Here is a 109408-nt window from a genome sequence, read left to right on the forward strand (position 1 = left end):
TATTGCGTCGATTTTCTATCATCATTGATGAAAATGTAGATCTAAGAGTTTGAGTTTTCGAGAAAAAACCTTCTCATTTTCTTAATCCTTTTTTACACGCTGAACAGCAACTCAGAATTTGACCAACGAAACCTAGATCTATGCACTCGTATCTCTGTAAGTTTTTCTCTCTACGTTTCTCTCTCTACATAAGCAACAATGGCATCCTCGCCCCCTCCCTCCGAGGCTCAACTTCTTCGACCTTCAAAAGTTGAATCTTAGCTCTCAAATGTCGTATACGGTTATCTCTCTGTGTGTATATGCAATGTATATATATATACACACACACACACATAACTTCGTTAGCCTCCATTTCTGTTAATCGATTGTTATGAGAAATTCAATTTCCTAGTGCTACTGTAGAGGGTGTTCTACTTGGTCCTGATTGTTGGAAAGTGTGGCTGAACCATGTTTATGATACTGAAGCAAAGCCGCAATTACTTTTACCTTGAAGAAGTTAAAGGGGAACCAGTTGCATGGCCAAACAAGTTCATCAAGATAAAGTAGTGCTTCTTTTGGTAAGGTACCCTCTATAAACCTTCAGAGATGATTTATAGAATTGCATAATATATATTGTCAAACATTTGAATGCTAAACAAGAACTCTGCGTTCTACACATTCATTATATATTATGGGGGTTGGTGAATCACATTTATTATATCACAGAAAGTATAACTAATTTATTGACCGCAGCAGAACTTAAATGATATATACTATCAACTTCATCTGTTTCTGTCTAGTTCTTATCTGTTTTTGCTCTCTCCTCACTCTCATTCTTGCTTTCAATAATTACTAGTATCTTTCTCCACTATCTCTTTCTCTCTGTATATGTTCTCTCTTCACTCCTGCTTTCTCTGTTTCTCTCTATATAGTAGAATGACAAATAGGACTCATGTATTTAATGCCAAATAATTGGGATAAACATCTGTTGAATTGAGTTGAGGAGGCTATACCTCTCATTATTCTGCAGTTCATAAATGCTTTCACTAGTTTATACTTGCTTGTGGATAATTTTTGGTCCATTATTTTAAAAAGAACAATTACCAACACTAACCATTAAACTAAACAAAGAACAATTCCCTAACATTAACCGCTAAGCTAAACATAGATCAATTACCTCGATTATTCTTTAATAAAAAGTACATGTGTACCCAAATATGAGATCTTAATTTTTACTTTTTTCCCCCTACTCCCCGATTTGCCTTCATAAGCAAGAAACTGGTTTCTATCTCTTTAATACAATTGCTTGGATCGATTCTGTGAAAAATGCTATATAGAAGTTTTGTTCTTGATTGTTTTCTTCTTCTTTTCTAGCAGTTCACTTGGTCTAATTGTTAAACAGATAATTTCTCAGACATTGACTTCCTTTTTTGTATTTCTATTATAGTATATTACATGCTGCACTCTCCATTAATTGGTATTAGAAGTTTCTCTTTCTTTTTTAGACTTTACGTTTCTTATTTATAATTAACATGTTACAAACCAACTATGGTTATTTTTATTTTTATTTTTTTATTTTACCTTGCTTGGCTGTTTTGTGTTTGTGTGGCTTGCTACTGCTACGCTTTGATGTCTTTGGCTTTGTGACTGTTCCCCGTGCCTGCCTGTCGGTGGTTTGCTGCTATGCTTTGATGTCTTTGGTTTTGTGCTTGTGTATCAAAGTTCGATTCACATTTTGTTTCCGAATATGATAGGAACTTTTGATTGTGCAGGAATGCGATGTCCATCATTTTTTCGATTTTTCGAGCATTTCACATTTTGGCATATCTATTCATTTCATTGTCTCGAGTTATATGCCATGCTTGGGATTACTTGTCACGAAGGTTTTATAGTGATTTGGGATGTTTTGTTGAGTTCGGAATGCATCAATATGCTTCGGGAGCCATTTGGATAGTTTTTGGATTTTTGGCCTGAAGGACCCGTGTGGGTCCCACTATAATACCCCTAATTTTAAAAAGATAGTTTCGGTTTTAATTGCATTTTTATTTGATTTTGTGGTTAGTTCGGTATTTAATTAATTGTTTAATTGTATTTTTATTTGATTATGTGATTATTTGGCTAATTAGTTACTTGTGAAATTGATTTCATTGTCTGATTGTTTATTTGTTATTTTATTTGAAAATATTGGTTAATTAAATAATGTAATTAGATGATGTGTGCTAAGTGTTTAGTTGTATTTAATTGTTTAAATTAAATGTTTATTTTTATTTTAAAGGAGTTGGGCTTGGATAGCAGTAATGGACCACCCAATTGGGTTACTGGACTATTTGGATATGAGTGGTTATGGGTACGGGTATTTACCTATATATGGATGGTTGTCTATATGTATATATATACTTATATATTTGTGTATATATGCATTTAAAGATATAGTATTATTATTATTATTATTATTATTATTATTACCAGCAGCAGCAGTAGTAGTAGTAGTAATAATAGTAGACAGGAAATAGTAAGTTATATATGCATAAAATTATAAATTATATAATATATCACGTATAGAAATATATATATGTGTGTGTGTGTGTGTGTGTGTGTGTATTATTGTTTTATTTTTTCTTTATTTTTTTTCTCTATTATAGACTTGGAGAATGAATAGGATTAGGCTTATTCTTATTTGTCTATATATTTATCATTATGTGTCTGCCAAGGGTTAAAAAAAAAACCCTATTTACGTACACATAGAAGCTGAAAGATACAGAGAGGTTTGAGAGAAAACTAAGAGAACAAGTTAGGGTTTTGACCATAGATTGAAGGTCGGACCAAGGAGGAAGGAAGAATGTCTGCTTGTGAGTTGAACCAGGAGCAGCAGGGGGTTTGACGGCAGTTAAGGAGTCACCGGTATAATTAGAGAAGACGGTTTAAGGTTTCAAACTGAAACCTAAGGCAAGTTCTTTCTCTTACTCTTTTCCCTAGACTTGTGTTTGGTACATGCCTAGGTAATCTCCAGGATTTAATCGGACATTAAAATTGATCTTATATGTATGCTAATTCAGATTTAAAACATTATTATGTGAGTTTATTTGAAATTGATTGATCTTGAATTTTGTTGCATGAATATTTGTTTTAATTGATATTACAGATGCATACTTGATTTATATAAATTATGGGGATGTTTTGGGACATAGTTCAGACCCCTAGGAATCTTAACAAAGGAGCACAGAAGGATTTCACATCGTCGGAGACGAAGAAGATGATAGAAAGCAAGGACAGAGCCGGTTCCCAAAGGGATGGAGCCGGCTCCCTTTGTTTTTCTACAGACGGCTCTCTGAGAGTGAGAGAGCCGGCTCTCTAAAGGTGAGAGTCGGCTCCATGAAGGAAGAGTCGGCTCCCTCTTGAGGGGGAGCCGACTCCCAGGCTGTAAATACACCAACAGGTGTATTTCTGAGGTGTTTTGGGTTTTAAGAGGCTATAATGTGATTCTGAACTTCCATAGGGGTTTTAAATGATTTATATAAACATGTTAAAATTCCAAAATGATTAATCTATGCTATTATGCTGTGATCTTAGACATTATGAAATTTAAATATTGATTTTGCATGCTGTCAATGGTTATAAAAGATTTAATTGCTTATCGTTATTCTATCAAGTTAAATGGGTTAATATGAGTTTACTTTGGAATACTTCAATATAATGTACTCAGTTATTTATCTGATTTTCATTATATCATCCTCTGGATTTTAATTGATGAATTATTTTATTTTGTTCTGTTAATTATTAGATCTTGTGGATTAAATGCACCGGTATGGGACGGTGGCATATTAGGGACGGATTAGCTCAAAACGTTAAGTCCTACCTATTCTGGTATAAGGGAATGGATTAACTTTAATGTTAAGTCCTACTCATATCTTTGTCAGGTCAACGAACAGTTGAATGACATACCTTAGTCCTGGATGGATTTATTTATATGATTATGATGCTATGATATGAGCCTGAGTCTCAGGATTATGGTTAGGATGCGTAAATTGCCTAGAATGGATAATAGGATATAGTAGACATCTGGGTACCCTGGTAGGTCTAGGTACTCATGTCCACTTTATGTGCGATTTGTATGTTGTCTTCTATTCAGGTTGAAACAGACCTATAGTCCAGTAAGCGTCCTTTAGTGTGTGTATATATATATGGACTAGTTAGCTATTATTGAGTTGTCTATGATGTATATGTGTATCGAGTCTCTGTTTGGATTGTAGTAGAGTAGAACTTGTTCGTGGGCCTGACCCACTATTATTTTTCAAGTGTTCGACAGTTCCAGTCTTAGAGCTTGTTCGTGTCAAGCAGAGACAGTCACTCACTCTTTCGACTACGTAGGACTATTCTTTATGTTTTAGTTTTGGATTTTATTTTAGTTCAGTTATTTATTTCCATTTGGGATTTTATTAGGGGTCCACTAGATGTAATAATATTGGAGGTTTTGGAAATTTTATTAGAGGATTATTTAATTAGGATTTCAAGGATTTATCATTTAGTTCTTTTTCAGCTTACTTATTTATTTATTCCTTTTTTTTTTTTTTTTGTAATCCATGCTTGTTTATATACTTAATTGTCTGGTATCCCTTGGATCTGTGTTTGGACTTGATCACCTGTGACTCTAGAATTGAGGGGTATCACTCCCACACAGGGATTTTTAGGTTTCATGTTATTTTCTTAATTGAAAATAATTATTTTAGATATCTTTTATATTATTCATAAGGGTGAAATGGTCATTTAAAGAAGTAGTGGCGATGTAGTAGTTTAATGAGGAGGTGAGGGCAATTTGGTCTTTTGGCAACGTCACACTTTTGACCAAGGCTTTGTTTGCCACTTACATGGATACTTGGCAGATTTTTGGAAGTGTTGTATGACTCCTCACGCAAAACTTCAGCTACAGTTTTCTTGTGTCATTTTCCATCATCTTCTTCTTCCTTTTATTTCCTTCATGGTGAGCCATCTTTAAGCTCACAATTGAGAGACTTGTGGTGAGAGTTTGATGGCATTGTGTGAATGAAAAATGTTCCCAAGGGTATGAGTTTTCCATTGATATAGATATTAAACCCATTCCTTCAGAATTAGTATTCAAATTTGCCTTGGAAAGGAAGGAGTTTGGTTGTGCTACAAAAGGGGAACTTTATTCTTCATATTCCCCATTTTTGGTGATTTTGATCCACCACCTGGCTAGCTTTGAGGTGTGTGTGCCAAGGGTTTGAATTCCTTTGAAGTAGGATTGTCCTAAACCTCACAACCTATACATTTGGTGAATTATATCTGTTTATTTGAGTTGTTATTTGCTTGAAAAACTGAATTGAACATTGTGTGCACTCTGAAATTTTTGGACTGAAATTACCTGCTGATTTTTTGCCCAAATTCAGTTAAATTCAAAATTTATCTTTTAAAGGTGAATTGATATTATGATAATATAGTAAATTATCTTTCGTCCTGGTATAGAAAATACAATAGACTTTTCGTAACAGTTAACCTGAGCATGGTACTGAGATAACCAGTCCATCCCAAGTATAACATCATACGAATGCATATCTAACATTAACAAATTTGCAAGAAATCGAAGCCGGCCCATATCTATAAGGATATCACCGCTACACTCTCGTAAAATTGCGCCAACTCCCAATGGTGTATAAATATTAAGAGGTTGGTTACATAACTGAGTCGTCATACCAGATAAGATAACAAAAGATCTAGACACAAAAGAATGTGATGCACCAGTGTCAAACAGTATACGAGCAGTTCTACCATGTATAGAAAACATACCCTCAATAGCCTGAGGAGCCTGCGCATTATGTGGCATGAAGTTATAAACTCTGCCGTGATGCAACTGCTGTGGAGGTTGTCCCGGAGGAAATGGTGGTGCTGGAAGTGCCGGAAAATTCTGAACTTGCCCACGTGGCATCGGTGGGGCCGGTAGAGGTAATGGCTGATTAGGTCTCGGCTGCCCATACTGTCCCTGCTTAGCTTTGGGACACATCTTGGCCGGATGCCCAATCTCTCTACAGTGATAACAACGTCCCGTAAAAGGACCTGCCTGCCTTCTCTGTTGATTTCCCGACCACTGTTCCTGTCCGGTCTGAGGTACCCCACCTTGTCTACCCTGATTAGGGATTCCATCCCTCTGCACATATGGGTTTCCTTTGTTTTTCTTCCAAGGTTGATGTCCTTGAAATCTGCCCTGATCATTGGACTTTGTACCACTGCTGCTTCCTTTCTCCACTGTCTGGTTGTCTCGGTTAGCCCGCTTATCTCCCTTGGACTTCCGGTAATCACTCCTCATCTGGCAGTGCTGTAAGGCGGCATTAACCACCTGGATATAAGTAGTATATGCAGGACTACCTATGATCACCACTTTAATCGGCCATATCAACCCTTTCACAAAGCGGTCTCTCTTCTTTTCTTCCGTATTGACCTCCTCTGGTGCAAATAATGACAAATTAATGAACTTCTGTTCATACTCAGCCACAGTCATATCCTCCTGTTGCAGATCCAGAAATTCAGTCTTCATCGCTGATCTTACTGACATAGGAAAATACTTGTCGTCAAAGCGAGTCTGAAATTCAGCATAAGTCAATCTGGTCCTCTCTTCGACAGTAGTAATAGACTCCCACCACTGCAATGCATTGCCTATCAGCATAAACGTAGCTAGCATCTGTTTCTGCACTTCGGTATAGATTACCATCCGAAGATGACGCTCGCTCTCCTGTTTCCACTGATATGCTAACAGGACATCTGTGGACCCTGCAAATGTTGGTGGATTTCCCCGGATGAACGAGTGACGAACTTTGTCCCATGACATTGGCTGTGCCACTGGTTCAAGAATAGGTACTATCGGAGGAGGTTGTTGGTTTCGTAGAGCAGATGCTACTCCTGCTGCTACAGCTCGTGCAATAATATCAGCAACTTGAGGGGAAAATTCCTGATTCTCATTTTGAGTTGGGGAAATACTGCGATGACGGTTCGCATTCCTTGTCCCACGCCGAGACATCCTTCTTTTAAATTCAGAAAAATCTAACGTCAGTACATTAGAATGGACCGACTAAAAGAATACAAAGAACCCTAATACTTAGGCTCTAATTATCAGAATACACAACGCGGAAGTATAGTAATCACAGATCCCTAAGACACTCGAACCTGGAATGCTCTGATACCAACTGTAACACCCCCACATTTACCACGCATAAGTTGATCAGGCTTATACACGAAAAACGAGGGATATCAAAAACAATTGGCAATATACAAGCATTGAATACAAAATGATGAAAATAAAAGAATTTAGACAGGAAAGGAACACTAAATAATACAACATCCATCCATCCTTTATTTAATACAGTACTCCATTACAACTTGGAAATCCTATGTCAAGGATCCCTAAATATAACCCTGAGAGTTCAACGTCAAAAGTAAATAAAAACTGAAACTGAAGTAATACATAAAACTTCTACCCTGAACTGGATCGTAAGAGTAGATGAGTTCGGATGGTGGTCCCTCACTGCTAACCTCAACCTTGGAACGGGTACTGACCGTATCCTGAAATAACAACAATGGTGGGTCAACCCCACGAGCAAGTCCTCTCTACTATGACCCAAATCAGAGAATCAAATAAATTAATCATTATGAATCGTATGAGTACTATATCTGTATACATCCTAAGGGAACTATCCAATGTATAACATGACCTCAACCAGAATAGACGGTGATCACTTAGACTCACACTAGGTGGTTAAGTGTCGCCTTTCCCTACCCGGGAAATCAGCTATTATACATGGTGCACGGTACTGACAACACAGACTATAACGAACTACACAGTGATAACACCTCTCAAAGTACTGATGAATATACCGAGCATACAAATTAGGCAACACATGCCAATAATATTACTAAATATACTGAGCATGTCAATTAGGCAACACATGCCAATAATATTAAACCACATACCCCGACAGCCACACATCTGTCTATAGCAACGAATGCATAAGGTATAAATGAGTCTCAACTTATTAGTCAGCTCACATGGTTCTATATGGCAACACATCCATATAATATAAATGCGACATAATTTATTTAGCAGTCCATTTACCTCCTGAAATGCACACAGCATAGTAATAATGATTTGTATATCATTAACAACATAAATAATCCCGTAATGTATAATGGACAATTTATAAAACCAGGTAATCATTTAATTGAACATTAACCATTAATACCATTTAATAAAACAATGACACAATTAATATTTAACAATGTCATTAAATTAATTACATCTGTTTAATAGCGACCCGTACTGAAAATGATACAATTAATATTTAGAAATAGTAATCGGACATAATAATAATTAACGGGTAGTACAATAATCATTTAATGTCCCGCTAATCCCGAAAATACCAACCCGAGGCCCAAAAATGCAAGTCGAAGACTCTGGAAATTACAAATCAGTCCTTAGGGGTATTCTGGACTTTTCCAGCAGCTGCAGAGACCCCACACGCGCCCTCACGCGCCTCCCAGAGCTTCCTACACGCGCCGCCACTTTCCTCACACGCGCACGCGCTTACACGCGCCTCCATGCGCGTCTGGCATCAGCCACATTCGCGCACGCGCTCCCACGCGCGCGTTGAAGGCTACTGCAGACGTGGCAGACCCTGATTCGTTGGTTGCATGGACTTTGTTGTGGGTGCGCTGTATGGAATTGATCCAAGGCTCACCATTTAATCCAACGGCTCCTGACTTGCGTGCACCATGCTATTGTGTGCTACGCTATACCGAATCAATCTGTGATTTAAAATCCCATCTAACCGCTACTGATGCGCGCGCATAGTAAGCCTTGTGCGCCGCACCACATGGGATCACTCCGGTCACCTTCCTCATTGCCGGTGGCCGGAAATCTCGCCGGAGTCTCGCCGGAAATTACAGAAAAATCCCGAAAAATTCTAGAAAATTCTAGAAAAATCCCTAAAGCCTTATTTAATTATTTTCAGCCATTATTAATTTCATAGGACATTAAATAAATATATACCATCCTATATAATTAAAATTTCACAAATTTAATAAACTAAAATTCCTAATTTATTAAACTCCTTACATGGTCTCTATGCTCTAAAATAATATAAATAAACTAAACAATTAATTTATTAATTCAAAGGGAAAAAATAGATAATAACTTGCCTTATGGATTTAAAATAAATCCGCCGGTTGTGCGTAGTCAGGTAAAATCGCCTACACCGGTCCAAGCTTCTTACTCTCTCTCTTTTCCTTTTCACTCTTATAAAATAGCTCTCTGAAATCTTTAAGCTTTCTAACTTAAGTGAGTTGCCTTAAGGGTAAGTTGGCTAACTAATATATATATACAACTTATATAATATATATAATACAAATATCTAAATTTTCATTAACTTTCAACATTCCCACCTATATGGCTTTAAGGCAATGCAAAACATAGTCAAGTTATTTGATCTACCATTATACCATAGTAAATGAAATTCTATCCTAATATTTAATTTTTCATCATTACATTGATTTATTATTATTATTATAATTATTATTATTATTATATTATTATTAATAAACTTTTATTATTATTAATATTAATAAACTATTATAATAATAATAATTATTATTACATAAGAATACATTACAATCATAATCATACTTTACCATATAAATATAATACTTTAATTAACTAATATTGCTTAATATAAACCTTACCAATAAAAAAAATATAAAATATCAATACATGCACAATTGACTACTTTAACATACACAATTAATTCACATGCACAATTAAATGAATTTAATATAATAATGTAGCATGCACAATAATAGGTAGAGAAATCTACACATAAATGAAAATAAACTAAGCTCTTTAATTAAATATGGGGTATTACATTCTCCCCCCCTAATAAAGGAATTTCGTCCCCGAAATTCACTACATACCTGTATTAAAGAGCTCTGGATACTTGGCACGGATAATATCTTCCCGTTCCCAAGTAGACTCTGTAGCACTATGATGACTCCACTGTACACGTACTAATGGAATAGTCTTCGTGCGCAGTATCTGATTCCTACGATCGAGAATACAGTAAGGCTGTTCCAAATAGGTTGCATCGGGTTGCAACTCAATTTCACCCACATCAATGTGTTGATATCGATCTTCGTCCCGTAGAAATTTTCGCAGCATAGATACATGAAAAACATTATGTACCCTATGAAGATTATCTGGTAGAGCCAGACGATAAGCTACTGCCCCAATCCGATCTGTAATCATAAAAGGACCCACAAAACGAGGCGATAACTTACCCTTTGACCCAAACCGCATTACTCCCTTCAGGGGAGAAACCTTAAGCAAAACTTGATCACCAACCTTAAACTCCAAAACACGAGTTCGACGGTCAGCATAACTTTTCTGTCTGCTTTGAGCTGTACGCATCCGATCCCTAATGATAGCGATCTTTTCTGACGTGTCCTTAATAAATTCAGGACCCAAAAAGCTGTTCTTACCAACTCCAAGCCAACAGACAGGAGACCTACACGGTCTACTGTACAAAGCCTCAAATGGTGCCATACCAATAGTTTTCTGATAACTATTGTTATAAGCAAACTCTGAAAGCGGCAAATATTCCTCCCAATTGCCCTTAAAATCAAGAACACATGCCCGTAACATGTCTTCTAAAATCTGATTAACTCGCTCAGTCTGTCCATCTGTTTGAGGATGATAAGCAGTGCTAAGATAAAGTTCTGTACCCAAAGCCTGCTGAAAGCTCCTCCAAAATCCTGATACAAACTTCGGATCTCTATCTGATACGATGGACAATGGTACGCCATGAAGTTTCACCATTTCTGCAATATACAGCTTAGCATACTGTTCTGATGTAAAGTTTGACCGAACAGGCAGAAAATGAGCGGACTTGGTCAATCTATCAACAATAACCCAAATAGAGTTGTGATTATGCTGTGAAGTAGGTAATCCCTCTATGAAGTCCATGGAAATGCTCTCCCATTTCCACTCTGGTATGGGAAGTGGCTGTAACGATCCTGGCGGTCTCTGATGATCAATCTTAATCATCTGACAGGTGCTACATTTAGAGACAAAGATAGCTATATCTCTTTTCATGCCGGCCCACCAAAACTGGCGTTTCATGTCCTGATACATCTTGTCTCCCCCTGGGTGTACAGAGAACTGAGAAGTGTGTGTCTCTCTCATCACAACATTTCTCAAATTGTCAGCTGAAGGCACAATTAAACGTCCCTTGTACCTCAATCCTCCATCAGTCCCTATAGAATAAAAAGGAACATCTCCGGAGGCTAACTCCGAAACCCGATCAATACACTGTTGATCTGAGAGTTGCGCTTGAATGACCTGATGAATGATAGAAGGAGTTACTACCACACATGCCATAAAAGCGTCTGCTAACTCATCAACAGTCTTCAAAGCATCCCACTCTGTTGCAAACAAAGCTGAAAGGCTGACATAGGGTCGGCGGTTGAGTGCGTCTGCTACAACATTCGCTTTCCCTGGATGATACTGAATGGAGAAGTGATAGTCTTTCACGAACTCCAACCATCTGCGCTGTCTCATATTCAGTTCCCTCTGTGTGAACAAATACTGTAGACTTTTATGATCGCTAAACAATCGAAAAGTCTCCCCCAAAAGATAATGCCTCCAAATACGCAAGGCAAAAACCACTGCTGCGAGCTCTAGATCGTGAGTCGGATAATTAAGCTCATGAGGCTTAAGCTTCCTAGACCCATAAGAAACTGGTCGCTCTTCTTGCATCAATACACAACCCAAACCCTTCAGAGAAGCGTCGGTAAATACTAAATACTCGATTCCACTCTGAGGTGTGGCTAAGACAGGTGCAGAAGTTAACTTACTCTTCAATTCAGCAAAAGCAGTCTGACAAGAATCATCCCATACAAATGGTACATTCTTCTTAGTCAGATGAGTAAGTGGACCCGCAATTTTGGAAAATCCCTGGATGAACCTGCGATAATACCCTGCCAATCCCAGAAAACTGCGAATCTCTGTTGGTGAGGTAGGCTGTCCCCACTCCATAACAGCCGCAACCTTGGCTGGATCTACTGCTAACCCTTCTTCTGACACTACTTGACCCAGAAATTTGACCTCTTTCTGCCAAAATTCACACTTTTCAAACTTCGCAAACAACTGATGTTCTCGAAGTGTCTGCAATACTGTGCGTAAATGTCTGGCATGGTCCTTCTCCGACTTAGAGTAAACCAGAATATCATCAATGAAAACAATGACAAACTGATCTAAGTATTCTCTGAATACTCTATTCATCAAGTCCATAAAGACAGCTGGAGCGTTCGTTAAACCGAAAGGCATAACACGAAACTCATAAGATCCGTACCTTGTGAGAAATGCTGTCTTTGGAACATCTTGTTCTCTGACTCGTAGCTGGTGATAACCAGACCTCAAATCGATCTTTGAGAAGTAAGTAGCTCCCTTCAACTGATCAAACAGGTCATCAATTCTGGGCAACGGGTACTTGTTGCGAATAGTGACCTTGTTCAGTTCTCTGTAATCCATACAAAGACGAAGAGATCCATCCTTCTTCTTGACAAACAGTACTGGTGCTCCCCATGGTGAAGTACTCCTACGAATAAATCTCTGGCTGAGCAACTGCTGAATTTGATCTTTCAACTCTCGCATCTCCACTGGTGCCATTCGGTACGGCGCCTTAGCAATAGGCGTAGTGCCTGGAGCTAAATCAATGACAAAGTCTATCTCTCGACTCGGTGGCAAGCCTGGAATTTCTTGGAATACATCCTGGAATTCCTGTACTACCGGGATACTGTCCCGAGATACCGCAGCCGCTTCCTGTGAGTCCTCCTCAAGAACGAATAAATAAGTGCTAGGCCCTCTATCAGGTTGTGGTACAACAAGAAGATACATCTCCTGTCCTGGTATAGAAAATACAATAGACTTTTCGTAACAGTTAACCTGAGCATGGTACTGAGATAACCAGTCCATCCCAAGTATAACATCATACGAATGCATATCTAACATTAACAAATTTGCAAGAAATCGAAGCCGGCCCATATCTATAAGGATATCACCGCTACACTCTCGTAAAATTGCGCCAACTCCCAATGGTGTATAAATATTAAGAGGTTGGTTACATAACTGAGTCGTCATACCAGATAAGATAACAAAAGATCTAGACACAAAAGAATGTGATGCACCAGTGTCAAACAGTATACGAGCAGTTCTACCATGTATAGAAAACATACCCTCAATAGCCTGAGGAGCCTGCGCATTATGTGGCATGAAGTTATAAACTCTGCCGTGATGCAACTGCTGTGGAGGTTGTCCCGGAGGAAATGGTGGTGCTGGAAGTGCCGGAAAATTCTGAACTTGCCCACGTGGCATCGGTGGGGCCGGTAGAGGTAATGGCTGATTAGGTCTCGGCTGCCCATACTGTCCCTGCTTAGCTTTGGGACACATCTTGGCCGGATGCCCAATCTCTCTACAGTGATAACAACGTCCCGTAAAAGGACCTGCCTGCCTTCTCTGTTGATTTCCCGACCACTGTTCCTGTCCGGTCTGAGGTACCCCACCTTGTCTACCCTGATTAGGGATTCCATCCCTCTGCACATATGGGTTTCCTTTGTTTTTCTTCCAAGGTTGATGTCCTTGAAATCTGCCCTGATCATTGGACTTTGTACCACTGCTGCTTCCTTTCTCCACTGTCTGGTTGTCTCGGTTAGCCCGCTTATCTCCCTTGGACTTCCGGTAATCACTCCTCATCTGGCAGTGCTGTAAGGCGGCATTAACCACCTGGATATAAGTAGTATATGCAGGACTACCTATGATCACCACTTTAATCGGCCATATCAACCCTTTCACAAAGCGGTCTCTCTTCTTTTCTTCCGTATTGACCTCCTCTGGTGCAAATAATGACAAATTAATGAACTTCTGTTCATACTCAGCCACAGTCATATCCTCCTGTTGCAGATCCAGAAATTCAGTCTTCATCGCTGATCTTACTGACATAGGAAAATACTTGTCGTCAAAGCGAGTCTGAAATTCAGCATAAGTCAATCTGGTCCTCTCTTCGACAGTAGTAATAGACTCCCACCACTGCAATGCATTGCCTATCAGCATAAACGTAGCTAGCATCTGTTTCTGCACTTCGGTATAGATTACCATCCGAAGATGACGCTCGCTCTCCTGTTTCCACTGATATGCTAACAGGACATCTGTGGACCCTGCAAATGTTGGTGGATTTCCCCGGATGAACGAGTGACGAACTTTGTCCCATGACATTGGCTGTGCCACTGGTTCAAGAATAGGTACTATCGGAGGAGGTTGTTGGTTTCGTAGAGCAGATGCTACTCCTGCTGCTACAGCTCGTGCAATAATATCAGCAACTTGAGGGGAAAATTCCTGATTCTCATTTTGAGTTGGGGAAATACTGCGATGACGGTTCGCATTCCTTGTCCCACGCCGAGACATCCTTCTTTTAAATTCAGAAAAATCTAACGTCAGTACATTAGAATGGACCGACTAAAAGAATACAAAGAACCCTAATACTTAGGCTCTAATTATCAGAATACACAACGCGGAAGTATAGTAATCACAGATCCCTAAGACACTCGAACCTGGAATGCTCTGATACCAACTGTAACACCCCCACATTTACCACGCATAAGTTGATCAGGCTTATACACGAAAAACGAGGGATATCAAAAACAATTGGCAATATACAAGCATTGAATACAAAATGATGAAAATAAAAGAATTTAGACAGGAAAGGAACACTAAATAATACAACATCCATCCATCCTTTATTTAATACAGTACTCCATTACAACTTGGAAATCCTATGTCAAGGATCCCTAAATATAACCCTGAGAGTTCAACGTCAAAAGTAAATAAAAACTGAAACTGAAGTAATACATAAAACTTCTACCCTGAACTGGATCGTAAGAGTAGATGAGTTCGGATGGTGGTCCCTCACTGCTAACCTCAACCTTGGAACGGGTACTGACCGTATCCTGAAATAACAACAATGGTGGGTCAACCCCACGAGCAAGTCCTCTCTACTATGACCCAAATCAGAGAATCAAATAAATTAATCATTATGAATCGTATGAGTACTATATCTGTATACATCCTAAGGGAACTATCCAATGTATAACATGACCTCAACCAGAATAGACGGTGATCACTTAGACTCACACTAGGTGGTTAAGTGTCGCCTTTCCCTACCCGGGAAATCAGCTATTATACATGGTGCACGGTACTGACAACACAGACTATAACGAACTACACAGTGATAACACCTCTCAAAGTACTGATGAATATACCGAGCATACAAATTAGGCAACACATGCCAATAATATTACTAAATATACTGAGCATGTCAATTAGGCAACACATGCCAATAATATTAAACCACATACCCCGACAGCCACACATCTGTCTATAGCAACGAATGCATAAGGTATAAATGAGTCTCAACTTATTAGTCAGCTCACATGGTTCTATATGGCAACACATCCATATAATATAAATGCGACATAATTTATTTAGCAGTCCATTTACCTCCTGAAATGCACACAGCATAGTAATAATGATTTGTATATCATTAACAACATAAATAATCCCGTAATGTATAATGGACAATTTATAAAACCAGGTAATCATTTAATTGAACATTAACCATTAATACCATTTAATAAAACAATGACACAATTAATATTTAACAATGTCATTAAATTAATTACATCTGTTTAATAGCGACCCGTACTGAAAATGATACAATTAATATTTAGAAATAGTAATCGGACATAATAATAATTAACGGGGTAGTACAATAATCATTTAATGTCCCGCTAATCCCGAAAATACCAACCCGAGGCCCAAAAATGCAAGTCGAAGACTCTGGAAATTACAAATCAGTCCTTAGGGGTATTCTGGACTTTTCCAGCAGCTGCAGAGACCCCACACGCGCCCTCACGCGCCTCCCAGAGCTTCCTACACGCGCCGCCACTTTCCTCACACGCGCACGCGCTTACACGCGCCTCCATGCGCGTCTGGCATCAGCCACACGCGCGCACGCGCTCCCACGCGCGCGTTGAAGGCTACTGCAGACGTGGCGGACCCTGATTCGTTGGTTGCATGGACTTTGTTGTGGGTGCGCTGTATGGAATTGATCCAAGGCTCACCATTTAATCCAACGGCTCCTGACTTGCGTGCACCATGCTATTGTGTGCTACGCTATACCGAATCAATCTGTGATTTAAAATCCCATCTAACCGCTACTGATGCGCGCGCATAGTAAGCCTTGTGCGCCGCACCACATGGGATCACTCCGGTCACCTTCCTCATTGCCGGTGGCCGGAAATCTCGCCGGAGTCTCGCCGGAAATTACAGAAAAATCCCGAAAAATTCTAGAAAATTCTAGAAAAATCCCTAAAGCCTTATTTAATTATTTTCAGCCATTATTAATTTCATAGGACATTAAATAAATATATACCATCCTATATAATTAAAATTTCACAAATTTAATAAACTAAAATTCCTAATTTATTAAACTCCTTACATGGTCTCTATGCTCTAAAATAATATAAATAAACTAAACAATTAATTTATTAATTCAAAGGGAAAAAATAGATAATAACTTGCCTTATGGATTTAAAATAAATCCGCCGGTTGTGCGTAGTCGGGTAAAATCGCCTACACCGGTCCAAGCTTCTTACTCTCTCTCTTTTCCTTTTCACTCTTATAAAATAGCTCTCTGAAATCTTTAAGCTTTCTAACTTAAGTGAGTTGCCTTAAGGGTAAGTTGGCTAACTAATATATATATACAACTTATATAATATATATAATACAAATATCTAAATTTTCATTAACTTTCAACATTCCCACCTATATGGCTTTAAGGCAATGCAAAACATAGTCAAGTTATTTGATCTACCATTATACCATAGTAAATGAAATTCTATCCTAATATTTAATTTTTCATCATTACATTGATTTATTATTATTATTATAATTATTATTATTATTATATTATTATTAATAAACTTTTATTATTATTAATATTAATAAACTATTATAATAATAATAATTATTATTACATAAGAATACATTACAATCATAATCATACTTTACCATATAAATATAATACTTTAATTAACTAATATTGCTTAATATAAACCTTACCAATAAAAAAAATATAAAATATCAATACATGCACAATTGACTACTTTAACATACACAATTAATTCACATGCACAATTAAATGAATTTAATATAATAATGTAGCATGCACAATAATAGGTAGAGAAATCTACACATAAATGAAAATAAACTAAGCTCTTTAATTAAATATGGGGTATTACACATATGATGTATGATATGCATGGTCCTATAGAGATGAGCTTCAAATGAATTCAAAAATACTTTGACATTAAATCTTAAGCTCTCACCATCTTATCTACCCCTTTTCTTCATTCTTGACCATGATCGTTTAGGCTTGATGAAGACTTGTTTTCTTTCTTTGAAATGCTTGAATGATCTTTGAAGTTCGAGTTTTTCTTTGATTGAATATGCCTTTGATCTCTTGCAACTTTTAAGGCTTCCTTGAATCCATAGCTTGAGTATTTGTAATGCTTGGAATGGATCTTCTAGCTCAACATTGAGGATTGAATATTGATCAACTATATATTACTCAATGAAAACATTAGTACTTAAACATCATTAATGGTTTGTAATCATCAAAACATAAGATTGACCTTTAGATAAAATCCTTAGGCCAACAATCTCCCCCTTTTTGATGATGACAAAACATTGATTTGTTTATTGTCAAAATGGAGTTGCATTTGAAAGAATACTCCCCCCTATCAATATGCATATCTTGAATATCATAGTATGCTTGATTTTACAACAAATATTTTACTCATTAAAGTGTATAAGACTCCCCCTTTCAATATGCATCTAAAATAAGTGAAAAGTAATATACGCAAGCATAACAAGCATAATGAATCACACATCTTTCTCCCCCTTTGTCATCTCAAAAAGGTGGGAGGATGAACTAGGTTCTTGCCAAATTTTGAAGTAGTAGTGCATGAGAAACATGAAAGATTTAAACAAATAGGAAGAAATTTGAAGCAAATTTTCATTTTACATATATAGAAGCCATTGATAATTTTAGGGATTGGATTGAAAATACAAAGAACAAATAGAATGGAAACCCAATGAAGACACAATGTAAATTCCAAATCCAAATTCATTTTTACTGAAGATATATAGAAGTAATAAAAGGATTTTAAAACAATAAAACAACCTAGATTAAAATTCACATCCAGTCAAAATTTTGATACCAAGTGCTGAAAAATTTATGCTTGAAAACCTCCCCAAAAAAAAATTATATAACAAGGACTAGGGATTAAAATTAATAAATTCAGCTTATTAGTGGAAATCCTGTAGAACCTTGCAATATAGTGCCCAAATGAAACATAGATGATATATGTGTAAGCTATTCAAGGATAAATTTCAAAATCAAATGGAATTTGATAATAAAATTTATGCAATATATTTCTAGGATTTGATACCAAGGGACAAATGATAGTTTGTGCATAAATTTTGAATTTGCAGACTATAGACTAAGCAATTCTTACTAGAATAAGTCTTTTACAAGTAAAGAGAAAGCTACAGTTCAATCAAGGGTTTCATGGAATGAAGAATCAAAGAGAGTGAATTTAGAAATTATCATTAAAATTTCATTTAAACAGCAAGAATATATGAATTTTAAAGAGAATTTGATGAAGGAACCTTACTTGTGAAGATGCCTAGAATAAGTATACATATATCATCCTACAGTGCACTAAATTGGATGACCCAAAATCAGGGAGAGGATATCCATTAATGGAGCCGGCTCTCATGATATATTGAGCCGGCTCTATGTTATTTAATGGAGCCGGCTCTTAGAAATTTATAGAGCCGGCTCTTAGCATTTTCTGAGGTCTGCTTTGAGATGCCGAGAGTTAGGCTTTTAGAGCTTTTGATAGCATGTGTGAGCCGCCTCAAGAAATGTTGGAGCCGGCTCTGCAAATATTTTTGGCGCCGGCTCTTAGTAAATTTGGATTCGGCTCTTGCATACTTCAAAGGAGATGCTGAGAGTTGCACTTCTTAGAGCCTTTCATGGAGCCGGCTCTTAATGAATTAGAGCCAGCTCTTACTAAACTCTGCATGAGATCCCGAGAGCAACTAAAATGTATGCAGGTTTTGGTCCAGGTTAGGAGCCGTCTCTTATTTTTATAGAGCCTGCTCTCTCAGTTTGCAGAGTCTGCTCTTATATAAAGGGAGTTGGCTCTCTCTTTAAAAATCAAGAGATCCCGAGAGCAAGCACTTTAAGATCATCTGTAGAGCCTGCTCTGCTTTATGTAGAGATGGCTTTCCTTTTCTTCAAAGAGACGTCTCTCCTCTAAATGGAGCTGGCTCTGCTGTTGCTAGCTTTAGCACATAATCAGTAATAAAACAGTTTAGCTCAGAATTAGTTTCGTAGCCATTGTGATGCCTCTGAATCAAGGGCATAAATGGAATTCTATAAGGTCTCAGGCCTAGAATACACTCTCACATACTTGGTTCATCTTCTCACAAGAGCTCAGAGGTTAAGTAATTCATTTCACAATTTAATTTCAGCCTCAAAATCAGTTATAGACTAGTTTCTGTAGAAACTCTGCACTCAGGGACAAAACTTATAAAATCACTGCAACACTACCTTGAATTTGAAGCCCTCAGTTATATTTCATGTTAATACACTTGCTAAGGCAGAAGTTACAACAAGATAAGCATGGTATACAATTTTCACAGTTTAAATCCCAAATTTTCAGGCGTTAAACCTTAACAACTTAGGTTTACTAGGCCAAACTTCAAGTTGGTCAGTTTTGATGAAAATTTTGAACTTCACTAGCCTCTATTCAACTAAATACACTTGCTAGAATGATTGACAGATGAATCACAGCAAGATATTAACACTTCCTTACACAAATCAGAGGCTAAACCAGAAAATAAGCTTAAATGAGGGTTAGGGATATCAAAATTTTACTTCAACTCAACTTTGTTCAAGTGATCACCTTCTCCAGATGTAAACATGATATAAGAGCTTGTTTAAACCTTCTTCAAGCGAAGATAGTGATTCCAGCAAATTTAAGTCTTTTTAGTTACCTTTTGCACCAGATTTTCAGTTTATTAGGCCTTCATCAACACTTCAATGTATTTTACACTTGCTCACTAATTTCTGAGAATGTATCCAACTTTCACTCTTTATTAAGAATACAGGAAATCATGTGTTCAAATGGCCTCTCGAGACACTCTCATTTAGCTTTCTTTTCTAGGGTTTTCTTTTTTTTTTTTTTTTTTTTTTTTTTTTTTTTTTTTTACTTTGAGGCTCACCCTTTCAATTTGCTATAATAGCCTTTATATAGAACACACACACTTCCAACCTTTAGGAAAGCAATATAAATTCTCATTCTTCATTTTAATGAGATGGCTCTCTTCCAATGAGATTTGTTCCTCAAGTTGAACAACATCATTTTCTATATGCATGGAAGTGACACAATTAAGTATAGATAAAATATTTAAGATCACAAAAGCATATAGAAGACTTTTTAAAACATTGCTACTTTAATACATTTGATAAGGTTCACATGAAATAGCATTGATGGTCTACATTAGATAATGTATGCTTTTATTTGATGGCATATCTTCCAATAAATTTTTCATAAAGATTGGACAAAGTTAATCTAAAGATCATTTGAAAGATAGAGAATCATTTTATGTTAGCATGTTCATAACTCATATGCCAAAACAAATTACTTTTATGCAAAATATCAAAACATAGACATTTTTACATCTATTAGGAACAAGTAGCATATCAAGAGCATCATGCTTAGAATTTCATGATTGAATTCTTCATATAAAAGCATATTAATGAGAAAGGAATTAGTTACCCATGGTACTAACTTCATTAGCTTGGTGGTAGTTTCTCAAAGTGATGCATCCTTTCCATTTTGTGATTGAGAAATTCTTGGCATGATATTTCTTTTGTGCTCTAGGCACCAACTTGAGAATCCACTTGTCCTTGCCCTTGAAATTGTTCCCAAGAGTGATGTTTCCTTCATAATCCTTAATTGATGCCCTCAATTAACCCTATAAGAAAGGGTTGCATATTCTTCTTTTTGTACCCAAAGTTTCTTGGATCCATATGAGTTAGGCAATGGAACATAAGTTCCTTTTGGAACCCAAATCTTCTTTGACCTCAATTTCTTTCTATATAAACAATCATGAATCATATGTCCTAATCTTTTACAATAATTGCATTTAGAGGTTTGGGTACCACTCTTGACAAAATGATCATACAAAGGCCTTTTTATTCTTAACAAACATGCATCTTTAGTGTGAGGATCATATTGTATCTCATTTTTGAGAAAGACATCTCTTTGATTTCTAAGTATAGTACTCAAATTCTCCTTTTCTTTGGTAAGCTTTGCTAAGATGTCATTTTGATCATGAATTATTTTCTTTAAAGACTCATTTTCGGGAATAAGATCAATTGATGAAGATTCTTTAGAAAATACACATTTCATTTCATTTTTCAATGACTCATTTTCAATTTGAATCTTTTCTAATTTTTGCACAAGATATTGATTTTCCTTTTTCAAAAAGTCATTTTCCATTTGAACTTTTTCATGTCTTTGAAGGAGATCATGGTTTTCCTTTTTGAAGGAAGCACATTTCACAAGCATGTTTTCTAGCACACCTTGTAATTCTTTAAATGCATCAAGTAATTCATTGTGCTCATCCACTAACTCATTATAGGAGATATTTATATCAAAATCATCATGGTTAGAATTTACCTCATCTTTGTCGGCCATGAGACAAAGATTAACCACCTCTTTTATGCTACTTACTTCTTTGCTAGAAGCTTGGAGGTCTATACTCTTCTTTTGCATTGTTTCATTTTCTTCACTATAGGAAAGAGAGTAAGTTCTACTAAGAAAGTTCAAATGATTAGTAATGTTAGTAGAACTAGAATGCATCTCACTACTTGATTCATTTTCATTTATGATGGAAGACACGTCTTTTTCAATAAGCATAGGCATATATGATTCCTTACCACGAATTGATCCTCCATATGCTAATTCAAGTGAGTTCCAAATTTCTTTAGCCGTTTTACAAAAGATAATTTTGTTGAACTCATTTTTGCTTAATGCACAATAAAGATAACATGTGGCTAAAGCATTACATTGAACTAATCTATGATAATTTTCATCCCATTCACTTTTTGATTTAGGATTTTCATTCCCTTCAATAACTTTGGTTGGGATATGATCACCAATTTCAATAACTTTCCATAAATCAATATCAATACTTTTTAGAAAGGCTTTCATTCTAATTTTCCAATAGATATAATCATTTCCATCAAAACAAGGAGGTTGATCATTGGATTGTCCTTTTAAGTGTGTGATACTACCATTGTTGGCCATGATCGTACTCTAAGACGATTAAGTCCTTTAAATAGAGTTAGGCTCTGATACCAATTGTTACTCAAGAATTGACTCTAGAGGGGGGGTGAATAGAGTCAATGGCCAATTTTTGTAATTTATAGAAATACAATTTCTAATTAACAATATAACCTATTGTGCAATAATCAACATATGAAATCAAGATATGAAAGTAAACAATTTATAGCACAATTATAAAAGAGATAAGGGAAGAGAAATTGCAAACTATAACACGGCGATTTTTGCGAGGTTCGGAAAACTCCTACTCCTCGGTTCAAGATCCCTCTTGAGACTTCCCAATCCAATATAGCTTCTCCTTACGGGTGGAGAGCAAACCTTGATTAGAAGTAACTCCTTGCTAAGAGAAAACCTCTCTTAGTCTTCCTTTGGGTCACACCAACCCTTACAATATCCTTGCTAAGAGACCACCTCTCTTAGTTTTACATAGGCCACAACAGCCCTTACAATTTCTTTGCTAAGGGAATCTCTTCCTCTTAGTCTTACAGCAGATTTGTAGATAGAATTTGTAGTACAAGAAATCCTCTCAAGAACTGATACAAATCAAACCTCACAATAGAGTATATATGAAGTCAAGTGAAGCTCAAACTCTAAGTATGAAATGTATGAGAGATGATGAGGAAAAAATGCAGAACAAAAGCTCTGTATAATGGTAGAGCAAAAAGCTCTCTTGGGATGCACTTGAATGAATGTTCTTGAATGCTCTCTCAAGTAGTATAATAGAGCAGAAACTCTATGAAGATTAAGACAAGAGCAAAACCCCTTTTGATCTTTTACTAAAATCTCTCAAAAATAGAATAAGCGTGAAATGAGAGAGAAGAAGAGAAGATATGAGAACAACAGCTCTCTTTGATGCAATATAATGTCTCTCAACAATGGTAGTTTATTTAGCATGCTAGCCCTCTGTATTTATAGAATTTTGAGACTCAATATAGCTGTTACAGGTTGTTAGGAAACATTTAATGAAAATAATTCCGTTGCAGTTCAAAACCCAGAAAGAGCCTGCTCTTAAAACAAGTGAACCGTCTCTTTGTTCATTTATTCCTTAGAAAAAGCCGTCTCTTGTAAACAAGTGAGCCGTCTCTTTATTTTGAAGAATCATTTTTCCCTTAGAAAGAGCCGTCTCTTATAAACAAGTGAGCCGTCTCTTTATTTTGAAGAATCATTTTTCCCTTAGAAAGAGCCTGCTCTGTAAAACAAGAGAGGCGGCTCCCTAGCTTTGAGAGCCTGCTCTATATTTCTTTGGAGCCTGCTCTTTGGTTGGAAACATTAGTCCTTCGTTAAAAAGCCTACTGGAATTGAAAAGAGCCTTCTCTTTTATTTCATGGAGCCTTCTCCATCTCATTGAGCCTTCTCTAATTTTTCATGGAGCCTTCTCTATTCTTTGAGCCTTCTCTAATTCCCATTGAGCCTTCTCTAAATTTCATTGAGCAGGCTCTATTAGCCTTGAGAGAGCTGGCTCTATTTCTTATAGAGGTGGCTCTTGCTTCATGAAGGCTGCTGCTGAATTGGTTTGGACAGAAAAAGTTCATGACTTCAGATGGACATAACTCAGTCCATGAAACTCCAAATGAGGTGAAATTTGAGTCTAAATTTATTATCTTGAAGTAAGCTTTCTAATACCACTAGCCTTGCTCAAAAATTCTAAACACAGAAATGGTTATGGCCATTTTAGTGCAACCTGGTCAGAATTTTCGCAGAGCAGAATCAGTCATCTTGTGATGGTTATATCTCTCTCAATTCAAATCCTTTTTAGGTGAAATTTGAGTCTAAACTCAAGAGCTCGAAGTCAGCTTTCTAATTCCACTGGCCTTATGTAAAAATTCCAACTACACAAATAGTTATAGCATTTTGAGTGCAAGATGGTCTGGAAATTTTCTAGGCTGAAAATTGCTTCTTTTGAGATATTCATTTTTCTAGCACCTAGGACTTTGATAAATGATTCAATTTAGTTCAAGGCCTGTTTCTAGGAGTCTAGGGACATATGAAGATGTTAAATTTCAAGTGCATTGTGTCCTAGAGTCATTTACCAAATTATGGCAATAAAGGCTTTAAAGATGAAATATAAAATTCAATGCCTTTTCCTTTTCTTTCTAGAGACCAAAATAAGTATTGTGATTAATGTGCATGGTCCTAGCATTTCTAGCTTAAGTTGAGTTCTTTCAAAGCTTATGTAAGCTTGAACTAACTCATTCTTAGCAAAGACTTCATATGTTAAATCTATGTGTATTGAAGTTCAAAGTCTATTGCTAATGATGTAGGAGCATATGATGTATGATATGCATGGTCCTATAGAGATGAGCTTCAAATGAATTCAAAAATACTTTGACATTAAATCTTAAGCTCTCACCATCTTATCTACCCCTTTTCTTCATTCTTGACCATGATCGTTTAGGCTTGATGAAGACTTGTTTTCTTTCTTTGAAATGCTTGAATGATCTTTGAAGTTCGAGTTTTTCTTTGATTGAATATGCCTTTGATCTCTTGCAACTTTTAAGGCTTCCTTGAATCCATAGCTTGAGTATTTGTAATGCTTGGAATGGATCTTCTAGCTCAACATTGAGGATTGAATATTGATCAACTATATATCACTCAATGAAAACATTAGTACTTAAACATCATTAATGGTTTGTAATCATCAAAACATAAGATTGACCTTTAGATAAAATCCTTAGGCCAACAACTTGGAATGGATAGGAAAATGGAAACATCTCATTAAATGATTTTAAAACGGATAACAGGGAGATGTCTTGTATCCGTGATATTAGAAAGTGGGAAAGAATTAATGATTTTAAAACCGGACAATAAGGAGTTGCCTTATGTCTGTGTAGCAGTATAGCAAGGAGTTACTTTGCATCCATGCAGTTAATGAGAATCTAGAGGAGACGTAGGGAGAGGCTTTACGAGTAATTGTGTCATTAAGCCCCAAATGATCACAAGGAGTTGCCTTGTATCAGGGATAGATGACCAACTCTCTTCTCGTGGTAGAAGCAGCCCTGGGCAGATTATATGCATTAACTTTTTGTAATGAAACGAGCTTTCGAGAGGTGAGGAGTGTCAGTGGCATTAGCATTGGCATTGGCATGGCATTGCATTGCATTGCACTTCATAATACTTCATCTTATCGTGTATGTGTTATTATCCAGATTGTCATGTTTCCTGTTCTCTTTTGTACATTCGTTTTATGTGTATTCCTTGTGTGTGTGGTATCTTAAGGAAATGATGTAAATCCTATTATTGGAAAAAGAAGGAAAGGAAAGGGTAAGGATCTAGGACCAGCTCGGATAATGTTTGGAAAGTTGGTTGTAGGTGAAAGTAAACGGATAGTTTTTTTTGTGGTACATGGGCATACCCCTGACCTGACGTTTATTGTAACAAGAAAGGTGATACTTTATAGGGAAGTTTATAAAAAGGGAAATGGTTTTGACTCTGTTTATATGACAGTTCATATTATTCTGTGTTAACTGGTGTATGAGACAGCATGATTATGTGATGGTTATCTCCCCTGATTAGTTTGACTCCCCTTCTGATTTCTTATTCTTTGTTTGGATTCACGAGGGTATTAAGGAGTGGTGTTTAGGCATTTCCTGCCGAGCTGTGGTTGTTCATTCCTATTATATATACATTTTTTTCAGGTTATGGACGGGAGGTCCTTCATAACCATGGACGGATGTTGGATTTTATTTTGTTGTACATCTTTAGTATAAATGAAAAATGTATATTTTGAGACCAGTATGTATATTAAGGAATATCTTACAAACAGATTTTGTTTAATTATTATAATTAAAGGATTATGGGATTTTAATTAAACTTACTTTTATATTTTCAGAAAATGTGTGGACAGGAAAATGGACTTTGTGTATGCATGTTGGGACAGGGTACTTTATTTAAAATAATTTTGAACCAAGGGGTTCTCTTATTATTAGCCATAGGCATTAAAGTTTTATTTAAAATTTTTGAATAAATTTGAATACGAGCATTTCTTTATCCAGTTTTATGTTCACAACCTGGATTACGATTTGGGGGCGTGATAAAGAATTTATGCAATGTACAGTAAACCAAGTGATTAACATATGGAAACAAGATGGTGGTACTGTGGTCCTTTTTGTGTTGTTCGACACCAATTCATCGATCTTTGGCATTTTTTTTTTTTCTTTCTATACTCTATAGCTTTCTCACTACCGTGATGTAAGAACACAACCAAATTTCTGAGCTAGACTCAAATTGTTTTCCCCTTCTGTTTCATAACAATTGTAACACTTAAATGAATTTGAGTTGTTTAATGACTGAATATTAGATAGAGATTTGACTTGTATAGTGGATATGTTTTTGGTTTATTAATTATTTTACGATGAAATGGTGTGCATTAATTGTCTTTGGGGGCATAATTGTTTTATTATGAAGCTTTTATAGGTGCAGCAACATGCCTGTTGCTTGGGATGAAATGTATTTTTTTTTAAAAAAGTTGTTTTCTATAGGGTGTAAAAAACCTAGTAAAATGTTATTACATGTAAAAAAAACCTATTAATCGGATGGAAAATGGTTATTTATAGGGTTTAATTGGATGCGATAATAAAATTCATTATTTAATGCATGGCTTGTTACTGCATTTGAGTTAACCTTGTAAGAGGAATATATAAGATTTTTTTCACCTTGCAAGTATTCATTTTTCTTGTAATGTAAGTTAGTATTCAGAGCGAGACGTTTTTATGTACATATATGATTGCATCATTTATTGGATTTATGCACCATTGTCAAGATATGAGGGTATATTATGGATAAGCTGACTAATAAGTTTAGTCTCATTTTTCGTGTCAGGTCATTGATTTATATGCGGATGACATGTTATTGAAAGACTATGATGGATAGTTTATTTTATGTTTTGGATAAGATATGGATTTATATATATATGGATACGTGCCACGATATGAGCTTAAGATTTCAAGATCAGTGGTTAGGGAGCATATATTGCCTTGTGGATGTATAGCTGGATATAAAGGGTTGTGTGTTCTGCCCTATAATCCAGTGAAAGTCTTTTAGTGTATATCTATATGTATATACCGACTACATAGATATTGCATAAGTTGACTATGATGTATTCGTTTATTAGGTCTCTGTGAGATATGATAGAAATGACTTGTTTATGGGCCTAACCCATCATTGATTTTAAAAGTCATCTTCAGTAGTAGGTGTAAATCTTGTTCGTGCAAAGCAGAGACCAATCATCATCACTCTTCTGATTATCTACGTAGGATTTTACTTTATGTTTTAGTTTAGACAGTTGTTATTATTATTTATTTTCAGTTGGGATTTAATTAGGGGTCCACACATTATGGATTCCCGAGTTGTATTGTTATCAGAGGAGTTGGATAGTTATGTTGAGAAAATTATTATTATTATTTGGGATTTTATTCTTAAAGGATTTAATTAATTAATTAATATTTTAGTTTTCCATTTAGCTTTTATGTATTTTTTATTTATCATTTTGTATTATGTGTTCGTTTATTATTAATTGTTTGATATCCCTCGATTTTGTACGCTGACTTGATCAACCTTTATACCGAAATCGATGGGTATCATAGTTATTACTTTAATTTAGGATGTCATTTAATTTAAAACTTCAATAATAGTCCACTTATCTTCCCTCCTTTTTCCCAGGCGGATGAAAATTTGTAAAGGATGAATGATGGGCCATTCTCCCTATTCTCATTTTTTTTCCTTACATGTATCATCTTTACCGAACAAAGAAAGTTCATTCATTCATTCCTATTTTATCTCTACAACTCTTCCTTCCTTCCTTCCTATCAAACACAACATTAAGATATAAGACACATCCTAATAATTAATTCATTGATTATCAATAGTCTTACATTACCAATAAGGGAGACGTCTGAAATTTTTGAAAATTATTGTGCCACTTTGGTTTTTTTTTTTTCTCGAGAAATATATTTTGAATGTCTTGTAGAAATAGAGCAAAAATCTGAAGATAAATAATTTAGTCACCTGGCTCCTTAATAAATTTGTATGAATTAGTATAACGGGTGGATATTTGCCCATTTATCCAAAAGTTTAAGCTATTGGGTGGTGCTGCATATCCACACATTTATACATCTTTCAATTCCCATCTGAATTCAATGTGGTACAAGTCCCACTTGTAACACTTGGCCACTACGCAACTTCAGTACATATACATTATTGGTCTAGAGTAAGAAAATAAGTGTTATAAGTAAGGGTGACAATTTGTGTTGGCCGATTGTATTGGTGTCATGTCAAAGTATGAGTATTCTGTTATCTGGGTAAACACGAATATGACACGATTATTATTCAGGTCAAGAAACCCCTGACACGAACACGACACGCGTAACTCGTTTAATAAATGTTTAAAATTTGACAAGACAAAACACGACAAGACAAGATATTTTTAGTTATTTATAACATGAACACGACATGTTTAATTAAACGTATCATTTTTAACACAAAAACAATACGTTTATCTTATACGGGTTAATCAGGTTATAAACGGATTGTCATGTCAAATATAAACACGATACATTTAATTACTGTGTCAATTTGGATCGATACGATTACGACACGTACACGATTAAGTCAAATCTAAACTCACTTATTAGAGTTGTGTTAGCGTTTTATCTCAAATATTGTCATCCCTAATTATAAGTGAGCTTGAGCTTGATTTCCTTTTTTAAGTCTATTTTCTAAGAAAGTAGTTTATAAAAGCAATTGTTGTTGTGAGCGTATCAGCCTCTTAATACAATAAAAGTGTAATATAAACTTTTAAAATAAAGTGTTTTGTTATTAAAACTTCTAATTTTATTAAAATGTAATTTTTATTTTTATTTTTCATGGCGTTACCTCGTCATAATGTACCTCAACCCCATCCGGGTAAAACAGTTGTACGGTATCATTTTTTCGACAATTTCATCCGGACAAAACTTGGGTCCAACCAGGTTGGACGAAGTTCATTCAACTTGGATACGTGGACCAATAAAATTACGACATGTGGCTAAAACTAATATTAAATTAAATTGGCCATTGCCCCCATCAATTTCCGGGTATAACCCATTTTTTCTCTCATCTCTTCAAAAATCTACAGCGGCGAGCTCGGATTAGAGCAATTACAAACCCAGCCATCAACAATTACAAACCCACTTGCCGCAAATATGTGTGTATATATTTAGATATATAATAGTTTAACTATAGCAAACATCAATTGAACCAGTAGTACTCTTGAAGTGTACCTTCCCCAAGTCCAACCACCTCCCTTAGATCTAATCTCTAAGTCACCTTAGAGAAGTATTTTTCTGATATCATAGAAAGCCATAAACCCTGCTCACCCACCAAACAGAACCACCCCAATTACAAACCCAAACCCTTGCCGAAGACCAAATTAGTCCCATACATACCCTTCATCTACCACCCCAATCTGAATAGAGAAAGAGTCTCATTCGCAGGCCACTATCTCCACCATCTCCGCCGGATTGAACTTCAAGCACAGACCACCATCGCCGGACTGAACTTCGCCGCCCACTCGCCGTCACGCGCTGATGCTAGTAGATCTAAAGCGTTTTCACGAGCGGCGCCTTCTTCTCCGGCGATTGCAATACAGGCTCCGAGCTTCGATCGTGATCTCCTTCACGCTCTCTGGCCTCAACATTAATTCTTTGCCGTCGTCTAGCACCGGACCCGGAACTGGTCCGGCCTCCGTTCCTCTATTGTCGCACATACAGCTGCCGTCGGTTGTCGCACATTCATCGGCTAAGGGTCCTTTGTACAGCTTCGGGTGGTAATTGAAAGGAGGCAGCTCAGGCTGATCCGAAGAAGAAGGCGCTGCTCGTGTTCGTCGAGAGGGAGGATTGCAAATTTATAGAGATGAGAGAAAAAAAATGGGTTATACCCGAAAATTGATGGTCAATGCCCAATTTAATTTAATATTATTTTTTTAGTCACGTGTCGAAATTTGATTGGTCCACGTATCCAGGTTGGATGAACTTCATCCAACCTGGGTTGGACCCGAGTATTGTCCATTTCATCCGGCGACAATCTTACCCGCCAAAATGTGAATCAAATAAAATGAATCCTGATTTGTGGCATTTGTTGAATCTATTGGTTGTTTGCGAGAGCTCACTGTTCTTAAGATGGATAAGCGTAACTCCAAATCTTACCCAATACGGTGGGCGTACCTTTAAAGATTCTCCGGCGGACCTACCAACCACTGGAAAATGGAGTCGGAACTCAAAGACTTCGACGACGGCTCCACCAAAGACGACCGTCCTCTCCTCAACCCTATCTCGACCTCCCAACCAGTCTCTTCCGAGAACTTGGATGAGCTCGAGGAGAAATTCGCCGCCTTCGGTCGTAACGACGTGTACGGCTTGATGGGATGCGGCGAGACGCCGTGGCCGGAGAAATTCCTGCTCGGAGTCGCGTTCGTGACTCTCTTGCCTATCAGAGTGGTGGTCGCGGTGACTATGATTGCGATATACTACTTGATTTGCCGTGTTTGTACTCTGTTTTCTGCTCCCAATCGAGAGGAGGAACAACAGGAGGACTATGCGCACATGGGAGGGTGGAGGAGGGCCGTGATTGTTCGGTGTGGGAAGTTTCTTTCTAGGGTTATGCTCTTCAATTTAGGGTTTTATTGCATTAGAGAAACCCACCGAGATTCGGACAGAGACGGAAAATTGAAACATACTCAGGTACTTTCTCTTGCTTGCTGGTCAAAATTTAGGATTTTAATTAACCTATATATATATATCTGGAACTACGTTTGTCCTAGATTTGCTTCTTAATTCAGAATTGGGTAAATGAAATTTGTTGGGTAACCAGTGAGAATTTGATTGGCTTAGGACAGAAATAGTCATTGAAAAGGATAAATAGGTTTATGAGAGAATTATGTGTCGGAGTGAGGTAGATATTAGTGAAATTTTTTTTTACAATGGAACAGAGTTCTCTTGTGCATGTTTTTAGCCCATATGAACCAGAGCTGTTAGGAAGGCATGTTGAGGATAGGCTGATTAATTTTAGGTTGGCCTGTGTTTGGTAAAAGTGACATATCTCTAGATTGGTTCAAGTATGAACAATCATCGTCCTTTTCAAAACTAATTGACTGATGGTTTTCCTGTCAACCAGGATAATAAAATGAAATGAAATCCAACTGCAACCACTTCTTGTATTCCCAAACAGTTCATAGAATTTGAATATGAATTCTGAAAGCCTTATACTAAAGGTGGGTTATGCGTCAAATATTTGGATAGTATATAGAATTATAAGATGGATGGGCTCTGGATTTCTGGTAATGGTTCCATCTACTTTCACCTAGCTGTTCCTTTTTCTGCTTACCACATTATGGGGTCCGTCTATTGAATACTGTCACCTGTGTCTTGCTCAAATTCTCTGAATTTCGTAAGGAGTCGAGACATAGTTGGACAATTTCTAGAGGCGAAGCTTTGAAAGAAGATAAAGAATATAGAGGCAAACCTTAAGAATTAAGAGAGGGCCAGCGTATTCACAAAATCTATGAATCCAGATTTATGAAATGGTAACACTGTCCTTCTTGATTATTGTACCCGATCATACATGCTTTATGGTGACACACAGTGGCGGAGCCACGTTGGGTCACTGAAATTTTATGTTATTTGTATTCTCTATACATAAATTTTGATAATTATAAAAGTTCCCTTATTGAACTCCTAAAAATTTCACAAAAGACCTTCAAGAAAAACTTCCAAAATTCAGAAAGACCTCTCATTTTCTAACTCATTTGCCCAACAGGATTTTCAAAATTTAGAAAAGTCTCATGTCTTTTCTCCTCCAGTGTGTCCCACAAATTTTTAAGAATCAAAATTCAGAAAATACCCCTCATTTGCTATTTATTATTTTGGTTCAAAATTTCTTATCAAATAATTGTTAATGGTTGCCCCCTCGGAGGTAAATTCCTTGCTCCACCACTGATGAGACAATATGCTTTTGAGGCTCTTTTATACAAATTACAGTTCATAATCGGCATTTTTCTTTAATTAAATTAATTCATCTATGTCTTATGTAATTGACATGAAGATGTTGGAGATCAGTAAAAAATAACTGGGTTGTCATCTATTTGATATTGCAATATACATAAGTATTATTCTCTATCAAGATGAAAAATCTCTACACTTTAGTACCTAACTAAGCTCTACATGTTTAGCATGTGTTAAAGTTGGATTTTCTTTTACAGTGTTTGTCTTAGTCAATACATTCTTAACTTTCGGTCTTTATATACTAATGGGACAATATGCTGATCATTGTTTATTTATTTATTTGTTTATTTTTATTTTCATGGCCCTTGCTTCTTTCTAATTGGTCAGACTGGCGTCAAGGATCAATCTGAAGAACCTGAAAGACCTGGAGCAATTATTTCTAATCATATATCTTATTTGGATATATTGTATCACATGTCTTCTTCCTTTCCGAGCTTTGTGGCTAAGGTGCGTTAACTTGTTGCAAGCATATGGTTTGCATGTGAAAAAGTTCACTTTGAATTATATGCATACCTTCTGGTGTTTGCACTGACATGTTTATTACCAATTTTGGCAATCATGCTCCTCTATTTAGTTAGAGATCAGTGGCTAAACTTCCTCTAGTTGGTCTCATCAGGTTGGTCACATCATATTTATTTACTTAATTGCTCCCTTTGACTTATTTTGTACTGTGATAAAATAATTTCGCTTTCACTGTTTTTCTGAAACTTCTGTTGCATACTGACCTATATATATATATATATATATATAAGGTAAATTACACTGCCCTCCCCTGTTGAATGCCAAAATTACAGGGACCTCTGCTATGGTTTCAAAAATAACAATGACCTCCAAAGTCAGTGTTGTCGGTTTACCAAAGGCGTGGAATGACAATTATACCCAATGTACTTTTATTGTTTTTTATTGTAAAATATTTGTCTTTTCAAGCTTTCTAAGGGCACAATAGGGTTTTAAGTAAATTTTAAGCATTACATCATCAGACAATACTAATGAATTTTATGACGGGGAGGTCAGTTTTAGTCTGACCAGAAGTACAGGGAGATCAGTGTTATTTTTGAATCTGGAGGGGAGGTCCCTGCTATTTAGGCATTCAACAAGGGAGGTCGATGTAATTTACCCTTTTTGTTTTCTTTGTTGTTTGAATCCAGGAACTCCTAAGAACTGTTATGAGATTAAAAAAAAAAAGCTGAAATATTTAAGTTCTCTACTATGATGAGTTACAGTTATAAAGGGGAGAAATATAGATAATGATCAATGGGATTAACTGGTCCTAATCTTGGTGCAACACTGTTTACTTCAGTGCTTTCTGAGGTCTTACATTCTAATTACAATAATTCTAATTTTAATTCAGTTACAAGCTTCGCTATGCAGAAGTACCAATTATCTTTTTCTTTTAATGAGATTACAGTATGGTGAGACTTTTAACCAATATCCTTAGTCCTTGCCATAACATTTCCTGTCTTCTTCTATTTCTAGTGTCTTCTTCTATTTCTAGTTTTTCGTTTCATGCATTTCTTATAACCTTTAGACTTCAGTTCCTGATGACAGCACATTCATGTGTACATATATATTGTTATTATAGTCAGTAGATTAATCTAGAGGGCCTTAATTTGTTTTTTCTACAGCAAATGCCTTGGATGTGTCTATGTCCAGCGGGAGTCGAAATCATCTCAATTCAAGGGTGTTTCTGGTACATAATTCTTTTATGCCTATCCACTTCAAAATATTTTTAAAAATAAATAAAGTCCTTTTTGGCCTTTTCGTTCTGTTTATTAGAATATTAGTTTTCTTCAGGAGCAGTTTCTAGCCTGAGTTATGGCACTTCATAGATATGTGTATTTTCATGGAGTAATGTTCACTCATTGTTGCTCTTATATCCCAAGGCATTTGTTCACAGAATATGCCAACACTTGTTAGATTATCCTAAAACTACTTTTTTAGGTTTGTGTATTCATGCTTCTCAGTCAGTTAGACAAAGATCCTGCTGATCTCATCATATGAGGACAAGTATATTTCCACTCTGATTATAGTGTTGAAGTTTTTGGGTGTTTGTCATGAAAAAGGTCATCATGTTTCAATGTTTTCATCTTACAAATACTGTAGCTCCTTTTTTTTTTTTGGCTTTATCAGATAATTCTGTAAGAGTAGGCTGATATTTTTCATGAATTTATTTTGGGCCATGCCTTCTGATCAGCCAACGCATTTTACGCCCTTCTTGATGTGATCCAGATAATATAACCAATCATGGACTTAAAACAAATTTGTTTTGGCATCTTGCTCACTATTTTTCTTACCAGCTCAATAATAAGCTTTACAAAAAAGAACAATTTCCACATTTGGAGAACTAAGTTATTTTGTATTTAATATATTTTGAATGTCAATATTTGTTTAGATATTCTTTTGCTGCTTGCAGGTGTTGTCAACAAAAGAATTCAAGAAGCTCATCAGAATAAGTTTGCCCCAATGATGATGCTTTTTCTGGGTTAGCAAATTGATCCTGTTAATACACTAGTGCTCATATGTTCACTGCTTTGGTTTTGTGGTGCATTGCCTGTCAGTTGCCTGATCCGTTCTGCTAAGCTTAAGTTTTAACTAAACCCTCCTACGAATGGATAATGTCGTTAAGGCTATATAAATGTACTGCTTACTTATGTTTGCAACACTTGATGTGAAGTTTTGTAGATCTCATGTCAGTGTGGCGCTGCTTTGTAGCTATTGTGATCAAATCTTTGTTGTTAATGGTCAGGATAAAAATAACTTTGTCCCACCACTTTTTTCTATACCACACATCTAGATTATTTGCACATGCCCTACAATACTTGTCTAGAGCGCTGTTTTACAGTTAATTACTTTTATATTTTACTGCAGAGGGCACAACGACAAATGGAGACTTCCTCCTTCCATTTAAGACTGGTGCATTTCTATCAAAAGCTCCAGTTCTTCCAGTGATTCTAAGATATCCTTATCAGATATTTAGTCCTGCCTGGGACTCCATAACTGGGGTGAGTATATCTATAGCAGTCCCAACTTTCATGGTCTCACTAAAATCCAGATAAAGACATCTGAGTTAATCCATGTTACATTAATATGTCGAAAATTAAATTGGCTTTTTGACTGTTCTTAGGCACAAAGGATCTCATCAGTTTTGCATTACTGTTAATAAATTATCATTCTGGAATTATATATTTTTATTTACCTGTTGCTTTCAAATGAAGGCTTGTCTTAATTGTTTTTTAAAGTAAGCCATGGTTATTCCTCTTATCCTACGCTGAAAATTTGTTTTTAGTCATAGTACAACTATGAAAGCCCTTGTTTTAGAAAAGTAAAACTTGATTGATCCAAATTATTCTCAGTTACTTATAATGCAAAATTGAAACAGAAGACATGCCCTTAAAACATGGAGTATGAAGATTAGGAATCCATTAATGTTTGCTTATTTTTTCCTTTCTTTTTCAATGACTAAATTTCTTTATGGAAACTCACATCATGCATGTGCTCTTGAATTATATATTTTCTGCTACCATATTTTGGAAATTTTCATGTTGCCCATCATTTCTTTTAGATTTTCTACTTCTAATTTCAATATGTTTCTTTATTTGCAGGTGCGGCATGTCATTTTTCTTCTTTGTCAATTTGTAAATCACATTGAGGTTACATGGTTACCTGTTTACTACCCCTCACAAGAGGAAAAGAATGATCCAAAACTTTATGCTGAGAATGTCCGAAGGTTGATGGCTCGTGAGGTATGCATTTCTCCAGTTTCTAATGACGAAATTCACTAATGTAACTGGAATCTCATTTGTGGAATATTAGGACTCCTTGAGTGTGTGAGTTTTTATCTTATAATTAAACTATTAAATATAGGAGGCTTAGGAGCCTGTAGTTCCTCAAAGGCAAAAGGCACTACAATGCGATGACTCATAATTTTCTAACCGAACCATGGGCTGGAAATAGAAATGCCAACTCTGTGAACTTATAAACTTTTCAGATTTTCAGGAGATTTTAGAGGGCCTTCCTCAAGAAATACTTGTGATACCAAAATATATGTCTGTCGCTTAAATGCCCTGATAATCTGATATCTGTGAATAAATTTAGAATGGTGCCTGCACAGTGATGTCATTAAACAATCAAATAGTGGTTGGTTTTAGGAGTTTTAGTTGTTGGTTTTAGGAGTTTTCTATATCTCTAATTTCAACTTCTCTGGGGATAAAGTTTTTATTGGTTGACGAGGGCCATGAACGAAGTGTGGTCCCCTTTAATCAAGTGTGTTGAGAGGGTATACTAGATATTGACCTAACATTTGGCATTCTTTGTATAAAATGACTACCTTCAAACCAAACATGCATTGTCACGCTTGGTAGCCCAATTCTTACCGCTTTACCAAGCAATGGCCCTGTGAGGGCAAGGGAACAAGTATACAGGCATAACCATAGTAATATGAATAGAAGCCAAGCTCTTGAAGAGTCATCTATACAACTGTCTTAAAAATGTTATACCTGATCACCAAATTAACTGCCATTCTTACAATATTACCATTGAAAACATCTCAAAAAGGAACCATACAACAGTAATGTGAGCCAAGTTTACAATATACAGTTTGGGATTTTCCATTCTGTAGAGGGCCATTCTTGATTATTGGTCCCACATTCAAGGTGCTGTTTCAGACAAAAACTCAATCAATCAATTACTTTAGTTCAACCAGTCCGTGTTTGTTTTCAATTAATATTATTGATCAGACTCATGATTTGATCGGTCAAGTATATATTGATTGCATAAAATAATTCTTGTAAAATTTTGACCGGTTGATCCCTCTATTTTAATTGGTTAAGTAGCTGTTCATATTTTCAATTTTCAAGTATTTCAGTGATTTCCCATAGTCATTAACCGCGTAGATCTAGTTTACTTATACTTTCTAAAATGCGTGCTCAGTTCTGAAAATCTAAACAATGAGGTTCATCTCTAATCTTGAATTCAAGTATTCAATCATGATCAATCAACCTGTGATTTATCCCTTCTACCTAATTTCACCATTTTGTGAATACAATCAAGATAGTTTTTTTAATCACAAAATTTGCGAATAAATGAGACTTTCTCCTAACAATATTAAATAAGATGGAAAACTAAGGGTAAAAGAGATGCTTTTGAATCTGTTACACAGATTTTCACCTTCTTGGGGTTAGTGCCGGACACTTGACAACCTATTATTAAAGCGAACTTTACAAAAACAAAACGATAGGAAATTTACTTTTCAAACAAAAAGACAGAAAACCTAGATAAAATGGTTGGTTGAGTGACTTGGATATATTTTTTTCTTCCTTTGCAATCAAGTTAAATAGAGTATTGCTAAAGAAATGCATTGGATTATGGTGACTACTCAAGACTTTTGTGCTTTCTAAAACGGTAGAAGTGTTCTTCTTTGTTTTAAATTGCATGGCATATTCTATCAATTCAAATATCTTTTGAACTATTGAGGAATCCAAACTGCATTGCATACTTGACATAAATTCAACGTCATTTTACTTAACCATAAACATAAGATTTATGCATTAGAGTCCACGATTGACTTTTCATTTTTAACTTGCAATGATTTAAACTGCGCCCAGTTGCTTGCTTGCTGGATCATTTAGTTTTGTCTAAAATGAGTCCTAGTTCAGAACACAATTTTAATTCCATAGCATACCGACTGGTTTCATTTGCTGTTTTTGGTTGCAGGGTAATCTGATACTGTCAGATATTGGTTTGGCGGAGAAACGAATATATCTTGCTGCTCTCAATGGTAATAGTAGCCTGCCTACTGTTTTGCTTCAGAAAGAGGATTGATAATTTCACAGCCTCGCTCGCAAAAGTTACCTAGTCCTAGTCAGATTTTTATGCTCCATTGCTTAGAGGCAATCATGATACCATTTTGAGCATAATCTCCTAGTTTATGAAGCATATGTAAATATTAACAAATGATCTTTGTGGAAGTAAGTTGTTGATTGTTCACCTACTTTTTCTTCCATATGTTTCTGATATAAATATCAGGCTGGTAGGGCATAGTTCTGTTCATTTTTTTAATTTTTTTCTCATCTGTCTGGTGCTAGCATTTTTTTTATTGGGGCCACTAGGAGGCCTTTATGCCGATTGCAATTGGAGTTTTTAGAGATCATATTGCCTACAACTTAAGGGTGCTAGCACTTGCTCTTTTACAACCATAAATATCCACCTGTTTATATACAAATCTTATAAAGCAAAGGAACAGAATGTTTACCAGCACTAATGCACTGTGCTGCATTAGCCAGAATAGTACTAGAATGGGTAACCCTTGAAAAGTCCTGGTGTTGTACCCCTTTTGACTGGTTTTTTATTTATCAAAAAAAAATAAATAAAAAAATAAAAAAGAAAGGGCTGTAGAATATCCTGTCAGAGAGGGAATTCTCCTCTTATCCAAGTCAATATAATCACAAAGTGCCACTTTTGCCAAGAACATCAATGGAAGAAACATTTTCGAGGGTCCTATGAATCTTATGGATTCTCTTCTTGTGAAGAACCAAATAGAATCAAAGGATTTGAGTTAGAATATTATATTACAAAGGTGACATGCATCACTCCACAAACCTAGAAAAAAGTAGATGATGGCGAGACTAATAAGCTCTAGCACTGACACTGACACAAGAACAACACGTTCGCTATCAATTTTCAAATACATGAAAGCTAGAGAAACCTTCCAAACAGTTCTCGTCTACAAGATTTCGAAGTAAAAGGATTTCAATGGTCATCCTCGTCTCACCTTTCCTTTTAGTGAGCCATCATTAGATCTTCTCACTTCTCATGGTGGTAAGCAGCCTTTTAAGGGGGACTGAAGAAACAATGAAGACATTGACAACTGTCTTTGCCTCGTTGAGATCGATGACAGGCAACTAAATGCGCCTCTTAGCCTTCTCTTCTCGCTGTCACATGCTTGGTAACTCGGGTCATGTTGCACAGCAGAAATTTTAAGGGCTTCAGGTAGCACACAGTTGAAGATCGAACCTGAAAGGAATAGTGAAGAAAATTACATCAACATATTGGAGATTTGGAAGGTAAAACTGCACAGCACAACAGTAAAAGTGCTTGATGGACCACTCCCAGCTAGGATATCCTCTTATTACGTCCGTTCTCTAATCATTCTGGAAAAAAAAATAAAAAAAAATACATACATACTAGCTACAGGAAATTGGATGCACATTTATAATCTTAAGGTGTCTACCATATGAACAATGGAAATGGTTACTTTTAAACACTCGTTTTGCACTACTTGGCGGTTTGGGAACTTGGGGCTTGAACCTTTGGTCTCCACAGGAGGTCATACCACCTAGACCACGGGCCTGAAATGGTTAATTTGAAATTCTTTGAATAGAGGAGGAACTGATCTTGACTTGTACTTCCCAACAAAATATTCTTCAGATCACATCTTATCTTAGCCACCAACCACCCCACCTCTCCAAATTTTTTTTTTTTTTTTGGGAAGAAGAGGGAGGGTGTTGGGGGGGGGGGGGGGGGGGTGGTTTGTAATAAGGTGAACCTCAGCATAGGTGAGAAATATCTCCTAGGTGATACAAAACGATCAAACTCCAGAGTTTGTGTTGAGCGACTCTTGTTACTACAGTTTCTCCATTTGACATAGATGAAACATCAGAAGCTGCAATTCAGCAGCCAATCACAGCATCTCACTCGGAAATAGGGGAATAATTAAACAAAACAACAGAAAGGAAGTTTCATTTAAAACAAAAGCAAACAGAATAAATAAAAAGCAAATATTAGTTTGGAAGGTGAACAAGGACATCATGAAATCAGGTAAGCTGTTTTTATTTAATTTCTTTATAATTTTTTTTGGAAAGTAAGCTGCTTTCATTTTTAAGAAAAGAATTTGAGTATCAAGTGTTGATGCAGAAGCATGCAGAACAGCTATAGGAATTAACAAGAAAAATTGTACCCTAGGTATTTGAATCCGAAGTGTCTTGGAAACTCAGATGGAAATTAAGTGCATGCATGTTCAATAAGTGCAATTCGGTTGATGAGAAAAGACTACCTATTTTTGCCAGGCGATTCACCCATTTAGGAATTGTCTTCCCTGTCAACTTGTAGCAGATATCCTTGCAGAAATGGTTGCAATTCTTGAAAATCAAGTGGTAGGTATCACCATTGTAGCTTGCAGAGTGGCGCTCCATGAACTCCCTAACCTGGGTGGGGTCCAAGCATGTAGTCCCAATGAGTATTGACTTCCTAAACTTGAAGCCTGGGCATTGCCGGGGTTCAACCTCAAAGACACCACTAGATGGATAATCATGAGCTCCGAATGCATATTCTACACCATGAACTGTAAAGTGCACGTAGGGTTACAATAAGTGTTATTTTACCTAAGCAAGAACTCAGATGCAATATAATAAATCATCAACAATATACAATTATTATCCACAACAGAATTAATTGACTGATCTGATATGCAATGCATAAGATGTGCTTCAGTTTAGATTTTATATCTGACTGAAGCAAAAAGGAAGAGGTTTCATTTTTCTCAATTCATAAAATGAATTATAATTTGATGCACAACTCTTTCATTTGACAAAAATAGCAGGAAGAGCAAATCAATCTAGGAAGCAAGTTAACTGTCCATTTTACTCCTCAAATAGGGAAAACATATAGCAAACAATTGAAAGATGGAAATCAAAAGAATGAGTTTCTTCAGTGGTAAGTATTGTTGTTGCAAAGTTCCATTCAACCAAAATATGTAAGGCAATAATTCCCAGCTTTTTGCTCCAAAAGTTCTGCCAATCAGCACGTAATTTGCAATGGATGAGAACTTACGACACAAGCTTAACACGTGCCAATATGCACACAAGTAATAAGCCAATCAGCAAAGGTCACCCACTAACCACAAAAATATGGATCCCAAGCTATCTTATAAAGTGTTTCCTTGGGAACAAAGTTTGAAGCTCACAGAAGCAAGGCCTCCTATGCACAATGCTTTTACCTGAAGAGTATGTGAGAGTTGCACAATCTAGGGATAGTGTGATGAGAGTTTGTTAGCTTGGTAGCCCTAGACTCTGAAAGGTCCGTATCTACACATAGAGAGACGTGCAGGGCGGGGGTGTAGTCGCCAATTAAAAGGAACCATTTTTGCAATTTTTGTTATAGCTATTGTAGCAAGCAATAAATAATTGACACAAACAATTTATATGAAAAATCCAACCAAAAAAAAAAAAAATGCGGGAACTAGTACAGCCAAATCAAATCCACTATGGGAAAAAGAAGACTACAACTAGGTTAAAGGTCCCCAAACCCAAGAACCACTAGTTACCCCTTTGACACAGATTGATTCACCAAACTCTCCAGTCAAGTCTTCAGGCACACAATCCTCTAGTCAACAGATTTCATATACCCCACAAATATGTTTCTCCAATTAGTGATTCGATTTCCAGCAAACTAGTCGTCCATCCCAATCTCTAACGGATTTTAAGAGTTGTCGGTGTTGAACTAGTCTGATTATCTCCGCAGCAATGACATCAACACAATAGGAAAACACTCACCAATTCTAATGCAAGAATGATAAATGTAAAGAAATATAAATGCACTCTAGATCTCACGAATATTCTCCATGTATGCTCTATATCTATGTATCTAATCTACAAGTAGTGTATATGCAGTCTAATTAGAAGTATAGTGAAAAAAAGGATTTTTAGTCTTAATTTGAAGAGGAAAATAGAATCCCGAATAGATTGAACGGTTGAGGAACTGATTGATTGATCGAACCAGATCCAGAGAGCTTTGATGGATAGCTCGACTGCAGATTTTATACTTAGAAAATTTCAATTTAAGAAGTTCCTAAAACACTTACATGCATATCAAAAAGGATTTCATGAATCAAATCAAATCAGGAAATATATGGGACCCTAATGCGTGTATGCATAATCCCTAATTTGGCGAGGGCATCCAATGTGTCAAATCACCTTTTTACCCTTGGTGTAGAATATTACACTTTTACCCTTGAAATCATGTCCAAGAGGTAACTAACATGACACTAACTTTTGAATTTCTAACTAATCTAGAAAAAAGAAACAAAATTATAGACTCTAGATTTGATCAACAAAATTTTCCAACATAGGCACGTTTTATCATCTAGAGGTGTAAAGCTCAGCGAAAGAATAATAGTTAGCCCATTGAAATGTTTTTAAGATATACAAGCTTCAAATTTTTAATGTCATTATATATTTTATATATATATATATATATATATATATATATATATATATATATATATATATATCCAAAATTTACAAGCATTGAAATATATTTTACTGTTGCTGAGTTATAGGCCATTTAGTTTTACTTGGAGACAAGGCTGCCGGAGGGTCATTTAAGAACAAACTCAATGAAGTGCTTGTTGAGTTGGCTCAAATTGATTGAACAAGTGATGTGTGTGCTGATGAATAGTCAAAGGAAAATGTGTATTAAATATGTGTGAGCTGGATAATGTCAATGCTTGAACAAAAGAAAAGTAAAGGAGATTTCTTGCATCTTGGTATATGGCGCATAAACATGCAAGTTGGTATATTTGTGGTATGACGTGACATAGGTGAAGGATATTGGTGCATGTGTTTGCCAAGGTGAAATGGGTAAAGTTGATTGGCGTGTGTTGTGTGGCAGTATGTATTGAATGAAAGAAATGGAAAAAGGTGTGCTTTGGTTGGTGCGGTGTGTTGGTACATTAAATGTGCTGTTGCTTAAGGACATGAACCATTTATATATGTGTTTGTTGAGTGATTGAAGAAATGACCCGAGTGAAGAGCTGAGTAGTAGTGTTGAAATAGAGTGAAGAACAGAGAGTTGAGTGATTTAAGAACAGTATGTATTGAATGAAAGAAATGGAAAAAGGTGTGTTTTGGTTGGTGTGATGTGTTGGCACATTAAATGTGCTGTTGCTTAAGGAAGTGAAACATTTATATATGTGTTTGTTGAGTGATTGAAGAAATGATCCGAGTGAAGAGCTGAGTAGTGTTGAAATAGAGTGAAGAACAGAGATTAGTGTTGAAATAGAGTGAAGAACAGAGATTGGAGAGAGACAGAGAGAGAGAGAGAAGGGAGAAATTAGTGAGGGCCAAGAGTGAGTGTATTCTTTTTGAAGAGTGTCTTTTTCTAGTGAATGAGTGGAATAGTTATCTTCTCTTTTCTTGAAATAAAAGTTTGTCGTTCTTCGCCCGTGGACATAGGCAATTTGCCAGACCACGTAAATCTTGTTCTTTGTTGTGTGTGTGATTTCCATCTTATTTTTCCTTTGTTGCCATTGCATATTTGTGTGTGTGTGACCTTGGGCAGATTAATTCCTAACAGTGAAATCTTTTAGCTTCAAGACTAACATTTTTTTTAATTCAAACAGCAACCTCACTAGACCACACAAGAGGCTCATCAGTCAGTAATGGGTTAGCAAGCTTCTACACTTGGTTTTGGAGAAAACCAGAAAGGAAAGTATAGCATTAGTCTAGGAGAGAAGAGAAGAAAGGAAAGTATAGCAATAACCCCTCCTTTTGTATGTATAACTAAGGAGAAGAGATCTAGCCCCCTCACCAACAGGCCAGTGAACTAGCGGTACAAAGCCCCTACTTCCCAAAGGAAGGTCAGGGATTCGAGTCTCAATGGAAGCATGTGTGTATGAGTACCAACTAAAAAAAAAAAAAAAAGAAGATCTAACCCCCTCTTGTTTGGAAAAGATAGAGAAGAGAAAGGAAAGAAAAATAATGTCTTACAATGTGAGTTCAAGGGACAAAAAAGGAAATCTTTTGTTATAAATACAACGTATAAAATGGATATCACAAGCTTCCTTGCATTCATATTTGTTCCTCCAATTTTTTGGGAGGAAAGCAAAAGGAGTGTCTTAGGGGTTTAGAACCACCTCCTTTTCTTTCCCTTTCCCTCCCTGTTCCTCACTTCTTATCTTAAAAGGGTTTAAGACTGTAAGGCTCCCCTACCTTTCCTTCCCTGTCTTTTCCTCCCAAACCCCTCAAAGTTTTTGGGAGGAAAGCAAAAGGAGTGACTTGAGGGTTTAGAACCATCTTCTTTTCTTTCCCCTTCCCTCCCTTTTCCTCACTTCTTATCCTAAAAGGGTTTAAGACTGTAAGGCTCCCCTACTTTTCCTTCCCTGTCTTTTCCTCCCAAACCCCTCAACTTGAGTGGTCTGTTAGCAAGGGAAACTACCGTTTTGTTGCTTGTTAGTCAACCATAGCAAAATTCATCCTTTGGGGTTGAACATCTACTACCAACCTCACAATGCACACTTATTTATGAATTTTCAAGGTATTCTATGCCATGTGCTAGATGTGTTTAATGTTATGGGTTTTGCCCTAGGGAGAAAGTAGAGAGAGAGGTGATTAAAGAGTTGCATTCGAGAATTAGTCTTAACATCTAAGCCTAGTAAATTTTGCCTTCATTACACCATTCGGTTAGCATGTAGTTGTGGCAGGCTGTATAGGTACAATAGACCCTTTTCCACCTTAAATAAGAGCCATAAATATCTTATTTTTTCCAAAATTTTCCCCCACCACAAGAAGCCTGAAGCCTCTGCACCCCAACTCTTACAACAAGACAAGTTGCCAAGCATTTTAAATTAGTTTTGGTCTTTCAATTTGCCAAAATCTTAGTTTCTCATATTGCAATGAAGAGATAAAACTCAAATATCCTGAACTCTTCAGATGGCTTCAGTTATTTAGTTCATCATTTCACACATGTGAAAAGAATGTCATGAAAATCAATTACTCTAATGACACATGATTAATTACTCCCCTATAGAGATGTACGGAAACTTCACATAGAAACTGCAAAGAAACTGATCTCGTTGAATCATATATATGTTAATATACAGTGCAATGTTTCCAAAGCATTAAGTCAAGCCAAACTGCATTGGAATAGAATATAGGTAAGGGGAAATAAAGCATAAAAAGTGTCCCAAGTCCAGGATGGACAAATGTTTTCATTCCTTACAACAGCAAGGACGGTCGAACTAGGTTAAGAATAATAAAGCCAACAAACAAATGAAAAAAGCAAGAAAACATACAAGCGGCAACCTATAAAAATAAAGTTGGTAAACTTACCTTCCACACCAGAGTGAAAAATACCAAAGCCGGCCCAGTAGACGTAGCCGTTCTTGGGTGTCAAGTCATATACATTGAGATAAACTGGTGTATTGCCTGGACTACAACCAGCTGGCTTCACTTTGGGGAATAGACAAAAACGGGTAGCTGATTTGCCTCTCAAACGGAGAGGCACTATTGACTTCCATTTTTTCTTCGATCCAAATTTCATGTTGCTTCTAACTTTATGACCATAAGTCAGTCCAGGCCAGCCATACCTATTAGACAAATATAAAACCATATAACCTTCCACGTAAAGAGATCACTGCAATAGTAAAAATGGCAAGTAGAAGGAAAAATGCACAATGAAAAATAAAGGGTTGAAAACTAACGGGTATTTTAGAAACACAAGTAGCATCATATGCTTGAAGAGGTTTAGAGCTCATAACGATGTTGTGTTTCTTAGAGAAAAATCTCATTTGGAAAGGTAAAATGAACTGGAGATATAAAAAATTAAAGACAGGCGGATGGAGTTTTACAATCCAAAATAGTCAACAGTAAAAAGTCTGGTTCTGAAAATAGAAAAAGGGAAACACCATCAATTTGCATAATTCATAAAAACAGCATATTAATATGATCCAATGATGCCTTTGTGCAAGGGAAATTACCGAAGATACGATGCCTCACGAGATAATAAAGAATTTTCTAAACCCATATTTCATATTATCACGCACCTCAGTAAAAGTCACCTCTGTTCTTCTAGCATGATGTGTTGCTTTATGAAATTGCAATACCAATTGCCTTAAACTATATGACTTAACCCAAAGACCATATGAGCTACTTTATTCACAGATAGAACATGCTCTGTGGTTTTTCATCCTTGAATTCCAGAGTGTACTTTAGATGCCTCTATATAAGTGGCTTGATCATTTCCTCTTTTAATATAGAATTTCTCCTAAAACAGACTCTTCCTTTGTACAACTAAAAAATAGAAAGAATATTTGCCTTCAACCTTTTGAATTCCGTTTGACTTCTCTTAAATTGGTTGATTATGTGATGTCCATGGATAAACTAAGTGTAGCCATGCCACTTCTGCAACTACTTTTCAGTAACCTCCAATCACCAACTAGTTATTAGTTAATCAACTCAAGTAAGTTGACTTTGATATATTGTTAGTATATTGGATAAAGATCAGGACTTTCCCCTAGCAAGAATAAACAGCAAAGAGCCATTATAGGAAATAAAATAATGGTAACCAAACCAACCACCAAAGGAAGTCTGATTGCATTAGTGGAGGACCACTACCATAGCCACTCATTTTGATCTAATTATAGCCAGAATTCCAAATGTTTATTTATTGATCTATTTATCTCCTGGTAGTATTTAATCTGAAATGTAGATTTCAATACATTTTTAAATTTGAAAATTGTAAAGAAATAGCTATATCTGTTAGAAGTTTCAACTTATGGTGTGAAGCCAATAAAGAATTCCACAACTTAAAGCTCCACCAAAAACTAATGTTGCTTTTGCATCCTCACCGAGAATGGAGGATGAAACCCTTTCCTCATCTATTATCTATAATTGAATTATCTTTGGTGAAGTTTACAAATTTCAGGGGAAAAAAAAACTAGGAAAGTTTATGAAAGATTCAACATTCTAAAGCTGTTTCTGCATCTTAGGGGGAATATAAAATATCATGAAATAAATCCGTCCCTCATTTCATTTCTGTAATTGATTCACATTGGATGTAGTTTGAATTTTCCAAAAATTCTAGAAACATATCTGAAGATTCTTAAGCTGTTTCTGCATCCGAGGGGAAAACATAAAATTATCTTTCTACATCACAGTTGGTTTGTTTAGTGATACTTTTTAACCTAAATTTGACAGTAACTCAAGAATAAAACTGTTAAAAAGCATTGCTCAAAATAAAGTTAAGTCACTTTATCTTATTCCAAATCTAACAAGTTTCACCTTACATTACTATGGTATTTTGTATTGCATCATTTTTTTCTATTCACTAAGAAATAAACAACTTAAAGAAAATGCTGAAAATATAAAAATTATTTGGTAATGAATCAGCAAACTGATGTACAACTCAATGTGACATCCTGTTTGGAATATTATTGGAATGTAAAAAACAACATGGTTCTTAATAATGATTAAAAAAAATAGCTCATTTAAAAACTTCTAAACTGGCAGAGAGAGTCTCAACTAGATGCTAATCCCAACTACTTGGGGTTGGCAACCAATGTTAATTAGAGAAACAGATAACACAAATGAAATACGTGAAAAGTCAACATGAAAGCACTACTTCAATACACATACAACCACAAAGACAAGTTTAGATCGGAGAAATAGCTCCAAACCGCCGACATTCTTTCACAAGTATCTTACTGAACAATTTCACCCCGAACCCTAACTTTTTATTCACCATTTCCCAAGTAACAAAAATTAGCAAAATCATCATCATAACTAAAATTAGCACCACTTTATCACAAACGTGAAAGAAAAAAGGGTTAACTTCAGATTTTCAGTATATCCAAGTAAAATTGCTTCAGATCTTGTTGACATTATATGCAACACGTTAGAAAAGAAAATAACAAAAGAATCAAACTGTTCTCAGACTCACAGATCAGACCACCAAACATATGAGTCAAAAAATGCAGAGAATTCGAAACACTGATCTACCCAAGAAGCAAAAAAAAAAAAAAAAAAAGAATTGAAAATATATATATATATATACACATAAATAATAAGGGTTATGAAAGAGACCCAATAGACAGAAACTTGAGAAAACAAAGAAAACCCAATACACAGAAACTTGAGAAAATAAGAAGTTATGAGAGAGAGACACAGAGAGAGAGACTCACAGGGCTCGAGAGGATTGGCCTTAGAAGAGAGGCCAAAAAAAGCCCAGCTTCTGTAGAATATGCACAAAAGCAATTGTGTTTAACACAGTGGAAATTCTGTTAACACACTCATTTTCTGACAAAACACAGCTAACAAGTACTGCAATTCCAGAAACCACACTGTCCTCAGGCTTTAACCACAAACAAGATAAAGATAAATTAATAATAATTAAAAAAAAAAAAAAGTTAAGAAAAGAAGATACCCAAATTTTGGAAGTTGAGGGGAGACCTCTCTCTCTCTCTCTCTCTCTCTCTCACTCACTCTACTTTTTATCTTTATTACTGTTAAATAACGGGCAAGCTATGCTTTCCAAAACCCTGTTGTTTTCAGAAATAAGAAGAAACCTGATTTTTTTTTTAATTAAACGCGAAAATGATAGTTGCAAGTACTTGACTTTGTCGTTTTTAGAGAGATATTTGTTAGCTCCATTGACTAATCAAGAAATTAAGATTAATCCAAGACAACGTGGCACTTTAGTAATGATGATGGTGTTTGTTCCCTGTGGGCACATCTAATTTTTTTTTACTAGGGCATTGTTTTTAAAGAAAGTGACTAAGGTTAGATTTGAATTCTATTTTCACCGTGACAGGTAATTTTTAATAGTTGTGGACTGTGGAGTAACATAACATATGATTTTTTTTTTTTTTTTTTTTCTAATCAAGTAATTCCTTAATAAATGTGATTTCAAAATGACTCATATCAAGGTACAAGATTAGATATCAGATATCTTGTTTTTACAAATTTAAATTTATAATTCAAACTCAATGATATGTACTTTGAATAAATTGAATCGTAGGACACCTTGATCTATTTCATGTCACATGATAAGGTGCCCACCTTCTTGTTATTAGGTGCCCTAAAAAGTTGAGCACCAAATCACTTTACACAGGTGGTTGGTAAAAAAAAACTAAAAAGAGGTTAAACTTTGGTCATAATTATTTAAAATAAAATCGGATGTAGTATTAATAAAAAGCAATCCTATTTTTTTTTTTTTTTTTTCAAATGAAAGATTGAAAATTCAGGTCTTTTACAGTAACAATTGTGTTTAGTGATATTTTTTTCTAAATAAAAACTTACGAATTCAAATATTTAATGCGAAAATCGAGAGTGTGCTAAGGTAAAAAAAATGTAAATTACACCGGTTATTAGAATTTAGACAAATTTGGGACGTTTGCTCAACAATACCCTTAATGTTTAGGATGATGATCCTCCCTCTTCAGCGCAGGAGAAGTCTTACACAGAATTAATGATTGAGATTGAATTGATAAATAGGACCCACTAGTGATGATTCAGTCTCAACCACTTAATTTTGTGCAGGATCTCTTTACACTAAAGACGGCTTCGTCCTAATATTTATGACATTATTAATTTTTGGCACTCAAAGTCACTTTTCAAAATCTAATAAACAGAGGTTATGAAAGTTTAAAGTAATAAATGTTGAATAGTGCATAATACAAAAAATTAAAAAAATAAAAAAATAAAGGACAAAGTATGCTCCTTTATAATTCTCACATTTATATCAACAACTTGCTGATTCAAGGGCATACCCCTTTTAGGCAACTCATTAATTCAGGAGGGCATTTCAATAAATTAAAAATATATATTAATTGACAATTTATGTGCCAACTAGACAGCCTGCATAATAAAACTATGAATCCCACCGAATTTAATGGGTGGGGAACTCATAATTATGCAGTTATTGTTTACAATAAATAATTATTTGAGTACTTTTTCTTTTTTTTTGTATTATTATTTAAGTACATTGCTCCAGTTCTTTTGAAACACAATAAATAATTACAAGTCAACTAAATGTATCCATGTTTAATGTTTATATAATACAGCCAGGCAGCTTCGTCCTGAAGATGTACAGCTGCTTTAGAAGCTTTCATGAAATTCTTGGTCCCGCCTTACCTACAAATATTTGGTGATGGCCATCAATTCAACAAAAATACCTATATTAGATAATTTTGGGACAAATACAATAAATATGTGAATTTTTTTATGTTTTTTTTTAGTGAAAAATGAAGGCAGAACTCGAATACTTTCTAATGATAAATTTTGTGATGAATTTATGGTAAAATTTCACAAATAAATGAATTTAAGTAGGTACAAATTTACTATTGAAAGTAGTGGAATTTGAAAGAGACGACACAAAATTATTATTGTCAGTGAAAACGGGAATGGATTCCTGTTAGTGAATAGGCCCTATAAAAAAATAAAAATAAAAATAAAAATAAAAAAAAATAAAAATAATAAAAAATTGATTCACTTATACACATGTTGCATTATATTTTAAACTTTCAATCTCTCCAAACGAGGAGTGCTAATTTCAGTCGTGCAACCGACTGTCCTTTCACAGTCGTTGTTAGAATTGATTAGCTTTAAATGTATTAATTAGTTAAGTTATTATTTTTATGGGATTCTACAAATATTATTTTTTTTAGATAAAAATAATCTAAATTATTAAGTTATACCCTTTTAAATTATCTAGTCTTTCTTCTTCTCTCCTCTTTTACTTTTAATCTATCCACATGATGATGTGACTAGTGTTATGTGAATGAATCCTGAAAAAGGAAAAAAAATATAAATATGATAATTCATTCAGATGGATGGATTCTGGAAAGAATATATATAGCTAGTTACAACAAGAGATGCCTAAAAAAATGCAGCTTCCAATGCAATAGACTGAACTGGGTTTTGCCAAGGACGGCTTGAGGCGTCGCTGGAATAAAGCAATCTGTTGAGTCTTTGTTGCATCTGGAAACGGTGTATATCGGACTGAAGCAATCTCTAAAATTTGGTTGAGGTTGTTTGTTGGGACTCACGTTGGCCAAGATACAAAATGCATAGTCTTTTAAGAAGACAATTATTGATATCCTCGGCTCTTGGATTGCCTTATTAAGCAACTGCAATTAGCACTCCCCTCTACAAACATAGTAGAAACTATGATTTGATCGAGACCATACAATTTCGTCCAAATTCAAATGTCACATAATTAAATACAACAACTTTATTAAAAAAAAATTATTTACATGTCAATCCAACCCATTTCATGATTAAAATGTGACTAAGAAGCATTTGATGATATTTAATGATACCTCATGTTAACACGAGTCTTGCCTGTGAATTATACACCAGGTCATGTCTACTAATTGTTTAAAAAAAAAAAAAATTTATTTCGAGTTACTATTGGTTTGAGGTCATTTGTACTTTATTTGAATTGTACACCATGTCATGTGTAATATTTATATAAGGAAAATCATTTGAATTGTACACCATGTCATGTGTAATATTGAAAATCATTTCGAGTTGGACTGTTGACAATGGTAAGGTCATGACGTCGGTGAAACTCAGGCTACCACTGACATCAAACAGGTCATTGTTTGTCAATGTACATTGACCTCCTCTCTAACCCTTCAGGTTTGTGTTACGATTTTGTTCTTATACATGTATTGTATTTTATTGCAATAAACATGTTTTTCACTAGTAGAAATGGAATTTGATGGTTACAAATTGCTGATATCAATATTTTTTTTGTCGTTGAGTATTCACAAAGGAAAGAGATGTATTGTTTACACACAAATCTCATGAGAGGTAAGTATAATTCGGCGCTAGAGGTCATATATTGAAGAAATCTCAAGGTCGCTCAGTGTAATTTACCCTTTTATCTATGGTACACAAATGCCTTACAACAGTGCTGAAAGGGCCAAGCAAGTGATGAAAATGATTAACCAGTGAGTGTGAACTCTTTCAGTGACGAAAATCGTAACCTGCAAGTGATTTCAGTCCTATAGAATTTGCTCATAAACTCAAAGCTTATCTTGGTACCGGTTTGGTAAGGCTGCAAAAACCTTATGCAGACTCTATTGTTTAAATATTAGGTAGGCCTAGTGATCATGTAGTGACTAACTTCTTCTTCTTCTTCAGGCATTTTCTGCAACTAATAAGAGAGACTTCAATCAGATGCTTGCTGATGTTAGTCTCAACTTTTTGAAGAATGCTATAGCACTCTTTATGGGATCAGTTACAACGTTGAAAATCCTGCAGCCTCAATTACAGAAAAGGCTGCAATGCCTAACAACCAATTCGATCACTGTAAAAACTTCCTCTTGATGTAATGTGAAGTGTGATATCACTGTTGGATACAATGTAAAAAATCCTTAAGCCTCAGTTCAGGAGAGCCTGCAATGTCTATGCTATAAGACTACGCCAATCAAGTAAATTTAGAGTTACACCAGAGTAAACTGGACAGTCTAAATCCCCCATTTCAGATATATGGTGCTAGAGAGAGAAGAAAAGAAAAGAACTACTTCCAAATGCGGGTATTTAATAAGCACAGTACTCTAGCAATATGACCAGTACCAAGGGCATAACCCAAGTGTAAAAAGGTTGAGAATTACCAAACAACAAACAAAAGCAATATGGTGAAAGTCCAAAGCAGCTCAATTATAGGCTCTGAGGAGATTACTCACCAATCTGACCAAATATTATCTGTTTTTCACATACACTTTAAGGAAGTTTGTACCTATATCCATATGATGTTTATCGATATTTAATGTAGTCATCGGGTCTAATTTTCATTTGCATGCTATGTTCATTTTGCATTTGCAACACTTCATCATTTACTTCAAGGTAGACAGCCAACACCAAAATGCAATTCTAGAACAACGCAATCAAGCAGAAAAAATTCAACATTATAATGCTTGCAACAGTACAGTGTAAAGCAAACTCTTCATCCACAAACGTAAAAAAATTCATTTGTAACACTTTTTAAACATACATAAAATAGCACATTCGTTTATCATGGGAGGCACTCAAATGTGAATTAAACAAAAGTTATTATGACAAAAAGGAACACAGAATTTGAACTGAAGCTAAAAGCAGAGAAATAAAAATTCAAATTAGACATTGCTTTCAGAAGGTTTAACGATTTAGACTATCTGTATCCAGTGAATATAAGCAAGAAGGAAACTGCTGAGCATACCCGTTGATCAACAAATCTCCTGCAGTTTGATTTTTACCATTCCGACCCATCAGGGAATGATTCCAATGCATCTTGCTTGCCATTAATGTAGAACTCAACAACTGCTTTCATTCTTCTAAGTTTATCAGGGTGGTAATTCACATGAACAATGACTGGCTTAAGCTTTTTTAATTTAGCATCTTTTCTTACAGTCTTGAAAAGGACCTTACTATTCATAAAGAGATAGAAATCCATAGTTCTCCTAGAGGCATGAAGCCCAATATACCCAGGATGGGAAGGGAAAGCAAGCTCTTCATTGAAAACAGCCTGGTCCCACGACTTTGGTTCCCGAGAAAGGCGATCAGCCACACGATCCAAAAGCTCAATTGAAGGAATTGTAGGCCTTATATAGAAGAAACCAGAATTATAAACCCATATCCGCATTGTATGAGCATATCGAGCCCAACCCATGGCAGGTTCATCAAAGACATCATTAAATCCATAAGCCGTATAATTATTGTGACCATCCGTCATGGATTCCACATCAGAATCACGATATAAATGTTCAAATGGATTCTGCACATATACTATATCAACATCTGAGAGAAGAACACTGTAACCCAGCTGCAAAAACTCCCTCAAGATACGAAACTTTAAACCCGAGACGGCATGGTTACCTCCTGTTTTGGCAACTGAATCAATACCCTCATCCGGGTCTCTCCTATACACTGGAACATTATTTGATTTGCAGAAATCCGCAATCCAATCATCCAATGCCACAACCAGATAATTGGTTATGCCCACTTTCTTGATGCTAGTGAACCAGACCTCCAACGAGTCTTTTACATTCGAATTGGCAAGAGCAACAACAAGCTCTTTCCGAACAGAAACTTCCTCTAAGATTTTTGCCAATCTTGGGTTCACAGATTCATCAGGAATGACAGTTGGGTTAGTTCTCAAACCCTTGACAGTGCCAAAAGGCCCAGCTTTATGTTGTTCACCCAACACCATAAACTGCTTCTGTGCATTATCTTTTCCTTGCTCAGCCAGCCGTAACTTCTCAGTTAGCTCCCTAACCTGCTTCCTCAACTCTGCATTCTTTTCTGATAACCCCATGATGTCCGACTTTAACATGTTAATCCTTTCTGTCGATTCACATGAGGATGAACCAATCTAACAAATAAATCACCAAAAAATAAGGCATATAGAATTGACCTCAAGAATAATGAATTGGAGTAGTAATTAATTCCATACCAGTCATTTGCATCAATGAATTAAAGTTGTAATTACTTCCATACCAGACATGTACATCAGACAATAATTGCCAAAACCAAAAAGGATCTAAAACAAAGATGAGAACTTTACCTTAACTTAGTTCATTATATGGACCCATTAGCTAAAACATCAAAATCAATTAGTACTTCACATTACCAATGTAAACTAAGAATTTTACCTAATAACACAACTCCAAAACTAAAATTAAACCATCTCTAAAATTCCATACATTTCCCATAAAAAAACTCAAACTGTAAATTTCATATGTACCAACAGCACAGTTTTTGCCCTATATTTCAAAATTAAACACAATACATGTTCAATTAAATTTCGAAGAAGAACATGAAATGTTAATTCACAGTAACCCATTCACGTAAAATAACTTTAAAAAATCAGCTACATACACATAAATACATTCATATATACAAGCATATGTATGTATATTTGTTGAGGATATGAGGAAAGATTGGAACCGGACCTGTAGATTTGATTTTGCAAGGCGGCGATTGAGATTCTGAGGGTTGGGAGTGAGAAGTCCATGAGGGAACAAGAAGGCACAGACGCAACCGAGAAGAACTCCGATGAGGATCGCAAAAGCAATTCGAGATCCACGAAGCGATTGACTCTTCATCGACGATCCCTCTCTACGACCACCCGCCATGACTTTCAGTGACTCCCAAAAAGCATCAAGAGAGGGCTTTTCCGAAACCCTAGATGTAGTTTCTTCTGCTACCCGCTCCCATGTTGAAATACTTCTCGGCACTCCGTAGCCACCACGAGAGAGAGAGAGAGAGAGAGAGAGTAGACTTTGTCACGCGGCTGAGTGTGCGTATATTTTAGCAGACAAAAAACAGATTGAGCATCGATTTAGTGTTTCGCGGAACAGCTTATTAACTGCTTGAACCATGATTAGGACGTGATTGAAGGCTTCATTGGCGATCAGACGGACTGAAATCCACAACCCCTGGATATTGTGTTACCTAAAAAAATAAAAACATAAAACAAAAAAGTCAAAGCAATTTGATATATTATCTTATCTTCATTGTTTTAAGAGTTGCATGTGCCTGAGCCTTCAAATTTATAGTCGATTGACATTTTAAATAGGGTTAAATTGATATTTGAAATATAAGAAATTTTTTATTTTAAACTGGTATAGGACGTTTATTATTATTATTATTATTATTATTATTTGAATTTTTTGTTTTGTTTTAGGTTTGATTAGTATTATCCATTTTATAGAAAAAAACTTAAAGTTATTTCAAACTTCTCTCATTTTTTCTTTTTTAAGGATCCGTTTATTCCGACGTAAAATATTATTTTAAAAAAATATATATATTTTTTTTAAGTAAAATATTTTTTTATTTTTATTTTGTCTGTATTTAACAAATATTTTATGACAATTAAATACCAAAAAATAAAAAAAAAATTATTTAAAAAAATTATTTTACGTCCAATGTTTGTGTAGAATTTGTTGTCAATGGGTCAAAGTCCTTGACATTGCTTAACCTGACCTAAGCTTAGCTCGCTGACCGTGTTAAACAAGTTCTAAATTATTAAAATTTCTGAAAAAAAAATTCTAAATTATTACGTAATCTCGAGGCCTAATTATAAAGTGATACAGAAATAAAAGTTTAAACAAAATTGATACGTTTATTTGTGTCGCACCCAATTACAAAGTAATAAAGAAGCAAAGCGACACCTTTGTTTGTGTCAGGACCCCAATAAATGTGTCAGGACGCCAATTGCAAAGTGATACGGAAGTAGTGTAAAAATTTAAAACAAAGCTAACACATTTATTGATGTGTCAACTTGTGATTGAACGATTGACCCAAGACCATAATTTCTCCGCTCAAAACTTACAAAATTATTACATGCGGTCCTTAACCATGTAAACCAGAAACTCATTATAAAGCCCTGCCCAAAAGACACGTTGGGCGAGTTCAAGACGCAAGTCCAAGGAATAAACAATTATTTTAAATACAGACAAGTCTCGGGAAATAAGTCTTGTCCCAATGTTCACTTGTGTTAACAAATTTGCCTAATAAGTCTAATTAGCATTCAACAAGCTCAAGCTCAAGCTCAAGCAATTGCTTATGGAGTTAGACCGACTCAAGTTACCATCGAGTCAAGGAGGAATAGTCCCAACTCTTCAAGTCCGAATCGTCGTGAAAAACTTAATTCATTTGCAGTCCTCACTTCAACTTAATTCATTTGCACAACATTTTCAATTAAAATTTCTTACCACCAGATACAAGTCTGATAAGATGTACCTTTTCATGTTCTATAAAAGAACAAGGTTTACACACAGAGAAACAAGAAAATCACAAATGCTGTACGCTCTCCATTTTATATCAGAAAATCAAAATAACAGAAGTCCCAACTAACTGCAACAAGAAACTACCACACATTACCCATCAAAAAAAATTTCCCTTTCTGAAAAAAAAAAACGAAGAAAAAAAGAAAAGTATTTACAGCACCAATCGTGGTGGTTGGAGTACGGCGTAACACTCCATCACAGAAGGCTTCAAATGCCCGACAAGATGCCCAAGTAATACGAATGATTTGCAACGGGATTTTGAGTTCACAAGCCCAGGTATAGGAGTCTAACCAGAGCCACATGCCAAAAGGGTGTTGTTTTCCTGCATAACAAAATATAAATCAATTTCTCCATCATAAATACTTGCAAAGAATCTGAAGCGCATAAATTATATATATGGAAAGAATATAATGTATGTATATTTGCACTTGTTAGTGTTGAGACTTCAGAGAGGGTGTTTTGTGTGTGTAAAAGAGAGAGAGGAGAGTGGCATTATACATTGTTGGCACTGGTAATGTAGGAAACAACAACAGTGATGTCGTCAAGCTTGCCACCATAATAACGGAATCCAGCATCTTGCGCAGCAGTGGAAAAAGGCGTCTGCCGGTTTTTATCCTGTGCTCGTTGGCGTGCCAATGCTGCAATCTTTTGTGCTGTCACCTGAGGCCCTAAACCAGCTCTAATAGCATGAACCACAACTGCCGTAACCTCGTTGTTGTACAAATTGTCAAAAAGTCCATCTGTGCCAGCAATTATAACATCTCCGGGAGCAACAGGGATTGTGAAAACCTGTAACAGACACATATCACTTAGCTTTTTTCAATTCCACAATCAACCAGGTAAAATTGAATAATTGCTGGAATATCAGGAATTGTTTTATGCTCTATTTTGCTGACCTCTTTTCTGTTGATACTTTCCTGAAATCAAATTATACATTATTGAATGTAATCTTATTTCGAATGCATAATCAATCCATACTTCAGCATGGGGTTGCTCACAAATGCTCAGGGTTAAATTAAGGCGAAAATATATAAGAATACAGGTGAGGTTGATCATTTTCAAGAAAAATTTGTGCACGTATTTGGAATGCTTCAAGGATAAGTTAAACACACCACCACCAGGACAAAATATATAATATAGAATTAGGTAATGTATGAATCTGGCTCAATGCCACAAAACAAGTAAAGTGCTAGATCGCAGAAACTTTTGCTAAAAGTGGAGCATAAGAGTAGCATGCATCAACTTAGCAAAAGGGGAGCATAAGAGTAGCTGCATCAACTTACCTGACCAGAGCTAGGCAAATCACCACCGTTTCCACTCTCCAATTGATACGTAAAATTGAAATCATGCTGCTGTACAGGGGTTCGAAATATGGTGCATCCATCTCTAACCACCATAAACCCACTATCTCCTAAATTAATGGCATGGAGACCCTGCAAAAGTAACAGAATCACAAATCAATTTCTGCCAAAAAACCAAAATAGAAAATTCAATTGCTCTTGTTCATCAAAAGTTTTATCACATTACTATCATCAAATAGCTCTCACACTGTCAAAGCACACTAAACTTGAACAGGAGTCCAGGAAAAAAAAAAGGGGGTTAATCCAGCCTGTAAAGCTAGAGAAGGAACCCTCAAAAAGCAGACCAAATAATTTATATTAAGTGTTCATTCCCAAATTTATCCAACTCAATTCTTGTAATGAAAATGCTCAGGAATACGTCTATTACAGTGAAATCTTTAGGTTTACACTTCAGACGTATGCTGGAATGAATGTTTCTTCAATAGATTTAGTGTAATAACTATAATCAGTAGCAATACCAGGTTTCACAGAAAACCAGAAAAAGAAACTAATGATATTGTTAATTGAAATTTCAAAAAATTGAGATATGAGCTACATTCAAATTAAAAAGGGGGAAGGCCTGGGACGTTAATGGATGTGAAACTTATTTCCAGAACAAAATAAAAACTGAGACCCGACAAGTTTTTACCTTTTCAGACAGCAACATCACATTTCATAGCCATAGTTAAAAGATCCCATAAACTAGATAATAGTTATCATCCACTGAGGACCCATAGTCAACATTACAGGCTAAAAGGAACTAACATAAAAGAAGCATAATAGCCCGGAATGGAAGTAGCATACCTGACCCGTCAATGCTATAATGCAAGCAGTGGAGGAACCTCTAGCTTTTGTGCTTGAATGAGCCTTTTCCAAAACCCTTGCTGGGTCAATTGAACCCTTGGGCTCCTCTTGAATGGCGGTTACCGAATTAGACATGAGTTCTCGAGCATATTGCCCAGCATCAACACCAAGATCAGCCCAGCCGCCAACGCCATCTGCCACGCCTATTGCTTGTTCATCAGAACAAATAAAATGAGCATCCTCCCCACCAGTTTCTTCTTTGTCAGGATGGGGCAAGTAGCATGATCCTGAAAGTAGCTTCAGGGTTCTGTGTGCTGGAATCTTCCTATAGTCAGCACCAAGAAACATAACAAAATAAGAGAGAGCATTTCCATGACAATGACATAATTCCTTATATTTAGAGACTCAAATATCTTTTCTCCCCACTGCATCACATGCACATAGGAAACCTTCGATTGACATAGCTATCCTTACCGGACTTATTAGAATCATTACTAAACACTTCGTCAAATTACTAAATACAAATAAATAAATAAATATTCTTTTAAAAACAGATTACAAAATGGTAATAAATTTTAAATAATTAGTGAATAAATTAAACACAAGCAGCATAACCAAACAAGAGCAAAAATGAGGGCAGAATTCAGAACTAATACAAATGTTCAAGTTTTTTTGCTGACTCCCACAAATAGTACCATTGTACGGTAAACTATACTCGAGTTTGGAGACCAAACCAAAGATGTGATTGACTAATTTGAAAAATTAAAGAATGAGAATGTGCTAGTAGCACTTTAACTATGGGGCCAGATAATTGTTTGCAGATAAAATATGTTAGGACAAGGTCCAATATGGATAAACATAATGAGGTACAGTATTTGGGTGCAGTGATTATTACATCATATCAAGAACCAGGGGTCATATCAGCATGGGCACCGATTATAACAAATAAGAAATGACAATAGTCCTTGATGACATTAAAACTAAATTTAGTTGGCATGTGTGTATTTAAAATAAAGCTTCAACCAATTCCAGAGTTTGCAAAGAAGCTCCCAAGTCACGCTGAAAATATTTCGCTCCAACTACCCAATGAAATTCTTCTTCACAGATGATAATGAGACCATATGTAGTATAATAATTTTACTTAAAACATCAACACATGGAAGTTTAATAGTTGCAACATAAGAAGTTCACGAACTCAAAACATGAAAGGATAACAGTTACCACGTAAAAACACTTACTCTTCAGGATCAACTGCAGAACTTGCAAGTTGTTCATCACGTGCAGAGCTGTCAAAGGACACATCAGGAGCAGTCCCAGCAGAGGAACATGCAGGTGATAAGCTGTGGAAACCCATGAATTCAAACCCCAGGAATGGAATACAGTTGCTCCTCTTTGTAACATTGTATATATAATATCCATAAATCAAATAATTGTTAGGTCCTTCTTTATTTCTCAAGCTCATGCTGACTTTTCTGCAACTGTCAAGACTTCTACTGCCATGGCAAGTAGAGAAATTGTTTGTTGACATTGCAAGGTGGCCACGCCTTGAAATTAAATTATTTAAAGAACAGTCACCAAATACAGCTTTAGAACCAGAAACAGCCATAGGTGCTTTTAGAGACTCACTGCCCAAAGATAAGTGACTGGGTTTGGATTCGGATAGCAGGCGGTCAATGTGGTACGCACAGACCTGAAATGAAGGCCCTGAAACAGAGGGGATAGAAAATGTGCGAGAAAGTGCTCCAACAACCGAGATATTTTTTCTTCGATTAACCAACTGCAAATTCGATTGTGCAGCAATAACAGTTCCAGGTTGCAGAAGGACATGCAGGTCACTATATGCTGAAAATGGTATCGAATGGAACAACCTAGAGTTGCCAAAGAACAGTTTCCTTTGACCAATCAGAACATTGACAGAATCTTGGAGCCCACCTTCTTGCCCAGCGACCAAAATTCGCTGTCGAATTGCGACACTCAGTCTTGAGAAATAATTAGATGGCATCTTACCCTCTCAAACAAAGCACTTTTGCTTGCACCCGCTTATTACAGTGAACAAGATCGTTAGCACAGTGCGAAGAAGATAATCTCATATCTCAGTACATTAGTTTACAAGTTACTTCTCAAGAGCCCGCCTCTTCTCCACAATATTTTAAGAAAAAAAACCTGAAATGCAGAAATGAAACGAGGACCAATATTAAAAATGATTCTTTAACTTTGGCAAACAGCAATATAGAACACAGATGTATCATTAGAAACAGAATCTTTGAACCATAACCATTTTATACACTTCATCTACAATTTTATATATATTTCATTTCTCTTTTGGGGGGTTAAAGTAAGAAAAAGGAAATATATGCAACTGCAGACCCTCTGCGGAGGAGGTAAGGAGGCAAGGTTGTGTACATCTCACCCTCCACAAATCTTGCGAAGGCCGGAGCCTAGTCCACTGGGTTTTAACTACCCTGGTTCGAGCAAGCCTTCAAATACATAATAAAAGACAAGACCCAAATAATCCTAATTGACAAAAAATACATAATAAAAGACAAGACCCAAATAATCCTAATTGACAAAACGAAGAAAGCTTCCCAAAGATTGATTTGGAAACAAGTGTCAAATGAAAGTATGATCAACATATTCAGAAACATTATCAAAATTTTAGAAACTGAAAAGGAGAACGATGGAACTCTATCAAACGGGCACTTTAACATATTCAAAGAAAAAAAAAAAAAGGAAAAAAAAAAATTTGATCAACACATTTATTCTTAAATATACATCTGTCGCCCATTAAAATTCACACACTGGATAACAAAAAATACATATATAACTGAGCATTGTGGTTGTAATTCATAAATTTAGTCTATGGATATAGCCAAAACACAGTAGTAAGAAATATTGAACCCAAATATCCAAATCCTCAAGCGATCATTCATAACTAATCCATAAATAAAAATGTTCTAACTATAATTAACGAAATCAAACCTATAGGAAGGGTTCAAATCATACCTTTATCGATATTTGGAATAGTATTCAACGGAAAAGGTGAGCTGGAAAATACGTCGGTGTCGGTGTCGGCGTCGGTGTTTAGAATCAAACTCATAGTCTCGCCGATCAAATTATGAAAGCCCTAGAATCCAAATCTAGTCCCTTATATACCTGAATTCGGAGACCGACGTTCGAATAAACAATAAAAATCTTCGAAAGTTAGGTAGCAGCCACGAGCCTGTCTGTCTCTCTCTAACTTTCTCTCTCTACCACTCTCGTCCTTCAAGATCGCCTAAGCTGTAATTTTGTCCAGATACTTCGAGAGAGCTAAAACAGGAAACCCTAATAAAATAACAGGAAGTTCGAGGAGATTGACGGTGGGTTTTAATAATATATGATTATATACCTAATAATGAAAATTATTTTGACTATACTGTCCCTGTTACGAGCTAAAACTTGCCGTCTCTCCTTGGTAATTCAAGGGGTGATTTGGTCATTATATTCGTTATTTAGACGTCCCGGTCGGTATGTGTTTAAAGTATTCTTGTCTAATTTAGTGGGAATAGTAACGGGGGACACTTTGCTGGGTGCACATTTTGGGTGATAATCACTTTTTAGAGAGAGAGAGAGAGAGCGCCAAAATCTTTGGAGTATTGCTAAAATCTTTAATTTTTCATAAAATTATTGTGTGGAATTAAAATGTATATGAAGGGCCTACTCTGTTTGTTGCGTGTGTGTTAAGCCAACTTACTTTTTCTTTTAATAGAGTATAGTTTAAAGAGTTTTTATCCTGTAATAGATGGAACCCAAACTTAATTCTATTGCTTTTATTAAAGGAATTAAAATCTCTCACTGCTAAGTATATCAATTTGAAAAATCGATAAGAATAGAACATTCTAAATCATGGGGCACAACGTCAAATAAATAGAAGTTTTTATTTTTATTTTTAGTGCAACACATTTTTTATAATATTTTTACCATCTAACCTATGTATAATTGTAGGGCTCAAATTACTCACTTTTCTTCTGGAAATTAGAGGGTGGAAAAATCTTCTTCTCCAATTTAGAAGATCCAAAAATTCTAGAGATGATTTAAAAGTTTGAGTTATTGGGTGGAAATAACACTCTCAACTTATATATATCCATTGACGGGGCACTTGGTGACACTACATCAAGGTCCAGGTATAAATCTGATACCAATTATAATAATTAAGGTACTTTACAATTTGACGCAAAAATTTAAACTATTATATGAGATTAATACTCTGATTCATATATATTCATTTACTTTTTCATCCGAATCTGACATGGGTATGTCAATGACTTAGGGATAACTATAAAAGTCTTGTGTCACAACTTAAAAGACACATAATCATTAAATAAAGCTATCCACTTTGATATACAAAATCACACAACACTTCCATAAGATCATAATAAGCTCCTAGTACACCATGTATAAGGGCGAACACAGAAATTGTAAATGGGGCTAATATTAAATATAAATTTAATCACATAATTTCATAAGTAAATATATATATATATAAAACATAATCTAAAAAAATATTTGAAATCAAAGATTACAAAATATTTAGGCTTATTTGGCTTGGGCGTGTTTGGTTGGGCCTTTGTTTTACAATTGTGACTTAGATGGATGGGTTAATATTTTGGGCTACTAATACTACTGCAAATTTATTTATTTTTTATTTTTTTATTTTTTTTGTGGCTCAAGCCCTCCTTCCATCCGCCTGTGCCATGTATATTGCAGTTGCAAATGAAAAAATGTATGGGCGGTAATTGGGTGGGTTTGGGATAATTTTGTGCTGGTTATGAATGGATGAGTGGGTCAATAACTCGCTATCAACTCATTTATGATGGGTTATAAACGAGTTGGGTGTTAAATGGGTGAGTCAACTCACTCCCAATCTGATAAGCCTAATATTTTCAAACATATATTGTCAAATTATTTTGGTTGTTGAATACCCAAAAAATTTGAATTGTTCCTGTAGTAGTTCTATATTAGTTTTTTGATCTAAGACGTTACAATATTATTTTTCTTTTTTTTAAAAAAAAAGTCAGTAATATTAATTATTATTATTATTATTATATCCTATTATTTTTTAGTGTTTCCATATATATATATGGTAAAGAGTGTTAAAATAAATTTGGGTTAAAAGTAAAAAAACCTCCCTAAACTATTAGCATATCAACAATTAACCTTCTGAACTATGTAATTTTATTGCAAATGACCCCATCCAGCAAGTCTCTGGCAGATTTTGACCGTAACAATGCATAAGTTGAAAATAAATGACCATAGTGCCCTTATACACATGAACGGACAAAAATACCCTTAATTGTTAAGGTTACAACCAAACAAGTAACAAATAGGTTATAATGAGACAACCAAACACCCCTCAACGGTACGACTTCTAGAACCTGACACGAGCACCATGCCCACCGAACTTCTTGGGCTCGCAGCGTCTGGGGTCGGCCACCAGGAGGGTGCGATCGTAGCGGATGAGGATATCTTTGATCTAATTATTGGACTGCTCGTTAACGTACTTCTGGTAGTAGGCGATGAGGGCTTTTGCAATGGACTGATAGATGGCGTAGATCTGGGAGGTGTGACTACCGCCTTTGACTCTGATCCTCATGTCGACGCCGGCAAAGCGGTGGCGACCCAGGAGGAGGATAGGCTCGTACGCCTTGTAGCGGAGGATCTCCGGCTGTACCAGTTCGATGGGGTAGCCATTGATCTTGATTCACCCCTGCACTTGCAGTAGGTCACGGCCACGGCAATCTTCTTGCGCCCGAAGCACTGCACAAACTCAATTGAGGCCGCCATGATAATCAGCTCTCCCTCTCTGCAGAAAAATAAGGGCCCAAAATAAAATAAAATAAAAATTGCTAAAAATAACCTCTCTCCGCCCCTCTGTCTGTCTGTATATATATAGGTCGTGTGTTTGTGTAAATTTCATATCAATCCAAGAATTTTAAGAGGAAGTGTTCACCGAAGAAGAAACAATTGTAAATGATGGCCAACGTTTCCTCGTTAAAGAAGAACAAAATGGTAGTTATTGGGAGATCTGTTTTCCGTTACCCTTATTTGATCAGACCCTAAACCATGTTCGGCGACCTTCTCCCATGTGCGGCAAATTCTTGATTCCTTAAATTCGATTAACTTTAGGCAACATCATATTTCCATGGCTGATAATCCTTCTTCCACATTGAGATCTCAATTTTGTGATCACAAAAAAACTGACTCCGGACGGTGACATTAGTTCTGATTCTTCGTCTCTGTCCAACGATGTCGATGTAACTTCGAGGCTTTAGTCCATAACTGGAAAGAAAAACTTTTTCTTCAATCTTTACACCGCAATCAGGTGGATTTGGCCATCGAACATGGTGGGCAAAGAGAATGTCGCTGCAGAGCTGTATACTTGTAACGCAATGGGTTTTACAACCAATTACAACCAATTAAAAAATTATCATTTTTGTTATTTATTTATTTTTGGCTAACTTTGTGTCTCATTTTTATTGGTTTCTAAATTCCTAATTGCCACGTCACCAAGTACAGTTGGTAACTCTCAAAACTACGTAATTTTAATTGAGGGTAAATTTGTCTTTTTATTTTTTCGACCAAGTTAGTTGCCAAAATAGACTGAAATGCAATAAATTAATAGTTCAGGGAAGTTTGTTGCAATATGCCAATAGTTTAAGAATTTTTTTTGCATTTAACCCTAATATTTTTTATAATTCACACAAAATGTTAAGCAACACCTTTATATAAAAGATACAACATCCATTTAACAAATTATATAAAATTGCAACGCTACCTAGTTCTAATTTGTGATTTTTCTGTGACTACCACTACTTACCCCCATAAAGTCAACAAGTACACGCGCAAAAAATATACCATATTACATAAGGGAATTTGGACAAGGAAGGTAGTGATCAACCTATAAGTGCTGTGATCCACACAACCTCCTTAATCTCAAACCACTTAGTACACCGAACCTCCGCAATATCTGAGGCTTGGCCCAAACCAATATTGAGCAAACAAATACAGGTAAAATTGTTACCCTATATACAGAAGAAAAGAATACACCACGTGTTTTTTTACGTGTGTGTATATATATATAGGGGCGGACCAAGAAAAGTATGTGAGTGGGGCAGAAAAAAAATAGTATTATAGTCCTCATACTTTGATGAATATTGGTCTTTTTGGCTCTAACGAATTGACCTGACAACCTAAGAGCAGTTGCATTGGGCTCGCAGAACCAATTTCCTTAAGCCCAAGCTTCTTTTTCTGTGATCCAATCCACTCTAATTGGATTGCGGAATGGTAGGCCCATTTTGGTGGCTCATGGAATGGATTGTTGGATTTGATAATTAAGAACTGTTAAAGGCACTATTTGGGAGACACATCCCAAACTGGGAGGCACAAAAAGTGCCAAAACGACTTTTTTGGGCAAAAAATAATTGACTTTTTTTTTAAAAAAAAATTTATGCACTACACTGAAATTTGAGTCGTTAACGCGTTATTTGTGCCCTAACAGCTCTCTTGGCCCAAAAAGTTAATTTTGAATTTTTTTCCTTAAAAATAATATTTTTTTACCTCTATAAATACATCAACCCCAACCACCTTTTTTTTTTTGTCTTTTTATTTTTATTAATAAGGATTTTATTATATAAAATTTCATAACATCTTAAAAGCAAAATATATATATATATATATATATATATATATATATATATGCAACATAAATTAAATGGGTTCTTTGCCAAAGCGGTTACACAAATTTTCTATCAAATCTTTCCTTAACTTCGTATTTGTCACTCTAGCTATTACAAATCTAGACCTTAGCAAGAGTAGATGTGTGTGACTAAAACCAATGGGTTTTTGACATAAAGTGGGATTCGGGATTATCTCATCTGATGGCAGAGTCCAACTTCCAATATTTGTGTGGCATTCATCTTCAATGACCATAAGGATGATGCATGTTTTTATTACGAGGCACAAGTCATCTTTTTCCCAAAAATGCATTGTCCCTGCGTTATTGCCCACTTGATCTGTAAGATCCCAAAAGCTCGTTCCACATCTTTCCTAAAGGCCTCCTCTTGTCTTTGAGTAATTTTTTATTTTTATTTTTTTTAATATTCCAGTAGTTGGGTGTAGGATGGTCTGCATCAAAGTTTCTCACTTAGGGTATAAACCATTAAACAAGTAATACCCCATTCTATGTTGATGCTCATTCACCACAAAATTAACCAGAAGCAATTGGGCAGTGACGATACTGTTGAATCGAGGAATGATCCAATACGTTAAGATCATTTTGTGAACCCAGCATTCCAAAGAATGCATGTTAGATTCACAAATCTTATAAGACTACTGCCTCTAATACGAAAGTAGGCTTATAGAAGCGTCCCTTGTGCGTGCCATGGCATACCACTAGGCAATTATTACCCTTCTAAGGTATACAGTCGAAAGAACCAAGCATACTTGGGAATCCTCTCTATTCCCTTTGTCTAAGCAGTCGTGCTGTGTCGGCTTTACTTAGTGGATGCATGTACTCCTCCCCATAAACACCAACAACCACCTTACAAAATGACATCACACTTTCAATGGCAGTGTTTTCACCGATTTTAATATAATCATCACAGAGATCGCATGCACAACCATACGCGAATATACGTAGTGCACTTTTCATCTTCTGTATAGTAAACAACCTCAAACGACCTATCGCATCCCCTTTTTAGACGAAGTAGTCATCATAAGTTTTAACATCATTCAAGATACAAAAAAATGGTTCTCATCGCATCCTAAATCATCTGTGAAAGTACTTCGGTGGTGTAGACACTAATATTTAGTGGGCTTTGGTTTTGACAAATGGACCCATTGAATATAAGCCTAATGTTTAATTAAGTTATTTAATTGGCCCAAGTTTGGTCCACTTAAATTATTTAATTACCCCAATTCAAATGATTAAATGGAAAGATAATTATTCCTAGTAAAATATATTTGGAATAATTATTTTTAAGGATAATTATCATAATATAACCGGTCCGGCCCAGTTATGATTTTTTCCTTATCAAGAGAGGACACGTGTCATCATCCAATTAATCCAAGAAGCATATAAATAGAGATTTGGAGGAATGAGGAAGGAGACACAAATTCAGATATCTAAAATTCCAGATAGAAAAACAGAAACTCTGCCCAAAAGCGAAGAACACCAAGCACAACCAAAGTCGTGCCGTTCTTCATCAAATTTCAAAGTGATCAACAACAAGCACTTCAAATTGTGTCATTCTTCATCCAAATTCTATGGCGATTCAAGATCAAGCTCGTGTAGCCCTTTGATCCAACCAACAAAAAAGAGAGCGAATCAGAGGAACTTTGAGGACAACCTACCATCTCACCATTGATGCACTTTGAGGACTTCTTTTGTGAACTTAGAATTGAATCCTTGTATTAGGGCTCATTTTAGTGTAATTGGAACTCATAGTCAATGATGTATTATATTTTTGCTAAAGAATTTGTATTTGATAGTTAATCACATGTATACTTTGGAGTGGAGATGAATATGAGACCCAACTCCCGTTTTGAGGTCTCATTTTGATTTCCAACTTTTCTTTTGATGCTTAAATCGTCTATGGTTGTAATAAAGCTTATTTTGTTGTGAATGATGAAATGAAAATTAATTCAATGCATGAATGTTACCTTGTCATTTTGACTATGTATAAGTGATGTTTGGGATAGGTATTAATGGTCAAAATGACCAAAGTTTTATTTGGGGCTGAAACCATCTAAAAAAAAAAGGACCATATGCCCATTTTATGGGTTGGACGACCGATAGCCAAGAGGTACAATCGGTCGTCCCTTTGTCACTTCGAGTTCTTGCCCCATTTTACTGTTCACTAGTAGGTTGGTAAAGTGGCTACTAGTCGTCCATTTGGCTACTGGTGGTCGCTTGCCAACCCTGCATAGTGCACGGCACCTTGCGCAAGCATGGGAGCACCCCAAGGTGTTGGGTCATCCATCCTGGCTACCGATCGTCGCACCCATACTTAGTCAAATTTTTATTATTCTTCCCTCTTTCACATTTGAGTCCAGAACTTCACATGATGCATCCTATTGCTATAAATAAAGTATAAGCACCCAATGGAGTATAATAGACCTAGCAATGCATCTAATGACGTAGAACGACCGTTTTACCCTTGGATGACCTCGGGTTCAGGTAAAGACCCGGTTAGCAATATGGACCCCGAGTTCGGGTCGTTATATAATCCATTATAAGTCTCTCTCTCTTTTTCTTCTTCTTTTTTTTTTTTTTTTTTTTTTTTTGGGGAAAAGATAAGTAGTGCTCACACACATTGGCCAATGAATGGGCCATTGGTAGGATCCATGAGTAGTAAAATACGATGAGAAAATACTTGTTTATAAACGTACAAATATCATCCACTTTTCTTGTTTAAAAAACGTTAAAAAATTTAGTATAAAAAATATAAACATAGATATGTTCAACTATAAATTTATAATACATTTAAAAAAAAAAAAATCGTCATTAAAATTTTGACCACAAATACACTAATTTTTATTCTTTTATGCTAGAAATAACAAAGAATTATAGAATGTTGTAAAGAGATAAAGGATTCTAGAATACCAGTTCTAAATTATAGAAAGGATAATACTTAGCTACTCACCGGTGAATAGCTTCACTCTACTCACACCTTGTGTGTTCCAATAACAATTTACCACATCACTTTTAATAACAAAATAACCCACGTCCTCCTGTATTTTCTCGGATCAACTATTGAATAAATGTGGATTATTTTTCTATTAAAGGTGATGTGGTAAATTGTTATTAGGACACACAAGGGGTGAGTATGGTGAAGCTACTCACCGGTGAGTAACTAAGCATTATCCTTATAGAAATGGACAATACTTGAGTCCTCTCTAGGGAGGATGTTATCCTCCCAGTTGATATGGCCCACTACAATTTAGACACATGTCCAAAATTTTAAAATTTTTAATAATGATTATTATCCAACTTCTTACGGGTTAAATCCAAACCCAATTTTTTTTCTTTCCCTATTTAAAATTTTAGAATCCCTCTTTTAGCAAGGCTCTATTATCTCTCTTTCCCTTTTTCTTTCTCCCCACAAATTTCCATACCCAACCTCCATCTAAATCCTTTGTATATCTACATCAATCAAATACTCAACTTTTATTCAATATGTAAAACAATGTACAAACCAACAGAAATTCATAAGTAACATAAAATTGCACCAATCGGAATTTGTTGTATTCACAAATTTTTAATCTTTCTTTTTCATATTTTCCAAAAATGAGATAAAGGAAAAAAAAAAAAAAAAAATCAACTGTTAGTCCTATCAATTGAAGGTGTTAGGAATTTGGGAGAGATGCAAAAGATATATCTAATTCTGACCAAAAATAAATATACGAGAAAAGCTCTATTAAAATATAGGTTAACATCAAATTTTCTTGTAATATTTTAAACTCATATTCCTTCTCTATTCAGCACTTGATATAGTACATTCTTTAAATAAATTTAGTAATTTTTCAATTTCAAATGGAGGTTGGGTATAGAAAAAATCGTGATTCTTTTGGAAAAAAAAATAAAAAATAAAAAACTTTGAAATTTGATTTAACCAGTAAGAAAATGGATAATGATTACTTTTAAAAAATTTATAATTTTAAACCTGTGTCTAAATTATATTGGGCCGCATCAACTGGGATGATTGTGATACCCCTCGGATCCGAGACACAGGTTGATCAGGCCCAGGCCCAAACCCGAGGGAATATCAAACAATTAAAGTATTTTAAAGCGAACACAGATAACAAAATGAAATAATAAAGATAGAATAAAGCTGAAAGAAATACTAATTATAAAACTCTCCATGTATAACTGAATAATAAAACTCCAATCCTCCAAAACTTCAAGGTTACAACTTGGGAATCCACTGGTGGACCCCTAACCAAAAGTTCAAATGAAACTGAAAACCGAAAATAGATAACGCTAGAAACATCGAGAGAAGTCCTACGTAATCAGATAAATGTGAGACTGTCCTCAACAAGCACGATCAAGCTCTAAGGCTGGAACCATCCTGTACCTGAAAAAAATAATAAAGGAGTGGGTTAGACCCACGAGTAAGTTCTAATCTAACTGCAATTCATACAGTGACCCGATACGCAGATATACCGTAGACACCTCACAATATCTATCTAGTCCATACGTATAAATATATCCACACTAAGGGACATTCACTAGTCTATAATAGGGGTCTCAACCTGAATAGAAGGCAACATGCGAATAAGCACCCAAAGGTGGGCATGAGTACCTAGACCTAACAGGGTACACCTCAACCTATTATAACCAGCTACGCATCCTCCGCATATATGCACCCTAACCAACGAGTCTGAGACTCAAGCTCAACTCGTGGTACCATAACCATATATATAAAGTCCGTCCAACTCCAGGGTATGTAGTTCAACTATTTATTAAACTGACATACAATAAACCAACTAGTTAGTCACTCAACTTATTCAGTTGATATGACTTAACTACCATCCGTTAATCCAGAAAGTCATCCAACTTGGTTACAGCTGATCTGACTTAGTCACAATTAGGATTCGATATCTTTCAATCCATTCCATTAATCCATTAGGTTAGATTTATGCGTTTTGAGCTAAACCGTCCCTAGTATGTCACCGTCCCATACCGGTACATACAATCCTCCATATCCATGTAAATTACAACATATATAACAGTTCAATAATTTATAGACCAAAACCACCATCTAAATAATTGCAGAAAAATATTTAAAATTTCAGCAATTTAAATCCAAGTATTTAACCATATAGTTGCAGGAGACGATTTAATAAATCAACAACTAACATCCAGAGCATGCATAGACCAAATTTAATATGTTAAGGACTCCATCATGCATGTGAATAGGTTAAATAATCCTATTATTATCCAATAATTTGCTAAAACAATTTCAGAAGATTGTTTAATGTTTCATCAATTTAAATCCAAGCATTAACTATATAGTTGCAGGAAACGATTTAATAATTCAGCAACTAACCTCCTAAGCATGCATAGATCAAAATTAATATTTAAATGACCTTATCGTGCATTTGAATGCATTTAAAAACAAGTTTTATAAACACATTACATTCCATCAAATTACTGAAATTTAATTCAACAATGAATTTATCTTCCATTTGTTAACAACATAGGAAGTGCCTTAATTTTTACACTGTTTGTCCCGACAATTTAGAATTAAACCTTAATCAATTTAAGGTCTTATTAACACCCAAATTCAGCCTTCTAATCTCTCTGTGGAACCCCGGAACCAACAGGTTAAATCCCATACTCCAATAGTAAAACACAGTACGTAGAAAACTAAAAAAAAATTAAAACAAAACGTAAAATGAAAAAGGAGCCTGCTCCAAATTTTGGGAGCAGGCTCTTTCAGCCTAGAGCCGGCTCTAGGATTCCTTGGAGCCGGCTCTACTTGTTGTGGGAGCCGGCTCCCACTTCTATGGAGCCGGCTCTCACCTCTTTTGAGAGCCTTCAGTCCCCGGTGCTTCGTTTCAGCTTCTCTGCTCCTTTTCCGGCTTATTCCTATCACTTTGTTGGTTTTTAAAACTAATCTTAAGTGTCATATTAATACCCAGTAGCATCCCAATGGCTTGATAACAACAATTAAAATCAATTACAGAGCTTAAATTTGCTACCGAACTAACCCGCGTTAGGAACAAAACTGAAACTATAGTTCTATTCCAACCCCTCTATTCCTCTTCACAAACTAATCTTAGAAGTCTTATATCATCCCATTAACATCCCCATGGTTCATTTACAGAAGATAAAAGCAAGAATCGTAACCAAAATCACAACAGATTTTAATATGCTTTAATGAACAGAATTGGGAGCAACCATACACGAACTGTAAACAGATTTGAATTCAATGCAAACAGATCATCAACAAGCATATATTAAACACGTAAGTTTCAATTACTAAGTAGTTAAACCCTAGAGAATATCTAGGTGCACAGAACACGAGCCAAAGGGACAGAGGAAGATAAGAACTTGCCTGTAGTTTTGGACTCAAAACTTTGTCGCCGTCTTCCTAACTTTCGGCAACCACTGACTACCTTCTAGCCTCCTTTGGTTCTGGTCTAATCCACCAAAATCCTCCCTTGATACTCACTGTTCTTCTCCTTGACAATTCTTACAGTGCCTCCGTTCACAACCCTCTGTGTTATGAACTAACTTCACGTTTATGTAATATGAATTATGATTGTAAATCCTAGGCTAAAGCATAATGGTTGTATTTATAGGTTTAACTCTAAAACCATAATCCTTGTAATTTTAGAGATAGAGCCCTAATCCTAATCCTAGTCGGCCCATAAACTAAACCTACGATTAAATTCTATGTCGGCTATACTAAGTGATGTCCAAAAGAAACTGTGAGTCAATTAATGTATTTAAAAACTCACGTAACTTAATTTTAACATTACAAGAATTATAATAAGTTAATTACCTAAGTTTAAAACAATGAATTATAAATAATACAATTAATAATTTACGAAAATAGACACAATAATTAATAATTTAAATAAACCAAATAATGCACATAAAACCAATTTAATTCAAATTTCAAATAACCAATTAAACAAATGAAAAACAATAAAATAAAAAAAAATGCAATAAAGACAATAAAATAATAAAAATGCAATACAATAAATATTAAAAATGCCGAAACTATCCTTTTAAAATTAGGGGTATTACAATGATGAACTTTATCCTCCGAGGGGAGGAGCCAACTAAGGACAATGCTTACCTCCTACCCCATAAGAAACAAATTCCTGCTGATGAGTGATGGACCCAATGAAAGGCTAACATATGTCTTAAAAAATTATTTAATTTTGAAAATTTAAAAATAGATTAAACCCATTTTGAACTAGTTAAAAAGTTAAAACACATCTAAAAAATCATCTCTCAACCTCCATTCCAAAAAACCCTAATGCCTCTCCGCACTTCTGCCACTAGCAAAACCATCCTCCACCACCACTTTGCTTTTTCTCTCCCTCCACTACCCCATGCCCCTCCCCACCTTCTGCCACCACCATCGCCACTCCCCGCTACCATTCCTCCATCTTTCTCTCGATCTCTCCACCACCACCACCACCACCGTTTCTACCATTTTTCTATTATTCTCTCTTCTCATCTAATCAGGTGTATTAATTGTTGTTTTGGGTGTTACAGGGGAATGGATCATTTGCAAGGAAATTTGTCTCTAAGCATCTACAAGTATTTAAGGCGCCACATCAATAATTTAATTAACTAATGAATACGATATCGTTTGACTAAAAATGCATCTTACAGTTCTTTCTCATCCAACTCTGAGATTGAAGAAGCAGTTAGTTATCTTGCTACAATTGATTTTCTCTTACTCAAAACCAGTTAATCTTTCTCTTTGAAAATATGGTTCTTTCGTCTCTATTGGAAAACACTAGTGACAGATTGAAAGAGCAATTTCAGACACATGCCTACTATACTTGCAGGCAATTTCAGAAATTTATTATTTTCAGTCAAGTTTACAAAAGCAAGATCCGTAGTTCCTACCAAAATTGTTGTTGGCCTGGTTAGAGGGGTATAATGTATCGACCAATGAGCACTGTTAATTACTATCCCTCTTAAAATTAGTTTCGCATAAAATGGATATTTGGCAATTACAGTTAAAAATAATTTTAAGGGTTTGTGTAAAAATCTGCAAATTTGGGTATAATTTTTTTTTTTTTTAGAATTTGGTAATAAGAATATAGATTTCAATGAATATGTGATAATATTATAATATATATATATACACACACACACACACACATACATGATTCAACTAACTTAGATGTTGCAATAGGATAAAATTCTGGAAAATAGAGGAGATCCAAATGACCTTTGAGTTATTGAGTTATTTGATGTAGTGAGATGTTAAAATACTTTCTTAACTCAGAAAAATCTGTGAAATATTTCAAGTCTTTAATTGTAGCGTATAAAGATTGATGATACTGAGGGAAATTGAAAGAGGGAAGCCTAAGTAATGGTGTTTTAAGTCAAACGATATCGTATTCATTAGTTAATTAAATCTAACAGACGTATGATTAAAGGAAAAAGCTTGCCTTAAGCGTCATAAGCCGGGCTCTCCTTCTGATGTTGATATGGATCAATAACAACATGACACGTGTCAAAAAAAAAAAAAATAAATAAATAAACCTGAATCATTCGAATCTTTTCACGGGTCATCTAAAACCCTAATATTATTAATCCTTTCTTTCACCAACCGACCTCCACCACCTCCACTGCTCGCCATCTCCTCCATTCCCAAACCATAATCTTTTACATCCAATCTTTAAAGATGATTCAAGCCACCAATTAATACATACCCCATTGATGCCCACCATTTCCTCAATTCTAAAACCCTAATATTATTAATCCTCTCTTTCGCCAACCGACCTCCACCACCTTCACTGCTTACCATCTCATCCATTCCCAAACCATAATATTTTACATCTAAACTTTAGAGATGATTCAAGCCGCCAATTAATAAATACACATAACTCTAGTGGCATCCAAAATTTTGAGATTTATCACCACCTGTTACAATCTGAAGCCAAATTGATTTCCTTAAACTCCATTGATGTTTGGGCTAATTGTTTAGCTTCTTTTGTAACGGATTACAATATGAAGGGTTTGAAATAGAAAATATCGAACGCATGAGGAAAAAAAATCTTTCATTTTGGATGATCCGCAAAAAGATCCAAACAAATTTTATTAATTATTTTTAAAAGTTTTTGACATATGTTATATTTTTATTGATCCATGTTAGTATCAAAAGGACATTCCTATTTATGCTGCTTAAGGCAAATATTGTTCATGGTTAAATACTTGTACATATGCTTAGAGACAAATTTTTTTGAAGATGATCCATTCCCGTTGCAGAGATCGGTGTATGATGTTTTGAGTGAAGTGAAACACTTGATTTGAACAATTAACCATTAGTGATATTTAAACATATTATTGGAACTCTAAATCCCTAGAAAATTAAACTATGATAAAAATTATATGTATAGAAAAATACATAGAATATATATAAAAACAGATAGATTTGGTTACCATGTGGAGAGAAAAGAATGGGATTTTTAAAATTGGGTTGGCATGAGACCCGATTAAAATCGGATTGAATCGACTACTAATCTCTCTATAATAATATTTTAAAGTTGAACACGGGTGTCATTATTTACTTCGTCCACCTCACCCATAAGTAAGATTTCCTTCTTATGGCGAGTCAAGTATCGTCTTAAAGAGTTCTAGTAACAACCATAAATATTAACAATTGATGAGATGCTTGTATATGTAGGAGTCAAAAGGCAGAGAAATATGAGGAGTGAGGGAGTGAAAGAACATTAACCCGACCTATAAGTAGGTATTTTCTTTCCACGCATTGGAATTCCGTATATTATTTTCAAGAATGCTACCGATAAGTAAACCTTTTTTTTGACCTAATCTTTTGTCCAACCAAACAAGAAAATGTACATTGACAAGAAGATCTTGGTCAAAATATAAATGCACCACCCAACCAACTACAATAAATTCATCTTGTTACAGTGTTGGTGTGTTCAATAAATGTTTTGACTCTTCGGCTCCAATTTGACCAGCAACCAGACCAACTAAATCCTGAAGACTGGCCCAAAATTCCCAAACCAAGGTCCCCCCACTAGTCTTGAGTTGTTTTCAGTCCAAAAGATAAGCGACCGGTTTCTCCACCCTGGCCCAATTCATGAAAGTGAAAGACAGCTCGCATCCACCTATGCCAATCTTAATTCTTAAAACCATAAATCAAACTACACTCACCTAACAACCAACTTGTATATCTTTAGTTTTTACTGTACAGCTCAACTAATAATTCTGTGAGTGATGATGACTCCACTTATAATTCTATTCCACCAAATTCAAAACTACTACTGCCAAATTTTTTAATAACGAAGAGTTGTCCTACTCAATTCTCGTCTCGTTGTACTTTTCTAAAAACAATACTCATTTTAGCAAATTAAGTCATATAATCCACTATATCATGTCACATCAAGTTCAAGAGAAATTTTCTCTTTATAGCCTATAACAAGACTTGGATCTTTCCAAAAAAAAATCCTCATGATTCAAAATTCTCCATTCTTAAATAAGTGAAATTTAGAAGGATTGATCATAAATCCATAGTAGAAGAATGAAGAAGGAGATAATTCACTATAAATACTCATTAAAGTTTCTTTCTATACAATTTTGGTGCATGGATGAACATGAAGCACTAACAAAAGCCCCATGTGCATACCAACATCTAATCTACCGATCCTCCATCATACACTACTAATTAAACTTACCAAATTTTATGAGCAAAAACAAGGCCACATTAAAAGAAAGCTATATATATATATATGTGTGTGCAAATACAAAAACGGAAAAACAAATCCCTCCAACCCAAAAACCAAGGGAGAGATTGGAAATGAGTAGTTTATGGTGATTCATGAGGAAGGTCTAGTGCATACTCGGCTTTGTATCAGATGTGCCATCTCCGCCCAAATGCAACCCTCCGAACGGAGGAGCAGACGCTGCAGCAGAAATGTGGCCACCACCTCCAATCGAATTAATGAACTCTGTGAATCCAGAATTAGAGGCACCACCACCACCAATTCCCAGTCCCAGAAGATCGAGCGTGGTTGGCTTGCTCATCACTAGATCCGTGAAGCCATCAGAGGCAAGCCCTAGTCCAAGTCCACATGCCAATGAATTGCTCTCCGACTTCACATTGCTACTCCATGTGTTGGTGGTGGTATTGTCTTGATGGTCGGATGAAGATGGCAATGCCAAACCAAGGCCGCGAAGGAACGAGGAATTGGACGATTTTGCACCCATTTGGGCTGCCTTTTGGAGTAAGGCGGTGGCGGATAAGGTGGGTTGTGGAGGAAACCGGGCGTAATGCTGAGACAGGTCTTGAGTGGGTGCTGCAAATAGGGACGAAGTGTTGTTCGAGAGATAGAGGGAGGATGAGAGAGAGAGGGATATGGGTTCCGCGGCGGCTCGGTGCTCAGAGCTAGTAGCCATGGCACAGATTAAGTCCGAGAATGAGGATGGTGATTGGGATGATTGCGTGACACTTGCTGATGTTGGGGAAGCAAATATACTAGCAAACACACCACCGCCCCTATTGGCAGTACCAGTAAAGGTGGAGCCACCGCTGGAGACGGCCGCGGTGGGGGTTACTATTGGTTGTTGCTGTGACAATCCCGTTGTATTTTCCGGCAACTCTGCCACCAAAATGATGAAATCATAATAAATATAGTAAAAAAACAAAGAGATCAGAATCAAAAGAAAAAGCTTTTTTTTAAATAAAAAAAAAAAAAAAGACACTTTTTAACTCCAAAAAAAAATCGATCCAAAAGCGTAATTGATGACTTTTGGAAGTAAAGGGAGAGACAATCATGGCGTCCTTTAACACAATCCTTCCCAACCACCATTTTCTGAGCTGCTTTTTATTTACGACTATGTACACTGTTCCTTTATCCCTCTTTCACAGTTTGATATTATTAATAATTAATTAATGGACAAAACAGTAACATCATTAATAATGAACATTACCTGAGCTTTGAATAGACAGAACTGGAGAGAGTACAGTAGTTGATGGAGTGAGAGGAGGTGGAGGTGGACTAAACGACGAGGAAGCAACAGTCTTGCCCTTCAGAGTTTCTTCTGAACTCGTAATGGCTAGGGTTTGTGTTTGTATTTGTGTTTGAGTTCTCCTACTCTCATTCGCCAAAACATCGCAAAAAGCCCTATGTGTAACGAAGCTATCTCTCCTACACCACCACAAAAACCAATCATCATATATACCAATAAAGCGAAATTTTCTCAGCAACCAAACATAGGAAAATGCGAGAAAATCAAGGAGTAAATGTTTGAGAACCTTGAGAACACAGTTCCGCAATCACATCTGTACTCTCTGGTGCCGCATGTCTTCATATGAGCCTTCCAATCGGATTTCACGGCATACTTCTTCGAGCACCGCTCGCAGTTCCACTTCTTCTCCCCGTGCTTTCTGCAGAAGTGCTTCTTTATACCGGTGAGATCTCCAAGCGCTCTCGACCGATCATGGTGAACGCAGGTCGGCTCGGGACAGACATAGACTCTCTTTCGGACCTCTCCACCCGCTCGCTGACGGAGCTTCCAAGGCAAGTTATGGCCTCGCCTGTGAAGCTGAAGGTTCTGGTCCCGTTGAAATCCTTTGTTGCAGATCTCGCACACAAATCGGTTCGTCGCCATCAGAGTCTCCGGCGATAAAGCAATCACCTCAGCACTTGGATCTACAACAACAAAAAGAAAATTAAAAAAAAAAAAATCAACAAAATTTACACACACATATGTAATCGAATTAAGTTTCGGAATTTTCAAATCTAACCAGGCATTCCAGGGAGACTTCGCTTCTTCTTCGCTGTTGTTGCTGGTGGTGGTGATTGATTGGTAGAACAAATTATACTGGCTTCTCCTGTTGCTGTACAGACCTTCATTGGTGAAGTATTTTCAAACTCCATCACAGCACTAAACCCTAGCTTTCCTTCAAATTAAGTACTCGAATCTACCTAAGAAAGAGAGTAATTCAGCTGATCTCTAGAGCTTCCAATAGAAGAATCAATAGCCTAGCTAACTAACCTCTGGTAGCTCTGACGACTAGTAGAACCGATGAGTCGCTGAGAAGTACCAATCTAGCAAAAATTCAGAAATTAATTCTCTCTTGAGTGAATTGCAAACGATGTACTACGCATACAACTTCTAGCTAGCTGCTGAAATGGTTTTCCCGGAAAATTAGATTTTCATTTTCCCGAGAAAGGGGCCAAATTTCTTACGGAACCGCCGATATCAGTACTAATCTAAAATTCTAGTTGAGTGAAGCTAAATATGAACACCGATTCGGTTCAGTCAGCGAGTCAAAGACTCATTTTACGGCGGCGGTTTCATTTGGAGAGAGAGAGAGAGAGAGAGAAGGAGAGAGAGACTGGAGATTTGAACTTACTAATTAGAGACGGTATTAGAAAATTATTAAACTGACCTTGAGGCCCAAGTTACGATTTATCAAACAAATCTGACCGTCCACGTGTCGTAATCAGGAATACAACGACATTTGTCGGACGAGGCGGGACTAAGGTATACTTTGTCGTTTAGTGAGTCAACATTTTGAAACTTGGAAATTACATCCTCTATTGTCCTACCGAAAAGACAAATGTGCCCCTCGTGTGGCCATTTGTCACCGACTCATCCTAGAAAAATTGACAGTTTAGGCTTTTCGTGGTCACAATGCAATACATTTTTTCATTCATCCGAAAAGGTGAACATGGACTCCTGAGGTCTCACGTGCTGTGTATTCGAGACAAATATTTAATAAAAATCACAGGAATGCCATCGAGACGGCAAGGACGAGGAAGATAACAAACGACATATAAAACTGTTTGGAGTGCCTTTCTCGTGATTTTGTACGAAATGTTGTCCAGTTTATACTATTTGTGTTGGAACCAGCTGTTACCTTTTTTAAGTCAAACCTCTAGTCAAACAACACTCATACCTATGTATGTTAGAAACGTCCGTTGATGACTAATTTTGGTAACTCACCCCAATTTTTTTTTTTTTTTTTGGTTACAAGATTGTACTTTGAAGCCATTTTATTCAACTTTAGCCTTCTTCACCCTCTTATACATGACTAGTAGTATCATACATGTATAAATGCGTATTTTTATGAGAATATGAGCTATACATATGTGTGAATACATATGAAACGGATATTTATTTAGTTTTTATAATTTTTTTAAAGTTAAAATAAACACCTCATCATTATTCACAAAATGGTTTGATATAAAATCGATTGTTGGAGTTTATATGGCCCGTTTGAATCACCATAGAGTCAAACGGATATTTTGACTGATTTTTTGACATGATCTCAAAGTAATTTTTTTTTTTCTCTAAAAGAAGAGTTTTTTATACTAGAAACAACCAACGAGCAAGACTCGCCACTATTTTATGATATACGTCGTTTGCTTATTTTACAAAGTTTCTGTTAAGTTATAAATAAATATAATGCAGAGAGCATAATCAATCATTAAATTATTAGTACAATTATCATATTATCTCTGTAAATATAATAATTGAGCTTAAATAACAAAAACATTCAATTTTTATACCTCTTAATTCTCAACACTCAGTGCATCTTCATTTGTCTTTTTAAATTTATTAAAATTAAAATTCCATCCATTCACTTTTATTGCGGCTTATCTTAATCTTCTTACCTTGAAACTTCTCTCCAAACCTTTAATTTGACATTAATACATTCTCTATTCTCAGAAAAACAACAAATAACATACGAAATTTAATCTTAAATATGTCATCTGTGCCTCTAGTAATTAAAAACTTACTTATTACTCATACTTGCGTTTTATAATTACACAACTACCATACAGGCATGTCTTTTATTGTGTTACAGTTTGAAAAATAACATGAATTAAATGTATAGAATAAAAGAGAGAAGAATTAATGACAATTTTTATATAGTTAATAAACATCACTTGACACCAAACCTGACTTTTAGAATATGAATCCAATCAATTTGAAGATTGAGACACAACATAAGGACAAAATGTCATATGTAAATTAAGAGGCTTCACGTAAACATGGGAATGAAGAACAAACATTTTCCTGTAATTTAGTGATTTACTATTATATCTAGAAGAAAAAAATAATAAATAAATGATTCCAAGTGAAAAACAAGAAGATTCTAATAGTAAATCACTAAATTACAGGAAAATGTTTCTGTTTCCAACTACCGATTTTGAATATGAAAAAGTAGTAGGCTCCACCACTTTCTTATTACATCTTAATTAATCACAAACTTATTCCATTTAGTATGCATTTTGTTTTTATTATTTTATTTTAACTGTTTTGAATAGTAATCGAAAGTATGTTTGGTAATAAATATTTGTTGTAAGATTTTTTAGAAACAAATATATAAAAACATTTTTGGTATAAAAGTGTTACACGTTTGAAAAATATTAGTTTAAAAATGTTATTCAAGAGTTTTTCAAAATTATTGTTGATCGCTACGGTACCAAGCGCTATAGTGCAAAGATATATAAAAATACCAAATTGATATTTCGATTTTTTACTACTATTCACGAAACGTTTCGATATTGTACAAAACAAAATAATTTTTATCAAAAGAGATTTTTCACTATTCACTGCTATAATACTCACAAAAATAAAATGCGTACCAAATAGACTTTTACATTTTTTATTTAGACTCAAGTCAAATAAGTAATGTTCAAGTGGGACGCTAACTCTCGTATATGAGTTCGAACTCAAAACATTCAGAATCTTGTACCCGATCCTAGCATATGATTTTTTTCCTAACATTCTCTTCTTTTTTTCTTTTATGTATTTGTTGACATTATGTTAAATAATACTACGTATTTTTGGTTAATACACACTTAAATTGTCCATAATGTAGTTTAAAAACGATCAGCTGATGACGTCACAAGAGGGTAACTATTCTAGTAAACCACCATCAGCTATATATATATATATATATATATCAACTACTTTGGTTATATCGAAAAAAAAGAGATGAAAAGTTTAGTGGTCAGCATTAGTGGATGAAATGTCTATGCATTGTTTTTAATGGATTGTTATATATGTTTTCACACACTTTGTAATCATCTTAGATTTTGGTAACAACCAAATCCAACTTGTTAAAAGTAATCCACCTTTGATAAAGATCAGTATCCAAAGGAAGAAAAGTCTATGCCTACTCGAACAACACATTCAGACTCCCTTTCAAAAAGCCTTTGGCGTCCAGTTGTAGTAGAGACATGTACATATAGATACACACATATATATGTATCTATATCTATATATACAGCTGTAAGGGAGGTGAAAGGTGGTCGACAATGAGCACAACGTCAAAAAAGGGAACAATGAATGACAGGCTTAGGAGTAATCATCACCAGCTTGATTGTCTTTTTATCTTGCCTTTTGTTCTTTATTTATTTATTTATTCCAATACCCTTTAATTCACACAAGAATTGGTTAAATGATTTCGATGGTGGGGTTAGATATTGTAGTCAGAATGCATTGCTCAAACTCTATCCCAAAGTAAGCTTTTCATTATTATCATTTCCAGTCAACCATTACTCAAACTATAGACATTATTAATTAGACTGTAACAACTGCGATTGTTACTGTTCCAAAAAAATATATATATACAGAACTGCGTTTGTTCAAAACATACTATTGACATTATTATACCGTCAATAACTACGATTGTTCAAAACATTCGACTACCAATTTGATTGTGGAAGAAGAAAGATCAATTTTTTTTTTTTATCTTCTAGAACATTAGTAGAAGCAGAGTCCAAACTTACATGAATTACTCCCTCTGCCCAAAATACATGACCGCTTTAGAAACCGTGACAACCAGTCATTTATTTTGAAACGGAAGAAGTATATAATTTGAGAGAAACGAGAAACATGATATGATCAAACTGGCCATTCATCACTAGGGCATTTTGTATGTAGAGTATTTTCATGGAGGTGCAGTTCATAAATTATAATAAGACTACCAAACAGTTCTCAGGACGGCGATGAAATTCATTCAAATTTCTCTCTATTTCTCCTTTGACAAACATTGTCTTTAACCTTATATATATATATATATATATATATATATATATATGGGGCTCATTTTCCTTCCTTGATTCTAATGGATTCAACTCTCTACCAATCCTCAAACTCCTAACCTTAGGGTTGACCACACAATCCAAGTCCCAGGCCAAGAGGACTAGTCAATGGTTTCAACTTTCAATTGAAGAACATGTGAAACAAAGTCACAAGTAGACATAAACCAAATTGTCTAACCAACAGATTCTATCGGAAGATTACAAACAATAAACCAAATTGTCCAACCATCAACCAGATTCAATGGGAAGATTACAAACCACAAATTCCTAGAATCCCCAGGGAGTAGCTGATTTTCTGTAGAATATTACACAAACTACTTTAAAATAAAGAAAATCCGGCAAACCTCTTAAATGAGCCAATTAAGGAGGCCGACAGATTTTTTCGGCGCAACTATAAACCTAGTTTCCTCAACATGTAACATTTCTCATGCAGAAATAACAGGATTACTAGGACAACTAGATTACGATTCTGAGGACATTTTTAATACACATTCAAAATTAATAACCAAAAAAAATTAGGTATTGATGTTGAAAAAAATTACAAAAACATGGGGAAACTACTTGATATCAAAATTATATTAGGATTGGCATGTCCTAAAGATCTCGCCCCGCATCATGTCTACTGGCATGTGTTCAAGAGCATAGCGCTCAGGACCCAGATATATACCCGTCTTTTCCAAAAGAGCAAGCCCTTCATCCCTACCAAATCTTGATGCATATAGCTTGAGGTATTCAATGTCCTGTTCAAGCACACCACAAAGGGAATAATATCAGAACAAGCAAATGAGGATAAATGAAAATTTATAACCTTATATGAAAATTATCACTTGTATAAATTATGGCAACAAATTTTGGATTCAAGGTTATTTTGGGCTAGTCACGGCCCTCAGCATGATTATATATATATAAAGTGAAGAAACAGTATATTAAATCAATGAACCCAAACAGAAAAGCTAAAAGCAAAAGCCAGGCAAATAAAAGAGCAAATTTTGTATATTAATACATCTGGAATGATTATTTCCCCCAGTTGCACCAGCCATACTCGTAATTGCAAACTAAGGGTCATTTTGTAGTGTGGTCCCCGTTAATCGAACATGTTGGGGGGGTTGGACAGGATAGAGACCTAACATTTGTTACTATTTGCACCAAGTGGCTGCTCTCATGATTCGAACTCGAGTTTGGCAGCCTGAGCATTTTATCAGTGCACCAAGCAATGACCCCTTTGTAATTGCAAACTATCATACCATATTACAGGAGAGGAATAAGACAGGTTTGTTTTGTGAAGACTTCCAACATTTAGTTCAGGACTTTTAATCAGAGAATAAAGTCATACGGTGGCAAAAGCACTATCCATTTTAGGAGAAATGCAATTGAAAACCATACTAAATTCGTAGGAAGAAGTACCTGCAAGCCACTCAAAAGGCGCTCTAGTCTTACTGAAGCAACTGGTTGATGAGAAGAAGAGAACACCTCACCGGGGTAAAACAAGACCCCATCACCTGGGGGGAGGCCACGCCTGAATCTGATCTGCTCAGAGATATATATATATATATATATAGTGAATGAGAAAACGTCATAGCTAAGTACTCTCCAGTGTATGAATTCTTTTTTGAGAAGTAAAGGAGTTGTATGAAAAATAGGCCAAGCCAATACCTCTGCACTAGCAACTGTTGCCTTTTCGTAGCAGTTGGCACCCCAATAGAGAAACCCCGTTCCACCTTCCTTCCATATCCGCCACATCACCGCCCGGTGTTGCGTTCCTCGCATCCCCAGGTGCCAGTTAGGATGAGGATCAGATGGTCCCATGCACACATATGTCCACCATTCCTGTTAATATAAAACAAATTTAAAAGAAAATACTGGTTTCCATTAACATGTCTCATACATGATGGTCATAAATCATAAGAGATTTCACTCATCCCCATTACCAGAAAAATAAATAAATAAGAGGAAAGAAGACACTTCAACATCATATTTTAATGCTTTTTTAATTTTTAAAAAAAAAAAAAGAAAGAAAGAAAAAAGAAAAAAAAAAAGCAATGAAATCTTCAAAAATAAATCTGTATATTGCGGTTTGCAAAGATTAGGTCCCGTGATTTTTTCCGATTGGGGTTTCCACGTAAAGAAGTGTCCATTATTTTCTTGATTTATCTGTTCATTGCTTGCATGGATGATAGATTGAGTGATTTTTAATTTCCTGTTATGAATTGAATTTAATTTGGCTTAAATTCAGAAGCGGTTAAAATTCAGTAATCCAATCTACAAGACCTTAACCGCCCCCCAGAAAGAGAGAGGGAGAGGGAGGGGGCTTGCGTGACTCTCATTCAGAGCATCAAACACACACACACACACATAAGAATTCTAAATGAAATTATATGGTGCTCTAATTTAACTCGATTTCTTTGTCCAACTTCTTTTTTCAAACAAGGTACCTGATTCAGTCACCCAAGTCCCATCAATCTAATGTATGTATCCCGGAAAAAAAAAAAAAAAAAAAAAAAAAAAAAAAAAAAAAAAAAAAAAAAAAATCCAAAACTAACCCTCCAAATTTGAAGATTCGCATTGTTAATTTAGAAAAGTTTTCAAAAGTCAGACAATTTAGAAAAGTTGGAGATTTTGTACATTGACTTTTGAAAAGGGGTGCTAATTTTGGGATATCCCAGAAAGGAAAGAAGGACTTGTGATGGAGGGAATATGTTGTATTACTTGTTTGTTTATCTTGTGTAAACATGGAAAACATATCAAGAACATGTACCTAGGAAAATTAAATTTATTACACCTATTACTTGGATGCTTTAATCTTGAACTTTAAAGCATGTGATGGAAAGCTAACAAGAATTTTATAACTTAGGCATATCTTTAACAAAGAAGTTGGTATTAAATAATTTTTTTTTTTTATTTTTTATTTTTTTTATAAATAAATGTATTAAAAGTTGGTATTAAATTATTAAATTATCTTATTGAAGTGGTCAAATGCTCATCTCCTATGTTCCTAACCATGCATGTGCTTCAAAAATATAATAATTATAAGCACTGCAAACAAAAAATAAAAATAAAAATCATATATATATATATATACACAGAGTCAAAACAATGTAATGAAGATCAAACATGACTCAGATGCATAGACCGCACATGATTCGCCTCTACTTTTAAGAGGCAGAGATTAATGAAATTAGGAATTTGACGTAATTATGTTTTTTTTTTTATTTTATTCTTATTTTGATAAAAAATAAAAAATAAAAAATAAAAAAAGGGGTTATTTTAGTACTTTATTGTTTCAGTTTCTTAGGGCCTGTTTGTTTGGTGTTTTACTTTGGTGTTTTTGTTGCAGGGCTTTCATTTCAGGCCCAAAAACATGTTTGGTAACACTTGTTTTGTTTTAAACAGTACAAAACATTGTTTCAAACAGTGGCCCAAAAGTGAAACACCAAAATGGTGTTTTTTGTTGTTTTAATACTGTAGCCCAATAAAAAGCACTGTAGCGGATGAAACAGCCGGCCCAATTTGTTTTAGCTATATAAACATTTTAGGTCATTTTTGCACAAATTTTCTCTCCCCTTTCCCGATACTCTCTCTGCGATTCAAGGCGATTTCCAATCGCCTCCATCTCTATTCTCGTTCTCTACTCTGAACTTGCCTAAATCTACAAGAATCAGAAGTTCAAAACCCATTTATTTCAGTTTATCTATCTGTCTGCAAGAATCAAAACCTATTATTACCTATAAATAATGCCTCCATCTCTATTCTCGTTCTCAGACCTGAACTTGCCCACTTTCTCTCTCTCTGCAACTGGGTCAATATTTTGATTCGGGGGTTGTATTTTTTTTCTTGTGACCCAATTTGGAGGATCGTAACCGAAGGGACAGTACAGTAGCCGAAGATTTATTTGTGTGTTGGCGTCTTCATCATCGACGAGTTGTCTGTTAGATCGTGAATTTTTTTTATCTGTTTCTTCGTGCCGCAACCTCATTCTTTGCTATCGCCGGAGTTTCCTTGCTGTCGTCGCCCTGTGTTGTGTCCCTAGCTTCATCACCGGTCGTCTTTGGTTACAGGGGTCTGCTATCCCAAACCCAGAGAAAAAGAGAGAGTTGCAGAGTGATTTTTGAGAGAGAGAGAGAGGGGTCTGCTATCCCAAACCTCGCTCTAGCATTACATTGCAAAAATTAATATATATATATATATATATATATATATATATATATATTTGTGAGTCCAAATATGTTTTACATGTTTTTGTTTTTGACATATCTACAGCAAAGTATAGTTTCCAAACATACTTTCGAATTTGTTCCAAAACACACTACAACAAAAACATTGTTTCTGTTTTAGCCAAAAACATTGTTTCTGTTTTAGCCAAAAACAAAACGCATACCAAACGGGCCCTTAGTGTTTGCCTGTATAAAGGCTATTATGTAACCAGAAATTCAGCTTTGAATTATTAATTATTAATTTTGGAAGTGTCAAAATTCTCTCCCTTCTTCTCCCTCATTATTCTTGTTCCTCTCAAACCCTTCAGTCTATTCAGTATATCTATATCAACTTTATTTCAGAATATTTTGGTCCTGCATTAGTTTTAAAATCAGACGCCTTTGTGCTTTACATCACATTGATTAAAAAGAAATGGAAGATGACCTAAGATTTTTGGCTACTTTTGAGCCACCTAAATGTGCCTACCAAATTGAGTGAGCGCCCCCATTTTATATGTGCTCACTATCACTTTACCTTCAGAGTTTAATCAGGACTTGGTGACGAAATATTGGCAGCTAGCATCGATGATATCCAAAATTATGACTTCTGATTTTTTATTGTAGTCTATCTCAACATTCCTTGAACTTCTACCAAATATTTTAATGTTTTTCTACTTCTCAAAATAATTATTTTCATGTTTATCCATGAATAACTTCATATTTGAAACTCTTATATCTATATCATAGTCGGCATCGATATGTTATTTGTTGAATTTAACTGAGTCTAATCAAAATTCCTAACATAAGTCTTCATCTGTCTGTCTTCACAACTCCTCCTAACCTCATCTCATCTTCAGTCTTCCCATCCCTTTCTTTCTATTCTATATCAACTTGATTTCAGAATATTTTGGTCCTGCATTAGTTTTAAAATCAGACGCCTTTGTGCTTTACATCACATTGATTAAATAGAAATGGAAGATGACCTAAGATTTTTGGCTACTTTTAAGCCACCTAAATGTGCCTACTAAATTGAGTGAGCGCCCCCATTTTATATGTGCTCACTATCACTTTACCTTCAGAGTTTAATCAGGACTTGGTGACGAAATATTGGCAGCTAGCATCGATGATATCCAAAATTATGACTTCTGATTTTTTTATTGTAGTCTATCTCAACATTCCTTGAACTTCTACTAAATATTTTCATGTTTTCCTACTTCTCAAAATAATTATTTTCATGTTTATCCATGAATAACTTCATATTTGAAACTCTTATATCTATATCATAGTCGGCATCGATATGTTATTTGCTGAATTTAACAGAGTCTAATCAAAATTCCTAACAGAAGTTACTGACAGAGATGCAGCATTCACTTATTCCATTTATGTCTAGTAGTTGGCTATATCAGTTTTGAAAGTTTGTAGCTACCAAAATTTTAAGTGATTATAAATAACCTATGATTGATCATGCTTACGAACAAAAAACGAACAATGTAAGCTAAAACCACAATCAGTGTTTAATAAGTTAGTAAACGAAAGGAAACTGATTGTCATGTCAAACAAACCATCCGAGGCTCAATGAATATTTTATAGTAACATATCTACTATGGCAATAGAACTTTTTAGTCAATCTTCAAATTGATTAACCTCTTAATATTTCATATAAAGAGCAGTGAATAAGTTCAGATAACCAGATTTAAACTTTTAGCAACTTCTATATCAATAATCAGCTAGACAACATGCACTAACATGAATAAAACTGTTATAGTCAACAAAAACATGAAGGAATAATTATGGACCACAAGATCTATATTTGGTTTCTAAGAAGAAGAAGAATTTAATGTGTAGCATCATAGAAAAAGAATAACAAATACAAAATTAGTTTCAAATTGATTAAGCGTTTAATATTTCATAGAAACTGCAGAGAACAAGTTCAGAAAACCGGATTTGTAAACTGTCAGCAACTAGCACATCATTGATAAATGGCTAAAAAACATGCACTAAGATGAACACTACCCTGGTTATAGTCAACAAAAACATGAAGGCATAATTACGGACCACAAGATTTATTTGTACTTTCTAAGAAAACGAAGAATTCAAGTATGTGCAGTATCATGGAAAAAAAATATTCCCCGACAACATTATACTATAAGATCCTAGGGAAATATATACTCAAAATATTACCTCACCATTTTCTGGTTGTAGTTCTGCAATGATATCCTTTGCCAAATCCTCTCGGTTACCAAGCACCCACTCACTGCATAGATAAGAACAAATGCTATGGACTCTCACGTAGTAAAGAATGTTTTAACACGTCAGGATATTCAAATAATTCATTAAGTATAAATTCAGATCCACTTGTACAATTATTGAAGAATCCAATTCTGACTCCTGCCACCGAATCAGATGGATTTATGAAATGCCCCACATTGCCGAGGGGAGATGGTCCTGTCATTTATATGTGTGGACACCCCTTAACCATGCAGACGTGTTTTGAGGAAAACCATAAGCACCAAGAGGAGAGTGTGCAGAGCGGATACCAATCCCAAGCCGGAACCATGTAGACACCGGGGGGAGATGTTCCTGTCATTTATATGCGTGTACACCCCTCAACCATGTAGATGCGTTTTGAGAAAAACCGTGAGCACCAAGAGAAGAGTGTGCAAAGTAGATAATATCTACACAAGGTAGGGTGGGTCATGACATATGGTATTAGAGCCAATCCACACAAATAGTATTAAAGCCAATCCCAAGCCGAAAATGGTGTGATTGTGACATCCCACATCATCTAGGAGGGAGGAGTTGTTGAGACTTAAATGTGTAGACACTCCCCCCAACAGTGTAGACGCGTTTTGAGGAAATTGTGGCCACTAAGAGAAGAGTATTCATAGCGGAAAATATCTACACGATACGGGTTAGGTGGTGACAGATGGTATTAGAGCCAATCCCTAGCCAAAATGGGGGGCGTGCATATAATCATGCGGGTTAGGCCAGCGAGGACGCTGGGCCTAAGAGAGGGTGATTGGGACATCCCACTTCGCCCGCCCCCGCCGGGGGGGGGGGGGGGGGGGGGGGCGGGGGTGGAGAGTATGCCCTTAACCATGTAAATGTGTTTTGATGAAAACCATGAGCACCAAAAGGAAAGCGTGCAAAGAGGACAATATCTACACAAGTTGGGAATGGTCATGACAAATGGTGTCAGAGACCATCCCCGGACGAAAATGGGGGGCGTTCACAAGCCCATGAGGGACAAGACTCCAGGAAGGACGTTGGGTCCCAATATGGGGTGATTGTGACATCCCATATTGCCTGGGAGGGAGAAGTTGTTAAGACTTACATGTGAAGAAAACCGCCTAACACGTTTTGAGGAAAACCGTGAGCACACGTTTTGAGGAAAACCGAGAGCACCGATAGGAGAGTGTGCAAAGCGGACAATAACTACACGGGTTGGGGTGGGGGGTAACATAGTAACATCCTATAACAAATTCTAACTAATAAACTTAAGTCCAAGTTTGCCCAAAATCAAGAACTCAATATAGCATGTAGTTCGAATATACGCGAGGTAAGAATAAGAGTATACTACCTTTTCTGCGCAAAATGAGGTACCAGCATTAAATTTACGTGGTAAAGCTTTCCAAACACAAAAATCAGGCAGACTTGGAAGATGCCAGTTCTAGTACGTGATCCCAGGCATCTAAATACAGCCTCAGTGCTTCTTCTAGTCTTTTCTTTTTTTAATTAGGTAAGTACTCACACACACTTTTCCCATGCAAGGGCTCGAACCCTTCCCCTCCTCTTTGAGGGTGGAGAGGTTTTACCATTGAGCTAGAGGCTTTTTGATATAACCTCAAAGACCAATTTAGCCACTGTTATGTCAAGAGCACCCACCAAAACCCTAAAAATATAGGTGAAAGAGTGCCATGTACGAATGTCAGAAGAAAGGCAATAGCTTATGATCTCTGAGCAAGAGGGTGCCTCATGTTAATGGAGAGAAGGCCCAAAAGAAAACCTTAATCTGAATTTTTATTATGAATGAATCTTCTGATCCAAAACATCCTTAAAGATGCATTTCTTCCCTCTCTCAACCCTAGCGCAACATCACGGACCTCACCCCCACCCACCCCCAAAAAAGGAAGAAGAAGAAGAACCAAGTAGAAATACCTTCCTCAAGCCCCATGTTCACAAATGTTGTTACCTTACGCATTATACATTCGCATGAAACCTAGAGTAGCGACATCTAAAGACTAAAAACATGTCGCACACAGCTCATCTGGGCTCTTGCTAATTTATAACTAGCAAATTCTTAGAAAGTTTTCATCAGCTTTCCAGAAATGTGCACATTACACATAACCCATTCACTAGTCCATCCATTTTTGAAAAAGCAGAAGGGAGAAAATAGGTGAATAAAAATGACGCCACAATGAGCAGGAGTGGAAATTTCACTGAAAATATTAATCATGGTGGGAGTTTCATCCTGATAGAAATATAATGGAACTGGATCCCGAGGCAATGATAGTAGAGTTAGTGTGAGCCCCAAAATAAATCTAAAGGGAGAGCAAATAGATCTTGTCCAATTTTAACTAATAATAACTGATTTTTAAATTATCACAATTATATTTAAAACACAACAATATGAATCAGTTGAAGCTAGAGAGAAGAAATAAATAAACCATACAACACAAGAACACGCAATTTTTTTGTCGAAAACCCCAACAGCAGAAAACCACAGGACCTAGTTTAGACAAACCAAATTCACTGTGAGAGATAGTACAACTAGGTTACCAGTTTCCCAAACCCTAGAATAGCCCTAGTTAACTTTTGACACAAACTAATCCTGTGATGCCGCGTGGGGTGGGTCCTGACAAATGGTATCAAAGCCAATCCCCAACTGGAAATGGTATCAAAGCCACACATATGCCAGCAAAAGACGCTAGGTCCTAAGAGGGGGTGATTGTGACTTCCCACATCTCCCGAGGAGCAAAAATTGTTGGCACTATTGGTCGATGCCTCCTAATGTGTAGGCGCATTTTTAAAACCATGAGAACGGAAAGTGTGCAAATTCGACAATATCTACACAACGGGGAGGTCGTGACAAATCCACCAAACTTTCCACTCGAGTCCCCAAACATAGTTCGTTCCATCAACAAATCTGCTACTCACGCAATATGCTTCTCCAATCAGTGATTTGATCACCAATGACTAGGCGTCCAAGTTGAGTGTTTGTTGTGCAAATTGTAGAGACACTCCAATGTAGAATTGAATTCTCTACACAAGGATTATGACATTCAACACTTTGAATAATAATGTATGCACTCTAAAAAGATAAGATCTCTCAATACGTGTAACATATATGTCTATTTGTTATGAGAGCCTAGAGGTGTTTATATAGTGCTTTGAGTTTACAGAATTACAGTTTCCTAGTTGTAATCTGAAAAGGAAACGTACACCTTCAAAGACTATGATTTAGGAAGTTTCCAAAAATTGTTCGCACACAGGTCGATCAATCAAGCTGTAGAATGCATCATTATGAACCCTAATGGGTGAATTAGGTGTCCAAAAGGTGATTTACATTTTTGCCCATTGATCTATCTTCAAATTTTTATTCTGCCATTGAACATAGTTAACACCACTAATTAACAAACTAAAGTAACTTTTGAAAATCTAATCAAAAGCTAAAAATATAGACACTGACTTTTGTTACAAAATAGATTGTTGACGATGACAAGAGTTGCTACTCTACTATGCACATAGTTGTCGCGACGTTGCTGCTCTACGGATGATCTGTATGAGTTTGATTCTGTTTCTCATGGCAAAAGAAGCCTGTCTTAACTAATAATATGAAATAAGAAAGAGTGGTGAAACTAAAGACAAGATTGATACGCCTTTGACATGATTGAGCTGAGCCAACCAACCAATATATCACCATTTCGATACCCCTACTACCACTATAGCTAGCTATACTCTTAACACATGAAAGTGAAAGTTTTTTCAACACTAAGTTCTAATCCTAACACATCCTAGTTGGACAAATTCAACAAATATATAAAAAGCTAATAAAATGCACATTCATAGACTCATTTGCTCCTGGTTCTCTTACAAGCAGCAATATCTTTAGTTTCATTTTTCTTCCCTCCCACAAGTACAAATACTTGCTCTCCTAGACAGCACATATAATTATTGGATAAACTCAAGCACAGAACTAAAATCAACCGATTGATATCAATACCTGGTGCAATATACTTGAGTATGAGGGCGTAGGAACTCTGGAACTTTCAAAAAAGCCTCAAAAGAATTAGAAGCAAGAGGTGCATCACCCGGCCCTGCATAACATTAGACCATTGTCTGTGACAACCTCCAGAAATCAGATTAAACATGAATTGTTCCAACCAAAAGTAGAATACAAAAATAATTAAGCCGAGAATAATACTATCCTACCAAATGGAGGAACTAATATAACAGTTTCAGTCTTGTAGCTTCAAGCAATAGAACATTAATAGTTTATTACAGATTATGTCCAATTTTACGACACCCAATTAAGTTTGAAACTCAATCCACTGCCATTACATAATTGGGGGAAAATTTTAAAACAGATAAATAATTCATCGTGTGCATGTTAAAGAAAAGGAGTAGCAAATTCACACCACAGTAGTAAGTCGTCAGAACACGAGCATCAGGAGCATAAGCATAAATCTCGCGGGCCATGCTGCGAATGGAATCATACTGTTCCATGTTCAATGGCTGGCAGAAAGTAACGCATGCATGTCAGTATGCGCAAATAACACCAGTGAGCAACCAAGCACATCAATTGAGAGACAATTAAGGAAAAAATAAAAAAGAAAGAAAGCAACTGCACTTCTAAGATTAAAAAAAAATATTAGAAGTGAGACATTTATCTCTGAACAGCACTATTTAAGTTTATAATTATCAGGTAGAACAAGCTGCGGATGAACCAACATTTACCAAATACAAAAATAATAACAATAGATATAATAATAATAATAATAAAATATATACACACACGTTGATTGCCAATTTGCAAAGGCCTTTACCTCATCCCAAAGGTAAAAATAGCCTTTTTTCCAGTGACTCTTCGTCTTCAGAATCTCAACTTCTTTTTGCAAGTAGTCATTTGCTGCATCACCGCTGTTGCTTTATCAAGAAGCCAGCTAATCAGCACAAATCATATCTACTATTTCAAAGAACAGAAAGCAGGTGACTGATTGCGTACCAAGAGACAACTCGCCTATATGGTACAGCATATGCTGCAAGACGAGGGTCTGAAAAATATTCATCTGATTTTGGATGATCAGCTGCACAAGCCAGAAAGGTAATAGTAATAAGAATGATAAATTTATGGTTGATAAGATATTCACAGAAGCAACTAAACTCACACTAGGGAACCATAATTCATGACAATGAAGTTAGCTATAATGACAACCACAGAATATCAATCAAAAGATGCATAAACACCAATTCATAGTAAAATCAGCCTTGTTTCACAATATTACACGGTCATGGACACTTGTTTAAATAATAATAATAATAATTACCTGGCCATGGACAGGTGTATGTCAAAACACGCATACCGTCACCCCATCTGCAAAAGTACGGACTGATTCTATATTGGAGCAGCCACTTATAATGCTGATCCAATGCCTCGTACCATTCCTTACTCCCATGTTTAACACCAAAGCGATCTTCAATTACAGTATCAGATATCTAAAACGTAGTTAAGAAATCCTGCAATCATCGTCACCAGATATAGAACCCTTCCAATAATATTAAAATTCAAATTATCATCCCCAGGGTTCAGAAAAAGTATACAAGTGAGGTCAAATAATGGAAAGAAAATGGCGAGCAAGTGGTACCAATAGTGCAACCCTATAATAATTCCTTTTCTCTTTTACCTATTTCAGACATAATTTAGGGTAGTACCAAGCAACTCAACATTATTCTTCATGTCTAGATAGAAATATTAGATATCTGAAGGTTGATTTATATCAAGATCATCACATTTACCAACATTAAACAGTAATGCCTATAGCAGTTACACAATGATTATACCAAGAGTATTCATGTTAAATCTATCTCCCGTCAACCCTCCGAAGACCTAATAAAGGTGGATTAACACTAGGTAATGGCATACAATGTCAGTGTGTAGTAAACCACATGAACTATAGACGATCCACAATATATTGATCAAAGGATACAGAATGATAAAAAAATGAGTGGATAATTATTTTTTTGACGAGTAAATGTGGATAACTATAATATCCCTGAAAAGTTATAGTAAATAGAAAATACGGGAAACATATAGTTTGCAACTAAATACTGCAATCTGTCACCTATTTAAGAGAAACCTATATTCAGACGACCTCCTACCAAAAAAAAAAAAAGGTAATAGAAGAAAAAAAGAAAAAACGGAAGCTAACAGTAAAGTCATCTATGGTATCCCAGACAAAGCAATTTCAACATCTTCAGAGACTTGTATTGCAATCTATATTCTCTAAACTTACATCAAGGCAAAATTGCAGTTAATTTTTCAAAGGGAAAATCAATATCAAACTTCCACCAATTTCCAATCCATTAAAGATACAGGATACACCAATAACAGCAGGAAGTGAAGGTGTCGCCGGAATAACGAAGTCCCAAACTGTCAGATTTAACTTCAACCGTATAGAAAGGTTTGAAATTGCATCTTCATCCATCATATCTGCTGGACCATTATCTGAAAAGAAATCAGAAAATGATCGCGATAGAAGAACTCTTCTTAAAGATGTACTCGCAGATTTCACCCTTTCTACCTAAAAAACAAAAGCTCATATAAACAGCTTATAACAAAGCCTAGTTCAGGAATGGGATAGAAAATTAGCTTCAGAAACCTACCACTTCATCAAATGATTTTCCATCAATGGGGTCCACAATGTCAAGACAATTTCTAAGTTCTTTGTATAGTTGATGCTTCTCAGCTTTGCCCAGGCATTGCGCTGTAGATCTGTGATGAGTCAGAATGAATAAATATAGAAGACTATATTCTTTGAACTTTAAATTTACAAAATGCAGTAATACAAGTTATTCTGAACCAACGCAGAAATTGCAAACATCATAACAATCTGAGTAACTGAACACAGACATTAAAAGACTAAAATCCCACACAACAGAACTAATATTTAACTGAAGTAAAGAGGATAGACAATCACTCTGCATCCGCCTTTATAGCAGTGATGATGAACTCTCCTTCATATTGACCCGGGGGTTGATCGCATGGGACATCTATGGAAATCCAAATTGCGGTTGTTTCTCTGCAGCAGAAAAAACATTTCAATCACACAAACACAGAAAGAAGTCCTTTCTGTGTGGGTAACAGATAGTTCGAAGTTGTCAACCAACATCCACTCAACTTCACACAAACAAAACAAAATCAAATCATTAATGTATATTTTTTTGATAAATCGAACCATTAACGTATATCAATACCCTGGAAGTAGGCTTAATTGAGAGACAGGTGGATCAAGGGGTACAAGTGCATCCGGAACACCTAAGATGGGCACCACACGTCGCAATGTCAGTGATTGACCCAAAAACAACCTGCTCATAACCAGTATCAGCAACATTATTACCTTGAAGAATTATATGGATGCAGCAGAAAAAAGTAGCAAGCCCTTGAAAAACTCACCTATCACCAGAAGCCGAACACAAGTCAGTACACTGAACCTCTACAACCCCAGCAATACCAGATTTACCCCAAGAAACTTTTGGCCGTAAAGCGAGTTGAATACTTTCTCTCTCATTTCTTGCCGCCAGAAGAGATATCTTCAAGGTAAACCATATTTCAGAGACAAATAAAATATTGTGCAACTCAAGAACATGAAATAAGATTTCTCATGATTTTTCCCCAGTTGTGAGTAACTGCTATGCAACAGCAAAACATATGCTAAAGGTCATTGCTGAAAAATCCTAGCAAGGATGAAGTAAATGCAATCTGCATGTATGTGCAAGTGCAGGGTTGCCTGACCTCCATCATGTGAAATTTCAATTTTTCTTAGAGGCAGTCCGAAAGAAACTTTTATAATGTAAAATAGATTAAACAAAATTCCGGAACATGTGTTAAATCATTATGATAAGCACATGTAAAGGGAACTTCACTTTCAGTTTGTGTCAACAAAATACATGCATTGTGTATGGGAAAATTATAAGGTAATCATCTAGATTCTAGATGCAAGTTTTACAAACACGCCCATTCCACTGGCATCTACGGTAGTTGTTTTGCATATTTAATGCATGAAATGCAGTCATTCAAACAAGGCATACATGGTCAATCAGGCACTGGTGAGCATGTAAAAGTATGCTTTAAAGGGCAGCTCCAAGATATATTCATAACTGGTCAGTGCATATGCACTAATAACCAAGGGCAATACTAAGAGTTGAAATCATATAATAAATTATATTGACAAAAAGAAAATCAGCTGCAAGCATGAAGCACTAGAAAAGTTAACATGGAAACACTTGCAGGTTCCAACGGTCGAGGCATTTCTTGTGGCCCAACATTTGCCGTGCTAGGCATGCACCATACATGCACTAAATCTGCAGAAGGATTTTTTGTGGGATCAATTGTTCCCCAGAGAGGATTTGAATCATGTATGCCACTATCACTCCATCCATATGCCGTCCCTCCTCCAGCAACACCTTCAACTGGGGGCACTATCGTGTCCTGAGGATTCCCTGCAAAGTCCAGTGAAAAGGACTAATGTTAGTGATTTTTAAGTTTCAATTTGAACTGTCTGCACATACAAGAACTCAAAATGAAAACCAAATAACGAGGGGAAAAAAATTGTAGAACATTTGAAGGGCTTAATAGCCAACCGTGAGCCACGAATTAAAATATCTTGGACATATAATAGCCAGCAATATATAATAGTACAGCTGACAAATAAAGACACAATTAGTTCGAGGAACATCCATTGTGGTTTGTTGAACTTTTACTGAATCTATGATTGAGGCGTACCACAAACTGAAAAGATCAGTTGAAAATGGGTAAAATCAGCACATCCAAATCAAAATTCCAATTAGAAAACAATCAGAACACCGGATTCACTGTTTGATGACCCAGAAATGTTGGGAAAGTAAAAGAGAACTTGAATTGAAATATCATAAGCACCACAAAAACCCCACTTAAGTTTTATTTTCTTTTCCTATAGTTTCTCCGTAACCAAACAAAGACCCATACCACAGATTCTACTCCCGGCAATTATAACTAAATCCGCAAATAAATCAGACTAAAAATAAACACTACAATCTACACAAATCTAAAACCCAAAAACACTGAATCCAATTACATTTTCAATTAAATTACTAAAACAGATTATTCAAATTCAATAAACGAGAAAGAAAACAATAAAGCAACACCGCATGAACAAGTTAAGAAGGACGAAAGTCACGAAACCCTAAAACAACATAACAGATGACTAAAACGAAGACAGAAGAATCCACTGAACATTCGTCAAAACAAAAATATATCAAAAACTGAGTGATTCGAATAGAATCACCATAGAAGAAACATCGTTGCAATATATTCAAATGTAAGCAACAAGAAAATGAAAAATAAAAATAAAAATAAAAAAACAGACTCACGGTTGGTATCCATTTTGTCTGTGTGTGTGTATGGTATGCGAAAGTGTAATATGAACAATCACGAGATCACAGTACTGTAGAGCTGGGTGGTTTTAGGTGATCAAGAGCAATAATATACAGGTGATGATCGCGCTTTGAATGCAGAGAAATAAGTGCGTGTGCCTTGGTGTTACTCTCTAAGGCTGTGTTTGGTAAACAAGAGTTTTTTTATTAAAAAAAAAAAAACCAAAAAAATGGATATCATTAGTTTCTCGTGACTCGAGTGAAGTACCAGTGAAAAATAAAAGAGAATGAGAGGACATAATAGTTTGGAAGCTTTTTTTGAACTCGAACTCTAAACTTTTCAAGGTTTTTTATTTTGAAAATTGAAAGATATATCAGATTATAAAGTTTTTAAGAACTCTAGACCTTTCAAGACCTTTTACTTTGAAAATTGAAAGATATATCATGTTACAAAAGTTTTTAATATAATCCTTGAACAGTATTGTTTACATAAAAATTATCATGAAAAGGAAGAAAGTAAATGTTTGTATTTTCTTTTGAAAAAAAATATATTTTTCTTTTCGAATAACCGAATCAATTCACTCATTTGTTATTCAGCTTATTTGATAATTTGCAAACTTTAGAGAGGATAAATAGTTTTTTTTATAATGCCAAGCTAAATCGGAACCGACTTATTATTATTTATATATATATATATATATATATATACACACATAAAAAAAATTTAAAAGTCCAAACTAAACTAGAACACCTCATTAAGAAAATTATAAATTTTTTTGGTTAAGTTTTATGAGAACGATTCTGTTTTTAAAATTAAAAAAATAATAATAATGTATATAAAATTGTTTAATTACAGTTTATTTTTATTAGATGACTTGTTTGGTTGTCAGTCACTTTTTGAAGTATTTAAAAACAGTTTTATGTGTCTCTTGAATTATTGATAATCATTTATAAAATACTGAACTAAATATTTTTTTATTCTCCTTCAAATGGACAAAGGAAGGAACATGCAATAATTTCCCTATGCTTAGGAGTTTCAATTCTCAATGAGAGTGAAGGAGGTGACGTGGCTGTTAAAAAGATGATTTTATGCATATATATATATATATATATTTCACATTTTTGGTTATTCAAGTTAGCAAAGGTCAAACCCAAGACTCCAGCAATGAAAGAATAAAACCCCTAACACTCATACCAAGCTACCACTAATCCACTTTGTGTCTTCAAAGTACAACATTGATTAATATATAGTAATATACATATACTAAATAGATTATCAAAGACAATTTTAACAGAATCAATAACTCTATTACAATATTTTTAATCATTATCGGTGGAAATGATAATTATTTTAAATTGATAATTTACATATCAAAAGCTAAACACCACAAGAATAATATCAAATAAAATAATATTGAAGAATCATCATCATGTTGATCTAAAGCTAAACACCACAATTTTGTTTTTATTAAGTATGAATGGAAATCAGAATTGACTCTATGATCTTCAAAAACTTATCTATTTAAGTATAAATGTAAATCAAAATTGAGCACAACTTAGATAGATATTTTGTAATCTTTAAATTCAAACATTTATCTATATTATGTTATAAAATATTCAAATGTGAATTACGTATGAATGGAAATCAGAATTGACTCTATGATCTTCAAAGATTCGTCAATTTAAGTGTGAATGAAAATCAGAATTGAGCACAACTTAGATAGATATTTTGTAATCTTTAAATTCAAATATTTTATCTATATTATGTTATAAAATATTCAAATATGAATTAAAAATTTTATATTCAAAGAGCAACTATTAATTATTAAAAAGTTGCAATTTTGATGATGCCCCATATAAAGCTAAAGCTTCATGGGCTTGGAGGGGTATTTGTTCTGCTTGGGCTATTATCAAAGCAGGGATGAAATGGCGAATTGGAGATGGCACGATGGTTAACTGCTGGCATGACATTGGTTCCCAGATTCTTTAAATAATTCAATTACTTCTAAACAACGGGATGCTCCATTTTCCTCTGTAGCTGATTTAATTATCCAATCTTCTCATTGTTAGAATTCTGAGTTACTGTAGCAGTTCTTTAATCCACGGGATCGGGCTTCAATTCTTCAAATCCCTCTTAGTGTTTTGGGAGGGACAGATTGCAAAGTATGGGGGGCCGTCACTAGATGGAGCTTTTTCAGTTCGCAGTGCATACAAGATTGCTCTCTCTGTTCTTAACTTGCAATCAAAGGCAGCCCTATCTGAGAGTTGTAGTTTTGAGGCAGCAAAAAACGATTTGTGGTGCACTGTTTGGTCCATTAATACTCATCGAAAAATTCAGTGATGCGACATCACGTATACACAAATTAATGCACAACACTTTAGGTTTAGAAATAATGTCAAGTGGGCATCATATTTTATAATTTATAAAACCTCTAAACACTTATACCATGGAGTATGAAGTGAGAAGTGTTGGCCTAAGGATTTTTTTCTAAAGGTCAATCTTATGTTTTGATGATTACAAACCATTAATGATGTTTAAGAATTAATATTTTCATTGAGTGATGTATAGATGATTAATATACAATCCTCAGTGATAAGCTAAAAGATCAATTCAAGCATTTCAAGTACTCAAGCTATGGATTCAAAGAAGCTTCAAAGTTGCAAGAAATCAAAGAAAATCTCGGGCTTCAAATATCACTCAAGCATTTCAAAGGAAGACAGCAAGTCTTCATCAAGCCTAATCAATCATGTTCAAGAAATGAAGAGAAAGGTAGATAGGATGGTGAGAGCTTTAGACTTAATGTTAACGTTTATTTGAATATTTTTTTTGAAACTCAAGTTTTTAGGTTCATGCATACTCATTCTAAATTCAGTTTTTAAAATACCTAAAATCTATTCCTGAACCTTATATATGCAAGCTACATATCAATAGGAAGTGCACAGGACTCGGTTTATTTTATTTTTAGTCTTGCACAGTATTGGAGCCGGCTCCACTCAAGATAGAGCCTGCTCTCTTCATTCCAGTAGCTTAAATTGGCTCGTAGAACAATTTTTTCTTGGAAAGAGCCGCCTCCCAAATATTGGAGCCTACTCTACTAATATTGGAGCCTTCTCTACTCAATATTGGAGCCTCCTCCACTTTTACAAAGAGCCGGCTCCTTTGAGAGATCTGAAATTCTAACGGCAATTTCAGCATTTAATTCCTCCAACCACTTCTAACAGATATATTGAGTTACGGATTTCTTTAAATAGAGAGGGCTTCTTTGCTGAACATTACACCACTTGAAAGAACATTCAATAAGAGTATTCAAGAGCATTCAATAGCCATAAATTCTTTCTCTGAGCTTTCATTCATCTATCTCTACATTCTCTCATCCTAGAACTTGAGCTTCATTAATATTCTTATTAACTCTAGTTGTGAGCTTACATTTGTACATCTATTGAGAGAGATTCAATCTTGTATTTCATTTACAAACTTTGCTACAATCTTGTGAATGTTGGTGTGACCCAAAAAAAGCCTAGGAGAAAGGTGTTCTCCTAGCAAGGAAGAAGAAACAAGGTTTTGCTTCAAATTGAAGGTTTGCTCTCCACCATTAAGGAGAAGCTCTAGTGAATTTGGGAAGTCTCAAGGAGGACCTTGAGCCGAGGAGTAGGAGTTTCTGAACCTCGCTAAATCGCCGAGTCATAGTTTGCAATCTCTCATCTCTATCTCTCTTATACTTGTGCTATATACTACTTGAATGTTTCAATTCCTCTGTGCTTGACAGTTTGTTAGATTTAATATTTTATAAATTGCAAAAATTGGCCATTGACTCTATTCACTCCCCCCCCCCCCCCCCCTTAGAGTCAATTAGTAACTAACAAGAAGGGATCGTCCTAAGAGATCTAAACAATTATAGGTTTTCGGAATTGAATTCTACTTTAGTTCTTATGTGATTGCTAAAAAGGGTTTTGTTTTGTGATTAGAACTAATTTTAAGCTAAATGGTTGCATTAAACTAATGGAGTTTAAAAGATTGAAAAGAGACTTAGGGTGTAGGATTCACCACTAAGCACATTCCCTAACTCACTCACTTTCAACTAATTGGGAAAAATTAAATGTAATTCTAAATAAAGTTAACAATTGCAATGAAAAGTATAAAGCGTCAATGTCAAGCCTAAATTGCCTACCTAATGACAATTAAACTAAGTGCAGTGCAATTCACCTCCATCAATTCAAGTTACAATTTAGCCTACATTAATCAAGAGAATAATGCAATTGAGACAAAAAGTATGGAATTCAAACGCAAGTATGGATGGTCCACTTACCTAATAATTAAATTGCAATTAAACTAATTAATCATGAAATTAAACTAATGAGGCAATGAATTAACCTAAACATGTAGTGCCATCCATCAAGTAGAAGTATTTTCCATCAATTTGAAACACAATTACAACGAATCAATACCAAGCATAGCCATCACAAAAATCAATTAACAATCAATTCAAGTGTAAAATTTGTTTATCAATCAACCACACATAAGACAACATGAGATTAATACAGATAATCAATTGGAAGAATTTAATTCATAATATTCAAGACTATACACTAATTACATAAGTTAATTCCCAAAAAGTGAAAAGCGAGAGAAAATAGGTTACATGCTTAGGGTTTATCCAACGCTAAGTAGAAGAATCAGCCACTCATGGTTGATGGAGTCGAAGACAGGACAATCCCCATCATCTACTTTATATTCTCTGAGCTTTTCTTCCAAACCCTAGCCCGTTCTTCGTTTTTTTCTCTTTCGTGTGTTTTCCAGAGAGTGATATATCGATTACAACATAAAAACTTAATAATCAAAATAAATAATAATAACTCGTCTTAAAATAATGAAAACTAACCCTAAAAATAATGGTTCACTGGCCGTTAAGTAACAAGCCCATTAGAGCCAAATAGGTTAAAAAAAATATGCCCAAAAGAGTTAAGCCCGTAACCCTAAAAATATGTCAATCTTGTAACTGGTCTGCTGTCAGGAGCTTAGTGTCCAGACGCAACTTTTGGTGTCTGGAAGCAGTGTGCTGGAGACTCGCGTCCAGACGCGAGGAATGGCGTCCGGACGCAGCATTTGGCTGCATCCTTGCTTCTTTCTGAATTTTGTCCCGATACTCTAGCTTGACTCCAAAACGCCATAATGGACCATTCTTAGCTCATTTTAACTTTATTGCCCTGAAATACACATAAACATAAATTAGGATTAAAATATGAAATTAAGATAAATACAAAGACTAAAATACCCTAACTTAAGTGCTGAAATGTGTAACATTTAAGCACTTATCACGCTTCCAAACTTAGATATTGCTAGTCCCTAGCAATGAATTACAGTACGAAAATGAAACAAACACATATACAACTATTAACTAATAAAGCAAATAAAGATAACACCACTTTCGTAGGGATCACGGTTGCATTTAGCATATGCAATAAGCCTTTTAAACCCCTAGGTTACCTCTAGTGGACGAGTGAAGTCTCGTGAGGATTTCCAGAAATGGTACTCACAAACATCAATAGCTCTTTCTTACTTGAGAAGTAACAACACATATCAAACAAGTGTTAAAAGTAGACTACTTCAAGTATGCAAATTTCTGCCATTTCTAAGCTATTCTCAACATTTCAACATCATATAAGCAAGAATGGTCCTCCACACATTAAGCAATTAATAATGCAAATTGAATCAATTCTATCATTCTTTTTGAGTGAACTGGCATCAAAATGTATTGATATCCTAGCAAATCAAAGTAATGGCATAGCCTTACCCTTAAACTAGCATACAGATATAATACCAATCCTCAAGACATTAAATGAACTTTATTATTCAATCAAACATTCTTCTTCTTCTTCTTTCTTTTTTTTTTTCTTTTTTTTTTTTTTAATATGTATGACCATGTGCAATGTCCAAGTTCCTTAAGCTCTCTAATCACCCCATGTAACAAGCGTTAAGCCAACGACTCCCAAACCAGATAGTCTTAGGGCATTAAGTGTAAAGACACTTCTAAGGGCGTAATGACTCGGAATGACTAGGCTACGAACTCAAACTAATCATACATTTTACATTTTTTCCTTGTCCTCCTTTTTAATCAGTTGACATGTTGAAAGAATGCAATTTTTTTTTTTTTTTAGTTTTTTTTTTTATTTTTGTTTCTCACCTTTGGTGAGTACTTTTATTTATTTTCTTTGCAAGGTCATTTTATCAAGCATGAAAACTTTCAAAGCATACTAGCTCAATTGGGATAAACCAAGACAATAATCAACTAAGCATGTACCCCACAAATTGAATGCTAATGTGCGCAAGTGCAAGTGTAGAATTCTAGAATCAACTCTCAAAACATTTTCAACCAACAAGATGATGTGTACCACAAGAGCAAACATGATATCAAAAATTAAAAATTTACCCCTAAATGGCATCCTAGAGCATGCAAGAAGTATTAGACTCTAACAATTTGTTTTTCAAAGGCACTATACTTCAAAAATTCGAAATCATTGCCAAACACATCTCAAATCTCATCATGTATTTAAAACTTAACTCAAAATAAAATGAATCATGATAACCTTACCCCCAAACTTAAACTGTACATTGTCCTCAATGTTGCAATACCCCTAATTTCAAAATGATAGTCCTGGTATTTATTAAATTGTTTAAATTGAATTTTTTTTAATTGTTAGCTTGTTTTCTTTAATTGTCTTTTTATTTGAATAATTGTTAATTGTTTTGTTTTGTTTACTAATTTGGAATTATTTGTTTAAGTGGTTAATTGTATTATCTTGCATTGATTGGAATTAATTGGACTTAATTGTTTAAGTGTTTTTAATTAATGAGTTGTCTTTTAATATTTTACTTACTATACTTATTTAATTGATTTAATTACTTAATTCAGTGTGTTTATCTTTAAGTGAATTATTTTAATTAAATTGTTTGTAATTGGTTTAATTATTTAAGTGCGTAAATTAGGGTTAGGGTTTTAGGTTTCATGGTAGCCGACTTAGTATATGTAGGTTTATTTCTTGTATTACAACTAGAATTAGGATTGTGTATTACAAACACCTATAAATATACATGTACGAGTTCTACCTAGGGTTTTAAAAAACAAAACCCATACACGTAGTGAAAATACAGAGAGCAACAGTTGTGGTTTTGAAAAAACAGAGAGTGGAAACTTGAGAACTTATAGAGAGGGATAAATGAAGGAAGCTAGGGTTGTGGGCTTCAACTAAGACTAAACCAAGAGTGACAGAGGTAGAACAACAGTCGGAAACTTCGTCGGAAAATTCAGGAGACGACAGTTTAGAGTTTCAAATCTGAAACTCAAGGCAAGTCTCTGTTCTACTCTATCTCTTTAATCTGTGTTCTGTACATGCTTCGAAAGACTCCAGGGATTAAACCAACATTAAAATGGATTAAATAAGTGTTTAAATTCATCTTGAATGCATGTTTAAACTGTAATAAATCTCGTGAATCAAACTGGTGCAAGTTCTTAAAGTTTCTGTGATTTGATGCATGATGTTCTTGAGTTTAAGCTTGGTTTAATTGGGATTATTGTTGCATGTCGGGGGTTTTCAAATAATCTGGGACATTAAATAAACACCAGAACAGGAGTTTACAATACTACAGAGGCTCTGGACTTCGCCGGAGGCGAAGAAGACGAACAGGTTAGGGGATACGGCTCTCAAAAGAGGAAAGCCGGCTCACCAAAAGGGTGGAGCCGGCTCTAGGACTTGTAGAGCCGGCTCCACATGAAGTGGAGGCGGCTCCACTAAGAGGGGAGCCGGCTCCAACTTTCTGGAGGCTGCTCCAACCCCTTTTCTTGAGGTTTTGCGTGGTTCTAGGTCCGGTTTGGCCTGTATGGAGGTATCTGGGTTATTTCAGTTGCTATGAATGGTTTGGATAACTGTTCCAGAGTTGTAAAAACTGTGTAGAAGCATGTTAATGTTATTGTGTTAAAACAGGAAATAACTTAAGGATTAAACAAGGAAACTGTATGTGAAAGGTTAGTTGATTAACAGTAGAACTGTTTACTGCTTTGAGCAAGTTTGGTTTCTTATCATGATTTTAAACTATTATTCATGTTGCAACTGTTTAATAAGCATATAGTTATTTATTCTGGAAAATGAGTATGCTTAAGTGGAGATTAATTGATGTTCTAAATATACGGTATACTGCATCAATTATGATACTGTCTGGAGAAGTTAATGTGTGATCTTATTTCATTTATATCAAAGACTGAAATAAGACTTCTAAATGTTATACTGTATGCATTAATTGGCTGTATACATGTTAGACTATGTTTATGCTAAATCTGGAGAATGGTTGATAAGTATTTATTTCTGTTTTGTCAACCTTGTTTACTGGAGGATGGTATGTACCGGTATGAGACGGTGACATACTAGGTATGGACTAGTTCAGACACTAAGTCCTACCTAATTGGGATTAAGGTACGGATTAACCATATAGGTTAAGTCTATCACCTACTTGTGTCATGTCAATAAAATAGTTGGATGACTTAATATGGTTTCGGGATGAATGATTATACATATACTAGACCACTACACAAATGGATGGTATTTTGTATTATGAGGAGTACAAACTTTATATATTTATTATATGGTACCGTGGTATGAGTTTGAGTCTCAGGACCATGGTTAGGGCGCGTATATCGCCTAGGATGGATAACTGGACATAGGTGTTGTTCCCTGCTAGGTCTAGGTACACATGACCACATTATTGTGCGATTTGCATGGTATCTCTACTCAGGCTGAGACAGACCTACTGGACTAGTGAGCGTCCTATAGTGTGTACTATATATATACTTATAGACTACTATAGATATTGTTGAGTCTTCCTAGGATGTATCTGTGTATCGGATTACTGTTTGGATTGTAGTAGAATAGGACTTGGATGTGGGCCTGACCCACTCTCTTATTTTTCAGGTGTTCGTCAGTTCCAGGGTTAAAGCTTGGACGTGCAGAGCAGATACAGATAATCATTCCTCCGACTACGTAGGAATCTTTGCTATGTTTACCTTTAGCTTTTATTTCAGATGTTTTAGTTTTGGGATTTTAATAAGGGGTCCACTAAATAGATTCCCGAGTTATAACCTATGGAGTTTTGGAGTTTGGTTTTAGCAGATTTCAATAATTATATTTTGAGGATTTCAATTAGCATTCTTCCAGCTTATTATTATTATTTATTTCATCTTGTATTCTGTGTTCGGTTACATATTAATTGTTTGATATCCCTCGGGTTTGGGCCTGGGTCTAATCAACCCGTGTCTCGGATCCGAGGGGTATCACAAATGTGCAATGAGAATAATGAATTAAATGGAAAGAGTATACCGTGATAGCAAAAGTCTATGAAGTCCGGCAATTATCCATTAGGAAAGATGTCTCCCCCAAACTTGGATGCAAAAACTCATTGGAATAGCCACACTAGCA

At 35.5% G+C, this 109408-nt stretch overlaps 6 protein-coding genes and 1 pseudogene across 8 annotated transcripts; 1 reads left to right on the plus strand and 6 right to left on the minus strand.

The window, feature by feature from the left end:
• The first annotated feature begins 29660 nt into the window (after positions 1-29660).
• LOC132275947 (lysophospholipid acyltransferase LPEAT1-like) lies at positions 29661-38592 on the plus strand. 2 transcript variants are annotated; one of them, XM_059777162.1, is made up of 8 exons: positions 29661-31283; positions 32943-33050; positions 33182-33219; positions 34229-34293; positions 35017-35085; positions 35472-35605; positions 36206-36346; positions 38316-38592. In XM_059777162.1, the coding sequence occupies exons 1-8, from the start codon at positions 30807-30809 to the stop codon at positions 38421-38423; spliced, it is 1140 nt and encodes a 379-aa protein (XP_059633145.1). In that variant the 5' UTR covers positions 29661-30806; the 3' UTR covers positions 38424-38592. The 2 variants fall into 2 exon arrangements, with proteins under 2 accessions (XP_059633145.1, XP_059633144.1); XM_059777161.1 differs by having other exon boundaries at positions 29663-31283; positions 32931-33050.
• Positions 38593-39040: 448 nt separating this feature from the next.
• Positions 39041-48922, minus strand: LOC132275948 (deSI-like protein At4g17486). Its single transcript, XM_059777163.1, has 5 exons — positions 48798-48922; positions 48556-48694; positions 45707-45963; positions 40654-40941; positions 39041-39614 (listed from the first exon to the last, which is right to left on the minus strand). Exons 3-5 carry the CDS (start codon positions 45915-45917, stop codon positions 39412-39414), a joined length of 702 nt encoding a protein of 233 aa, XP_059633146.1. The 5' UTR covers positions 45918-45963; positions 48556-48694; positions 48798-48922; the 3' UTR covers positions 39041-39411.
• Positions 48923-53326: 4404 nt separating this feature from the next.
• Positions 53327-55660, minus strand: LOC132277397 (arabinosyltransferase RRA3-like). Its single transcript, XM_059779258.1, has 2 exons — positions 55312-55660; positions 53327-54731 (listed from the first exon to the last, which is right to left on the minus strand). Exons 1-2 carry the CDS (start codon positions 55492-55494, stop codon positions 53613-53615), a joined length of 1302 nt encoding a protein of 433 aa, XP_059635241.1. The 5' UTR covers positions 55495-55660; the 3' UTR covers positions 53327-53612.
• Positions 55661-57154: 1494 nt separating this feature from the next.
• On the minus strand, positions 57155-62653 carry LOC132276680 (probable protein phosphatase 2C 55). Its single transcript, XM_059778232.1, has 6 exons — positions 62298-62653; positions 60533-61457; positions 59295-59619; positions 58434-58583; positions 57649-57939; positions 57155-57472 (listed from the first exon to the last, which is right to left on the minus strand). The coding sequence occupies exons 2-6, from the start codon at positions 61294-61296 to the stop codon at positions 57437-57439; spliced, it is 1566 nt and encodes a 521-aa protein (XP_059634215.1). The 5' UTR covers positions 61297-61457; positions 62298-62653; the 3' UTR covers positions 57155-57436.
• A 1952-nt stretch (positions 62654-64605) lies between these two features.
• On the minus strand, positions 64606-65749 carry LOC132279264 (small ribosomal subunit protein uS9-like; annotated as a pseudogene).
• An 11830-nt stretch (positions 65750-77579) lies between these two features.
• LOC132278939 (zinc finger protein GAI-ASSOCIATED FACTOR 1-like) lies at positions 77580-80410 on the minus strand. The gene is made up of 5 exons (XM_059780845.1): positions 80056-80410; positions 79805-79985; positions 79313-79709; positions 78988-79205; positions 77580-78656 (listed from the first exon to the last, which is right to left on the minus strand). The coding sequence occupies exons 2-5, from the start codon at positions 79935-79937 to the stop codon at positions 77887-77889; spliced, it is 1518 nt and encodes a 505-aa protein (XP_059636828.1). The 5' UTR covers positions 79938-79985; positions 80056-80410; the 3' UTR covers positions 77580-77886.
• Positions 80411-84330: 3920 nt separating this feature from the next.
• Positions 84331-100133, minus strand: LOC132276632 (uncharacterized). Of its 2 annotated transcripts, none has more exons than XM_059778154.1 (16): positions 99941-100133; positions 98820-99031; positions 97986-98122; positions 97787-97897; positions 97510-97611; positions 97192-97304; positions 96913-97109; positions 95860-96028; positions 95538-95619; positions 95359-95452; positions 94951-95047; positions 94536-94629; positions 90494-90566; positions 85776-85949; positions 85527-85649; positions 84331-84862 (listed from the first exon to the last, which is right to left on the minus strand). In XM_059778154.1, the coding sequence occupies exons 1-16, from the start codon at positions 99951-99953 to the stop codon at positions 84701-84703; spliced, it is 1953 nt and encodes a 650-aa protein (XP_059634137.1). In that variant the 5' UTR covers positions 99954-100133; the 3' UTR covers positions 84331-84700. The 2 variants fall into 2 exon arrangements, with proteins under 2 accessions (XP_059634137.1, XP_059634136.1); XM_059778153.1 differs by having other exon boundaries at positions 95359-95458.
• Between the last annotated feature and the right edge of the window lie 9275 nt (positions 100134-109408).

Source organism: Cornus florida, unplaced genomic scaffold, assembly GCF_030987335.1.
Source record: "Cornus florida cultivar Cherokee Brave unplaced genomic scaffold, ASM3098733v1 CherokeeBrave_3.0.0_Hap2_Chr10, whole genome shotgun sequence".
Classification (NCBI taxonomy): Eukaryota; Viridiplantae; Streptophyta; class Magnoliopsida; order Cornales; family Cornaceae; genus Cornus; species Cornus florida.

What these genes read in the sequence shown, in the direction of transcription:
- LOC132275947 (XM_059777161.1), top strand. Translation starts at nt 30,807, where the DNA reads ATGGAGTCGGAACTCAAAGACTTCGACGACGGCTCCACCAAAGACGAC. An exon ending in TCAATTCAAGGGTGTTTCTG is followed by an intron (nt 34,294 to 35,016) that starts GTACATAATTCT and finishes TGCTGCTTGCAG; the next exon opens with GTGTTGTCAACAAAAGAATT. An exon ending in GAAGGTTGATGGCTCGTGAG is followed by an intron (nt 36,347 to 38,315) that starts GTATGCATTTCT and finishes TTTTGGTTGCAG; the next exon opens with GGTAATCTGATACTGTCAGA.
- LOC132275948 (XM_059777163.1), bottom strand. Translation starts at nt 45,917, where the DNA reads ATGAAATTTGGATCGAAGAAAAAATGGAAGTCAATAGTGCCTCTCCGT. An exon ending in TTTTCACTCTGGTGTGGAAG is followed by an intron (nt 40,942 to 45,706) that starts GTAAGTTTACCA and finishes TGCACTTTACAG; the next exon opens with TTCATGGTGTAGAATATGCA. An exon ending in GAATCGCCTGGCAAAAATAG is followed by an intron (nt 39,615 to 40,653) that starts GTAGTCTTTTCT and finishes TATTCCTTTCAG; the next exon opens with GTTCGATCTTCAACTGTGTG.
- LOC132277397 (XM_059779258.1), bottom strand. Translation starts at nt 55,494, where the DNA reads ATGGCGGGTGGTCGTAGAGAGGGATCGTCGATGAAGAGTCAATCGCTT. An exon ending in TTGCAAAATCAAATCTACAG is followed by an intron (nt 54,732 to 55,311) that starts GTCCGGTTCCAA and finishes TTTATTTGTTAG; the next exon opens with ATTGGTTCATCCTCATGTGA.
- LOC132276680 (XM_059778232.1), bottom strand. Translation starts at nt 61,296, where the DNA reads ATGCCATCTAATTATTTCTCAAGACTGAGTGTCGCAATTCGACAGCGA. An exon ending in TTATAGCATTGACGGGTCAG is followed by an intron (nt 58,584 to 59,294) that starts GTATGCTACTTC and finishes TTACTTTTGCAG; the next exon opens with GGTCTCCATGCCATTAATTT. An exon ending in ATTTGCCTAGCTCTGGTCAG is followed by an intron (nt 57,940 to 58,433) that starts GTAAGTTGATGC and finishes TGTCTGTTACAG; the next exon opens with GTTTTCACAATCCCTGTTGC.
- LOC132278939 (XM_059780845.1), bottom strand. Translation starts at nt 79,937, where the DNA reads ATGGAGTTTGAAAATACTTCACCAATGAAGGTCTGTACAGCAACAGGA. An exon ending in AAGTCTCCCTGGAATGCCTG is followed by an intron (nt 79,710 to 79,804) that starts GTTAGATTTGAA and finishes TTGTTGTTGTAG; the next exon opens with ATCCAAGTGCTGAGGTGATT. An exon ending in TCTGTCTATTCAAAGCTCAG is followed by an intron (nt 78,657 to 78,987) that starts GTAATGTTCATT and finishes TTTTGGTGGCAG; the next exon opens with AGTTGCCGGAAAATACAACG.
- LOC132276632 (XM_059778153.1), bottom strand. An exon ending in TATAGGCGAGTTGTCTCTTG is followed by an intron (nt 95,459 to 95,537) that starts GTACGCAATCAG and finishes TTCTTGATAAAG; the next exon opens with CAACAGCGGTGATGCAGCAA. An exon ending in GCCTTTTGAGTGGCTTGCAG is followed by an intron (nt 84,863 to 85,526) that starts GTACTTCTTCCT and finishes GTGCTTGAACAG; the next exon opens with GACATTGAATACCTCAAGCT.